The sequence below is a fragment of the Saimiri boliviensis genome, chromosome 7 (assembly GCF_048565385.1).
Source record: "Saimiri boliviensis isolate mSaiBol1 chromosome 7, mSaiBol1.pri, whole genome shotgun sequence".
Classification (NCBI taxonomy): Eukaryota; Metazoa; Chordata; class Mammalia; order Primates; family Cebidae; genus Saimiri; species Saimiri boliviensis.
In genome coordinates, this window is record NC_133455.1 from 126,445,946 (window position 1) to 126,569,346 (window position 123,401).

General features: G+C 52.9%; 9 protein-coding genes across 15 annotated transcripts; 7 read left to right on the plus strand and 2 right to left on the minus strand.

Moving 5' to 3' along the window:
* The first annotated feature begins 1,049 nt into the window (after positions 1-1,049).
* Positions 1,050-7,402, plus strand: LAG3 (lymphocyte activating 3). Its single transcript, XM_003944852.3, has 8 exons — positions 1,050-1,425; positions 1,706-1,853; positions 2,211-2,515; positions 3,097-3,366; positions 3,773-4,048; positions 6,111-6,353; positions 6,627-6,757; positions 7,062-7,402. The coding sequence occupies exons 1-8, from the start codon at positions 1,368-1,370 to the stop codon at positions 7,212-7,214; spliced, it is 1,584 nt and encodes a 527-aa protein (XP_003944901.1). The 5' UTR covers positions 1,050-1,367; the 3' UTR covers positions 7,215-7,402.
* Positions 7,403-18,805: 11,403 nt separating this feature from the next.
* On the plus strand, positions 18,806-55,945 carry CD4 (CD4 molecule). Its single transcript, XM_003944856.4, has 10 exons — positions 18,806-19,018; positions 30,466-30,582; positions 30,702-30,866; positions 49,221-49,379; positions 49,865-50,095; positions 51,124-51,471; positions 52,234-52,434; positions 53,287-53,408; positions 53,698-53,765; positions 54,384-55,945. The coding sequence occupies exons 2-10, from the start codon at positions 30,534-30,536 to the stop codon at positions 54,412-54,414; spliced, it is 1,374 nt and encodes a 457-aa protein (XP_003944905.1). The 5' UTR covers positions 18,806-19,018; positions 30,466-30,533; the 3' UTR covers positions 54,415-55,945.
* Positions 55,946-56,919: 974 nt separating this feature from the next.
* GPR162 (G protein-coupled receptor 162) lies at positions 56,920-62,524 on the plus strand. 2 transcript variants are annotated; one of them, XM_074403440.1, is made up of 6 exons: positions 56,920-57,010; positions 58,579-59,871; positions 60,598-60,787; positions 61,301-61,458; positions 61,761-61,962; positions 62,110-62,524. In XM_074403440.1, the coding sequence occupies exons 2-6, from the start codon at positions 59,005-59,007 to the stop codon at positions 62,310-62,312; spliced, it is 1,620 nt and encodes a 539-aa protein (XP_074259541.1). In that variant the 5' UTR covers positions 56,920-57,010; positions 58,579-59,004; the 3' UTR covers positions 62,313-62,524. The 2 variants fall into 2 exon arrangements, with proteins under 2 accessions (XP_074259541.1, XP_010331172.2); XM_010332870.3 differs by having other exon boundaries at positions 61,761-62,524.
* A 241-nt stretch (positions 62,525-62,765) lies between these two features.
* On the plus strand, positions 62,766-76,069 carry P3H3 (prolyl 3-hydroxylase 3). Of its 3 annotated transcripts, none has more exons than XM_074403439.1 (15): positions 62,766-62,947; positions 64,786-64,938; positions 65,278-65,482; positions 65,569-65,700; positions 66,145-66,281; positions 66,731-66,820; positions 69,018-69,070; positions 69,168-69,235; positions 69,351-69,475; positions 73,235-73,336; positions 73,664-73,814; positions 73,972-74,089; positions 74,173-74,248; positions 75,223-75,363; positions 75,520-76,069. In XM_074403439.1, the coding sequence occupies exons 1-15, from the start codon at positions 62,936-62,938 to the stop codon at positions 75,685-75,687; spliced, it is 1,731 nt and encodes a 576-aa protein (XP_074259540.1). In that variant the 5' UTR covers positions 62,766-62,935; the 3' UTR covers positions 75,688-76,069. The 3 variants fall into 3 exon arrangements, with proteins under 3 accessions (XP_074259540.1, XP_074259539.1, XP_010331171.2); XM_010332869.3 differs by lacking the exon at positions 62,766-62,947 and adding an exon at positions 63,023-63,893; XM_074403438.1 differs by lacking the exons at positions 62,766-62,947; positions 75,520-76,069 and adding an exon at positions 63,022-63,893 and having other exon boundaries at positions 75,158-75,237.
* Positions 76,070-76,157: 88 nt separating this feature from the next.
* GNB3 (G protein subunit beta 3) lies at positions 76,158-84,049 on the plus strand. Of its 3 annotated transcripts, XM_003944862.4 has the most exons (10): positions 76,158-77,246; positions 77,471-77,557; positions 77,802-77,840; positions 79,166-79,272; positions 79,378-79,441; positions 79,565-79,727; positions 79,832-79,898; positions 79,981-80,182; positions 82,323-82,539; positions 83,457-84,049. In XM_003944862.4, the coding sequence occupies exons 2-10, from the start codon at positions 77,501-77,503 to the stop codon at positions 83,561-83,563; spliced, it is 1,023 nt and encodes a 340-aa protein (XP_003944911.1). In that variant the 5' UTR covers positions 76,158-77,246; positions 77,471-77,500; the 3' UTR covers positions 83,564-84,049. The 3 variants fall into 3 exon arrangements, with proteins under 3 accessions (XP_003944911.1, XP_074259542.1, XP_074259543.1); XM_074403441.1 differs by lacking the exon at positions 83,457-84,049 and having other exon boundaries at positions 82,323-83,450; XM_074403442.1 differs by lacking the exons at positions 76,158-77,246; positions 83,457-84,049 and having other exon boundaries at positions 77,253-77,557; positions 82,323-83,450.
* Positions 84,050-85,483: 1,434 nt separating this feature from the next.
* Positions 85,484-88,203, minus strand: CDCA3 (cell division cycle associated 3). Its single transcript, XM_003944865.3, has 6 exons — positions 88,133-88,203; positions 87,744-87,920; positions 87,379-87,508; positions 86,534-86,827; positions 86,304-86,410; positions 85,484-85,851 (listed from the first exon to the last, which is right to left on the minus strand). The coding sequence occupies exons 2-6, from the start codon at positions 87,861-87,863 to the stop codon at positions 85,696-85,698; spliced, it is 807 nt and encodes a 268-aa protein (XP_003944914.1). The 5' UTR covers positions 87,864-87,920; positions 88,133-88,203; the 3' UTR covers positions 85,484-85,695.
* Positions 88,204-88,994: 791 nt separating this feature from the next.
* USP5 (ubiquitin specific peptidase 5) lies at positions 88,995-102,792 on the plus strand. 2 transcript variants are annotated; one of them, XM_003944858.4, is made up of 20 exons: positions 88,995-89,187; positions 92,571-92,696; positions 92,927-92,993; positions 93,189-93,322; positions 93,476-93,621; positions 93,840-94,024; positions 94,746-94,840; positions 95,548-95,741; positions 96,020-96,091; positions 96,374-96,461; positions 96,584-96,709; positions 97,166-97,319; positions 97,658-97,832; positions 98,948-99,036; positions 99,668-99,859; positions 100,316-100,459; positions 100,535-100,680; positions 100,901-101,054; positions 101,333-101,417; positions 102,147-102,792. In XM_003944858.4, exons 1-20 carry the CDS (start codon positions 89,077-89,079, stop codon positions 102,238-102,240), a joined length of 2,577 nt encoding a protein of 858 aa, XP_003944907.1. In that variant the 5' UTR covers positions 88,995-89,076; the 3' UTR covers positions 102,241-102,792. The 2 variants fall into 2 exon arrangements, with proteins under 2 accessions (XP_003944907.1, XP_003944906.1); XM_003944857.4 differs by having other exon boundaries at positions 88,996-89,187; positions 99,668-99,790.
* Positions 102,793-103,574: 782 nt separating this feature from the next.
* TPI1 (triosephosphate isomerase 1) lies at positions 103,575-106,991 on the plus strand. Its single transcript, XM_039461714.2, has 7 exons — positions 103,575-103,836; positions 105,051-105,174; positions 105,256-105,340; positions 105,415-105,547; positions 105,859-105,944; positions 106,215-106,302; positions 106,431-106,991. Exons 1-7 carry the CDS (start codon positions 103,611-103,613, stop codon positions 106,547-106,549), a joined length of 861 nt encoding a protein of 286 aa, XP_039317648.1. The 5' UTR covers positions 103,575-103,610; the 3' UTR covers positions 106,550-106,991.
* A 103-nt stretch (positions 106,992-107,094) lies between these two features.
* SPSB2 (splA/ryanodine receptor domain and SOCS box containing 2) lies at positions 107,095-109,415 on the minus strand. The gene is made up of 3 exons (XM_010332874.2): positions 109,305-109,415; positions 108,304-109,047; positions 107,095-107,478 (listed from the first exon to the last, which is right to left on the minus strand). Exons 2-3 carry the CDS (start codon positions 108,965-108,967, stop codon positions 107,351-107,353), a joined length of 792 nt encoding a protein of 263 aa, XP_010331176.1. The 5' UTR covers positions 108,968-109,047; positions 109,305-109,415; the 3' UTR covers positions 107,095-107,350.
* Between the last annotated feature and the right edge of the window lie 13,986 nt (positions 109,416-123,401).

Consider the following 123,401-nt stretch of genomic DNA (forward strand, 5'->3'; position numbering starts at 1 on the left):
CTCCTTCCAGTGAAGCGGGGAAATCCTGGACTTCGTGTCATTCCCAGGTCGGCTGTTAGTTTCTTCACCTGCCTTCCAACTCTCCCTAGGCTAGCCTAGAAAGCAGGAAGGTCAATCTCAGGCCTTCCCTAGTACCACTGCCTCTGTTTCCCTTGAGTTTGATCTTAGAGATTTCTAAGATTTCTACATTTTTCCATCTCCACATGACCCTTGTCCTCAGTTCGGAATCTCTGGATTGGGAGATGCTTCTGAGTGCATGGGGGTCTGAGCTGGAGTGGGGAGGGATGTTGACTCATCAAAAGCATCATTCCTCCCAGGAGACACCCATAACCCATCCAAGGTCAGGACTACACACCCTCATACATACACGTACACTCACAGCTTTTATTTTCACACTCCCTAAACTTGGCAAATTGTTCGATCTCTGATTCTGTTTTCTCTTCTGTACAACGGGGGAAAATACTAGATTTTTTGAATTACTGCAAGTAAAGTGTCCAATACAGTGCTTAACACATAATGAAGGCTCAATACAATGTAGTTATTCTCCACAACCCACAAAGCTGGCATGCTCGGCCTCAGACCTACCATCTTTTAGGGTGCAGGAAAGCTTCCTGTCCACCGTGTTCCCAGGAGCCATTGTACTGATGGTGGAAAGGCAGATCTAAAGGGTCATGAAGTTCTGGGAGGTTAAGGGAAAGAGGGAGGAGATGAAGCACCAAGGAAAGAGGTTGCCAAGAAGGAAGTGTGAATATTGGGGCTGAGGAGGCAGCTTAGAGATGGGCAAGGAGGCAGTTCCAGGGAGAAACAGTGCTTGGAGGCAGACGGTCCTTGGGAGAGGGAGCAGTCTGGAGGGTAGGGCAGGGGCGATGAGGGGGAGGTGGGGAGACCCAGGACTGAGGAAGTAAACAAGGGGAGTGCCACCACAGAAGTGGAGGGTAATGCTGCTGGGAATCAACCCCCTCAGACTTTCCACTGCGAAGTGAAACCGTGAGCCTTGGGGTGCAGGGGGGCGGGCCAGGAGGAGGGGAAGTGGGGAAGGTGGAGGGAAGGCTGGGGACAGGGGTGAAGGCCGGGGGACCAGCAGAGCGGCATCCCAGCCGCGTCAGCCACCTTGCTCTGTCTGCTCTCTGCCACAGCCCTGCTCTGTTCCCTGGGACCCCCACTTCCCCTCAGGTGGCCTGATCTGCCCAGCTTTCCCTGGCTTCTGGCCTCTGGTCATCCTCTCCAAGGCCCCCTCTGGGTCTTCCTCTAGATCACCTTCCTCCACCTCCCTCTCTGCAGAACTTCTCCTTTGCTCACCCCCTCACCCCTCCTTCCTTTTCGGACCTCCGTTTGGAGGGCTCAGCGCTGCCCAGGCCTTAGGAGAGATGTGGGAGGCTCAGTTCCTGGGCTTGCTGTTTCTGCAGCCACTGTGGGTGGCTCCAGGTAAAGTGGAAAGCGGGGATGGCGGGAGGGTTAACCTCCAGCCCCACAGGAGGGGACCAGCGGGGATCTCTGTGGCCACAAAGGTCCTGCGGTCCTTAGCTCTGTGGTGGATTCTTCTAATCCTTTTCTTGGGCAGTCCTACCAGCCCCAAAGCCTCTCTTGGCAGAGAAGAGAGGGAAACCCAAGCTCTTCCTGCACCCTGCTTCTCCCGGGGGAAACTTCTCTCCCCCTGCCTCTCGGCTCACGCTCCCTCCCCTTGGCCTCTCTTTTGCTCACCTAGTGAAGCCTCCTCAGCCAGGGGCTGAGGTCTCGGAGGTGTGGGCCCAGGAGGGGGCTCCTGCCCAGCTCCCCTGCAGCCCCACAATCCCCCTCCAGGATCTCAGCCTTCTTCGAAGAGGAGGGGTCACTTGGCAGCATCAACCAGACAGGTATGCACCCCAAACAGGCAACAGGACCCCTGAATCCAGCACTCACAACCCAACACCCCTGCCGGTCCTCTTTCCCCTGCCCTGGGGTGTCGCTCCCTTTGAAGCCAGTGACCCAGTCTCCCTGCCCTGGCCCGCACCGATCCTGCCCTTGTCCTGCAATCAGCGCCCCTCACGCCTGCATTCCTTCTCTCCAGTAGGGGATGGTGCCAGTCCCACAGAGGGGTCGGGGGTGAGGGGACGGCTGGTGGTCAAGAGAAGTCTTGGGACGGGTTTCCTCAGCCTCGTCCCCTGGCTGCCTGCATCCTCCGGGGCTTCCAACGCCTGGAGCTTCTCAACTCCATTCTCTTTCCTGCCCAGTGGCCCGCCCGCTCCCGTCCCCGGCCAGCCCCCGGCCCCCGGCCCTCGCCCGGTGGCGCCCTCCTCTCGGAGGCCCGGGCCCCGCCGCTACACGGTGCTGAGCGTGGCTCCCGGAGGCCTGCGCAGCGGGAGGCTGCCCCTGCAGCCCCGGGTCCAGCTGGAGGAGCGCGGCCGGCAGCGCGGGGACTTCTCGCTGTGGCTGCGCCCAGCCCGGCGCGCTGACGCCGGCGAGTACCGCGCCGCGGTGCACCTCCGGGACCGCACCCTCTCCTGCCGCCTCCGTCTGCGCGTGGGCCAGGCCTCGAGTAGGTGGGGCGGGATACCGGAGAGGGGCTGTGAAGGGGGCCCCCATTCCCCGCCGCCCGGGAGGCAGGAAGGGCTGGGGCAGAGGCTGCGCGCCCTGAGCCGTGAACGAGAGCGTTCAGAAGAGTAGAGGAAGGGGGTGGGGGAGGGCTGCTGGAGTGGAAGGCGCCCCCCAAGCACGTGTATGGGGGGCCCTGTGGAGGGATTGTGTCACCCCCTGAGCTCACCTTCTCCCACCCACGCGGGAGTGCCCTGAGGGAGGGGGAGGGGGGCCGTGGGTCTAGAGTGATTCATTTTACACATCTGTAGCTCAGAGGGTGGGCTTCGAGGGGATCCAGGCCGGGAGAACCGGAAGGGTGGCCTATGCCAAGTAAACTCCAGGCAGGGGACAGGGGGACAGGGGAAAGATCCAGTTTACGCACCTCCAGGTGCTGGGAGCTGAGCTGGGGAGAGGGTGATAGGGAAGAGGAGAAGCCAGGTCTAAAGCCAGGTCCCAGTTTCTCCGAGCTTCTAGCTGGGCAGTCCTGCTGTGTGGGGAACTTGTTTCCGGTGTGCCGATTAAGTGTTCTTTATCCTTGCACAGTGACTGCCAGCCCCGCAGGGTCTCTCAGGACCTCCGACTGGGTCATTTTGAATTGTTCCTTCAGCCGCCCTGACCGCCCGGCCTCTGTGCAATGGTTCCGGGGCGGGGGCCAGGGCCGAGTCTCTGTCCAGGAGTCCCCCCATCACCACTTAGCCGAAAGCTTCCTCTTCCTGCCCCAAGTCAGCCCCTTGGACTCTGGGCCCTGGGGCTGCACCCTCAACTACAGAGATGGCTTCAATGTCTCCATCGTGTACAATCTCACTGTTCTGGGTAACTACCCCACTCTGCTTCACACTTGACCACAACCCCTTCCTGCCCCCCTTGTCACCTCCCCTGACTAATGAGTCCCTAAACCAGGTTCTTGGCAGTGGCCCATGTCATTGCTGTGGGCCTCATGTTCAACCCCTTTATACTGCGTGGCAGCCTTGCAGCAGCCGTCACCCCTTCTAGCTTCCCCCTTGGCCTTCCAGCGTCATTGCCAGCCTTCTCACTCCTTCTGGCTAAGCCCACTTGCTGGGTTTCTGAGCATCCTCGGGTCATCACCTTATGCTGCTCCTTAGCACTCTTACGAGCCAGACCATCTCCTGTACTCTTCTGCGCCCCGCTTCCTTGCAGCCCAGCACTCCCTCCCCATTGCAGCCCCCAGCTTTAACCTTGGGTTCTCTTTCCTTGTCAGGTCTGGAGCCCCCAACTCCCTTGACAGTGTATGCTGGAGCAGGTTCCAGGGTGGAGCTGCCCTGCCGCCTGCCACCTGGTGTGGGGACCCAGTCTTTCCTCACTGCCAAGTGGGCTCCTCCTGGAGGAGGCCCTGACCTCCTGGTGGCTGGAGACAATGGCAACTTTACCCTTCAACTAGAGGATGTAAGCCAGGCCCAGGCTGGGACCTACACCTGCCACATCTATCTGCAGGGACAGCAGCTCAGTGCCACTGTCACACTGGCAGTCATCACAGGTCAGCCTCAGGTGGGGAAGGAGGAGCTCCTTCCCAGGGGAGAAAGGAGAGAGAAGGGCTGGCTGGGGAAGACTGGGCAAATCCACTCCATGAAGCCAGGCCACTGGGCACAAGTTGCAGAGCCTGCCCATCTCGGCCCCCACTTTTCTCACCCCCATAAAAGAACCGAAACTGAAAATCTCTTCTTGAGTCACAAGATAAAGTTCCACCATTCTCTACGGGACTCCCCTGCTCTGAATTGGCAGGAGGGTCTGGGAAGTTAGAAGGAAAGGTGCCCAAAAAAAAATTTCGAATGATTCAAAAGAGGTAGAATGTATTTCTTTTTTTCTTTTTTTTTTGAGACGGAGTTTCGCTCTTGTCACCCAGGCTGGAGTGCAATGGCGCAATCTTGGCTCACCACAACCTCCGCTTCCTGGGTTCAGGCAATTCTCCTGCCTCAGCCTCCTGAGTAGCTGGGATTACAGGCACACGCCACCATGCCCAGCTAATTTTTTGTACTTTTAGTAGAGATGGGGTTTCACCATGTTGGCCAGGATGGTCTCGATCTCTTGACCTCGTGATCCACCCACCTCGGCCTCCCAAAGTGCTGGGATTACAGGCTTGAGCCACCGCGCCCGGCCAAGAGGTAGAATATATTTCTAGAATCCTTGTCTACTTTGCGGCCAGGGCTTGGGTTAAAGTTGCAGGAAGTGGCTTGGATTTGGGAGGAGTTAATAAATCCGTCCCTGGGTCAGCAAATATTTACTGAGCGAGGGTTTTCCAAGACAGTACAAAACAAATAAAGAAAAAAGAATACTCAGAAAGTATGTGTTCAGTGGTTGATAACTCTCAGCCGCGACGGGTTAGCCTCGTCTGCAGCACTCACCTTCAGCCACTAAGTAGTAGCACCTCACAGTAGGTGCTCAATAATGTGGAGGAGGTTGAATGAATATGTGAACATGCTAATAGATAACACGTCTCCTGAAGGCCAGTTCTGAGTTTTCACTTGCTTCTGGATACCTCTACCTAGATACTATACCACCTCTCAGCTGCCTCACCCTGAACCCCATCTTTTTCTCCCACCAATCCCCTTGCTGGTTCAGCCTGTCGTTAATCCCCTGGTATCCACCCACTTCGAAAACCTGGCCTACTCCTCCTCACATCCCATCAGTCACCAAAGTCCACCAGTTCTTTCTGTCCAATGTCTTCTTGAAGGTCAACTGTTCGATGTAGACAGCTCAATGAGAGAGATACCGTTACCCCTGAAGACTTTCTCGAAGTCACACAGCTGGGAAATGCCAGACTCAGGGTCTAAACTCAGGTGTCTGCATCACCAAATCATTCCCCAGGACGCTACTCAGATGCCCTTCACCCCATGTCTCCCCCCACCCACCCACCTCTCACTTTACAACTTGAGAACGTAAAGAATGCTCTGTCTCTAGATGAACGGGTCAGTTCCCTGTTCTTTACACATTCAGGAAGGGGGATGGTGTTCATTCAGAGGACACCACAAGGCAGGGGACACTGATGGGAGCCATGTCATGGAAGTTGCAAAATTGTGAAGGAGATGGGGGGTCAACTCATGTGACTGATTCTGAGGGTTCTGAGCATTTGAGTAGAAAGCAATGTAAAAGAATATGGAATAGTATTTCTTCTGTGGTGGTCTGCCAGGACCAGTTTGAGTGTGAAGGCAGTAGGGAGCCTGGAAATGTTTTGAACAAGGGAGGGAGCTGACTGGAGCAGAGCATCGTCTGGTTAAGATAAATGTGGCCGGCAGGGTGTGGTGGCTCACGCCTGTAATCCCAGCACTTTGAGAGGCTGAGGCAGGAGGACCACTTGAGTCCAGGAGTTCTAGACTAGCCTGGGCAACATGGTGAAACCCCATCTCTATACAATTTAATAAAAAATTAAATAGAAAGAAAAAGATGAACATAGTGAAAGAAAAAGATGACCCCTGATGCCACCTGCCAACCTCACCTGGTCAGAACCCAAGTGAACGCAGGGTGATTGAGACTTGGGGTTGAACCTGTGGTATCACATAAGGGGGCCAGAACCCCAAACGATCTCTTCCTTCTCTTTTCAGTAACTCCCAAATCCTCTGGGTCACCTGGCTCCCTGGGGAAGCTGCTTTGTGAGGTGACTCCAGCATCTGGACAAGAACGCTTTGTGTGGAGCCCCCTGGACACGCCGTCCCAGAGGAGTTTCCCAGGACCCTGGCTGGAGGCACAGGACACCCAGCTCCTTTCCCAGCCCTGGCAATGCCAGCTGTACCAGGGGGAGAGGCTTCTTGGAGCAGCAGTATACTTCACAGAGCTGTCTAGCCCAGGTCTGAGGCCCCAAAATGCCAGGACGTCAACGCCACAGCAATGACCTTTATCCCCTTCCAGAAGAGCCCCTGCCACCCCCACCCCAGCGCTCTTCTTTCCTGTCGGAGACCTGACCTCTGGCTCTTGCCCAGGGTTGACCCGTTTCTGCCACTAATTAGCTAAATGACCCTGGGACAAGTCCCTGGATCTCATTGGATCTGTAAAGTCTGAGTGAGTGACAAAATATCCTTTCCAGCCCTGAACCTATGCCGTATCCTGTACTTTCTCCATAGGTGCCCAACGCTCCGGGAGAGCCCCAGGCGCCCTCCATGCAGGCCACCTCCCGCTGCTTCTCATCCTTGGTATCCTCTCTCTGCTCCTTTTGGTGACTGGAGCCGTTGGCTTTCACCATTGGAGAAGACAGGTGAGCCAGGGACTGCCACCCCCTGCCCCAGCAGCTCCCGCTCTTCCATCCTCTGAGTGCTGATGGCACCCCTTCCTGAGGAAGGCAACCAAAGGGGACCCTGAACTTGCCCTCAGGGCCCCCCTTCTTCATAAGCCTCTCACTCCAGGGACGGTTTGCGCCTGGGGAGGCTGGAAGGAGGGGTTGAGAGATGGGGAGGGCAGGGGGGCTGAGAAAAAACAGATGGATTCGGTGTCCTTCCTAATCCTTTTCCCTTCATCCTTCTCCTTCCACTCTCTGTCTCTCTCTCTATGTCTTCTCACAGTGGCGACCTAGAAGATTTTCTGCCTTGGAGCAAGGGATTCACCCTCCGCAGGCTCAGAGCAAGACAGAGGAGCTGGAGCAAGAACCGGAGCCGGAGCCGGAACCGGAGCCGGAGCGGGAGCCCGAGCCCGAGCCCGAGCCAGAGCAGCCCTGACCTGGAGCCGAGGCAGCCAGCAGATCTCAGCAGCTCAGTCCAAATAAACTCCCTGTTAGCAGCACGCCTGAGTCTGGCCCTTTCTTGTCCAAGAGAAGGTTCCCGTCTCTCCCCAGCCTCTGGGGGCTCCCTTCTCCCACCCTAGCCTCCTAACCTACTTTCCCAAGCCAATCTCCCTCACCTTCCCCTTTTCTGTTTCTGGCTGCTTTCTTGGTCTCTCTCTTGCTCTCTCTCTCTCTCTCTCTCTCGCTCGCTCGCTCGCTCGCTCTCCCCCCGCCCCCCCTGCCCCCCGCCCCGCAATCATTTTCCTGAAGCTCCCTCCAAAAAGCCCTTGCCCCTTGCCTCCGCAGCCCTCGCCGCCGTCCTTCCACCCACCTTCCACCCACCGTGCGCTGGCTGCCCTGGTTTCCTTGATATTTTTGTCCTTTGGGCCCACCCCACCCCACACTCAGCTGCTCTTCAGCACTCGTCCTTGGCCCTCCGGCTGCTGCAGATGCGCACATATGCTGGCGCGCACGTGCACACACGCATGCACATACACACACACGCATGCACACACACACACACACACACACACGCACGCACCCGCGCGCGCGCGCGCAGAGGACTGCCTTGTCAAGTCTTCCAGGAGATCCGGTCTGGAAACCTCCCTGGGCAGCCGGCTGGGGCTCCTACCTCGGCCCCGCCCTCCGCGTTCCTCAGCCCTTGGCAGCTTTTCTGGTCCCAGGCATGAGAACACACTGCCACCCAGTGGTCACTGCTTGTCACGCCCAACGGAGGTCACCGGGCCGGCTGCGGCAGGCCTGAGGAATCGAACAGGGCAGTGGACCAGGCGGGGCACCGATTGCTGATTGCTGCGTATGCAGGCACTGCCTTTGTAGTGTGCACGCTCTATGTGCAGCATATGAGTGTGCGCCAGTGACTGTCACATGTCCTATGCACCCTTCAGGAGAGGGACTGAACAACGCATGTCTCAGGAGACACAGCCCTGGCTGGCCCTGGCCAGGGTGTAATCTATGCCTGACAAAGGGGAAGGTGGTGAACAAAGGCCTGTTCTCGAAGCAAAACAGCCAGGCAGGCGGCTGCAGTGGTGGCAGTCGGGGGCCCCGGCGTCTCATTCCAGTTTTGCTGATGTGACTGTGCTCAATATCCCTGAGCCTCAGTTTCCTCACCTGTTAAATGGGACAATGATAATAACCCACCAAAAGGGTTGTTGTGAATGCTGGATAATAAAGGGCTTTGGGAACCCTGGCATGCTCTGAATGTGTGGCGCACTTGTCTGATTACCCATTAGTGAAGGAGAAAGCAGATTTGCTCTGGTCATGCTAAGAATGATGCGAAGACCGCAAGTCTGCCTGTGCCCCTCTCTGTCTCTCTTGGAACATTCACCTGGGCCATATCAATGGTCCCCTCAGCAGAGTACACACGGCCTCAGCACATGGCACCCTCGAGTCTGGCATGAGACAGACCTCGGGCTCCAATCGGTGTGTGGCCCCGGACTTCGGCCACTGACAGCTCTGTCAGGGGACTTTAACCCCGTTCAGGAGAACAAAATATTGAAAGTGAGTGGGTGAGAGAGAGCGAGCCTGCTGGAGCAGGAGGGGCGTCGTGGCATGTGTGGGTAGCATCCCAGTGGGTCTGTGTGCCGGGTGCAAAAAGACACTAAAAGGAAGACCTGAGGACATGTCCCTGCAGAGACACAATAGTCACTCATTGGAGACAGAGGATGGAGAGGGTGACACCTTTGTTTTGTGCAGAGCCTTAGGGAGAGGTGGCACCCTCTGAAGCCTGAACAATGAACTATTTACAGCAATCTGAGGTTCTGAGCCTCAGGATGGTGGTGACTCTTGCCTTATCACTGGCAGAGAAACAGTGGCACAGGAAGGAGGAAGCTCTGGCCCTGCCAGAGATGATCACACTGCAAAAGGAAGTCATGAAGTCCCTTTAGAAGCCTCCAGGCCAAGTGTCATGGCTCATGCCTGTAATCCCAGCACTTTGGGAGGCCAAGGCAGAAGGATTGCTTGAGCCCAGGAGTTCAAGACCAACCCGGGCAGCGTAGTGAAACCTCATCTCTTAAAAAAAAAAAAAAAATTAGTTGGGCATATTGGCAATCCCGCCCCCATGGTCCCGGCTATTTGGGAGACTGAGGTGGGAGGATCACTTAAGTCCAGAAGGTTAAGGTTGCAGTGAGTCATAATTGTGCCACTACATTCCAGCCTGGGTGAGAGAAGGAGATCCTGTCTCAAAAACAAAAAATAGGAAGCCTCCAAAGCATCGTTCCGACTCTTCACTGCTGCTCGGAGACTCCTAAGCTCTGTCCCAGGACCCTGCTCCCCACAGCCTTAGTGGGAGCCCTGATATTTTAATAGGGCAGGGGTTTCCTGGAAAGTTCTGTGGGTGGCATTTTTCCATTCTACTAGCTAACATCCTATGCCCTTTGGGCTTATGAGAGTAGTCATCAGAGATTCATCGAGGCCTATGTGGGGACTTCCCCCTGCTCTTTCATAAAGGGGACAGGGAGGGGACAGAGGCAGAATGAAGGGTCTCCTTTTTTCTTTACACCCTAGAGAAGAGCAAAGGGCAGAGGAAGACGGGGCTTGTGGGCTGCATTCTGTGAGTGCTTCTCTGTGGGGTCGCTCCTAAGGGTAACATTCCTGCTCCCACTCCTCTTCCTGCAGCCCCCCACTCTCAGTCTGGCAGGATAATCTCCAGCCTTTTTCCTGTCCTCAAAGGGCCCCTAAGGAGCTTGATTAATTAGTCTGGCATCTCCACGTTGATCTGGAAATCAGTGTTCCAGGCTGGGGTCCTGAAGGGGAAGGAGCATCAAGAGGCAGGAGCTTAGGGAGCTTCAGTGGGTGGGTGGGTAAGAATCATCTCAGCTCCTTATTTTTTATTTTTATTTATTTATTTATTTATTTTGAGATGGAGTTTCGCTCTTGTTACCCAGGCTGGAGTGCAATGGCGTGATCTAGGCTCACCGAAACCTCCGCCTCCTGGGTTCAGGCAATTCTCCTGCCTCAGCCTCCTGAGTAGCTGGGATTACAGGCACGCGCCACCATGCCCAGCTAGTTTTTTGTATTTTTAGTAGAGACGGGGTTTCACCATGTTGACCCGGATGGTCTCGATCTCTCGACCTCGTGATCCACCTGCCTCAGCCTCCCAAAGTGCTGGGATTACAGGCTTGAGCCACCGCGCCCGGCCTTCAACTCCTTATTAAGAAGGGAGGGAATTGGGTGACTTATCTATTGGTGTATAACAAACAAATCACCCCAAAACTTAGTAATTTAAAATAATAAGCTGGGTGTGGTGGCTCATGTCTGTAATCCCAACACTTTGGGAGACTGAGGCAGAAGGATTGCTTGAGGCCAGGAGTTTGAGACCAGCCTGGGTAACTTAGTGAGATCACATCTGTACAATTTTTTTTTTTTTTTTGAGACTGAGTCTTACTCTGTCGCCCAGGGTAGAGTGCAGTGGCTCGATCTTGGCTCATTGCAAGTGCCACCTCCCAGGTTCAAGAGATTCTCCTGCCTCAACCTCCCGAGTGGTCCCTAGTGACTCCTGTCTCCCTCAGTTCATACCCTTGCATTGCACCCTCCTGCTTGAACCAGGGTGGTCTCTGTGACTAACAGAATAGGGCAGAGATGATGATATGTTGCTTTCAAGATCAAATCTAATCTTGATATAAAGACGTGGTAGCTTTCGTTTCGTCCACGCTGTCCCTCTGGGGCAAGCAGTTCCTGAGTCGTGTTGGGAGGGGCCCCATAAAGACGCCCACGCCTGCCACCACACCCAGCTAACTTTCGAATTTTTCATTTTAATTAATTAATTAATTAACTTCGAGACAGAGTTTTGCTTTTGTCGCCCAGGCTGGAGTGCAGTGGCTCAATCTTGGCTCACCGAAACCTCTGCCTCACAGGTTCAAGCAATTCTCCTTTCTCAGCCTCCCAACTACCGGCGTGTGCCACCATGCCTGGCTAATTTTGTATTTTTAGTATAGTCGGGATTTCGCCATGTTGGCCAGGCTGGTCTTGAACTCCTGACCTCAGATGATCTGTCTGCCTTGGCCTCCGAAAGTGCTGGAACTACAGGTCCAAGCCACTGTGCCTGGCCTACAATTTTTTTTTTTAACGTTTTGAATTTTAAAATGAACTGGGCATGGTGGCGTGCACCTGTGGTCCTAGTTATTCAGGAGACTGAGGGAGGAGAGTCACTGGAGCCCAGAATTTCCAGGCTGTAGTGAGCCATGACTGTGCCATTGTACTCCAGCCTGGGTGAAAGAGTGAGACCCTGTCTCTAAAAAGGATAATAATGATAATAATAAACATTATCTCATACAATGAGGAATCCAGGAGCAATCTTGCTGAGTAGTTCTGACAAAGGGTCGCTCATGAGGTTGCTGCTGAGGCGTGGGCCAGGTCTGCAGCCATCTGAAGGCTGGGCTGCGGCTGGAGGGTCTGCCTCTAAGCTAGCTCACTCCGGTGACTGTCAGCCGGAGGCCTGAGCTCCTCCCTGCGTGGGCACCTTTATGGGGCCTCTCACACCACCACACAGCAACTGGCTTCCCCAGACGGGCAGCGTGGACAAGACAAAAGCTACCACATCTTTATTTCGAGATTAGATTTGATCTTGAAAGCAACATATCATCATTTCTCCCCATTCTATTGGTCACAGAGACCACCCTGGTTCAAGCAGGAGGGTACAATCCAAGGGTGTGAACTGAGGGAGACAGGAGTCCCTGGGGGCCATTTGCAGCCTGGCCATCAGAGTGAGGAACAGTGCCCGAAAGAGAGATAGGCCAAGAGAGGGGAAGGGGCGTCTCTGAGCATCTCCATCCCCAGCCCTCTTCTCTTGTCCACTCTCTAGAAGTTCTAGAAGCCAAGTGAGGTCCAGGGCCTTGGCAAGTCAAGTGTGTGAGGCAGGAAGCCATACTGCACACATCCAGCCCTGGAGTCGGGTTTGCCAGTGACTCCCCTACCCCTGACCTCATCTTCTCGGTTCCAGAGCACAGAGGAGGAGCCTCTGCAGGCCCAGAAATTTCCCTGTCCACCTCCCCTATCACGTAGAGATGTTAGGGTTCAGGCCTGATCCCCTGCTGCTATCTTTTCTTCAAAGGAGGAGAGCAAGGAGCTAAGGGTCCCCCACACAGGCCCACCCCAAGGTGGGGTTCTTCCTTTGAAGGGAATGGGTTTGGGGTAGGGTCGGTTCTATCTGCTCCACTCTGTGGCTGACAGTTTCTCCAAGGCGGCTGCAGGTGTCAGCTGTCTGAGCCCAGGCTGAGCCCTGAAATGTGCCTGCTCAAACTTCCCGTGGGGTGGGGGAGGCCCACCTTCTGAGAGTGGCAGAAAGTGGTCGTGGAGCCAGGGGAAATGTGGATGGGGTAGAGATGGCATGGAAGCTCCTAGACTTTGCTTCCCAGAGAACGGCCCCAAAGACCCCTCCCCATCCTCAAACCCTGCCCCCAGCCCCCTTTGGAGATGGTGTCAGTGCTGCCAAAGATACTTCTGGTAAGGAGGCCACCGCAGAGTTGCACCTGGGGCTTTCAACTTTCCTACAACCCTGGCTGCCCGAGGCCTCTCAGATCATCTAGCCTCCAGCATTCTGTCTGTAGCCTCTGACACCGCCTTCTCTTCCCCATCACTTCTTCCCTTTCTGCAGCTTAAAGACACAGACAATATATGCGGCAAAAATAGCCTCTGGAAACCCCCCTGTTCCATGCTTTCAGATATGTGATGGGAGCGGATAGCTTGACTTCAATTTCTTCTTCTGTAAAGTGAGGATAGCCGGGCGCAGTGGCTCACGCCTGTAATCCCAGCACTTTGGAAGGCCAAGGTGGGCTGATCACGAGGTCAGGAGTTCAAGACCAGCCTGGCCAAGATGGTGAAACCCCACCACTACTAAAAATACAAAAATTACCTGGGCGTGGTGGCACGAACCTGTAGTACCAGCTACTTGGGAGGCTGAGGGAGAAGGATCGCCTGAACCCAGGAGGCAGAGGTTGCAGTGAGGCGAGATCATGCCACTGCACTTCAGCCTGGGTGACAGAGCGAGACTCGATCTCAAAAAAATAAAAGTGAAGACAGTAACAGTAACATCTACCAAAAAGCACTGCAAATGAACATGAAAGTGCTTGGAAAATGGAAACCCACTCTGTAGATGTGAGGATCATGGTGCAGCTGAGCCTCATAAGCTCCAGATGAGGCGGTGGGCCTCATAGCCTCCTCCATTGCTATGGGAGAAGACTTCTCTTACCTGTCATCCTGGCCTTTCCTCTTTTTTTTTTTTTTTGAGACGGAGTTTCGCTCTTGTTACCCAGGCTGGAGTGCAATGGCGCGATCTCAGCTCATCGTGACCTCCGCCTCCTGGGTTCAGGCAATTCTCCTGCCTCAGCCTCCTGAGTAGCTGGGACTACAGGCAAGCACCACCATGCCCAGCTAATTTTTTGTGTTTTTAGTAGAGACGGGGTTTCACTTTGTTGACCAGGATGGTCTCGATCTCTTGACCTCGTGATCCACCTGCCTCAGCCTCCCAAAGTGCTGGGATTACAGGCTTGAGACACCGCACCCAGCCCTCTTTTTTTATTTTTAATTTTTTTTAGGGGGGCGGTCTCGTTATGTTGCCCAGGCTGATGTGCAGTGGCTATTTATGGTCCCAATCTCACTACTGATTAGCATGGGAATTGCGACCTGCTGTGCTTCCATCCTGAGCTGGCTCACCCCTCCTCAGGCAAACTGGTGGATCCCCACTCCCAGGAGGTCACCACGCTGAAGCTGACCTTAGTGTAGACACCTGATCTGCAGAGTACACTACAGCCCAGAACTCCTGGGCCCAAGACATCCTCTCTCTTGAGCCTTCTGAGAAGCTGAGACTACAGGTGCTCAGCACTGCACCCCGCCTGGACCTTCTTAATGCCGAGGAGAGGCAGAGCAATGAGGGAGACCACCCGGAGACTGGGATCCAAGTGGCTGGGTTCGAATCCCAGTCCCACCAGCTATGGTTACTGGCACTGTGACCTTTGACAACTGAAACTCTTCGGCTAGGGGCAGTGTGACTCATGCCTGTAATCCCAGCACTTTGGGAGGCTGAGGTGGGTGGATTGCTTGAGCCCAGGAGTTTGAGATCAGCCTGGGAAACATAGCAAAACCCCATCTCAGGGAAAAATAAAGTTGAGCCGGGTGCAGTGGCACATGCCTGTAGTCCCAGCTACTTGAGGGGCTAAGACAGGAGGATAAATTGAGCCATGGAGGTTGAGGCTGCAGTGAGCTGTGACCGTGCCACCGCACTCCAGCCTGGGTGACAGAATGAGACCCTGTCTAAGAAAACAGAAACAAAACACTCTTCAAGTCTCAGTTTCCTCATCTGTATGGCCTGGACAGTAATACCTATGCCTTATCACTCTTGTGAGGATTAAATTAAACATACAACCACATAAAGCACACGGCAAGGCCAAATGTTTCCTATAAACTCACACACTCTCTCTTCCTCTTTTCTTGTCCTTTTTGGAAACCCCAGAGAGAAAGCCAGGTTCTCAGAGCCGTTGACTTCCAGGCCACAGACTCACAGAGCTGGTAGTTCTCACACTACCCATCTGGTCCAGAACCTGCAAACCGGTGGGCCCAAAGCTGGGGCCAGCCCTTGGAATGCTTTGTTTGCTCTACCCAGTGTCACAACAAGATAAAAAATTTGTTGCCAATGTTAAATTTAGGAAGTATTACATAAATGTCTGGTTTTCCACCTTCTTTTTTTTTTTTTTTTTTTTTTTTGAGACAGAGTCTCACTCTGTCGCCCAGGCTGGAGTGCAATGGTGTGATCTCGGCTCACTGAAACCTCCGCCTCCCATGTTCAAGCGATTCTCCTGCCTCAGCCTCCTGAGTAGCTGGGACTACAGGCGAGCACCACCATGCCTGGCTAATTTTTGTATTTTTTAGTAGAGCTGGGTTTTCTCCATGTTGATCAGGCTGGGGTTTTCCACCTTCTCTAGAAATTTTGGCAGAGCTGGCAACTCTGGGCTCACATGCCAGGATAGCCTCTGTGCTCAATTCAGACAGCTATGCAGGGAGTGGCTGCCCTACTAACGGAGGCAGGTGCTCTCTCATTTCCCTCAGTCTCTACCCCTCCCTATTGCTCACCTCCAGCCTGCCTTTCTCATTTGCATTACGTATATAACTTTTGAATGGATAAACAGAGAAGTTTGGACAAGCGCAGAACGGGGCCCCTGTAAGTATTTAAATTTGTGGCCCCACTCTCCTGCTGAAACACGGGTGCAGTGGCTCACACCTGTAATCCCAGCCCTTTGGGAGGCTGAGGCGGGTGAATCACTTGAGATCAGCAGTTCGAGACCAGCCTGGCCAACATGGTGAAACCTCATCTCTACTGAAAATACAAAAATTAGCCAGATGTGGTAGCGGGTGCCTGTAGTCCCAGCTACTCGGGAGGCTGAGGCAGGAGAATTGCTTGAACCCAGGAGGCGGAGGTTGCAGTGAGCTGAAATTGTGCCATTATACTACAGCCTGGGTGACAGTGTGAGACTCTGTCTCGGAAAAAAAAAAAAATGCTTAAAATGGAAAATTTTATGTTGTGTGTATTTTACCACAATAAATTTAATATCAATAACATTTAAGATATTAGGAAAATATTAAACAAGGATTAAGGGTCTTCCAGGGTCAGGGCCTCTGTGAGGGTGCTGGGAGCATAGTGCTAAGACAGACAGGGTCACTGCTCTGGCCTATGAGCTAGACACTAAACAATGAATAACTTCATCTCAACTGGAAAAGCACTACACACGGAGAAGCACAGGGGACTGGGAGATCTTATCACCAGGAAAGCCGATTTCAGCTGAGGAACCTGAGTAGCCTCTGAGACTCTCAGGAGGAAGTCCTGCGCAGGAGGATGGCAGAACAGCAAAATAAAAACAGCCGCGATCCAGGCCCTGGAGGACGGCGTGCTGCTCCCTCGCCGCTGCACCACCCACCTCCACACTTCCTACGTGTGAAAAATAACTTCAGTCTTGTTGAAGCCTCTATTATTTTGGGTTTTCTTTCACTTGCAGCAGAACCCAGTGCTTACCGATAGTTCTCCCGGTTAAAAGAATGTTCTCTTGTGATAAGATCTCCCAGCACCCTGTGCTTTTTCCTTTGTAGCGCTTGTCCAACTGCAATGAAGTTGTTCATTGTTTGGTGTCTGTGTCATCAGCTGGAGTGGTGACCGTATCTGTCTTATTCAACGTCACATCCCCAGCACCTAGCAGAGTGCCTTGGGCCAGTACATGCTTAACGCTTGTTGACTGCACAGATGAATGAATGGAGAGGTTTGGACTGGAGCAGGGTTCAAAACATCAATGCCTACGAGAGCCTGCCAGGTAGTGTAAATGAGAGAAACCGGCTGGCTGTGAACAACAGGGAAGGTGTTTTCTTTCCAGTCTGAAGGAAGAAGGCCTGAGGAGGGTACGTTCCCCCCACTTTGAGGAGCAACCCAGAGGTTGTACCTAACACATTCACTTACATCCATTAACCAAAATTGAGTCACTTGGACACATCCACCTGTGAGGGAGGCTGGGAAGCATATTTTAAATCTGAGTAGCTAAGAGCTCAGCTAAAAATTGAGGTTTCTATTAGTAAGAAGAAGGAGAAAATAGACTTTGGGGACAGCTAAAGCCATCGCTGAGATCTGAAGAACGAATAAAAATTATCTACATCTGTTTCTCAGAGTTAAATGTGCCCTGCAGACCCCTGGGGGTCCCCGAGACCCTTTCAGGGGATCTTCAAGGTCAAGCTATTTTCATTAAAAAAAAAAAAAAACAACACGCTATTTTTCTTTGTCAGTATGTTGACATTGCAATGTTGCAAAAAGCAATCTGGATAAAACTGCTGCCTTAGCATAAATGAAGGCAGTGGCACCAAACCATATGATAGTCATTACATTCTTCACAGCCAGGTATTTACAGTAAAAAAAGAAGAAAAAAAATTAATGCCAGTTTTACTTAATAATGCCCCGAATGAGGCCAGTCACGGTGGCTCATGCTTATAATCCCAGCACTTTCAGAGGCAGAGGTGGGCAGATCAAGCAGTCAAGAGATCGAGACCATCCTGGCTAACACAGTGAAACCCCATCTCTACTAAAAATAAAAAAAAAAATTAGTCGGGCGTGGTGCCACATACCTGCAGTCCCAGCTACTTGGGAGGCTGAGGCACAAGACTCACTTGAACCCGGGAGGCAGAGGTTGCAATAAGTAGAAATCACACCACTGCACTCCAGCCTAGGCAACAGAACAAGGCTCCGTCTCAGGGGGAAAAAAATGGGCAGGCTGAGTGGCTCTCGTTCAAGACCAGACTGGCCAACTTGGTGAAACCCCATCTGTACCAAAAAAAAAAAAAAAAAAAAAAAATTAGCTGGACATGGTGGCGCGAATCTGTAATCCCAGCTACTCTGGAGGCTGAGGCAGGAGAATCGCTTGAACCTGGGAGGCGGAGGTTGCAGTGAGCCGAGACTGAGCCATTGCACTCCAGCCTGGGCAACGAGAGTGAAAATCCACCTAAAAACAAACAAATACAAAAATTAGCTGGGTATGATGGCACGCCTGTAGTTCTCAGCTACTTGGGAGGCTAAAGCAGAGGAATCCCTTGAACCCGGGAGGCAGAGGTTGCAGTGAGCTGAGATCTCGTCACTGAACTCCATCCTGGTGACAGGGCTAGACTCCGTCTCAAAAAAAAAAAAAAAAAAAAAAAAAAAATGCCCTTAATGATGAAGTAGTAAATACTAATGTTATTAAATCTCAACCCTTGAGTACAGTATGCCACGAAATGAGAAGCAGCACACAGTACTATATGCTGCAAGTTTGGAGGGTGGTAGTTTGCAGGTGGTATGTTTAGTTGGGGATGTGTTGAGTTTGCTATGTCCGGTGAGCATCCATCCCAATGGAGATGTCCAATGTGCTGACGGATACCCACATCTGGAACACACGAGACATATGGGCTAGAGCAGGCGTCCCCAAACTTTTTACACAGGGGGCCAGTTCCCTGTCCCTCAGACCGTTGGAGGGCCGCCACATACTGTGTTCCTCTCACTGACCACCAATGAAAGAGGTGCCCCTTCCTGAAGTGCGGCAGGGGGCCGGATAAATGGCCTCAGGGGGCCGCATGCGCCCCGCAGGCCGTAGTTTGGGGACGCCTGGTCTAGAGGAAAGCATCTGAGGCCTGGCCAGAGACGCCTGGAGGAACAGAGTGTGGTTCACAGTCACTCCTGGTGTCTCAGGTATCCTCTGCTCAGCCCACACCCTCTCTTCCACACTGGGCTACCTATGAAGCCTCCACCGATACCGCTGGAGGCACGCACTGAACACAGGCCCTCAGGGCCCCGGAGCGAGGAGCTATTTGTGGACTTGCCACAGCTGTTCCCATGTGCCCCCAGCTGCCTCCCACTTCTTTCCCCACAGCCTGGTCAGATATGGTAGTGTCACTGGTGGAATCTTTCTTGCAATCCCTTTCCTGCCACTTAACAGTGGCAGCGGCACTGTGGCTCCAGCCTGGTTCTGCTGAACTTTTTCCCTTGACTTTGGCATTTTCACTTTGAGATGTTTTCTGAGAGCGGGGGGTGGGGTCCCCAGCTCCAGGTGGTGACGTTGAGGGCCGGCCCAGGCCTAGGGTGTGGAGGAGCCTCCCCATTGGGCTTCCTGTCTCTCTTCATTTAAGCACAACTCTGCAGAAGAAACAAAGCACCCTTCCCGTTGGGCTCCTGGCTGCAGAGCTCCAAGTCCTCACACAGAGACACCTTTTTGAGAAGCAGAGGACCAGAAAGACGCAAGGCCAGAGGTAAGATGGTCAGACCCGGCTTCTTTCCCCGGAGCTGGGAGGGAGGGGAACGTGGGGTAGATGTATAGGAATGTGCTCTGCCCAGTTGTCTGCCCACGTTCTCTTGCAGTTCTCTTGGAACGGGTCATAAGCAGCGATCTTCCACTAGAACTGCGAGCTTCAGAGGTCAGGGGCTGTGCCAGAGTCCGGCTCAGGTCCCACAGCAGTGGGTGCTCCTCAGAGGAGTATTGACCTGAATGGCAAGATCAGAGGGAGAGCGAGGGCTGGAGACTATCCCAGGCTGGGAAAGGTGTGGGAGGTAACTCGTTGCAGGCAGCGGAGGAGAGAAGAATGGAAGAGGGGAAAAGAGGAGAAAAGGAGTGAAGGAGGGGAGGGAAACATTAGAAAGAATAAATACAAGATGGGCGGAAACCCATAAAAAAGAAATGATGCGGGAAAACGATAAACACAAGAAAACGAGAAAAAGAAGCGGCAGCGAGTCTAGAGAAAATTCTTGCAAAATCAATTTTCCTAATGGAGCAATCTCCAACAGTTCACATGAAATATCATAGGTACAGCATTTCGTAAGTCACATGATCCATGTAATAGTCTCTTTTAACTACCTTTTGTGCTTACGTGTGTATTTTTAAATTTTTGTCTACTCTTTTGCTCTTTTAAGATTTTGGAACAATGTCTAAAGACACTTCTACTCTAGATAGCTTTAAAATGATTCACGAACTAGGAAAGCTGAAATTCTCAGAAGGTGTTCAAACTGAGCTCTTGCGTATGCAATGCCGTAAATGTGACAGATGCGTATCTTTAGAGGAATATATCATTTGAGAAATGGATTCAAAGAGAATTGGCGGTGGGGGTCTCCCGAGGCCAGGAGAGTTAAGAAGGGCGTGGAGCCCCTCCTGGGCCTGGCCGGGTGTGAGGGAGAGTGAGGACTCCCTATCCCTCTTGACGGGCAGCCCTGAACAATCTCAGCCTCTCCCCCTCAGAACTTTCCAGCCCCTGAGACCTCATGGCCTTGAAGCCATGATGTCCCCAGTGACCTCTGCTTTCCCCTCATAAGCTTTTTCTGGGAGAGAGGGTTCCGGGGGCACGGTCTGATCCCTTAACATGGAAAGGCCCCGTTCTCAATCATTCAAAGCTTTCACTCTGAGTGGGATAGTGCTTCCTGAGTGCCCTGCTTTTATGGGGCACATTTTTAGTGGGCTAAGAGTAGGGCCTGATGGCGGAGGTCACTGCTACTTCAGATTTTGACAGATAATTCCTTGTGCTGTATCAGTTGCTGTAGGCTGATACAAAATGGCTGCCGCCCTCAAAGTCAGATGAAAGAACCCCTGAGGACAGCATTAGAGACGCTTGAGAGATGATCTCCCTCTTTCAATGTGGGAGCACTTATATGGAAGAGATCTGTCTCTAGATAAAAACTCCTCCCCTGACGGGTGCTAGGCAGAGGCCTGAGGCCCTGGCCCTGGCCATAATGGCGGGTTGGTGCTGAGGGGAATTGGCTAGATCAATTTATTTATTTTTTATTATTATTTTTGAGATGGAGTCTCACTCTGTCGCCCGGGCTGGAGGGCAATGGCGTGATCTTGACTCACTGCAGCCTCTGCCTCCCTAGTTCAAGTGATTCTCCTGCCTCAGCCTCTCAAGTAGCTGGGATGACAGATGTCTGTCACTGCGCCCGGCTAATTTTTGTATTTTTAGTAGTGACGGGGTTACACTATGTTAGCCAGGCTGGTCTCAAACTCCCGACCTCAAGTGATCTGCCCTTCTTGGCCTCCCAAAGTGCTGGGATTACAGACGTGAGCCACCACCGGGCCAGTCTTGCACATTTTAGACACTCGGTAAATATTTGTTGAATCAAATAACTTTGATGGGCTGGACGAGTTGGCCCACACCTGTAATCCCAGCCCTTTAGGAGGCCGAGGCAGGAGGATGGCTTGAGCTTAGGAGTTTGAGACCAGCCTGGGCAACAGAGTGAAACCCCTATCTCTACAAAAAATACAAAAGTTAGCTGGGCATGGGAGTGCGTGCCTGTGGTTCCAGCTACTTGAGAGGCTGAGGTGGGAAGATGGCTTGAGCCTGGGAGACGGAGGCTGCAATGAGCCCTGATTGTGCCACTGCACCGCGCGCTAGCGTGGGCGAGAGTGAGGCCCTGTCTCAAAATAACTGTGATGAAGGTGGGGAATCAGAGATAGACGGGCAGGGGTCTGGGTTTGCAAAGCTCTGAGGTTGAGCTCCGTTCCGTACCTTGGCGGGGATGAGGGGATGAGGGCAGGAGGGTGGGCACAGTTCCCTCGATGTGGGTGTCTGAGGCGAAGGAGAGGATGGCGGAGGTTGCAGCCACCAACCACAAGAGTTCCTTAGAGGGGTCACAGTCTCCAGGAAGCTTCTAGGAAGCCAGTCAGCAGTACAGAGGGTGAACGTGGTGGGGCGCATCCCGTGGCTGCGCTTAAGTGGGCTGCTTGGGGGTTATGGGGAGAAGATAAAAGTGCCTGCAGGACCACAGACCTTCGCTGTGGCGGAGCTGGGCTCTCTTCCTCTCCCAAATCTCGCTCCTCGTCCCATCCCTGGGGGGCAGGGGTGAGGGCGGCGGGAACCTCAAGGCTCTGCGAGAGCGCGTGCAGCATGTTGCCATTTTGGTCTCGTCTCTTTCTCGGTCTCCTTTGCCTCACTTTGGGTCTACGCTCTGTGCGTCTGTCTCGCTTCTCAGCATGTCTTCTTTTCCTCTTTTTGGTACTCCCCTGTGCTTTGCATGTGGTTGTGGATTGTGTGTGTGTAGCTGTTGCTTTAACAGGCTGCTCCAGGTCTCTCCCTCCCACATCCATTCCTCCCCTCCTCCCTTGAGGCCTCTGTGCATTCTGGGGAAATCTGTCCATTTCCCTTTGTCCACAGTGTCCCTCCCACCCCGCAGCCAGCTCCCTCACATCCACCCTGGGCTGCAGGCGTGCTCCGCAGGCTCCCCGCAGATCAAAGCTTGTCCAGGGCCTGCGTTGCTGCCAAAGGCCAGAAGGCCTGTGTACAGGCCGGAAGAAGCCAGAGCTTAGTGGCAGCTGGAGAGGGGAAGATGAAAAAGGAGAAGAGGCGAGGGGCATTCCAGGGGAGCCCGGGACAGCCAGCACGGCCTCCTGGTACATGAAGCAAAGAGGAAGACAGACTCAGGCACAGGGAGCTGCAGGCTGGGGGCATAAGCTGGGGGCTGGGAAGCACAGATACAGAAATGCACAGATGTGAGCTGAGAAGCAAGGGGGAGAGAGAGAGAGAGAGAGAGAGAGAGAGAGAGAGAGAGAGAGAGAGAGAGACAAGCCAGCGCTTTGAGGGACCAGAGAGCCCTCCCTGCCTCTTGGAGTGCTGGTACATTGGTACACAGGATGCTACTGTACCAGGGTAAGGCACCTCTGGGGACGCTGAGGTGTGGGAATCAAAGGCCTGCTCTTTGGGGTGGCAGCGGAAGCCCAAAGCAGCCAAGCAAGCATGCTGGAAACCCACAGCCTCCTCCACTTAGCGGAGCCTTGCCGTGAGGAGGCAGCACAGGGAGGTGGCTCTCTGCACAGACCTCAGGACCATGGAGCAGGGGGAGTCAAAACAGCCACCATATGGGGAAGGGCCAAGAATGCCTCTAGCCTTCCCCAGGCATTTTACCAGGGTAAGCTGAATTTGGACCCTAGAGAAGGGAAATCCCATATGGAGACTTCCCCTCCTTCACACCCTGCTCACCAAGTCTGGGGTAGGGAACAGTGGGAACTACTCTTCAGTATGAGGCTACCCCCATTCCACGCTTCTCACTGCCCTTTGCCCTAAATGCTTCCTGTGCTGCATGCTAGCCTCAACACCACCTTGACTGGTGGCTAGTCTCCCTTCCTCTTTTCTCAGAAACCTCCTTGCTGACCTCTTTTCTTCCTACTTCCCTAGTGTTTTGTTTGTTTGTTTCTTTCTTTCTTTCTTTTTGAGGCGGAGTCTTGCTCTGTCACCCAGGCTGGAGTGCAGTGGCGCGATCTCGGCTCACTGCAACTGAGATAGGGGCAAAGACAGAAGCCTGCAATTGGCATGCTTTTGTCTTGATGTTGATCTTCTGCTCGCTCCGGTGCTACACAACCTCCGCCTCCCGGGTTCAAGCAATTCTTCTGACTCTGCCTCCTGAATAGCAGCTGGGACTACAAGCACCCGCCACCACACCCGGCTAATTTTTGTATTTTTAGTAGAGACAAGGTTTCACCATGTTGGTCAGGCTGGTCGCAAACTCCTAACCTCAGATGATCTGCCCATCTCAGCCTCCCAAAGGGCTGGGATTACAAGTGTGAGCCGCTATGTCTGGCCCCTACTGTCCTAGTTTTTTGTTTTTTGTTTTTGTTTTTAGACAGAATAGACAGAGTCTTGCTGTGTTGCCAGGCTGGAGTGCGGTGGTGTGATCTCGGCTCACTGCAACCTCTGCCTCCTGGGTTCAAGCAATTCTCCTACCTCAGCCTCCCGAGTAGCTGGGACTATAGGCACCTGCCACCACACCTAGCTAATTTTTGTATTTTTAGTAGAGATGGGATTTCACCATGTTGGCCAGAGTGGTCTCAATCTCTTGACTTTGTGATCTGCCTGCCTCGGCCTCCCAGAGTGCTGGGATTATAGGAGTGAGCCACTGCGCCCGGCCTTTTTGTTTTTGTTTTGTTTTGTTTTAGACAGAGTCTTGGTCTGTCACCCAGGCTGGAGTGCAGTGGCGCAATCTCGGCTCACTGCAGCTTCCGCCTCCTGGGTTCTAAGTGAGTCTCCTGCCTCAGGCTTTAGAGTAGCTGGGATTCCCGGTGCACACCACCACACCCCACTAATTTTGTATTTTTGTTTGTTTTTGTTTCCTTGAGATGGAGTTTCATTCTTTTTTTTTTTTTTTTTTTTTTTTTTTTGTGAGACAGAGTTTCGCTCTTGTTACCCAGGCTGGAGTGCAATGGCGCGATCTCGGCTCACCGCAACCTCCGCCTCCTGGGTTCAGGCAATTCTCCTGCCTCAGCCTCCTGAGTAGCTGGGATTATAGGCACGCGCCACCATGCCCAGCTATTTTTTTTTGTATTTTTAGTAGAGACGGGGTTTCACCATGTTGACCAGGTTGGTCTCGATCTCTCGACCTTGTGATCCACCCGCCTCGGCCTCCCAAAGTGCTGGGATTACAGGCTTGAGCCACCGCGCCCGGCTGGAGTTTCATTCTTAATTGCACAGGCTGGAGTGCAGTGGCACGATCTCGGCTCACAGCAACCTCCACCTCCTGGGTTCAAGTGATTCTCATGCCTCAGCCTCCCAAGTAGCTAGGATTACAGATGCCCGCCACTACGTGGCAAAATAAAAAAAATAATAATTTTTGTATTTGTAGTAGAGATGGGGTTTCACCATGTTGGCCTGGCTGGTCTTGAACTCCTGACCTCAAGTGATCCACCCACCTCAGCTTTGCAAAGTGCTGGGATTATATATATGTCTGTATTATCTCTGTATCTATCTCTCTATCTATCTGTCTATTTATCCTTCCTTTTTTTTTTTTTTTTTTTTTTTTTGAGACGGAGCTTTGCTCTTGTTACCCAGGCTGGAGTGCAATGGCGCGATCTCGGCTCACCGCAACCTCCGCCTCCCGGGTTCAGGCAATTCTCCTGCCTCAGCCTCCTGAGTAGCTGGGATTACAGGCACACACCACCATGCCCAGCTAATTTTTTGTATTTTTAGTAGAGACGGGGTTTCACCATGTTGACCAGGATGGTCTCGATCTCTCGACCTCGTGATCCACCCGCCTCGGCCTCCCAATGTGCTGAGATTACAAGCTTGAGCCACCGCGCCCGGCCGGGTCTCTATCTCTTGACCTTGTGATCCACCTGCCTCGGCCTCCCAAAGTGCTGGGATTACAGGCTTGAGCCACCGCGTCCGGCCCTTTTTTTTTTTTTTTTTTTTTTTTGAGATGGAGCCTTGATCTGTCGCCTAGGCTGGAGTGCAGTGGTGCCATCTCAGTTCATGGCAGCCTCCACCTCCCGGGTTCAAACAATTCTCCTACCTCAGCCTCCCAAGTAACTGGGATTACAGGCGTGTGCCAGAACACCCAGCTATTTTTTGTATTTTAGTAGAGATGGGGTTTCACCATGTTGGCCAGGCTGGTCTTGAACTCCTGACCTCATGTGATCCACCTGCCTCGGCCTCCCAAAGTGCTGGGATTACAGGTGTGAGCCACTGTGCCTGACTTAATCTATCCTTCTGTCTATCTTATTTTACCTGTCTATCTTATTTATCATCATCTATGTATCTATCTAATCTGTCTGTATATCTAATCTATCAATCTATCATCTAACCTATCTAATCTGTCTGTGTATCTATCTGTCTGTCTATCTATTTATCTATCTGTCTGTCTGTCTGTCTGTCTAATCTATCCATCCATACATCTATCTACCTACCTATCTATCTCAAGCACCTACCACATGTCAGGCCCTGGCTACCTCCTCTTCCAGGCAGATGGAGTACTTGAGGGAGTTAATGACGATGGAGTCACTTTTCTATCTTCTCCTAAACCGCAGCAGGAGGAGCAGGCCCCACCCCTTCTGAGTGCTCCAGTCCTCCCCAGGGATTGTGTCTGAGTGCCCAGCAGGAAACACAGCCCACCGCCCATGGGTCAGGAGACTGTAAAAAGGGGATTATTCACAGAGATGAAGGGAATCAACCAACTTGTTGTTGTTGTTTTTTTTGTTTTTTTTTTTTTTTGAGACGGAGTTTCACTTTTGTTACCCAGGCTGGAGTGCAATGGCGCGATCTCGGCTCACCGCAACCTCCGCCTCCCGGGTTCAGGCAATTCTCCTGCCTCAGCCTCCTCAGTAGCTGGGATTACAGGCACGCGCCACCATGCCCAGCTAATGTTTTGTATTTTTAGTAGAGACGGGGTTTCACCATGTTGACCAGGATGGTCTCGATCTCTTGACCTCGTGATCCACCCGCCTCGGCCTCCCAAAGTGCTGGGATTACAGGCTTGAGCCACCGCGCCCGGCCTCAACCAACTTGTTGAAGCACAAACAGTATAAACAGCAGGAGGAGTCCTGAAGAAGTGAAAATGGTGTTTCTGGAACCCAGAGAGTGTTTGTGCTCTGGATAAGGGGCCACCCCACAGGAGTGGGGTGCTGGTGGGGATGAACACGGGCTATTGACAGCAAACATGCCCGGGGCAGGGAGGGAGCAGGGACAATATCCCAGCCTCTTCCCCCCACCCTTCCGTCTCATTTCTGAGAGACACTTCCCACTGGCCAGCCCCAGCTGGTGCTGGAGGGCAACAGAGCCTATGAGCTGTCTGTGGCCGTCAGCCCTTGGTGGAGAGAGCTGCAGACAGGGTGGATGGGGAGTGGCTGGTGGGGCCCTGTGAGGACAAACAGCATGGATTGGGACAATGTGGCTTCATCCAGGCCAGGGCTGGGTGTGTGCACACACTCCAGTGACCCATTTTAGAGACAGAATTAATATGGTGAGTACAGAAGGAAGAAATCAATGACTTTTCCTCCTCCATACAGTTCAATTTGGTGGAAGTTAACCAAAACCATTCCAAGCCCTCTCTCTAGGCTTCAGCAGCTGCCAGGCTTGGGGTGGCTGCACAGCTGGCTAGACTGTCATCTCTGCCCTCACGGGGCTCAAGCTGGTGGGAGAGAGCTGGGAAATCAAATCACTACACACGAGGTAGCAGGTGGACCGCACCCGGGAGCCTGTCAACAGGGTGCTGTGGGACTTCAGAGTAGGCAGATCACCACCAAGCTCCAATGGTAAAGGTGCCACTAGCGGAAAGAAGGACCAAACTTGGGAGAGAGAGTGAGTCTGGAGGCCAGATCTTGTCTCACCAGCAGGGACCAGGTCCATGCTGCCCCCTTCCCCAGGCAGTCACCTCTCTGAGCCCACTTTATAGCCTGGGGCTGGATTCAAACACACTTGAGCCCTGCGCCTGCCCTCGTTTGAGGTGCTGCCTCGGTGGCCTTCCTATAATCACTGCTCCAATCCCATGGCATCTCGTTCCCAGTACCACGTCGAGCTTCCCAAAGCTCTACATAGACCACGTCACATCTCTGCTCAAAAATCAGCAGCGGGTCCCATCACCTCCAAGACAGAGCTCCAGTTCTTCAGCCTGCCTGTCAATATTTGCAATCATGACCTGCAAAAATTATCTGGGTGTTGTGATGGGAGGATTACTTGAGCCCAGGAGTTCCAGGCTGCAATGAGCTGTGATTGCACCACTGCACTTCGGCCTGGGTGACAGAGTGGATCCTGTCTCAAACAAACAAAACACAACTAAAAACAAAAATAAAAAGATTTAAGGCCGGGCGCGGTGGCTCAAGCCTGTAATCCCAGCACTTTGGGAGGCCGAGGCGGGTGGATCATGAGGTCGAGAGATCGAGACCATCCTGGTCAACAGAGTGAAACCCCGTCTCTACTAAAAATACAAAAAACTAGCTGGGCGTGGTGGCGCGTGCCTGTAATCCCAGCTACTTAGGAGGCTGAGGCAGGAGAATTGCCTGAACCCAGGAGGCGGAGGTTGCGGTGAGCCGAGATCGCGCCATTGCACTCCAGCCTGGGTAACAAGAGCGAAACTCCGTCTCAAAAAAAAAAAAAAAAAAAAAAAAGATTTGGCCAGGCGCGGTGGCTCAAACCTGTAATCCCAGCACTTTGGGAGGCCGAGGGGGGTGGATCACGAAGTCAAGAGATCGAGACCATCCTGGTCAACATGGTGAAACCCCATCTCTACTAAAAATACAAAAAAAATTAGCTGGGCATGGTGGCGCGTGCCTGTAATCCCAGCTACTCAGGAGGCTGAGGCAGGAGACTTGCGTGAACCCAGGAAGCGGAGGTTGCGGTGAGCTGAGGTCGTGCCAGCCTGGCTAACGAGTGAAACTCCGTCTCAAACAGTACCCCAAATGCTTTTCCCATACCTTCTTCCACCGTCTCCTCCCTGAGCCTTCTCTTTCCTCCAAAGCCTCCTTGTGCATCCCTACCACCTTTGCACATCTCAGAATGTGGACGCCTCTACGCTTTCCTTTCCATCTAACTTATGATTTTCAAACTTGAGCATGATCAGTCACCTGGAGATTTATGAAAATCCAGCTGACTAGACCCACCCCCAGTTTCTGATTCTGCAGGTCTGGGGTGGTGCTGAGGATTTGCATTTCTTTTCTTTCTTTCTTTCTTTTTTTTTTTAAGATGGAATTTCGCTCTTGTTACCCATGCTGGAGTGCAATGGCGCGATCTCGGCTCACCGCAACCTCCGCCTCCTGGGTTCAAGCAATTCTCCTGCCTCAGCCTCCTGAGTAGCTGGGATTACAAGCACGCGCCACCACGCCCAGCTAATTTTTGTAGTTTTAGTAGAGACGGGGTTTCACCATGTTGACCAGGATGGTCTCGATCTCTTGACCTCGTGATCCACCCGCCTCGGGCTCCCAAAGTGCTAGGATTATAGGTGTGAGTCACTGCGCCCAGCCAGAGGATTTGCATTTCTAACAAGTTCCCTGGTCATATTGCTGCTGTTGCTGATCCAGGACTTTGGAATCCCTCCTCTAACATACAGCTGTGCATTCCCCATGGTCCATTCAGAGCCTCTCTGCCCTGCCCCCTCCACCCTCAGCCAGCAGGAACCTCTCCTTCATCCAAACCCTGGACCAGCACCTTCTGCTTTGTCCACTCAGAGACCTTGTAGGACTGGTCTGATCTTGGATAGGGAAATGGCCCTCTGCTCTTTCTTCCAGATCACTCACACTGTATCAGGTTCCAACTCTTGGGAATCTCACCTCAGAACTGTCCCACACATTCCCATAGCCACTTAGCTCAGACCCTTTGCTCACTGGTATGGTTACAGTCCTGCCTTTGATGCCTCATCTCCTCCAGTTCTTTCCCCTAGCAGCTGCAGGGGTCCATGTGGCAAATATAATCACTTTCTTCTCTATAAAAAATCATCTACTGTGGCCGGGCGCGGTGGCTCATACCTGTAATCCTAGCACTTGGGGAGGCCGAGGTGGGCGGATCACCTGAGATTGGGGTTTCGAGACCAGCCTGACCAACATGGAGAAACCCTGTCTCTACTAAAAATACAAAATGAACCAGGTGTGGTGGCATATGCTTGTAATCCCAGCTACTTGGGTGGGTGAGGCAGGAGAATCACTTGAACCCGGGACGGGAAGGTTGCGGTGTGCTGAGATCACGCCACTGCACTCCAGCCTGGGCAACAAGAGCAAAACCCCATCTTGAAAAAAAAAAAGAGAGAGAGAGAGAGAGAGACAGAAAGAAAGAAGGGAAAGAGAGAGAAAGAAACTCCTCTACTGGCTGGCTGTCATGTGCCCGGGATCCAGTCCCAGCTTCTCAGCATGGCCATCAAGCATTTCCATGGCCTGGCCTGGCTCCATGGCCTCCCCATGAATTTGCCACCTTCACCATGCATCCTTTTCTGATTTCCTGCTCACTCATCCCAGCAAAGAACCCCCTCCCGGCCTCGGCATAGCATTTCGTGGGCAGAGCGTTTCGTGGCTGATGTTGTGAAGTCCTAAATTGTTGGTGCCACAAAGAACTGGACACAACACACACACACACACATAGCAAAGCAGCAGAAAGTTTATTAAGCACAGTACGATCTGCTATGGATCGGGGATGCCCTGCAATGGTATCAGCATCAACCAATATTTCATGGCCTTTTCTATGTGTTTTTTCTCTTCTTCCCCGAGCGGCCTAATTTTTAGGCAGCATGTGCCTCTTGATTGACAGGAAGGTTGCTTAGTTTCCTGGCCTCTGTGTGCTTGTGTGTCACTGCCATCCCATAATTTCAAGCATATGCATGATATACACTCTGTATGCACGAACTTTAAATAGCTACTTGCTATACGGGGTTATTTTAAGGATATATTTTCTCTGTAGTACGTGCCCATCTTTCTTCCAGGCTGGAGTGCAGTGGTGCGATCTTGGCTCACTGCAACCTCCACCTCCCTGGTTCAAGTGATTCTCCTGCCTCAGCCTCCTGAGTAGCTGAGACTACAGTTGTGTGCCACCATGCCCGGCTAATTTTTGTATTTTTAGTAGATACGGGGTTTCACCATGTTGACCAGGCTGATCTTGAACTTCTGACCTCAAGTGATCTGCCCACCTCAGCCTCCCAAAGTGCTGGAATTACAGGCGTGAGCCACCTCACCCAGCCTAGTACATGCCCATCTCTTAGGAGCTGCCCCTTACTGGTTTGGTTTGGATCTAGCCAGCCATGGGGCTCCTTATTCACTTATTTTTCTTACTTCTGTTTTTGCTCACCTGCCTCTTTATCTTGCTTCTGCTCCTACTCATTCCATCCTTCATCCAAGCTCCAATTCCCTCTGCTATTCTCCTGCCTCGAGTTCACTAGGTGGGCTGCAAGGGTCCTGAGGGAGAGGTTGCATATCGCCCATGTATACTTCAGGTCCGATAAATGCTTGCTGACTAATGATTGGTATTTCCCTCAGGCCCTGCGATTTCTGTGGGCTTAACGTCCCTACTGGCTCAGGCCCCTGCCTCCCTCAGCAAGGCTACGATGAATGGGGGAATCCCTTTCCGGCACTTGCTCCTGGTGCTGCAACTGGGTAAGTTCTCAGACCTGGGGTCTCAGTGCAGATGGCATGGGAGGAAAGGCAAAGGTGGAGGCTGGGGTGGAGGGGGACAGTGGCAGCATTGAGAACTGACCGCTTTCTTTTCCACCTAGCGCTACTCCCAGCAGTCACTCACGGAAAGACAGTGGTGCTGGGCAAAAAAGGGGAGGTGGTGGAGCTGCCCTGTGAAACTTCCCTGAAGAAGAACGTACCGTTCCACTGGAAAACCTCCGACCAGATAAAGATTCTGGGAGTTCAGAACTACTTCGTGACTAGAGGTAGGGTTGCCTTTCTTCCATCGAGGGAGGAAAACACACTATGCATTGAAAGCCTTTGGTGTCTCAGATCTGCTCTTAGTAAACTCTGGGATCCCAGAGGGCTTGGGTTGACGGAAACTCAGTGGCATTCTTATCCAGAGTTTCTCTACGTCAACTGCTGGTGGCGCAGGGAAAGGCTTTTGGTGGTGTGTTAATTTGAATATTTTAATATTCATGAATTTATTTTAGTGAGTTTTAGGAAAATCACTGTCACTTAAAACCCATGATTTCTTGAGTATTGTTGCTACAGACCCGTGTAGATAATATTTTGCACGGTGGCTCATGCCTGTAATCCTAGTACTTTGGGAAGCCAAGGCAGGAGGATTGCTTGAGTGCAGGAGTTCAAGACCAGCCTGAGCAACGTAGTGAGACTTTGTCTCTATAAAAAAAAAATTTTTTTTTTTTTTGAGACAAGTTCTGGTTCCACCACCCAGGTTGCAGTGCAGTGGTGTGATCTCGGCTCGCTGCAGTCTCCGCCTCTCAGGCTCAAGTCATCCTCCCACCTCAGCCTCCCAAGTAGCTGGGACTACAGGCACACACCACCATGCCTGGCTAATTATTGTACTTTTTGTAGAGACAGGGTTTCACCATGTTGGTCAGCTGGCTCAAGTGATCCAGTTGCCTTGGCCTCCCAGAGTGCTGGGATTACAGGTGTGTGTCATGGTGCCAAGCTGAAAAATAGTTGTTTTTGTTTTTTTTTTTGAGACGGAGTTTCACTCTTGTTACCCAGGCTGGAGTGCAATGGCGCGATCTCGGCTCACCGCAACCTCCGCCTCCTGGGTTCAGGCAATTCTCCTGCCTCAGCCTCCTGAGTAGCTGGGATTACAGGCACGCGCCACCATGCCCAGCTAATTTTTTTTTTGTATTTTTAGTAGAGACGGGGTTTCACCATGTTGACCAGGTTGGTCTCGATCTCTAGACCTTGTGATCCACCCGCCTCGGCCTCCCAAAGTGCTGGGATTACAGGCTTGAGCCACTGCGCTGGCAGTTTTTTTTTTTTTTTTTTTAAAAGACTGAGGTGTGGTTGCTGACACCCGTAATCCCAGCACTTTGGGAGGCTGAAGTGGGTAGATCACTTCAGGTCAGGAGTTCAAGACCAGCCTGGCCAACATGGTGAAACCTAGTCTCTATCAAAAATACAAAAATTAGCCAAGCATGGTGGCAGGTGCCTGTAATCCCAACTACTCAGGAGGCTGAGGCAGGAAAATTGCTTGGACCCAGGAGGCAAAGGCTTTGGTGAGCTAGGATTGTACCACTGCACTCCAGCCTGGGCAACAGAGCAAGACTCTATCTGAAAAAAAGAAAAAAAAAAAATAGCAGCAGAATTTTGTTTTCCTACTTTTTTTTTTTTTTTTTTTTTTTTTTTGAGACGGAGTTTCGCTCTTGTTACCCAGGCTGGGGTGCAATGGCGCGATCTCGGCTCACCGCAACCTCTGCCTCCTGGGTTCAGGCAATTCTCCTGCCTCAGCCTCCTGAGTAGCTGGGATTACAGGCACGCACCACCATGCCTAGCTAATTTTTAGTATTTTTAGTAGAGACGGGGTTTCACCATGTTGACCAGGTTGGTCTTGATCTCTCGACCTCGTGATCCACCCGCCTCGGCCTCCCAAAGTGCTGGGATTACAGGCTTGAGCCACCGCGCCCGGCTTTTTTTTTTTTTTAAGACAGACTCTTGCTGTGTTGTGCAGGCTGGGGTGCAGTGGAATGATCTCAGCTCACTGCAAGCTCTGCTTCCCGGGTTCAAGTGATTCTTCTGCCTCAGCCTCCTGAGTAGCTGGGATTATAGGCATGAATCACCATGCCTGGCTAATTTGTGTATTTTTAGTACAGATAGGGTTTCATCATATTGGCCAGGCTGGTCTTGAACTCCTGACCTCAAATGATTCGCCTGCCTCAGCCTCCCAAAGTGCTGGAATTTCAGGCATGAGCTACTGCACTTGATTTTTCCCTCTGATTTTGAAAGTATTGGCTGGGCCTGGAGGTTCACGCCTATAATCCCAGCACTGTGGGAGGTTGAGGCGGGTGGATCACTTGAGGCCAGGAGTTTGAGACCAGCCTGGCTGATATGGCAAAACTCTGTCTCTATTTTTTGTAGAAATGAGATGTCACCATGTTGCTCAGGCTGGTCTCAAATTCCTAGGCTTAAGTGATCTTCCTGCCTTGGCCTCCCAAAGTTCTGGGATTATAGTTGTGAGCCACTGGGTGTGGCCTATTTTCATTCACTCTTGTTCAGTGTGAAGAATATTATGTATATAATTATGTAAATTGTATCATACCGTATATATTTTTTATCCTACTCCCTCCTTAAGTTATATCATAATGAGACTGTCAATTTTTATTAAACTAATTTTTATTTTTATTTTTTTGAGACGGAGTCTCGCACTGTTGCCCATGCTGGAGTGCAGTGGTGTGATCTCGGCTCACTGCAACATCTGCCTCCTGGGTTCAAGCGATTCTCCTGGCTCAGCCTCCTGAGTAGCTGGGATTACAGGTGCCCGCCACCACGCCCAGCTAATTTTGTATATTTTTAGTAGAGACAGGGTTTCACCATGTTGGCCAGGCTGGTCTCAAACTCCTGACCTCAAGTGATCCACCCACCTCGGCCTCCCAAAGTGCTGGGATTATAGGCGTGAGCCAAGTTATCTGGCAATGTTTAATAAATACAAAATTCTAAAACCCTTGGACCTTAGCTATTCTGGAAGGTCTACTTGACAGAAATAAAATTGTGAATACGTTTTTTCTTGTTTTTTTTTTTTTTTTTGAGACAAAATCTCATGTGACGTCCAGGCTGGAGTGCAGTGATGTGATCTCTGCTCACTGCAACCTCCACCTCCTGGGTTTAAGTGATTCTCCTGCCTCATCCTCCTGCGCAGCTGGGATTACAGGTGTGTGCCATCATGCCAGGCTAATTTTTTTTTTTTTTTTTTTTTTTGAGACGGAGTTTCGCTCTTGTTACCCAGGCTGGAGTGCAATGGCACGATCTCGGCTCACCACAACCTCTGCCTCCTGGTTTCAGGCAATTCTCCTGCCTCAGCCTCCTGAGTAGCTGGGATTACAGGCACACGCCACCATGCCCAGTTAATTTTTTGTATTTTTAGTAGAGACGGGGTTTCACCATGTTGACCAGGATGTTCTCGATCTCTTGACCTCGTGATCCACCCGCCTCGGCCTCCCAAAGTGCTGGGATTACAGGCTTGAGCCACCACACCCGGCCTAATTTTTGTATTTTTAATAGAGATGGGGTTTCACCATGTTGACCAGGCTGATCTCGAACTTCTGCCCCTAGATGATCTGGCCGCCTCAGTCTCCCAAAGTGCTGGGATTACAGATGTGAGCCACTGTGTCTGACCAGTGAACATTTAATAATATTTGTGCAAAGGTGTTATAATTGCTTGGCCTGGCATGGTGGCTCACATCTGTAATCCCAACACTTTGGGAGGCTGAGGCTGGTGGATCAACTGAGGTCAGGAATTTAAAACCAGCCTGACCAACATGGTGAAACCCCGTCTTTACTAAAAATATGAAAAATTAGCTGGGCGTTGTGGCACATGCCTATAATCTCAGCTACTTGGGAGACTGAGGCAGGAGAATCACTTGAACCTGGGAGGCAGAGGTTGAGGTGAGCCAAGATTGCGCCATTGGACTCCAGCCTGGGCAATAACAGCGAAACTCCGTCTCAAAAAAAAAAATTGCTTGTAATAGCAAAGGACAGAATTCAACCTGAATGTCTATCAGTGAGGGAAGAGTTTAACTGTGGTACACTGTGGGAAATTCAGGAAAATGGAGTAGATGAATGTATTAGTCTGTTAGGAATGCCATTACAAAATACCATAGACTGGGTAGTTTAAACAATAGACATTTGTTTCTCACAATTCTGATTTCAGGGTGTTAGCATGGTCAGATTCTAGGGAGGAATCTCTTCCTAGCTTGCAGGCAGTTACCTTCTTGCTGTGCCCTCACATGGCAGAGAGAAAAAGAAAAAAACTTTCTTTTTTTTTTTTTTGAGGTGGAGTTTCGCTCTGTTGCCCAGGCTGGAGCGCAGTGATCTTGGCTCACTGCAACCTCTGCCTTCCAGGTTCAAGCAATTCTCCTGTCTCAGCCTCCTGAGTAGCTGGGACTATAGGCACACACCACCACACCCGGCTAATTCTTTCGTATTTTAGTAGAAATGAGGTTTCGCTGTGTTGGCTTGGGTACTCTAGAACTCCTGACCTCAAGTGATCCTCCTGCCTTGGTCTCTCAAAATGCTGGGACCACAGGGGTGAGCCACCTCACCTGGCTTCTTTTTTTTTTTTTCTGAGACAGAGCCTCACTCTTATTGCCCAGGCTGGAGTACAATGGCACAATCTCAGCTCACTGCCACCTTCACGTCCCGGGTTCAAGCAACTCTCCTGCCTCAGCCTCCCAAGTAGCTGGGATTTTACAGGTGCCTGCTACCACGCCTGGCTAATTTTTGTATTTTTAGTAGAGACTGGGTTTCACTGTGTTGGGCAGGCCAGTCTTGACCTCCTGACCTCAGGTGATCCATCCACTTTGACCTCTTAAATTGCTGGGATTACAGGCATGAGCCACCATGCCCAGTGAGAAAAAAGCTTTCTGATGTCTTTTCCTATAAGGACACTATCCCATCATGATGGCCCTACTGTCATAACCTCATCTAAATGGAATGACCTCCCAAGGGCCACATATCAAGATACCATCACTCTGGGGGTGAGGGCTTCAACATATGAATTTGTGGGGGAACCCAATTCGGTCCGTAGTATTCTGGACTGTCCCCTCAAATCTATGTCCTTATTACATGAAAAATGCATTAATTCCATCTCAATCGCCCCCACAGTCTAAACTCATTCCAACATCAACTCCGAAGTCTAATGTCCAAAGTTTCATCTAAATAGCATCTAAGTTAGGGCTTAGTGGTATACACCTGTAGTCCCAGCTACTCAGAAAGCTGAGGTGGGAGGATCATTTGAGCCTAGAAGTTCAAGATCAGCTTGGTCAGCATTGTGAAACTCATTTCTAAAAAATAAAAAATAAAAAAAAAATAAATCGCCGGGCGCGGTGGCTCAAGCCTGTAATCCCAGCACTTTGGGAGGCCAAGGCGGGTGGATCACGAGGTCAAGAGATCGAGACCATCCTGGTCAACATGGTGAAACCCCGTCTCTACTAAAAATACAAAAAATTAGCTGGGCATGGTGGTGCGTGCCTGTAATCCCAGCTACTCAGGAGGCTGAGGCAGGAGAATTGCCTGAACCCAGGAGGCGGAGGTTGCGGTGAGCCGAGATCGCGCCATTGCACTCCAGCCTGGGTAACAAGAGCGAAACTCCGTCTCAAAAAAAAAAAATAAATAAATAAATAAAATAAAATAATAAATCAATCAATAAATGGAATTTTAAAATGTCATATAAATCAGATATGGGTGAGACTTGAGATACGGTTTATCCTGAGGCAAGATTTCTTTCCAGCTGTGAACCTGTGAAATCAGGCAAGTTATATGCACATAAAATACAATGGTCGACAGGCATAGGATAGATGTTCCCATTGCAAAAGGCTCACTGGGATGGCAGTGTTATCTCCATGGTTCTCCATACCATTTTCACAATTTTTCTGTAAATCTGAAACTGTTCTTAAGAAGTTTGTTACAAAAAGTTATCCAAATACCCCCCAGGAAGGCAGGAAAAAAGAAACAAGAAACCAGAAAACAAAAATAAAATGACAGACTCAAGCCCTAACATACCAATAATTACATTAAATGTAAATGGTCTAAATACATTTATTAAAATACAAACATTGACAGAGTGAATTAAAAAGCATAACTTAACAATATACAGCTTACAAAGAATGCACTTCAAAAAACAATGATATAGGGCCAGCCATGGCGGCTCATGCCTGTAAGTAATCCTAACACTTTGGGAGGCCGAGGCAGGTGGATCACTTGAGGTCAGGAGTTTGACACCAGCCTGGCCAACATAGTGAAACCCTGTCTCTACTAAAAATAAAAAATTAGCCAGGTATAGTGGTGCATGCCTGTAGTCCCAGCTACTCGGGAGGCTGAGGTGGAAGAATCGATTGAACCTGGGAGGTGGAGACTGCAGTGAGCTGTGATTGTACCACTACACACTAGACTGGGTGACAGAGTGAAACCCTATCTCAAGAAAAACAAACAGGTTGGGCAAGGCAGCTCACACCTGCAATCCCAGCACTCTGGGAGGCTGAGGCAGGCAGATCTCTTGAAGTCAGGAGTTAAAGACCAACCTGGCCAACATGGTGAAACCCTATCTCTGCAAAAAATACAAAAATTAGCTGGGTGTGATGGTGTGAGTCTGTAATCCCAACTACTCAGGAGGCTGAGGCACAAGAATCGCTTGAACCCAGGAAGTGGAGATTGCAGTGAGCCAAAATCATGCCACTGCACTCTAGCCTGGGCAACACAGCAAGACTGTGTCTCAAAAAAAAAAAAAAAAAAAAAAGAAAGAAAGAAAAAAGAAAAACAAACCAATAAATAAAAAATAGGCTGGGTGCCCGTAATCCCAGCACTTTGGGAGGCTGAGGCAGACAGATCACCTGAGGTCATGAGTTCGAGACCAGCTGACCAACATGGTGAAATCCCATCTCTACTAAAAATACAAAAATTAGCCAGGTATGGTGGTAGGTGCCTGTAATCCCAGTTACTTGGAAGGCTGAGGCAGGAGAATCGCTTAAACCTGGAAGATGGAGGTTGCAGTGAGCTGAGATCATGTCATTGCACTCCAGCCTGGGTGACAGAGCAAGACTGTATGTCAAATAATAATAATAATAATTAATAAAACAAATAATAAAAATAAAATAAAAAGTAAAGACCAGGTGCAGTGGCTTATGCCCGTAACCCCAGCACTTTGGGAAGCTGAGGTGGGCAAATCACAAGATCAGGAGATCAAGACCATCTTGACTAACACAGTGAAACCCTGACTCTACTAAAAATACAAAAAATTAGCCAGGCATGGTGGCATGCACCTATAGTCCAAGCTACTTGGGAGGCTGAGGCCGAACAATGGCTTGAGCCTGGGAGGTAGAGGTTTCAGTGAGCTGAGACTGAGTCACTGCACTCCAGCCTGGGCAACAGAGCATGACTACATCTCAAAATAAATAAATAAATAAAATGAAAAGCACCAACCAACCAACCAAACAAAAAACCCAGCTCACTACAACTAACATTATATTTAATGGTAAAAAACTGAATTATTTTCCCCTAAGGGCAGGAATAAGACAAAGATGTCTGCTCTTACTACTCTAATTCAACATAGTACTACAATCCCTTGCCCGTGCAATAAGGCAAGAAAATGAAATAAAAGGAAAACTGGTCAGAAAGGAAGAAATAAAACTGTTCCTATTTGTGGATGACATGATTACACAGAAAATCTCAAAGAATCTATAAAAAATCTCTGAGAATTAATAAATGAATTTATCAAGGTTGCAGAATATGAGATGATACAAAAATCTATTGTATTTCTATATATTAGCAAGGAACATGTGTACACAGAAATTAAAACTACAATACCATTTATAATTGCTCAAAAAGGCCAGGCATGGTGGCTCACACCTGTAATTCCTGCACTTTGGGAGGCCAAGGTGGGAGGATTACATGAAACCAGGAGTTCGAGACTAGCCTGGGCAACATAGTGAGACCCTGTCTTTACAAATAATAAAAAATGAGCTGAGAGTGATGGTACATGCCTGTAGTCCCAGCTACTGGGGAGGCTGAGGTGGGTGAATTGCTTAGCCTGAAAGGTCCAGACTGCAGTGAGCCATGATCACACCACTGCTCTCCAGCCCAGGTAAAAGAGCAAGATCCTATCTCAAAAAAAAAAAAAAAAAAAAAAACAACCAAAAAAAAGCAAGAAAGAAATACTTAGGTGTAAATCTAAAAAACATGCATAGGGCTGGGCGTGGTGGCTCATGCCTGTAATCCCAGCACTTTGGGAAGCAGAGGCAGGTGGATCACTTGAAGTCAGGAGTTTGAGATCATCCTGGTCAACATGGTGAAACTCCGTCATTACTAAAAATACAAAAATTAGGCCAGCATTGTGGCACATGCTTGTAATCCCAGCTACTTTGGAGGCTGAGGCAAGAGAATCGCTTGAACCCAGGAGGCAGAGGTTGCAGTGAGCCGAGATTGCACCATTGCACTCCAGCCTGGGCAACAGAATAAGACTCTGTCTTGCAGGGCGCGGTGGCTCAAGCCTGTAATCCCAGCACTTTGGGAGGCCGAGGCGGGTGGATCACGAGGTCAAGAGATCAAGACCATCCTGGTCAGCACGGTGAAACCCCGTCTCTACTAAAAATACAAAAAATTAGCTGGGCATGGTGGCGCGTGCCTGTAATTCCAGCTACTCAGGAGGCTGAGGCAGGAGAATTGCCTGAACCCAGGAGGCGGAGGTTGCAGTGAGCCGAGATCGCGCCATTGCACTCCAGCCTGGGTAACAAGAGAGAAACTCCGTCTCAAAAAAAAAAAAAAAAAAAAAAAAAAAAAAAAAAGACTCTGTCTCAAAAAAAAAAAAAAAAAAAAAGCATTGAATTTGTATACACAATGCTGATTAAAGAAGTCAAAGAAGATCTAAATATATGGAGAGACATATTGTACTCATGGACTGATGGATTGGAAGACTCAACATAATAAAGATATCAATTTTCCCCAAATAATTGATATACGGGTTTAATCTGATTCCTATAAAAATACCAGCAAGATTTTTTTGTAGATATAAACAAGTTGACCAGATATAGTGGCTTACGCCTGTAATTCTAGCACTTTGGGAGGCTGAGGTGGGAGGATCACTTAAGCTCAGGTGTTCAAGACTGCAGTGAACTATGATTGTGTCACTGCATTCCAGTTGGCACTCCAGCCTAAGTGACAAAGGGAGACCCTGTCTCAAAAACAAAATCAAAAGAACACAACTTTTGTTCTGCAAAAACTCTATTAAGAAGAAGAAAGGGCCGGCGTGGTGGCTCACACCTGTAATTCCAGCACTTTGGGAGGCTGAGGTGGGCAGATCACCTGAGGTCAGGAGTTCAAGACCAGCCTGGCCAATATGGTGAAACCCTATATCTACTAAAAATACAAAAATTAGCCGGGTGTGGTGGTGAACACCTGTAATCCCAGCTACTCGAGAGGCTGAGACAGGAAAATTATCTGAACCTGGGACAGGCAGAGGTTGCAATGAGCTGAGATCTTGCCATTGCACTCCAGCCTGGGGAACAAGAGTGAAACTCTGTCTCAAAAAAAAAAAAAAAAAAAAAGAAAGAAAGAAAGAAAGAAAAGAAGAAGAAAAGAGGCTGGGCATGGTGGCTCACCCCTGCAATGCCAGCACTTTGGGAGGCTGACGAAGGCTGATCACTTCAGTGCAGAAGTTTGAGAACAGCCTGGGCAACGTGATGAAACCCTGTCTCTCTCTCTACACACACACACACACACACACACACACACACACACCCCACACACACAAATAGCTGGGTGTGGTGGAGTGCACCTGTAGTCCCAGCGATACAGGAGGCTGAGGCTGAGGTGGGAGGATTGATGAATCAGGGAGGCAGAGGTTGCAGGGAGCCAAGATGTTGCCTGGCAAAACAGCTAGACTCTGTCTTTAAAAAGAAGAAGAAGAAAAGACAGTTTACCAAATATAAGAAAATATATCCATAATCCACATACTCAACAAAGGACTAGTATATAGAATATATAAACAACTCTTGAAACTCAAAACAAAAAACGAAAAACAAACAAACAAAAAAAACAATTCGATTAGAAAATAGGCAAAAAAGGACACACAGTCGGCAAATCGGCACATGAAAAGTTGTTCAACATCATTAACCATTAGGGAAATGTAAATAAAACCACAATAAACTGTCACTGCACCCATCAGAATGGCTAAGATCAAATATTGGAACACCACCAAATGCTGATGAGGATGTGGAGACATTGGGTCACTCTTCCAGTATTGGTGGGAGCCTAAAATGGCATAGCCACTCTGGAAAATAGTCTGATAGTTTCTTATAAAACGGAACATGCAACAACCCAGCAATTGCACTCCTAGGCATTTATCCCTAGAGCAATGAAGACTTATGTTCACACAAAAAGCTGTACACAGATGTTTCTAGCAGCTTTATTCATGACAGCCAACAACTAGAAACAATCTAGATGTCCTTCGACTGATACCACGACATCCTTTTCAGCAGTAAAAAGCATGAATTACAGTTCACACCACAACCTGGATGAATCTCCAGGGAATTATGCTGAGTGAAAAAAAGCCAATCTCAAAAGGTACTATACTGTATTAATCCATTTACATAACATTCTTAAAATAACTAATTATAGAAATGGAGAACAGATGAGTGATTGCCAGGGGTTAAGGGGCTCAGGGATGGGGAGGGGGAAGGGCATGGCTATAAAAAGCAACAACCTTATGGTGCTGGAAATGTTGTGTCCTGATCGTGTCAATGTCATCATCCCAGTTGCAATATAGGACTATAGTTTTGCAAGATGTTACCATTAGGGTAAACCGGATAGAGGGTACGTAGAATTGTTCTGCATTATTTCTCACAACTGCAAGTAAATCTACAATTATCTCAAAATAATAAGTTTCATGTCATACCTCCCGTGGTGGCTCACGCCTGTAATCCCAGCACTTTGGGAGGCCGAAGCGGGTGGATCATGAGGTCAGGAGATGGAGACTGTCCTGGGTAATACAGTGAAACCAGGTCCCAGCTACTTGGGAAGCTGAGGCAGGAGAATTGCTTGAACATGGGAGGCGGAGGTTGCAGTGAGCCGAGATCACACCATTACACTTCAGCCTGGGTGACAGAGTGAGACTCCATCTCCAAAAGAAAAAAAAAAGGAAAAATATATTAGTATTTTCTATTTCATTATAAGTTATTTGTAAATATTGGTTTTGGTGCTAACCTAGAATTCCATCAAATTAATTGTCCTCTAATATATAGCCATTATCATTTTTGTCTAACATTGTATTTTATTAACAACGCTGTGAGTATTGTTTTTGTACCTAAATTTGATTTGCATTTTAAAATTAATTGTTTTAAGGATAAAGTTCCAGAAATAAAATTAAGGATATGAATTTTTTGAGTACACCTTGTCAGCACTAAGTAGTACTATTTAAAACGTTTTTGGGGGGGCAATTTTATAATTGAAAAATATATCATCTTAATTTGCATTTCTTTCACTGCCTGTGAGATTAAAACAATGTGCTACTTTCTAAAAATTCTTAAGTCTTTTGTGTTGATGCGTTTGTTCTGTTTCTATGGATCTGATCTTCCTTCAGAACAGCTACCCTTCCCAACTTCCAGATTTCTTTTTTATTTTATTTTACTTTATTTTATTTTTTGCACTCAGAAAATGATTTGGTTCCAATGCACCAACTTCCCGATTTCTAACAATGATAGTATCACCCTCCTTCCTCCTGCAATTTCTGAAACACAGAGTCATGTTTTTTTCTCTACTTCAATCCCTGTTTTCCCATTTTGGGCTGGGCATGCTGGCTCGCACCTGTAATCCTAGCACTTTGGGAGGCTGAGGCAGGTGGATCACTTCACTTCAGGAGTTCAAGACCAGGCTGGGCAACATGGTGATACCCCAGTTCTACAAAAAACACAAAAGTTAGCTGGGCGTGGCGGCACACGCTTGTAGTCCCGGCTACTTGGGGGGCTAAGGTGGGGGGGTTGCTTGAGCCCAGGAGGCGGATGTTGCACCACTGCACTCCAGCCTGGGTGACAGAGTGAGACCCTGTCCCCCCCAAAAAAAAGTGTTTTAGTTTCATCCTCTTCTTTGTTCTCATGGGAATGCCACCATCAACCAGCCAAGGCCCACATACCTCCCGCCTGGATTACAGTGAGCTTCCGGGTAATTTGGTCTGCTACTAGGCTTTCTACTTGGATTTCCCTTCCTCCTGCTCAGCATTACCTTCCAAAGCCATAAAAGCAAAGGCATATGCCATGCCCTAGCCACGCCCTAGCCCATTAGACTAAGCCTAGAAGCCTCTGCAGGACGTTCACCCTCTCAGCGCCGCTGCGCACAGTTTCCCAGTGGAAACGTCTGCACCCAGGAGGGTTCCCCACAGCTTGCCTGTGCTGTCTCTCTAGAGCTTTCCCCCCTTCCTGGAATGTCCTTGCTGCCCCCCACTCCTCTAGTCCATTACCTGTAACTTTTTTTTTTTTTGAGACCGAGTTTCGCTCTTGTTACCCAGGCTGGAGTGCAATGGCGCGATCTCGGCTCACCGCAACCTCCGCCTTCTGGGTTTAGGCAATTCTCCTGCCTCAGCCTCCTGAGTAGCTGGGATTACAGGCACGCGCCACCATGCCCAGCTAGTTTTTTGTATTTTTAGTAGAGACGGGGTTTCACCATGTTGACCAGGATGGTCTCGATCTCTCGACCTCGTGATCCACCCGTCTCGGCCTCCCAAAGTGCTGAGATTACAGGCTTGAGCCACCGCGCCCGGCCTCCTTTTTTTTTTTTTCTTTGACAGAGTCTCTCTCCCTCCCACCTTGCTCCACTCAGGCTAGAGTTCAGTGGTGCAACCTTCCTCTCCTGGGTTCAAGGGATTCTCCTGCCTCAGCCCCCCAAATAGCTGGGATTATAGGCAAGTGCCACCATTCCCAGCTGTTTTTTGTATTTTTAGTAGAGACAGGGTTTCACCACATTGGCCAGGCTGATCTTGAACTCCTGACTTCAGCTGATCTGCCCATCTCAGTCTCTCAAAAGTGCTGAGATTACTGGCGTCAGCCACTGTGCCGGGCCACAGGCCTATACCTCTTTTAAGTCTTCATTCAGTGCTGGTTGTCCCATGAATTTGTCCCAGACTCACCCATATGCTTAGACCTTTCATATTATCTTGGCATAGCTTTTTGAAAGTTATGGGACGGCATGGACAAGTGGGTCTCGGTTTTCTTCTTAAGAGAAAAAGGGAAGCGAGGAGGCAGAGTCATTTTGTAAGGAGGGTGATACATTTCATTTTGAAGCAGTTGCATTTGGGGTGATGGCAGGATCCTAACATAAACTTATCTCTTGGACCATTGGAAGTGTATGCCTAGAATTGAGGAGAGGCGTCAGGGGCTGGCAGTAACAACTTAGCCACCATCTGCGGAGCTGATTGGGCATGCGGTAGAATTTAGAATATCTGTAGAAATGGGGAAGAGGGCCGAAGACAGAGTCTGGGACAACATCTGAATGGAGATGTCAGAGCAAGAGTTCAAGATGAATAAAAACCAATCATACTTAGAAATGGAAGAGAGGAGCAAAAGAGGAGGAAACAGGGCAGAAGCAGAGAAGGCCACGCTTTGAAGAAGTTTGGTAAAGGAATTGTGAAAGGAATGTAGTTGAATTTCAGGATAAGCTGGTGAATTAAAACAGTGTAGAAAGGCCGGGCGCGGTGGCTCAAGCCTGTAATCCCAGCACTTTGGGAGGCCGAGGCGGGCGGATCACGAGGTTGAGAGATCGAGACCATCCTGGTCAACATGGTGAAACCCCGTCTCTACTAAAAATACAAAAAATCAGCTGGGCATGGTGGCGCGTGCCTGTCATCCCAGCTACTCAGGAGGCTGAGGCAGGAGAATTGCCTGAACCCAGGAGGCGGAGGTTGCGGTGAGCCGAGATCGCGCCACTGCACTCCAGCCTGGGTAACAAGAGAGAAACTCCGTCTCAAACAAACAAACAAACAAACAAAGAAACAGAGTGTAGATCCAGGGGAGATAGCAAGGAGGGCAGGGACCATGGAAGGTTGAACAAATAAAAGGGGAGGTTGGGTACAAGTTGTCTTGAGTAGGGACATTTTTAAAAAGTGTGGGCTGGGCATGGTGGCTTACACCTGTAATCCCAGCACTTTGGGAGGCCAAGGCAGGCAGATCACGAGGTCAAGAGATCGATACCATCCTGGCCAACATAGTGAAACCCCATCTCTATTAAAAATACAAAAATTAGCTGGGTGTGATGGTGCACGCCTGTAGTCCCAGCTACTCAGGAGGCTGAGGCAGGAGAATTGCTTGAACCTGGAAGGTGGAGGTTGCAGTGAGCTGAGATTGTGCCACTACACTCCAGCTTGGGCGACAGAGCGAGACTCTGTCTTAAAAAAAAAAAAAAAAAGTGTGAAGCTGGGGGTGGGGTGGGTGGATTGGGCGCCCACCATGCTCCGGGGAAGCTTGGGGCAGCTGTGTGCCCTGGCTGCGAGGTTGTCTGGAAGGGGATCCTGGACAGGGGAGCTGAGCAGTGGAGAAGAGGACTGTGTAGGGGGTGGGGAAGAGGAGAGAAAGGAGAGCAAGTGGCTGAGGTGGTATCCAGGCTCCCACACCAAGGCAGAAGGAGGGAGAGGGCCTGGGCATCTCAGGAGGGCAGGGGCAGTGCCAAGCTGGGTGAGAGGCTTTAATCTGACCCATCTTTTCCTCACTCCTCCAAATATACTTTTTTTTTTTTTTTTTTTTTTTTTTTATGAAGACAGGGTTTCACCATGTTGGTCAGGCTGGTCTTGAACTCCCGACCTCAGGTGATCCGCCCGCCTTGGCCTCCAAAGTGCTTGGATTACAGGCATGAGCCACCACGCCCGGCCTCCAAATATACATTCTAAGTAAAAATAAAATGAAACAGAAGTGTTGGCTATGTAAATTTAGCTTCTAAAGCCCTCTTCAACAGGGATTCTGGAGCTGCCACTGCACCCAGAAAATGGGTAGCTAAAGAGAAGTTTCCCTTGGTGATGGCTGTTAGATTTCACAAGAGGAGGCCAAAGGAGACACATACCTATGCCAGAAGAACCTTCCAGAGATAGCATTGCATAGTGAAACAGCCCAAATTATTTTTACTTTTTAAACTTTTTTCTTTTTTTGAGACAGAGTCTCACTCTGTCTCCCAGGCTGGAGTGCAGTGGCATGACCTCAGCTCACTGCAAACTTTGCTTTCCGGGTTCAAGCAATTCTCCCCGCTCAGCCTCCTGAGTAGCTGAGATGATAGGCATGCGCTAATGTTTTTGTTTGTGTGTTTGTTTTTTGTAGAGACTGGGTTTCACCACGTTGGCCAGGCTGGTCTAGAACTCCTGACCTCAAGTGATTCACCACCTCGGCTTCCCAAAGTGCTGGGATTTCAGGCATGAGCCACTGCGCCCAGCCAAAAATTTCTTTTTTTTTTTAAGATGAGGTCTCACTCTGTTGCCCAGGCTGGAGTTCAGTGTCACGATCAGCTCACTGTAACTTTGAACTCCTGGGCTCAAGCGATCAGCCTGCCTCGGCCTCCCAAGTAGCTGGGATTACAGGCATGTGCCACCACAGCCAGCTAATTAAAAAAATAAATCTGGCCGGGCGCGGTGGCTCAAGCCTGTAATCCCAGCACTTTGGGAGGCCGAGGCGGGTGGATCACGAGGTTGAGAGATCGAGACCATCCTGGTCAACATGGTGAAACCCCGTCTCTACTAAAAATACAAAAAATTAGCTGGGCATGGTGGCGCGTGCCTGTAATCCCAGCTACTCAGGAGGCTGAGGCAGGAGAATTGCCTGAGCCCAGGAGGCGGAGGTTGCGGTGAGCCGAGATCGCGCCATTGCACTCCAGCCTGGGTAACAAGAGCGAAACTCCGTTTCAAAACAAAAAATAAAAAATAAAAAATAAATATCTATCGATATAGATATAGATATAGATACAGATACAGATACAGATATAGACATGAGGGCCTCAATTTGCTGTCCAGGTTGGTCCCAACTCCTGACAGGCTGCATTTTAATCCTAGCTCCACCATTTAGGGGAGTCAAAATTCAAAAGGCAGAAAAGTGGCTTACACCTGCACTGCCAGCAATTTGGGAGGCTGAGGTGGGCAGATTGCTTGAGCTCAGGAGTTAGAGACCAGCCTGGGCAACGTGGCAAAACTTGTCTCTACTAAAAATGCAAAAATTAGCCAGATGTGGTAGTGCACACCTGTAATCCCACCTACTCCAAAGGCTAAGGCAGCAGAATCCCTTGAACCCAGGAGGCGGAGGTTACAGTAAACCGAGATTGAGCCACTCGACTCCATTAAAAAAAAAAAAAAAAAAAGGAAGCAATGGTCATATAGTGAATAGCTTTCTTCCTACACCTATTACATGAGTATTCACTTCGTCTTCCCAGAGGCAACCAAGGTTATCTCTGTGTGTGTGTGTGTGTGTGTGTGTGTGTTTTGAAACAGAGTCTCACTCTGTCACCCAGGCTGTAGTGCAGTGGTACAGTCTCAGCTAACTGCAAAGTCCGCCTCCCAGGCTCAAGCGATTCTTGTGCCTCAGCCTCCCAGTTCTTTTTTTTTTTAAACAAGATCTCATTCTGTTGCCCAGTGTGGAGTACAGTGGCATGATCATAGCTCACTGCAGCCTTGACCTCCTGGGTCAGGTGATCCTCCTACCTCAGCCTCTGGTGTAGCTGGGGCTACTGGCATGCACTTCCACAGCCAGTTACTGGCATGCACCTTCACAGTAGCTGGGGCTACTGGCATGCACCTCCAACCTCCACTGCAGCCATTTTTTTTTTTTTGAGACAGAATCTCACTCTGTCACCCAGACTGGAGTGCAGTTGTGCCATCTCATTTGTTTCACGGCAACCTTTGTCAGGTGATCCTCCAACCTCAGCCTCCCAAGATGGCTGATTAAAATATATATATATTTTTTTCAGAGATGGGGTTTTGACATGTTGTACAGGCTGGTCTCAAACTCCTGGGCTCAAACGATCCTTCCACCTCGATCTTTCAGAAAGTTGGGATGAGATATTTCCACCACGCCTGGCCTCATTTTCTTTTTTTCTTTTTTTCTTTTTTTTTTTTTTGAGATGGAGTCTTGCTCTGTCACCCAGGCTGGAGTGCAGTGGCATGATCTTGGCTCTCTGCAACCTCTGCCTCTGGGTTCAAGTGATTTGCCTGCCTCAGACTCCCGAGTAGCTGGGATTACAGGCACCCGCCACCATGCGTGGCTACTTTTTGTCTTTTTTTTTTTTTTTTTTTTTTTTTGAGATGGAGTTTCGCTCTTGTTACCCAGGATGGAGTGCAATGGCGCGATCTCGGCTCACCGCAACCTCCGTCTCCTGGGTTCAGGCAATTCTCCTGCCTCAGCCTCCCGAGTAGCTGGGATTACAGGCACGTGCCACCATGCCCAGCTCATTTTTAGTATTTTTAGTAGAGACGGGGTTTCACCATGTTGACCAGGATGGTCTCGATCTCTTGACCTTGTGATCCACCCGCCTCGGCCTCCCAAAGTGCTGGGATTACAGGCTTGAGCCACCGCGCCCGGGTTTTTTTTTTTTTAGTAGAGATGGGGGTTTCACCATCATGGCCAGGCTGGTCTTGAACACCTGACCTTGAGATCCGCTCACCTCGGCCTCCCTATGTATTAGGATTACAGGCGTGAGCCACTGCACCTGGCCTTAATGACCTCATTTTCTTATGTTTAATTCTAGAAATATTCTTTTCATACACAAGGCATATATTTTCCTGTTTTAAAAACAAATAGTAGACTGTTTAATATCTTGCTTTATTCAGTTAATGATGTTTCTTAAATATGGTTCCAAATCAGTATAAAAAGCACTTCCTCATTCTCTTATGGCTACACAGCAATCCACTGAATGGGTGAGCTATGATCAATTTAACCTATTCTTTTTTTGTTTAGACGGAGTCTCGCTCTGTGGCCCAGGCTGCAATGCAGTGCGAGGTCTCAGCTCACTGCAGTCTCTCCCTCCCGGGTTCAAGCCACCACTCCCAGCTAATTTTTGTATTTTTAGTAGAGATGGGGCTTCACCATGTTGGCCAGGCTAGTCTTGAACTCCTGACCTCAGGTGATCCACCTGCCTCAGCCTCCCAAAGTCCTGGGATTACAGGTGTGAGCCACTGCGCCCAGTTTATTTAATCTATTCTTTATTGGTGGACATTTGGTTTTGTATACGCATTTGTAATTCTGATACGTATTACAAATTACCCTCCAAAGAAATTGTGCTGGTTTACTCTCCTACGATGTGTGAGAGTTGGGCAATTACCTAATCTCTCTGAGTGTCAGTTTCTCCATCTGCAAAATAAGCAAAACAGTGTTGACAGTATCTATTTCTTGAAATTTATTGTGGAGATTGCGGAGATGATGCCTGTAAAATGTTTGGCTTGTAGGAGTTAGTGCTCTCCAAATAAGGATATGATTTTATTTGTAATTGTGAGCTACTGTCCCAGCCAGCTAAACGGATATGATGGGACCTCCTTGCCAAACTGGAGTTCTCAATTAGAACGAGGAGCAGATGTTGCAGGAAATTAGCATCTGAGATCAGAAGAGCCTCAGCCTTCCCCGTATGTCTCCTACTTCCAGGTCAATCCAAGCTGACCGATCGCATTGACTCAAAGAAAAGCTCTTGGGACCGAGGATCCTTTCCCCTGCTCATCAAGGATGCTCGGATAGAAGACTCAGAGACTTACATCTGTGAAGTGGAGAGCAAGAAGGAGGAGGTGGAATTGCAGGTGTTTGGATGTGAGTGGGGCAGGTGGGGATGAGGATACCTCCCGCCTGGCTCCCTTCCCCGCTGCTTCTGCCCCTGCACCAATCCAGCCTGAGCTGGTGATACTGCAGCAGGCCCCAGAGGGCCAGGCCGCTAAACTGGCCTCCAAATCTCTTCGAACCCTCCTTGATCAGGTGGGGGATGGTCGTGGGGCGGAGGAGGGAAGAGGCCTTGGGAAAAAAGAAAAAAGAAAAGAGAAGAGAAGAGAAAAGAAAAGGGAAGGAAACAAGGGAAGGAAGGAGAGAGACTGGGGAAGAGAGGATGAGAGGAGAGAAGGAAAGAAGACAGAGAGGAGGGGAGAGGGAAACCCTATCTTGGCTGGGGGTGGGCAGCTGGGTGCTGGGAGGCAGATGATGTCCGGACGGGGATAATGGAGACGTGATCTTGGTCTCCTGTCCTCTGCCCTTCCCCTTGGGGATGATATGTGTGTGACACAGCTGGCCTGTTCCCTCCACAGTGACTGCCAACCCTGACACCCACCTGCTTCAGGGGCAGAGCCTGACCCTGACCTTGGAGAGCCCCCCTGGTAGTAGTCCCTCAGTGGAATGCACAAGTCCCAGGGGTAAAAGGATACGGGGGAGGAAGACCCTTTCCGTGTCTCAGCTGGGGATCCCGGATAGTGGCACCTGGAAATGCACCGTCTTCCAGCACCTGGAGCTGGTGTTCGAAATAAACATCGTGGTACTAGGTAAGGGAAGCCCCTCTCCCCGCAGTCTCCTCCCTGCCCCGGGGGCTGACACAGGCCCTCCTTCTGCTTCTGGGTCTGGTGCTGGGAGGTCAGAGTGGCAAAGGCTAGGTCCCCTAGAGCTGAGGTCTGTCTTGAGGGACTCACTGGGGCCCTTGTCCCCAGGGGGTGGATTGACAGCCACCCCTCAGTGTGGTGGACATGGAGAAAGGAAGGGCTGGGGAAGATAAGGATGCGAGAGGCCCCAGACGCTCCTGGAGGCCCCAAAGGTAGAGTGTCAGCGCGCTCATTTTCTTTGTCGCCTCAGCTCCCCACCCCTACCAAGTTGGCAAATCCATTTACTCAGGGACACTAACACCAGCCAGCCAGCCCTGATGAGGTTCTATGTTGCACCTCTGAACCCCTGAGCCAGGCACTGTGAGGAGATCAAGGTCCCACCCCAGATCCTGTCCCCCTGGGTGCTTACGTGACATAAGGTAGTGTAGTGTGCCAATTTAGTGCATGGACCCTGACTGAAATCCTGGTCTGCCACCACCATGTGACCTTGGGTGAGTTACTGAACCTCTCTGTGCCTTGGTTTTGGCCTCTGTGAAATGAGGCTAATGTTAAGTGGCATAGCGGTCACCTTGTTGTATTACGGTGAGTACTGATGGCGGTGCCTGGCACACAGTGAGCCCGAGTTAAGTGTTCGCTCTTACGTGGTGAAGGGTGGTGAATTAAGCCCCGAAGGAGTGGAGGCCAAATGGCCTCTGTGTCCAGGAATCCTGAAGACAGCGAGGATCCCCTGTGGCTGGGCTGTTCTGTGATGGCTTCAGGGAGGAGGGAGGTGGTCTGCTGTAGGAAAACGCTGGGTGGAAGAGCGGAGAGAAGGCTGGAGAGGCAGGAGGGAACCGAAGTATCTGAAATGATGAGGTGGGTGTCTGGGCCACCTGGTCCTTTTCCATCGCTCTGCCGCCCCCGCATGCCGACTCCACGTGTGCACCCTTATCTTCCTGTCTCCTCACCCAGGGTCTCTCCCTTCCCACCTCCAGCTTTCCAGCAGGCCTCCAGCACAGTGTATAAGAAGGAGGGGGAACAGGTGGAGTTCTCCTTCCCACTCGCCTTCGCGGCTGAAACGCTGACGGGCAGTGGCGAGCTGTGCTGGCAGGCTGAGAGGGCTTCCTCCTCCAAGTCCTGGATCACCTTCAACCTGACGAAGCAGGAGGTGTATGTAAAATTGGTTACCCAGGACCCCAAGCTCAGGATGGGCAAGAAGCTTCCGCTTCACCTCACCCTGGCCCAGGCCTTGCCTCAGTATGCTGGCTCTGGAAACTTCACCCTGGCTCTTAAAGGGAAAACGGGAAAGTTGCATCAGGAAGTGAACCTCGTAGTGATGAGAGGTGAGGGGCCAGGCCAGGGAGGGGAGGGTAAAGGAAGGAGGTGGAGGGGCCTGGCCCAGGGCTCCTTCCAAGGCAGGCCAGGCCCCCAGGAGGGGATGCCTAGGCCCTGGTCACCTGGATGAAGTGAGGGAGGGCCCTCTGGGTTTGGGGCTGGTTTTGAACTGCCACCTCCATGAGCCAGCTTGGGGCTGGCTTCACTGAAGATCCCCAAAGCACTTGGGCGAAGAACCAGGGTTTCAGTTCTGCCTGTGACCAACCCTTTGTCACCCTGGCTAAGCCCCCTCCCACTTCCGGCCTGCTTCCTGACCTGTCTAATAAGGATAATGAAATCTGTTCTCTGTACGATAGTAATGATGACAATGTCAAGCTCCAAATTGAGTTTCTGGCTTCCTTATCTCCTTACCATCGTAAGAACTTCAGACATAATAACAGCTAAGAATTGTTGCTTAGCACGTGCCAGGCCCCATCCAAACACTTTACATGTATGCAAGCCTTTAACTACTGGCGGGTGCAGATTGTTAAGTCACTTGTCCGGAGACACACAGCTGCTAAGCAGTGGAGCTGGGATTCAAATCCAATACCACTGGACCCCAAACGCTGTTTTTCCTCATACGACTGCATGAAAACCTGCTCTAAAAGGCGAAAAGAAGGCCGCTCATGTAGAGTATCATTTTACTTGTTCTACTGAATCTTCTTAGAGCTTGAAGGTGCTGGGGACCCAGAGACCCAGGCTTGCAATCTCAGCCTCTCCTTCCTCTGCAGTGACTCAGCTCCAGAACAATTTGACCTGTGAGGTGTGGGGACCCACCTCCCCTAAGCTGATGCTGAGCTTGAAACTGGAGAACCAGGAGGCAAAGGTCTCAAAGCGGGAGAAGGCGGTGTGGGTGCTGAACCCTGAGCCGGGTGCGTGGCAGTGTCTGCTGAGTGACTCAGGACAGGTCCTGCTGGAATCCAAGTTCGAGGGTAAGGACCCAGGTTCCGTGGCCTCTGCCTCCTGCCCTGCGGGACCTTCCTGTGGTTGGCAGAGACCATCCCAGTGTTCCAGCCTCCCAATGCCTGAGTTGGGGGGTTATGGGTGTGGTGTCCTGGAGGCATAGAAGTGATGAGGTGTGGTGGGGTGTGGTCCTGGGCTCTAGGCTGCCAACTGCAATTTTGCAAGTTCCCACTCCCTCAGGTCTCCAGCCGAGGAATGGGGCCCACCCGACCAAGAGCCCCCTCCCTGGCTCCTGGCTTTTCTCCAAATCCAGACACACACACATACACACACACTCACACACTCAAGTATGCATTCTCATCCACATGCACTGTCACACACACTGTCACACACAGTCATACACACACATCACACAGTCACACTTACATGCACTTACACAGACACATGCATACACATATCCACACCCACACTCACATCCATGTACTCACATGCACTCACGCACACATGCACTCACACTCACACACACATACACTCACACACATTTACGAACATACTCCTACCCACACCCACACTCTCATGCACACTCACACACTCTCAGACACACATATACACACACACATGCACTCACACATTCACACTCACTTACACATACACACACACACACCCCAGGGTTTGGGCCACTGTTTCATCTCCAGAGTGACCCATGGTCTCTAAAACATAAAACCACTTCCCCAGCCCTGGCAGCCTTTGAGAGCCCCCAGGCACCCCAACCCTCTCTCCCAACCCCGGGATCAAACCCAAAATAGGTGCGGAGGAGTTGGGGGGCAGTCCCCTGCTTCCCAGAGGAGGCTGGTGCACTGAGCACATTTCTCCCTCTGCAGCTCTGCCCACACGGTCTCCCCCGGTACAGCCAATGGTCCTGATTGTGCTGGGGGGTGTCGCGGGCCTCCTGGCTTTTACTGGGCTAGGCATCTTCCTCTGTGTCAGGTGCCGGCATCGAAGGGTGAGTGACCTCACACCGGGTCCCCACAGGGCCCTCAACCCTCAATCCCCTGAGTCCCGTACCAGGAGATCCTTGCCTGGCTTCCTCTGCCCACCCCTAAGTTCCCTTGCTGCTGTCCCAGATCCCTCTCAAGGGAGAGACAGGAAGGAGCAGAGAGTTAATTCCAGGACAGATAGCCTGAGCCAGGCAACTGCTTCTCCTCTCCCAGCTTCCCCCACACCCCCACCAAGGGGCACCTCCCTTCTGGAGGCCAGGGACCCTCATGACTCCCTTCCTTGTCCCTGGACAGCGTCAAGCAGAGCGGATGTCTCAGATCAAGAGACTCCTCAGTGAGAAGAAGACCTGCCAGTGCCCCCAGTAAGGGTCTGGGAGGAGGGGTTGGGGGAAGGATTGGGGAAGGGGAGGGAGGGAGAGGGGAGGGGGAGGGGAGAGAGGGAGAGGGGAGGGGGAGGGGAGGGAGGGGGAGGGGAGGTGGAGGGGAGGGAGGGGGAGGGGAGGGGGAGGGGAGGGAGGGAGGGGGAGGGGAGGGAGGGGAGGGGGAGGGGAGAGAGGGAGGGGGAGGGGGGGAGGGGGAGGGGGAGGGGAGGGAGGGAGGAGAGGGGAGGGGGGAGGGGAGGGAGGGAGAGGGGAGCGAGGGAGAGGGGAGGGGGAGGAAAGAGAGCAAACGGGGCAGGAAGGGAGGATGGAGAGGAGGAAGGAGTTGAGGAGGGAGAGGTGGGGATGTGGAGGTGAGGAGATGGGGGCTGAACGGGTGTGGTGGAGAGGATGGAGGGGTGGGAAAAGATGGGCAGGAGCTAGGAAGGAGGCAGGAGTGGGAGGGCAGCTGAAGGAGCAGCAGGCCAGGGCCTTTCTGGACTCATTCTGCAGCTGTGGTCCAGAGGCTAGCAGTGCGTTGGAAAAGAAAAGCCATGGAAGTGTTAGAACACAAAGGGGTTGCACTGGGGACAGACCTCCTCCCCTTCTTTGTTCCTGCAGCCGGTTTCAGAAGACATGTAGCCCCATTTGAGGCATGAGGCCCGAGAGATCCCACTCGCAGCCTCCCCAGGGGTCTGCCCCACGTTTCCCATTGGGCTCATGGCCTGCGGACCAGATGAATGTAGCAGATCCCAGGCCTCTGGCCTCCTGTTCTCCTCCTCCACAATTTCTCAGTTTCTTCTCGTCTATTCCCAACCCCTGGGTTAGGCCCCAGTTTTATCGGTTGAGTGTTGCTCTCAATTTTCCAGAGGCTTAATCACACCATTCTTCCCCCATTTCCTTTCCCTTCAAGCCCTAGCTCTTCTCTCATTATTTCTCTCTGACCCTCTCCCCACTGCTCATTTGGATCCCAGGGGAGTGTCCAGGGCCAGTCCTGCCTGGCATGGAGGGTTGAGGCTGGGTGTCTGGAAGCATGGAACCCGGGACTGTTGTTTTACAGGACAGGACCCTGGGACCACAGAGGGCAGGAACTTGCACAGAATCACACAGCCAAGCCAGTCAAGGTCAGATGCAGATCCAAAGGTTTCTGACAGCCAGCACCTCCCACCCCATGCCGCCCGCCTCTCACCCTATGTGGGCAGGGCCACAGACTCACATCCTGACCTTGCACAAACGGCCCCTCTGGACATATCCCCCTGTAAACAGCCACAAGAGATGTTTCACATCCTCTGTCTCTTTGAGACTTATAAAAACCCTACAGGGCTGGCAGTAACAGAACGAAAGCGATCATCTCCAGTTTATAGACCAGAACCAGAACTTGGAGAGGCTAGGTGATTGATTACCCAAGATCATACAAATGCTGGAGTTGGGACTAACCCAGGCCCCTTGTCCCAAGTTCCACTGCTGCCTCTCGAATGCAGGGACAAATGCTACATGGCTCTCAGCAGTGGCTAGTGGTGGGTACTCAGTGAGTACTTTTGGGTTCACAGGAGCACAGCACCCATGGGAAGGCCCATCTCAGAGAGTTTATGAGCATGGGTGAAGGCTTCCCTGTCTAAAATCTCTCCTTCATCACCTTCTGGTGGCAGAGTCCTGTTACCAGAGGACAAAGCCTTTGGCTCTCCTGATCAGAGTGGAGGCTGGGAGCACAGGCCCTGTGGGAGAGAATGCCCAGTGACCAGCCACTCACCCTTTGCAGAACCTTCTGGAAGTGAGCTTTGCTGGGAGATGGGGTGGCTAGCCTGAGAGAGAACCCTCTGAGGGACCACAAAGATGATTGTGCCAGCCTCTGTGCCTGCCCCACGCCCCTCTTTACCCTCCTCCAAGACCATTCAGGACACAGGGAAATCAGGGTTACAAATCTTCTTCCTCTTGTTGGTCCATTTTGCTCAGGATCCCCTCTCTTCCTACCCTCTCTTCCTTCCCTCAGTCTCAACTCCTTTTCCCTCTTTCCTTCTCCTCCTATCTTTAAAGCCTGCCTCTTCCAGGAAGACCACCCTATTGCTGCTGGGGCTCCCAATTTGCTTACTCCGCATTTGTACCCACTCTCCACCCCTGCTCCCCTGAGCTGAAAGAAAAATACAATAAACTTAATATAAAGAAGATGCTCTTCGTGTGTGTGTGTGTGTGTGTGTGAGAGAGAGAGAGAGAGAGAGAGAGAGAGAGAGAGAAAGAGAAAGAGGGCCCTTCTCTGGAGACCAGGAATCTTTTGGTCTTTGGGGTGGGACCCAGAGTAGAGTTGCCTGCAGAGTGTGTCCCAGGAAGGAGATGAAGTTTCCCTGGAGAGGGAAACATTCTGTGAAGGCTGGCTGCCCACCTCCACACCCCAAAAGGCTCTACGTGGGCCTGTGCGTGTGTGTGTGAGGCTGAGACTCTGTAATTACACGTGTGTGATATGCCGTGGGGGAGAGACTCAGGGTGGTGTGAGCGCTCCTGGTGTCTATGTGTGTGGCAGAGAAAGGACTATGAGAAGCTGTAACGGGTGTGCAAATTGTATCCCCAACATGTGTGTTTGTGTTCCAGGAGGAAGCAGTGTGTGTGTGTGTGCGCGCGCGCGTGTGCCCACATCCTTTTAGCTCGTGCACACCCACCCCCAACTCCACAAGCAGCCTCAGCGTGCACTGGGAGCCCCTCGCTCCCAAACCCAAGGCCCAGCCCTCACACGGATGCACACGGCGACACACGCTTCCCCCTCCCCGAGCAGCCAGCTCCTCAGTCCCCAACACCACCAGCTGCCTCTAGGAGCTTGTGCTCGTGTTGAAAAACGGGAAAGGGTGGGGGCAGGACATGAACCATTTCACCAATGAAGCCGGTTCCCAGCCCTCCTCCTCACCCTCTCCCTCTCGGCGCCTTCCTCGCCCCTCCTCCCCTAGTCACCGCCGTCCAGTTCCCCACCCTACACGCGTCCCCCGCCAAAGCCGCCCTGCGGTCCCGCCAGCCTGCGCTCACTGGCAGGATGACCCCAGGAGAGAGGGTCCCGGAGAGTGAGAGGGGCAGAGACTGAGTGAGCCGCGGGCTGAGCCCGGGAGGCCGAGACTGAGGGGGGAGGAGGGAGGCCCGGGGGGAGGGAGGGAGGGAGAAAGGGAAGGAGGGAGGAGGGCGGGCGAGCTGGAGCCGGCAGGCAGCGGGAGCCCGAGAGAGCCGCGTCGGGAGTGCGGTCTTCAAGGCAGTGCTGGGCGCAGCCCGAGGTAAGACGACCCCTGACCTGTTCCCCACCTCCCCGTCGCCTCCCCTTTCCACCCCCCAGCTGCCTTCTCGCCCCTTGGCCAGCCCCTCCTCCCCAGCCACCTGCTGTTTCTGCCCTGGAGAACCTGGAGGGGGACAGGAGGGAGCAGCCGCCTGACCTTACCCCTTTACCCCAAAGGGCGAGAGACCCCGTTGGCCAGGGAACCTCCCAGATCCCCCTCCTACCTTCCTCTGCTCTCTCCCTGTCCTTCACCTCCCTCTCTGTCCTTCACATCCTTCCTGCCTCCGTCCCTCTCTGACTCCCTATCTCTTTCTTCCTGAACCCACCAGCTGTGCCTGGGTGGACGTGGGTGGGAAGGGGTCCGAGGCTGTAGGAGAGGACGCCGGGGGCTGCTCTTGGCCAAGTCCCTCCACCGCCCTCTGGCTGGCCATTGCCATGGCAACTAGGGTGTGATGGGCTCCGGAGGGAAGCCAAGGGTGGGGATGGACCAGGACCTCTTGGAGAAGGCAAGGGTCTGAGCTGTTTCCATGGGAAACAGACCCTTTCACTGCTGTGACCCATTTTCACCCCACTTACCCTAAAGCCATTACGCCCTTCCTTACAGCCCCTCTCTGTTCAGGTTCCCCCCCCCCCCCCGCCCCCGTTCCCTCCTACCCCCTTCCCAGGGCTCACTAAAGCTCAGCATCACCCACTAAAACTGGGACCATCCTTCCTCCCATCAGAGGGAAACTGAGGCTCTGGGCCAGGGAGGAAAGAATCAAGGTCTCCCCACTGGAGTCGGCACCTTACTGAACATTTGGCTTTTCTTCTCAGCCTCCTAGCCCTGCTCCCTCCCTCCCTCCTTCAATCCCTCCTCCCTCCAAAGCCTCCTCTCTAGGGGGTTTGAGCTTTTCCTGCTATTTTCAGATACTACCACTTTGCCCCCTCTTTCTCTTCTGCTCAAACTCTCCTCCTTCTCCCTAGTTCCCCCTCTTTCCATTTCTGGATGCTTCTGATGTCAGCGGTTTCCCCGCCTTCAGGTTCCCTAGCACCCCCTTCGGTCCCAGACTCCTTATTCCCATTTTCCCAGATCTGGGTAGCTGGAGGGTGATCAGCCAGGCTTGGGGAAGTAGGGGCTAAGCACCAAGACCCCCGCATCCAGCAGACCAGCAGGTAGGGGAGGCTGTGATGTCACATCCCAGTTCACGGTGAACCTTAAGAGGAAACCAGTCATGTGTCTCCCATCAGTAGCTCTGAAGAGACGTTTAGGGACAGGAAGATAGAGGTGTAGTAGTGCTGAGCAGGGGATGTTTGAAGAAGGAACCTGGGAGTTCCAGGGTGGAGGAGAAATGGCTAAAGGAGACAGGGATGTGGGAATGCCTTCTTCCCTCGAGATATGGAAGAGTGGGGCTCTCATCTGTGTTGGGTGTTTGGCTATCTGATTTAAGGCAAAGGAATGTTCTGAATGACCCTCGGGGCCCTAGTAATCAGTCCTGCCTATAGTTTCAAGAAAGTGGGCACAGGAGGCTGGAGAACAGCCTAGGCCCTACCTTTGCCCTCTTCCTCCCACATCTCATCTTTCCCTTGCAGCCTGTCCAGGGGGCTGAGCCCCACCCCCAAATCCCTGGGGCATCCAGAAGATTCCTGACTGGTCAAGAACCAGAGGAAAAAGAGACCTGGAAGTCCCGGCATGGGGACCAGAATCCCCCAGCCAGCCTCATAGTTGGGAAAGTAGCCAGCTTGCCCATCAATTGCAGGGATGCTTAAGGAAGGCCCCGCCCAGTATGAAAGCTGAGGACTGCCTCTGCTGACCCTCAGTCTCCTCCCCTGCCCTCCACATCTGCCCTCAGCTGGGTCGATCATGCAATGCTGAGCACTAGGGTGGGCCTAGGGGTGGCCTGCCTGCCAACAGGGCAAGGATTGTGGGCACCATGGGCGTGTTTGTGAGTGGGGCTCCTGGGTGAGACCTAGCCCCCACCCCCACGGAGCTCAAGGGGGTGGGGGGCTGAGGATAGGATGGCTCGGGGCGGGGTGGGGGCAGAGGAGGCCTCCCTGCGCTCCAACGCGTTGTCCTGGCTGGCCTGCGGGCTCCTGGCGCTGCTGGCCAACGCCTGGATCATCCTCAGCATCTCGGCCAAGCAGCAGAAGCACAAGCCGCTGGAGCTGCTGCTCTGCTTTCTAGCGGGCACACACATACTCATGGCAGCTGTACCCCTCACCACCTTCGCGGTGGTGCAGCTACGGCGTCAGGCTTCCTCCGACTATGACTGGAACGAGAGCATCTGCAAGGTCTTCGTGTCCACCTACTACACCCTGGCCCTGGCCACCTGCTTCACAGTCGCCTCACTTTCCTACCACCGCATGTGGATGGTACGCTGGCCGGTCAACTACCGCCTCAGCAATGCCAAGAAGCAGGCGCTGCACGCCGTCATGGGCATCTGGATGGTCAGCTTCATCCTCTCCACGCTGCCCTCCATCGGCTGGCACAACAACGGCGAGCGCTACTATGCCCGCGGCTGCCAGTTCATCGTCTCCAAGATCGGCCTTGGCTTTGGCGTCTGCTTCAGCCTCTTGCTACTTGGGGGCATTGTCATGGGGCTGGTCTGCGTGGCCATCACCTTCTACCAGACACTGTGGGCCCGGCCCAGGAGGGCTCGGCAGGCCCGGAGAGTGGGGGGTGGTGGGGGGGCCAAAGCGGGTGGGCCAGGGGGCTTGGGTACCCGGCCAGCTTTTGAGGTGCCAGCCATTGTGGTGGAGGATGCCCGAGGGAAGCGGCGGTCCTCGCTGGATGGCTCAGAGTCTGCCAAGACGTCCCTGCAGGTCACCAACTTGGTCAGCGCCATCGTCTTTCTCTATGACTCACTCACAGGGGTGCCCATCTTGGTGAGATCGGGGTCCTCCCCACCTGTTCTCCCCAATATCCAGGCCCCAGCATCATCACCTGACCTCCAACTTCATCAGCCATACAGCAGCTCTGTCATCTCGCCTCCAGTTCCATCATCCATCTTCCTCTCCTCTGTCCATCCGGCACTCCATCTGCGGCCCCCATCTTTATCATCTGTCTTCTAGTTCCCACTACCCTGTCTCCCCCAGCTCCAGCACCTGCTTCAGCTCCCACTCCTCAGCTCCAGCATCATCCTCCAGTTTCGATACCTGTCCTCCAGCTCCGTCATCCATCCTGCAGCCCCAAGGTTCAGCCGCAGACCTCTGATCCAGCTGCTGGGCTCCACGTTCCATTTGCTCCATCCCCTGGATGCCACATGATCACTGAGCACTCTTGGGGGGGAACCCCACAGGGCTCACCCCACCACCCCGTCCCATCAAGTCCCTGTTCCTGGGTTCCTCTCTGTCTCCATGCTTCCTGCTCCACCTCTGTTCCTCTCCCTCCTGACCACAGGGCTCTGTCTCCAGCACTCTCCCCGACCTTCCTCTGAGTCAGTCAGTCCCTCTCCTCTGTTCACTCCATCTCCACCTCCAGCTTCCCCTCTGCTGGATCACAGGGATCAGGCATCACTTCCGGCGTCTTTCTCACCAGCAGCACTAAGATATGGGGGTCAGGTAGGCTCCTCGGCTCTGGCCCTGACCCAGCCCGTTCCCACCCCTCCCCAGGTGGTGAGCTTCTTCTCCCTCAAGTCGGATTCGGCGCCCCCCTGGATGGTGCTGGCTGTGCTGTGGTGCTCCATGGCGCAGACGCTGCTGCTGCCCTCCTTCATCTGGTCCTGCGAGCGCTACCGCGCAGACGTGCGCACAGTGTGGGAGCAGTGCGTGGCCATCATGTCTGAGGAGGATGGCGATGACGGTCAGAGGAGGGACTGGGCTTTGGCTTTCCTGGACATCTGTCTGTTCCCTTTTCTGCGGCTCCTTCTCTGCCGGAGGATGGGCTGCCCTGGAGTGCCCCCTACTGGACAGCACCTGCGCCACCCTGGGCTCCCCTTTCCCTAAGCGGGGACCCAGCTGTCACTGCTTCCTGCAGCACTCAGGGCTCCTCCCTTCACTGGGCCTAGGCTCCCCTCCAGAAGCCCACACTGCCCAGCTCTGGCACTAAGGGGAGGCTGAGCTTCTTGAGAGAGGCCCCCAGCTCTAGGGACAGCTCTTGGGGGAGGGCAGGTAATTGTTTCAATAACTTCATCTGTATGTATGAAGCACTCCACTCAGGATTTAGCACCGAACGCAGCAAATGCTAGCCACTCTCACTGTCCTCTTGAGACATACAGGCTAATGGGAACTAAAGGGGTCTCTGGGAGCTTATAAAGGCAGTGGGGAGGGGTTAGCATTCCCTGCCTGTAACCCCTCTGCCCATTTTCTCTCCTAGATGCGGGCTGTGACGACTTTGCAGAGGGCAGAGTTTGCAAAGTTCGCTTTGATGCTAACGGAGCCACTGGACCTGGGAGCCGGGACCCCGCCGAGGTGAAGCTGCTGCCTGGAAGGCACATGCTCTTCCCCCCTCTTGAGAGAGTCCACTACTTACAGGTATGGAACTGGGGGATACATCTCCTACCCTTGGGACCCTTACCACTTTTCTCCAGTGTCTGTTACGCACCCTAATCCCCTCTTCCCTAGCCCTGGCTTTCAGGGCACTGTAAAAGCTGGGAGAAAGAAAGCTATAGCAAGAGACGCAGCCCTTCAGACCTCGTGGGGCTAGGTTTGACCACCAGAGCAAACGTTTTGAAGAAGATGAAGAAGGTGGCACCGTCTTTCCGAGTCCCCATTTGGTTCCTGCCTCTGCCTCTGTCCCTGCAGCACCTCCAGGTCTTACCCGCTCCTCTTCTCAGGTCCCCCTATCCCGGCGTCTGTCCCACGATGAGACAAACATCTTCTCTACCCCTCGGGCACCAGGCTCCTTCCTGCACAAGTGGCCATCCTCTGATGACATCCGGGTCCTGCCAGCACCGAGCCGGGCCCTCGGGGGCCCTTCGGACTACCTGGGACAAAGACACAGGCTGGAAGATGAGGAGGACGAGGAGGAGGCTGAAGGTGGGGGGCTGGCCAGCCTTCGCCAATTCTTGGAAAGTGGGGTTCTGGGGTCAGGTGGGGGACCGGCACGGGGTCCTGGTTTCTTCCGGGAGGAGATCACCACCTTCATCGATGAGACACCTCTGCCTTCTCCGACTGCCTCACCAGGGCACTCTCCTCGTCGGCCCCGGCCACTGGGCCTCTCACCCCGCCGACTCTCCCTTGGGTCCCCCGAGAGCAGAGCCGTTGGACTTCCTTTGGGACTAAGTGCAGGGAGACGCGGCTCCCTGACCGGGAGTGAAGAAAGCCCAAGGGCTTGGGGAGGATCCTGGGGCCCAGGCAACCCCATCTTTCCCCAGCTGACCCTGTGAGCCCAAGCGGGCCTGCTGAACTCAGGAGGAAGCCTGAGTAACACCTCATTCTGGCCCTGAGAGTAGGGCAGCTGCCTCCAGACTCTGGGGAGACGAGTGCTAGATCTGGGGCTCGGAAGGCCCTGCTCTCTCCCATCCAAGTGACCAGATGTCCTACTACCTTCCATCACCCCTAGCAAAATGTATTAAAGTCTGAAGTGTTGCCATGGAAACCTCAGTGTCCAGTGTACTGCGGTGGAAAGGGGCTTGGAGGGTGGAGCGGCTCACAGAGGACCGACAGGGCAGGGGCGGCAGAGGCACAGCAGGACACACGGAGAAATGATCACATGCTCCGCCTGGCAGCCTCGCGCCGGGACAGGCTGGGAGGAGCAGATCCTGCTGGGGGCGGGGCTTGAGGACACACTGGACTTTGTTGGTTTAGGGTGTGAAGGATCTCTGTTCAGATTTGCTGAGGTGGTTTTAGAGCGTGGCTCCAGCACAGTGCCCAGATCTCCTTCTAAGCCCAAATCCACCCAGGGGCTCACTTTACGGGCAGGAAATGGCTTGGGGCTGACGTGGTGTCCCAGGCCTGGACACCTCCTCCCTGCTGCATTTTAAAGCTCTTTCTCCAAGGGAGTGCAGAGATGGATGAGTGTGTGAGTGTGTGTGTGGGGGGAGTGGGGGTGGAGGGCGGGGAGAAGGGGAGGCGGCTTCCACACTCCTTTTCCTGGACCCAGAAGCGGGTGTGCGGAGGGAACACAGCCCCAGTAGTTACCTCCAGGCCTCAGGGGCTGGAGTCAGCGCTGGTGCTCCATGGATGCCCAGGCCTGCTCCAGTTCCCGCCTTTTGCCCTACTCCTCCGCCCAGTTTCTCCCTGTCATTCCACACTAGACCACCTTTCTCCACTCGGCACTCCTCTCTCCGTCTCTCACAGGGGCCTCTCCCACCGTCGGGGCTCAGCCCCCCCACCCCCACCCCCTCGGCCTCCCTCCTTCCTTCTCCCTTCCTCTCCCTCCGCCTCTCCTTCCTTTCATTCCCTCCCCTTCTCCCCTTTCCTCTCCCTCCCTCTCGTCTCCCGCATTTCCCCTCGGCGGCTCCGACACCATGCTCCGGCTCCTCCGGCCGCTGCTGCTACTGCTGCTGCTGCCTCCCCCGGGGTCCCCCGAGCCTCCCGGCCTGGCCCAGCTGTCTCCGGGGGCGCCCCCGCAGGCCCCGGACTTGCTCTATGCGGACGGGCTGCGCGCCTATGCGGCCGGGGCTTGGGCGCCCGCAGTGGCGCTACTGCGGGAGGCGCTGCGGAGCCAGGCGGCGCTGGGCCGGGCGCGGCTGGATTGCGGGGCGAGCTGCGCGGCCGAGCCGGGCGCCGCGCTCCCCGCGGTGCTTCTCGGCGCCCCGGAGCCCGACTCCGGGCCGGAACCCACGCAGGGTTCCTGGGAGCAGCAGCTCCTCCGTGCCGCGCTCCGCCGCGCAGACTGCCTGACCCAGTGCGCGGCGCGGAGGCTGGGCCCCGGGGGCGCGGCGCGGCTTCGCGTGGTGAGAGCGCTCCGGGACGCTTTCCGCCGGCGGGAGCCCTACAACTACCTGCAGAGGGCCTACTACCAGGTGGGGGGCGCGCCGGGCGCTCCGAGGGTCCCAGCGCTCACCACCGCTCTGCGCCACTTCGCGCTGCCCGGGAGTGGGCGGAATGCTGCTGCCCGGGCCCGGGGCGAGGCTGGGGGGCGTACCGCGGGCCTCTGCCTTACAGCAGGCTAAGCGGCCGCGAGGACCCGTCGAGATCGCAGAGGAGCAGCCGAGGGGAGGGCGAGCAGAGTGGGAATGGGGCGGGACGGGGGGGTCGTGACGCCGGACGGGAGCAGAGCGAAGATGGAGGGACCGTGCCGCCTCTCCCGGGGTGAAACCGGCCGTCGGACGGGAAGCGGGTGGCTGGGTGGGTGTCGGGAGTGGTGGTGAGTATGAACCTTTGCTTGGGGCTGTAGGGAGCCGCGGAAAGGAAGGAGCAGACGGAGGCAAGGTGGGGGGCCCCCGAGGCCGGACCTCTGCGGGCGGGCAGGGGACGCCGCAGCTCCCGGTACCGCAGCAGCTGCCTACGTGGCTGGGGCAGCGGGGCGCCGGTGGCACTCACCTCAGCCCAGGGTCCTAGAGACCTGCGGGTTTGCCTAGTTGCGCAGGTCTCCCCCACTTCCCCAGCCCACTTAAGCCATCACTTCCACCTGGTCTCCCAAACTGAGGTCCTGAAGTCCCGAGGCCCCTGTCCCACCCAACTCCGACGTCTTCAGACCCCCTTTCCTTCGGCGCCAGCCTTCTGAGAGTCCCAACGTTCTGGCTTCTAGGGGGTCTGCAGTTTGGAAGGTGGGCGGTTCTGATTGGCCAGTCTTCCATGAGGCCCTTGGGCACCCAGAGTGTGTATCTGGGATAGGATGGGGAGGCTGGCCAGAGGGCAGAGGTCTGACCCCCGTCCCAGGGCTCTGATGCCCTCCTCCCTCTGCCTCCTCAGTTGAGGAAGCTGGATCTGGCAGCGGCAGCAGCACATACCTTCTTCGTAGCAAACCCCATGCACCTGCAGATGCGGGAGGACATGGCTAAGTACAGACGAATGTCGGGGGTTCAGCCCCAGAGCTTCCGGGACCTGGAGACGCCCCCGCACTGGGTGAGATCCCCAGCACTACGCCAGCCTTGCCCCCCGCCTTTTCCTGGCTGGATCCTCAGGCCTCACTAAACTGCGGCCCTGTGTGGCTTGAGCATCCAGAGATGGGGTAATGATCCTCAGCGACTCTAGGCGGGGAGTCCTTCTCTGGGACTTTGCTTCCTTCCTGGATGATCACTGGAGTTCCAACATTATGATTCTGAGGCCCACCCTTATTCTTCCCCACGGGGAAGGGGGACATGGAATCCTTGCCCCAAATGAGGCCAACACTCCTCTCTACCTCCCAGTCTTATTTGGCAGCTCCCTGGATCTCAAGTGACTGACTGTTCCCTTCCCCCACAGGCAGTCTATGACACCAGCCTGGAGCTACTGGAGCGCCAGGAAGCGGGCCTCGCACTGCCCAGGCTGGAGGAGGCCCTGCAGGGGAGCCTGGCCCAGATGGAGAGCTGCCGTGCTGACTGCGAGGGGCCCGAGGAGCAGCAGGGGGCTGAAGAAGAGGATGAGGAGGGGGTTGGGAGCCAGGGGGGCCTCTATGAAGCCATTGCAGGTAAGGGGCTGGGAGCGTGTCGGAGGTGGGTTGGTGCCAAGAGAGGGGCATGCACCAGCTGAATGGCTCATGGGTCTCCCTTGCAGGACACTGGGTTCGTGTCCTGCAGTGCCGGCAGCGCTGTGTGGAGGAGACGGCCACACGCCCTGGTCGAAGCTTCCCCGTCCCAGACTTCCTTCCCAGCCAGCTCAGGCGGCTGCACGAGGCCCATGCTCAGGGTCAGTTGGGGAAAGGTGGAAACAGAGAGCAAAGATGTGCCTCTGTTGCTGTCCTGAGCTCCATCTCTCTATCCCTCCCATCTGTCTCTGCATTTGGAGTTTCACTGTCAGGGCTCCATGGGAATCCTCACTCCGCAAGGACTCTAATTTGCTCTCCTTTGGCGCCTGTGACAAGCTCAGGAGATGGGCTTCCTTCTGCCTTGCTGCTTCTCACCTTCCTTTATTTTCCCCCCTCTTTCTGTTCTTTGAACTCTCCAGCTAAGGTATGTTTGCACCAGCGTTTGAAAGAAGCAGCGGCTGAACTTATCTGCCAGTGGGAGGAGGGCTTGTGGAGTTGGCTGGTTGGCCTCCGGAGACCACCTTCTCCAGCACTGCCTCTGCCCAAGGATCTATGTGCTCTAAGTCTTCATCCCCCTACCCCTGACCTTGTCCCTCCCCCTCCAGTGGGCAATCTGTCCCAGGCTATAGAAAATGTCCTGAGCGTCCTGCTCTTCTACCCCGAGGACGAGGCTGCCAAGGGGGCTCTGAACCAGTACCAGGCCCAATTGGGAGAGCCGAGACCTGGCCTTGGACCCAGAGAGGTAAGCCCCCTCCACACTTAACCAGGAGGTAGCCCCAAATCAAATAAATAGACCTGAGAAGTCAACTGGGCCCCTGCCCCCCGCTGGCCTCTTACCCAAGCACTCTAGTCACCCAAAAGACCCCAAGTCCAGCATCTGACTTTCGTCCCCACTCCCTGCTCCCCACGGCAGCCTGGAGTTCTGATACCAGCCCCCAACCCCATCTCACTTGCCCTTACCTCATTCTTGCCTGCCCCCAGCCCCAGAGCTCATGCGCACACTCACAGCCACTCCCTACAGCCTTTCCAGTTTGAGCCCAGACACTCTGAAGCTGCTGAGGGGGAACGTTGAACAAAGGAACCAGGGGGCATGGTGCCAGTTTCAAAGAGCGTGGAGCATGCAGGCAGTGCCCGAGAGCCCGGGCTTTCCTGCTCTCTAGCCCCTCTTCACTGCTCTCATCCTCCCCTCAGGACATCCAGCGCTTCATCCTCCGATCCCTGGGGGAGAAGAGGCAGCTCTACTATGCGATGGAGCACCTGGGGACCAGCTTCAAGGATCCTGTGAGTCACTCCACTCTGTCCCATCCCAGCCTTCTGTGCTCCCAGGAGGGATGGCCTTCGGTTTGCAGCAGTGGTTCCCATTTTCCCGCCAAGCCATGGGGCTTGGAGAAGAGTGTGCCATCCCACTTTTACAGGGACGGAGGCAGTGTGCCTGTAGCTAAGGGCGGCTTTGGGGCCACGCAGGCCTAAAGTGTCAGTCCTCCTCCGCCCCAAACGTCTCTGAACCTCAACTTGCCTCTGCCTCAATTTCCTTACCTGTAAGTTAGAGTAATTGCATCTATTTTACAGGGCTGTTGAAACCACATCATTTGATAACAAAACACAGAAAGCTCTGTTACTGCTGCTTTGGGGCTGAGGGCAGGGCCTGTCCTATGACTTGAGGGTGTTCAATAGCTTCCCTGGTCTCTATCCAGTAGAGATCAATAGCACACTGACAGCCCCTGAGTCATGACAATCAATAACGTTTCCTGACTTTGCCTAATGATCCCTGGGGGGCAGAAGCGTCCTGGTTGAGAACCCCTGGTTAAATGTGAGAACTCTGAAGCCAGTTTATTTTTATTTTTATTTTTGGAGACAGAGTCTTGCTCTGCCACGGAGGCTGGAGGATAACGGCACGATCTCTGCTCACTGCAACCTCCGCTTCCCGGGTTCAAGCGATTCTCTCTGCCTCAGCCTCTAGAGTAGCTAGGATTACAGGTGCCTGCCACCACGCCTGGCTAATTTTTGTATTTTTAATAGAAACAGGTTTCACCATGTTGGCCAGGCTGGTCTCGAACTCCTGACCTGAGGTGATCCACCTGCCTTGGCCTCCTAAAGTGCTGGGATTACAGGTGTGAGCCACCATGCCTGGCCTGAAGCTAGTTTAAAACCTAACTCTGGCTAGGCATGGTGGCTCACGCCTGTAATCCCAGCACTTTGGAAGGCCGAGGCGGGTGGATTATGAGGTCAGGAGTTCAAGTCCAGCCTGGCCAAGATGATGAAACCCTGTCTCTACTAAAAATACAAAAATTAGCCAGGCGTGGTGGCAGGCACCTGTAATCCCAGCTACTCGGGAGGCTGAGGCAGGGAATTGCTCGAACCCAGGAAGTGGAGGTTTCAGTGAGTTGAGATCGTGCCACTGCACTCCAGCCTGGGCAACAGAGTGAGACTCCGTCTCAAAAACAAAACAAACAAACAAAAAAACACCTAACTCTGCTTTGGGAGGCTGAGGCAGGCAGATCATGAGGTCAGGAGTATGAGACCATCCTGGTCAACATAGTGAAACCCCGTCTCTACTAAAAATACAAAAAATTAACCAGGCGTGGTGGCGCGTGCCTGTAGTCCCAGCTACTCAGGAGGCTGAGGCAGGAGAATCACTTGAATCCAGGAGGCAGAGGTTGCAGTGAGCCAAGATTGTGCCATTGCACTCCAGCCTGGGCAACAGACCGAGACTCTGTCTCAAAACAAAAAAAAAACAGAACAAAAAACCCCTAATTCTGCCGGGCACGGTGGCTCAAGCCTGTAATCCCAGCACTTTGGGAGGCTGAGGCGGGTGGATCACGAGGTCGAGAGATCGAGACCATCCTGGTCAACATGGTGAAACCCCGTCTCTACTAAAAATACAAAAAATTAGCTGGGCATGGTGGTGCGTGCCTGTAATCCCAGCTACTCAGGAGGCTGAGGCAGGAGAATTGCCTGAACCCAGGAGGCGGAGGTTGCGGTGAGCCGAGATCGCGCCATTGCACTCCAGCCTGGGTAACAAGAGTGAAACTCTGTCTCAAAAAAAACAAAAAACAAAACAAAACAAAAAAACAAACAAACAAACAAAAAAAAAACCCTAATTCTATCACTTGTAGCTGTGTGATCTTGAGCATGTTACTTTACTTCTCTGTGTCTCAGGGCTCTCAGTTACAAAATGAGCACTGTAATATTGTCTGTTTCGTGAGACTGTTGTGAACTTTAAAGGGTAAATTCCATTTCCATGAATAAAGCTCTTAGAATAGCATCTAGCAAACAGTAAGTGCTATCTGAGCTGTAGTTGTACTTGTTACAGAGTTTGGTCCACTGCCCAGGGCTCTTTGCATTGAGTCCAGGGCTTTTCCTACCTCTGTCTTCCCCTCTGGAAACAGGAGGACCTTAATGAGGTATTTCAGCTCTAATATCAGGGATTCCAGGGGCTGAGCTTGGTGGGTGATGATGCTTTTCTGGACTATCACAGGACCCCTGGACCCCTGCAGCTCTGATCCCTGAGGCACTTAGAGAAAAGCTCAGGTAAGAGATGCCCTGTGGTGGGAGGGGCTTGGCCCGAGCTGGGAGGTCAGGTCTGGACTGTCCTGTCCACCCACTGAGCACATCTCTCACCCATGAGAGAGGATCAAGAGAAGAGGCCTTGGGACCATGAGCCCCCGAAGCCAAAGCCCTTGACCTACTGGAAGGGTGAGTTCCTGGGAGGGAGGAGGCAGGAGCCTCGAGGGTCTGGGTGCTGCCAGCTACTGGTCTGCCTGCCCTTAGGGGATCCTCAGCCACCTCTGCTCTGTCTTTTCCCGGGCAGATGTCCTTCTCCTAGAGGGTGTGACCTTGACCCAGGATTCTAGGCAGCTGAATGGGTCGGAGCGGGCGGTGTTGGACGGGCTGCTCACCCCAGCTGAGTGTGGGGTGCTGCTGCAGCTGGCTAAGGTAGGAGGACCTGCAAGTTCAGCAACTGGTTCAGGAGCCTTGGGTACAGCCACCTGTTCTCTTGGTCTTGGCCTGTCCGCCTCATTCTGCCTGTCCTGATTATCCATCCGGGACTGCGCTTCCCACTGCCTCTCAGCTGTGGATCAGTTCCTTCTTATCTCAGTTTAGCTGACATGGGGTGGATGTTCTTTACAAATGAATTTTGCTAGAAATTGATAGGAAGATCAACAACAAAAAAACCCCAAAGCATCAAAATGGATGAGTCAGCAGGTTAGGATTGCTTGATTAGCCAAGAGTTTAGTTATTGGCTTGGCTGATGGCTCAGCAGACACGCAGGCTTTTCTTCCCCTCCTTCTAGTTTGGGTTGAATGACTCATACTCACCAGGTGGAGGCGACCATTTTTTTCTTTCTGTCTGAGACGGAGTTTCTCTCTTGTTGCCCCGGCTGCAGTGCAATGGCATGATCTCGGCTCACTGCAACCTCCACCTCCCGAGTTCAAGCGATTCTCCTGCTTCCGCCTCCCAATTAGCTGGGATCACAGGCATGCACCTGTCTAATTTTGTATTTTTAGTAGAGACGGGGTTTCTCCATGTTGGGCAGGCTGGTCTCGAACTCCCGACTTCAGGCGATCCACTTGCATCAGCCTCCCAAAGTGCTGGGATTACTGGCGTGAGCCACCGTGCCCAGCCGAGGCTACCATTTTATGAAGCTTCAACCCTTATATTAGGTTAGTGCTCATTCAATAACATACTCATTGAGTGGCTGCTGTATACTAGAAACTGCTAGGTTCTAGGGAGAGGAAGATGAACATAGACTCTGCCCATTGGGAGCTCAAGTGTAGAGGTGGAAACAGACAAGGAGATACATAATATAAGGAGATGGTAAATTTGGTAAAAGAAGTGTGTACTCATCCAAATAGAAGTGCTGCAATGCACACGCAAAGAAGGCTTACGGAAGAGTCGGTGTTTGAGCTCAGTCTTAAGGACAAGTTAACCAGGTGATGGGGGTGGAATCAGTCTAAGAGGGAGAAGAGCAAGGTGCATTCTGGGAACTGCAGTCAGGCACAGGGGTGAGAGCAGTGCCAGCTCCAATAGTTATTACCTGTGTGATCTTGGGCAATTTATTTTAACATCTCTGAGCCTACGTTGCTCATCTATAAGATGGGGATAATAATAGTGTTTGTGTCATAGGGTGGTTGTGAGGATTAAATGAGCTAGCACATGATAAAGCTCTTAGAACACAGAATCATCACTGGCCAGGTGCGGTGTCTTATGCCTGTAATCCCAGCACTTTGAGAAGCCAAGGCGGATGGATCACTTGAGGTCAGGAGTTCAAGACCAGCCTGGCCAACATGGTGAAACCCTATCTCTACTAAAAATAGAAATAAATTCATTGGGCATGGTGGTGGGCACCTATAGTCCCAGCTACTCAGCAGGCTGAGGCAGGAGAATTGCTTGAACCCAGGAGGCGGAGGTTGTGGTGAGCCGAGATCCCGCCACTGCACTCCAGCCTGGGCGACAAGAGCGAAACTCAGTCTCAAAAGATAAAATTTTTTTTTTTTTTTTTTTTTTTTTTTTTTTTTTTTTTGAGACGGAGTTTCGCTCTTGTTACCCAGGCTGGAGTGCAATGGCGCGATCTCGGCTCACCGCAACCTCCGCCTCCTGGGCTCAGGCAATTCTCCTGCCTCAGCCTCCTAATTAGCTGGGATTACAGGCATGCGCCACCACGCCCAGCTAGTTTTTTTTTGTATTTTTAGTAGAGACGGGGTTTCACATGTTGACCAGGATGGTCTCGATCTCTCGACCTTGTGATCCACCCGCCTCGGCCTCCCAAAGTGCTGGGATTACAGGCTTGAGCCACCGCGCCCGGCAAGATAAAATTTTTAAAAATAATTTCAGAAAAAAGAAGAATGCAGAATCATCAGGCTGTATGTTACCAAGAGGCAGTACGGGGGAGAGAGGGAGAGAGCCGAGACATGAATGCCCAGGGACAGTGAGGGTCTTCTGTGCCCTCCCAAGGAGTCTGGACTTTATCTGTGTATGGTAGACAGCTATTGAAGGATTTTAGGAGGGGTTGGCTTTCGCTTTCCTGTAGAACCCCCAAGTGCAGGGTCTGGAGTCACCTCCTGTAAAACCGGTAGATCCATTGGCTGGGCATGGGGGCGCGTGCCTGTAATCCCAGCTACTCAGGAGGCTGAGGCAGGAGAATTGCCTGAACCCAGGAGGCGGAGGTTGCGGTGAGCCGAGATCGTGCCGTTGCACTCCAGCCTGGGTAACGAGCGAAACTCTGTCTCAAAAAAAAAAAAAAAAAAAAAAAAAAAAAAAAAAAAAACCGGTAGATCCCCCTAGTGGCAGTGTGTAGAATGCAGTGGGAGAGAAGACGGAAAGCCGGGTGATTGAAGAGCGCTGCTGTTGTAATCCACTTCTGTAATCCCAGCACTTTGGGAAGCTGAGGTGGGTGGATGGCTTGAACTCAGGAGTTCAAGACCAGCCTGAGCAACTTGGTAAAACCCGTCTCTACAGAAAGTACAAAAAATTAGCTAGGCCTACACGCTTGTAATTCCACCTGCTTGGGAGGCTGAGGTGGGAAGATCTCTGGAGCCCGGGAGGTGGAGATTGCAGTGAGCTATGATTGTACCACTGGACTCCAGCCTGGGCAACAGAGCAAGATCCTGTCTCAAAAGCAAACAAACAGGCGAGCGCGATGGCTCACACCTGTAATCCAGCACTTTGGGAGGCCGAGGCAGGCAGATCACCTGTGATCGGGAGTTTAAGACCAGCTTGACCAACGTGGAGAAACCCCATCTCTACTAAAATTACAAAATTAGCCAGGCATGGTGGCACATGCCTGTAATCCCAGCTACTCGGGGGGCTGAGGCATGAGAATCGCTTGAACCTGGGAGGAGGTGGAGGTTGCGGTGAGCGGAGATCGGGATTGCACCATTGCACTCCAGCCTGGGCAACAAGAGTCAAACTCCACCTCAAAACAAGCAAACAAAAAAACAAAAACACGTTAGATGGCTTGGGTGACTAGGTGGCCTCTCAGAAGTGAGATTTATATGCAGAGGTAACTAGGGAGTGGTGCTTAAACAGATTCAAAAAGTCGACAAAAAATGGGTGTTAGAAAAGGGAATGATTCCAAAAGGGTGACATCCAAATATTAGGAGACCCCCAGGTAGTAAGAGCAGTCACATAGGTGACTGGGCAGTTGTGACTCAGTATCAAGGAGTGGTGGAGCCACCAAGTCCGCAGTTTCTCCAAGAGAATGTTGGGTGGGAAGAGGTCAGAGAGGGATGGCCCGCTGATGCTGTCTCCCTGCTGCCAGCCAGCTTCCTGCCGGGACCTGGCCTAACTGTGGAACTTCCTGTTAGGGTCCTGTTTCCAGAGAGACTCCTCTATTCTTGGCTCATCAGGGATTAATGATCAAGCCCTTCCTGCCTAGTTCCCAGCTCTGCCCCACTTTCCCAGCTGTCCCTACCCTCTCAGAGGCCCCCTTACTGCTGTAGGGAGCTCTCCTGAGTTCTGCCCACAGTCCCCTTGGTAATCGGGATTCCATCCTGTACCAGAGAGGGACAGTCGGGCAGCCGTGGTGATGGGCACGCTCTGAGAAAGGGCAGCAGCTCAGGAAGAGGAGCCACAACAGAACTGTGGGAGTGTCTGGCTGCTTCTGGAGAGTGGGAGGGCGGGAGGGAGGGTCTTGCAGGCTGCGACTGTGAGGGGTTGGGGGAGTGACTCCACCGTAAACTCCTCCCGATTTAGGATGCAGCTGGGGCTGGAGCCAGGTCTGGCTATCGTGGTCGCCGCTCCCCTCACACCCCCCATGAACGCTTCGAGGGGCTCACAGTGCTCAAGGCTGCACAGGTGAGAGGAGGCACCCGGGGCCCATCTGATGCCCAGACCTGGAGGAGAGGCTGTGCAGGAAGCCGGGCCCCAGGGACCCAGTGAGGTTTCTTGGGACTGAGACTACCTGAGTCCTAGCCCAGAGGGGAGAAAAGGGATGTTCTGAGAGCTGGGGCCCAGCTTCTTGGCCTGGAGAGATAGAAGGAGCAGTTTGGGCTGATGGACAGAGCTGGATGCTGAGACTCCAGACCCACCGGTGGAGAGCAGCGGAGATTGGGTAGGGGTGAGGGCCGAGACCACCCTCCCATTGCCTTCCTCCGTGTCTGCCCTGCCTTTCGCTGCCTGCAGCTGGCCCGATCTGGGACGGTAGGCAGTCAGGGTGCTAAGCTGCTTCTGGAGGTGAGCGAGCGGGTGCGGACGTTGACCCAGGCCTACTTCTCCCCGGAACGGCCCCTGCATCTGTCCTTCACCCACCTGGTGTGCCGCAGTGCTATAGAAGGTATGACAGGGACCCCCACTGCTCCTCTCCAATTTCAGGCCCTGCCCCCAGGACACTGCCCCCAAGAGCCCTAGGGTGGGTGTGCCTGGCCTGAGCCCACAGGGTGGCAGATGGGCACAGGGGCACGGAGGTACCCCCAGACCCCTTTGTGTCCTAGGAGAGCAAGAGCAGCGCATGGACCTGAGTCACCCAGTGCACGCAGACAACTGTGTCCTGGACCCCGACACCGGAGAGTGCTGGCGGGAGCCCCCAGCCTACACCTATCGGGACTACAGGTGGGTGTCTCCTTGAGGGGTCAGGCAGGTGGGCAGACCCCTGGGTTGGGGTCTCACTGCCTCTTGCCTTCTTCCTTCTGCAGTGGACTCCTCTACCTCAACGATGACTTCCAGGGTGGGGACCTGTTCTTCACGGAGCCTAACGCCCTCACTGTCACGGTGCGTGAAGTGGGGGGTGTGACGGGTGTGACAGGGGACCCAGGTGTGGGGTCAGGATTCAAAACAGAAGGCTCCAGAGGCAAATGCAGGGAAATGGCCTGGGCTTTTAACCTTTTTACTTCCCTGCCTCCCCAGCCCTCTGGGTGCTTCCTCCGAAGCTAGGTCTAAGTGGCCCCACCAACCCTGCCTTCAGTGCTCACTCACCTCCTGGAGAAGGGTGAATGACATACAGCCTGCGGGTGCCTCCAGGACTCCATGGCCCCGTTCTAGGGATTTGGGGAACTTGACATAGTCCTTCCTCCTTGCAGCGAGATGAGCACAGTGGCTGGCAGCATAGATACCAGGGCCACCTCGACTGGGGCTTGGAGTCAACCTTTCTGAAGTTTACTTTCTTAAATTGGGGTGATAATAATAGTACCTATTTTAAAGGGTCATTGTAGGAAGTCATTTAGGTCATGTACCTAAAAGAACGAAGCAGCGCCTGGTACTAATAAGCAAATAATGAGTGCTAGGTGGGAAATTTCTAGATACCACGGGCTAGGATTGGGTAGGAGGAGAGGGGCAGTGACTTTTCATCTGGGTGTGGGGCGTGAAAATGCCTCCAAGATCCGTATCCCCTTCTACATAGAGTCTGGTACTGGATGCACACCCCTAGATTGCTTCACACCCTGGCTTTAAAGGGCTGGGTGGGGGAAACCAGGGTACCAGGGGTCAGGAACCAGCAGGAGACCCTCTGTGGAGACCCCGTTTTCCTTTGGTTCCCAACTCCCCTCGCCTCAGTCTGGCATTTTTGCTCTCCAAGTTGAAGCCGGTTTCTCATTTGCCCCGAGTTAGTCTCTGAATTAAGGAGCGGAAAGTGATAGCAACAGAGTTGACCCGCTCTGTGCCCCTGTCCCCGTCCTGCTCTAGGGAGTGAGGGCCAAGTTCTCTGAGAGAGCCAGTCCCTGGAGCTGAACCTGCCCTCATCCCCCCAGGCTCGGGTGCGTCCTCGCTGTGGGCGCCTTGTAGCCTTCAGCTCTGGTGGGGAGAATCCCCACGGGGTGTGGGCCGTGACTCGGGGACGGCGCTGTGCCCTGGCACTGTGGCACACGTGGGCACCTGAGCACAGGGAGCAGGTAAGGAGTGGGGTAGGAAGGGAGGTGGTTCTCCTGGTGCGTGAGGGGTGGGCAGGCAGCCACTGAGAAGGCTCACGGTTGGTGAGGGGCAGGGGCTAAGCTGGCCCGGGGAACGCGGGTCCAGGGAACTGGCCACGCTCTCCTCCCCAATCCCAGGAGTGGCTAGAAGCCAAAGAGCTACTGCAAGAGTCAGAGGAGGAGGAGGAAGAAAAGGAAGAGGAAGAAATGCCCAGCAAAGACCCTTCCCCAGAACCCCCTAGCCGCAGGCACCAGGGGGTCCGAGACAAGGCTGGAAAGCCACCTCGGGTTCGGGAGGAGCTGTGAGAGGCCGAGCCAGCCCCTTGAGGATGTGGCCACTTGACTTGGGGAAGGCCATCTTGATGCTGGGACCCACAGGAAGCCCCCGTGTGACATCAGGAGCAGAACAGCAAGTGTTCTGTCCCTGCTCCCCCAGCATCCTGGGGACCCACAAGGGCCTGGACTTGGAGGACAATGCACAGGCTAACCTGGAGCTCACCAGGCCTGGGGAGTCCGGACTGGCCCCAGCTGCGGGACCTGCAGCCCCGGACAGATGGGGAATGCTGTGCCTCCCTGAACGGAAATGGCAGGAGAGAAGGCTGATGCTTTCAGTGAAGAGGCTGGTGGGTTGGGGTTGTAACCCTGCTCCTCTCCCAGACTGTACAATAAAGGTCGTGAAGATCTCTCAGTGAGGGGCCAGTCAAGCGTTTCACAGATTCTGTAATGGCTGGAGGTGGGGGTGGCTCTGGCTGGCCTGGGAGGAGACAGGTATCTTTGGGCCTCCCACAGGTGGGGCCCCTGGGGCCTGTGATTTGTCAGGGAAATCTCAGCCACCTGCTCCCCTCATGCAAATGACCCAAGCCCCTGACAGCTGCTCCTTAGGCCTCCAAGTCTAAGCCCTGTCTTCCCTCTCTGAGCTTTGCTGAGACTTAGGGCAGCCTGACCTCTCTGACTCCTGTTTTCAAAGCCTCATGAGGCCAAGGAGGGGGCCAGACCCCAGCCTGGGAGCAGGGCACTGGGCTTCCTTCCACTTGAAATCCTTTGTCCAGCCACAGCAGGGGCAGACCTGTCCATCCTTCTCTGTGGGTCCCCTGTACCTTTCTCCCCCCACAGGATCAGACCCAGAGGCAGCTGGTTGGGGTTTGTCGAGGAGAAGGATTATCCAGATCAGTCCTTTCTAATCTCAGCTCCTGCCTGCAACCTCCCATACCAAACCCTCTTCCCCAGCACCCTGAGCTAAGGAGCACAATTGGAGGTGTTGACGATGGGGCCATCTATCACCCTATATCCCGCCTCCTAGCCGGGTTGCTAAGTGGGCCCTGACTGCCAAGATCATCACCGTGGATGGGGGCCGGGGCCGGTGGTGGGGGGCACTGAAGCTGTAGGTGCTTCTGCTCCTTTGTACCCCTCCAAAACCCCAACCCTTAATCCTCACAGCTTTACTCTAATCCCATGAGGCCTGATGCTCTTATCTCTGCCTGCAGAGACCGACCAGGGAGGCACCCCTTCAACCCCTCCTTTCTCAGGGCTTGTGGTGGGGGCCGCTCCTCTCTGTGGCCCTGCACTCCTGGCCCCCCTCCTCCAAGCCGGGCCCAAGTCTCTGGAAGCCACACACCTCCCTCCCTGTCCTCTCCCCCTCCAACCCTGCCAGCTGATTTCATTTGCCTGACGTTGTGGTTGGCCCTACCCCTCCCTGTCAGGCCCCCCCAACCCCACCCCCTGCCAGTCGGGGCCAGGCCAGGCCAGCTCCTCTGGCAGCAGAGCCTGGGCAGGTGACGAGCGGGCGCGGGCGTCGCAGCTGAGGGAGTAAGGAGGCGCCCAGGAACCGGAGTTGCAAACCGGGCCGAGGTCCAGCCAGAGCCCAAGTAAGAGGGAGCTGGCCTGGGCTCTGCTCTCCTGGGCCGGGGCCCAGGGAGGACACAGGCAGGCTGGGGCTGGATGCAAAGGACTCCAAACTTGGAGGGCCTGGCTGGGGAGGTGGTGTCGGCACCCAGTCACTTCCCTGCGTCTTGGAGTCTGGTGTGGGCATGAAGGGCAGAAGCACAGCCTGGTGGGGGGTTCCTCAACACCGACCCCATGTTCCTGGCAGGAGCCCGAGCTACCCCTTGACCGGTCAGCCATGGGGGAGATGGAGCAACTGCGTCAGGAAGCGGAGCAGCTCAAGAAGCAGATTGCAGTAACTCCAGAGCCCTCCCCCTGGGGCCCCAGAAAACAGAGCTGGGGACAGGAGGGAGTGTGGCCCATGGGGAGGGGGCTGGATTTGCTCTTGAGTGAGCAGAAGTGACCAGAGACTTTCTAAACTTGGATTGCATATTCGAGACCCCCAAACCCCAGAGCCCCAAGCCCAACCTGCCTCAGGGGCCCTTGCACCCGCCACCCCCACCTTGCCTTTGCTCCCCTGATGTCTGCTTTCCCTGCAGGATGCCAGGAAAGCCTGTGCTGACGTTACCCTGGCAGAGGTGAGACCCCCTGTCCCCCTGAGGGCAGGGCATGGGGGGAGGGGAAGGGAACTCCCTGACCAGCAATAGCCCGTTGCTCGGAGCTTTAGTACAGCATGTCCTTGGAGTGAGGAAAGCTGCTAGTTTATTTATTTAACCAACATTTAGTGGGACCTGCTCTGAGCCAGGCACCATATTGGATGCGAAAGACGCAGACACAGTTCCTATTCTCGTCCGTAGAACATGAGTCACTACACCCGCCTCCCAGGGCCTTGAAGATGAAGAGGCGATAGTACCTTGTAAATCATCAAGGCCTTGCAGACTCTACTTGCTAGTTTTCTATACTGTATTTTGTCAATTCTAAGATGCACATTTATTCACATTTTGACATCTCTGAAATCAAGATGCATTCAACAATGGATGATCGTTTCAATTAGAATTGGCAGCATCTTTTCTTTCTTAGTGATGCATCTTAGATTGGATTATGTATGTTAATAGTGAACACTTTTTATGAGCCAGAGACTGGGCTAAGCTGCATAAATACCTAATTTCATTTAACTTTCATGATGTCTCTGTAAAGTAGGTGCTATGATAAGCCTCATTTTACATCTTGAGGAAACAGACTGAGGGAGGAGAAGTAACTTGCCTGAGATAACAAAGCAGGCTGGGCACAGTGGTTCATGCCTGTAATTCCAGCACTGGGAGATTGATGTGGAAGGATTGTTTGAGCTCAGGAGTTCGAGATCAGCCTGGGTAACATAGTGACATCTTGTCTTAATTTAAAAAATTGTTTTTAATTTTAAAAAAAGATAGCAAAGCAAGTAATGGCAAATCAGACTGTCCACTCTGGACCCCCAGCCTAAGTCTAGAATCTGGTTAGAGCTCCAGAGGCAGAGGATCACACATTTCAGGAGGTGCAGTTCAGGGTCATGGTGATGCCCCAGGTACCCAGTGGCCATGCTGCAGTGTGGGGGTGACAGCAGACTCCTCTCGGCTCGGGAGAGACCACTGTGCACATCTCTTCCCAACTCTGTTTCCAGTAACCTCACATTGGCAGCTTGACTTTGGCCAAAGTGCAAATGTTTATATCGTAGACATCACCTTCCCACCTTCCTTACCGACACTGGAGAGATGCTTGTTAAATACTTAGCAACACACCCCTGGCCATGCCGGCGTCTCTTTCCCACGTCAGTCTAAGACACTCAGGCCAGACACTTATTTCTCTAAGGCTGGGGTCCTGACCTAGAGCCTGGCACAGAGCAGGAACTTGTAGAGATCAGTGGCTGTGGCAGACCTCTGGGCATGCAGCCTGCTCACCCTGATATTCAGTGCCCCTCTGTCTGCAGCTGGTGTCTGGCCTAGAGGTGGTGGGACGAGTCCAGATGCGGACACGGCGGACGTTAAGGGGGCACCTGGCCAAGATCTATGCCATGCACTGGGCCACTGACTCCAAGTGAGTCTTGGGAAGGTTGAGGGGAACCGAGAGCGGGAGGGTGAGAGTGGGAGGGAGGATGGCAGGAAGGAGAGGCTTGCATGATATGAGATGCCCTGTCCCCAGGCTGCTGGTAAGTGCCTCGCAGGATGGGAAGCTGATCGTGTGGGACAGCTACACCACGAACAAGGTACCAGCCCTGCCTCCCAAGCTCCACCACCACCTCCTTCCTAGGGGCCCTATGCCTGCCATCCTCTGCCCAGCTGGGAGCTCAGCTCGGGTCCCATCTCTGCTCAAACCATCCTCCCTGCAGGTGCACGCCATCCCTCTGCGCTCCTCCTGGGTCATGACCTGTGCCTACGCCCCATCAGGGAACTTTGTGGCATGTGGGGGGCTGGACAACATGTGTTCCATCTACAGCCTCAAATCCCGTGAGGGCAATGTCAAGGTCAGCCGGGAGCTTTCTGCTCACACAGGTGAGGGAGAGACTCTCTCCTCCCCTTGAGGGGTTCAGAGAACCCTGGGTTTTCCCTGGCCTGTGGCTCTGCAGCCAGGGCACTGTCCTTCTAACCACCTCCAGGTTATCTCTCCTGCTGCCGCTTCTTGGATGACAACAATATTGTGACCAGCTCGGGGGACACCACGTGGTGAGACTGAACATTGCCAGTGCTAGGGCTTGGGAATGGTCCTGGCCTGGCCTTGCCTAACAGCCTCCCTCCTTCTTGGCAGTGCCTTGTGGGACATTGAGACTGGGCAGCAGAAGACTGTATTTGTGGGACACACGGGTGACTGCATGAGCCTGGCTGTGTCTCCCGACTTCAATCTCTTCATTTCGGGGGCTTGTGATGCCAGCGCCAAGCTCTGGGATGTTCGAGAGGGGACTTGCCGTCAGACTTTCACTGGCCACGAGTCGGACATCAACGCCATCTGTGTGAGTGCCCCTCCACCCCCGCCTCACTCCAGCTCCCTCCCCACACTCCCCACAACACATACAACACACATCCTCTGCCTCTCCCGTAGCTTCCCTAGCCCTTTCTTTCTTTCTTTCTTTTCTTGAGACGGAGTCTCGCTCTGGAGTTCAGCTCACTGCAACCTCCACCTCCCGCATTCAAGTGATTCTCCTGCGTCAGCCACCTGAGTATCTGGGATTACAGGCACTTGCCACCAAGCCCGGCTAATATTTTTATTTTTAGTAGAGGCAGGATTTCACCACCTTGGCTGGGGTGGTCTTGATCTCTTGATCTCATGATCCGCCTACCTTGGACTTCCAAAGTGCTGGGATTACAGGCGTGCGCCCCTGGCGCCCGGCCAGCCCTTTCTTTCTTTCCTTGTTTGGAGAGAGTCTCTCTCACTCTGTTGCCCAGTCTGGAGTGCAGTGGTACGATTGTGGCTCACTGCAGCCTCAACCTCCAGGGCCCAAGCAGTCCTCCCACCTCAGCCTCCTGAGTAGCTGGTGCATGCCATCACACTTGGCTAATGTTTTGATTTTTTGTAGAAATGGGTTTCCGCTATGTTGCCCAAGCTGAGCTCAAACTTCTGAGCTCAAGTGGTCCTCCTGCCTCCACCTCCCAAAATATTGGGATTACATGCATGAGCTACTTGCACCCAGCCCACTCTATCATGTTGCTTTATCATTTTCTCTCTAGATAAATAGCCATAGACACACACACACACACACACACACACACACACACACACACACACACAGATGTAGATACACATTTTCTTTCTGGGTCCTTTGAAAGTAGGTTGCAGATGTCATGCTTCTTTACCCCTTAAGTACTTCCTAAAATAAAGCCTTTCTTTAACATCATCATAGTATGATTCTTTTTTTTTTTTTTGAGACGGAGTTTCGCTGTCATTACCCAGTCTGGAGTGCAATGGTGCGATCTCGGCTCACCGCAACCTCCGCCTCCTGGGTTCAGGCAATTCTCCTGCCTCAGCCTCCTGAGTAGCTGGGATTACAGGCACGCGCCACCATGCCCAGCTAATTTTTTGTATTTTTGGTAGAGACGGGGTTTCACCATGTTGACTAGGACGGTCTCGATCTCTTGACCTCGTGATTCACCTGCCTCCACAGTATGATTCTTTTTTTTTTTTTTTTTTTTTTTTTGAGACGGAGTTTCGCTCTTGTTACCCAGGCTGGAGTGCAATGGCGCGATCTCGGCTCACCGCAACCTCCGCCTCCTGGGTTCAGGCAATTCTCCTGCCTCAGCCTCCTGAGTAGCTGGGATTACAGGCACGCACCACCATGCCCAGCTAACTTTTTGTATTTTTAGTAGAGACGGGGTTTCACCATGTTGACCAGGATGGTCTCGATCTCTCGACCTCGTGATCCGCCCGCCTCAGCCTCCCAAAGTGCTGGGATTATAGGCTTGAGCCACCGCGCCCGGCCACAGTATGATTCTTAGAATCAGGAAACTTAACATTGACACTGTAGCCTACAGTCTATATTCAGATTTCTCCAATTGTCTCAAAAATGTCCAAAATAGCTATGGTTTTTTTCCTATCCAGGATCCAGTCTAGAAACACGCATTGCATCCTTGCCATATCTTTTTAGTCGCCACCTTTAAACTGGAACTGTTTTCCCACCTTTCATTGTTTTTTATGTCATTGACATTTTTGAAGAGTCCAAGCCAGTTTTTTGTAGATTCTCCCTCCGGTTGAGCTTATCTGACATTTCCTCGCAGTGAGATTCAGGCCTTGCATCTGTACTTGACCCTGTTCTTGCACACCCTGAACAGCCCGCTTGTGTAGTCCAGGAGTCTGGGACAACCTCCGTCCGCTCTCCTAGCCAGGTCACCACAGGCAAGCCTTGGCACTCTCGCCTGCGACATGGAAATGATGCCTGCCTGCAGCACTGTAGCGCAGAGCAGGGGAAGGGCATAGGGAAGTCACTGGCACATGGTATGCGCTGGCAGGGCTGCTTCTCACCCCAAACCAAGGAAAGGCAGGCAGAGGGGCTGAGAGCAGCGGCTTGACCTGGAGCTGTCAGGTAAGAGCCAGAGAGCAGGAGAGGCTGTGGGCTGCCCAGGCCTAATCCCTGACCCACTTGCCACCTGTGCCTTCAGTTCTTCCCCAATGGAGAGGCCATCTGCACGGGCTCAGATGATGCTTCCTGCCGCTTGTTTGACCTTCGGGCAGACCAGGAGCTGATCTGCTATTCCCACGAGAGCATCATCTGCGGCATCACATCCGTGGCCTTCTCCCTCAGCGGCCGCCTGCTATTCGCTGGCTATGATGACTTCAACTGCAATGTCTGGGACTCCATGAAGTCCGAGCGTGTGGGTAAGGGCCAGCCCTGGCTGCTGCTTCCTCAGCTGGAAGGACTCTCCCCAGCCCTCTCTCCCCATTCTGTACCCTTCATCGGCTCCCATTTCGGACTCTCTTACTGCTGTCCCTTGTGACTGGGTGACTCAACCCATGGAATCCAGTACCCCTTGGTTCCCAACCTAGGACTGTCTTCCCTCAATGTTGCTCTAAGCAGCCTCTCTCCACTGTCCAATGCCATGGCTGCTCCCTGCCTTAGGAGATGTGTGGACTCTGACTGTCCAGTCAGTTCTGGGTTCCTGGCATTTCAGGGGCACCCACTGAGAGGCAAGACAGTCTCAGGGAAATATGTAATCAAGGCAGAATCAAGGAGATCTGGAGTGGCCTGAGGGCCCTCACTCCAGCCTAGGGCTCGTCTAGGACTGTCCCGAAGCTGGTCAGATAGGATGATTTCTTCTCTACCGAGAGGTCAGGTGCTGATGAAGATAATACTGGCCGGAGGCAGAATCCAAATCCTAATTAGGTTGCTCACTTTCTGAGTGACTTTGCACAAGTCACTTCTCCATGGGCTTCAGTTTCTTCATCTGGAAACAAATAGGATGAATGGATTGCCTTGTTTTCCAAGGTGTCCTTGGTTTTTTTTCATAGCACACAGATCCTTCCTGGCTTTCCCTGTCTGATCCCAGCCCTCCCCCAACTGAAGCTCTTGACAGAGAACCCCCTGCCCTAGGGCTAATCCTCTTTCAGTCTCTCATCTTTCTTCTTCGAGGGTTGAGCCCAGCCTACCCAGTCTAGCATCCCTGCAGGCATGTGCTCAAGCACGCACGTGCACACACACCCCCACACACCTGCACACCTGCACACACACACGCATGCACACACTGCTTTCCAAATCAGCTTGGAGAGACATGGTGACTCCTTTCCCTCTTCCTCAGGCATCCTCTCTGGCCACGACAACAGGGTCAGCTGCCTGGGAGTCACAGCTGATGGGATGGCTGTGGCCACAGGTTCCTGGGACAGCTTCCTCAAAGTCTGGAACTGAGGAGGCTGGAGAAAGGGAAGTGAAAGGCAATGAAGACACTCAGCAGCCCCTCCCCGACCCCATCACATTCAGGTGTTCTCTTCTATATGCCAGGTGCCATTCCCACTAAGCTTTCTCCTTCGAGGGCAGTGGGGAGCATGTGGACTGTGCCTTTGGGAGGCAGCATCAGGGACACAGGGGCAAAGAACTGCCCCGTCTCCTCCCATGGCCTTTGCTCCCCAGTCCTCACAGCCTCTCCCTTAATGAGCAAGGACAACTGGCCCCTCCCTAGCCCTTCCAAGGCACAGCAGACTTCAGTCTTTGGACCCAGGCCCCAGGACTCCCCCCAGAGCCACTACGTTTGTCCAGACCTGGGTGGGACAGGGCTTTGGCCCTGTGACTATGGCTCTGGCACCATTAGGGTCCTGGCCCTCTTCTTATGCTTTCACCTTTTTCTACCTTTTTATCTCTCCTAAAACACCTGCAATAAAATGTAGCATCCTGGTACATCTGTGATGTTTGCCTTCCACTCCCTTCTGTTCCAAAAAGACCAAGGTCCCATGTAAGGGCAGTCATGTGTTACAGGTGCTGTGATAAAGGCTGGGTACTGGACAGATTGTGGGCTCATGGGAGGAGGTCTGAGATGGATCAGGAGAAGGTATTCAGCAGGCGGCTGGGGGACCTTGTGTGCAGCAGTTTGCTATGGCCTGCCTGTGGGGCCTAGGTGTGTGTTTGTATGGGAGGGTTAGACTGAGAAGGAATCAGATTATAAAAGGTCTTGAATGCCACGCCAGAGAGTCCAGACTTTTTCCTAAGGGCAATGGGAAGCCACTGAGGAGTTCTGAGCAGACTGGTAACACAATTATGCTTCTCCGAAAGATTGCTCCAGATCTTTCCGAAATAAGCAGTGTACGTTGATGAAAGGGAGGGAGGAAAGACTGGCATTAGGAAAGCAAGGTGGGAGGCAGGTTGCAAGAGCTGTGAGAGTGGTAGGTCAGAGGGGTTAGGGGGAGGGATTAGGAAGAGATTAAAGACATGGAATCGGCCAGAACAGTAGCCCATGCCCATAATCCCAGAGCCTTGGCTGAGGCAGGAGGATCTTTTGAGGCCTGGAGTTCAAGGCCAGCCTGGGCAACATAGTGAGACCCTGTATCTACATAAATTTTAAAAATTAGCTGGGAAGGCTGGGCATGGTTGCTCATGCCTGTAATCCCAGCACTTTAGGAGGCTGAGGCAGATGGATCACTTGAGCCTAGGAGTTTGAAACCAGCCTGGGCAATACGGCAAGACCCCATCTCTATAAAAAAAAAAAAAAACACAAAAATTAGCCAGGCATGGTGGTTCCTGCCTGTAAGCCTAGCTACTCGGAAGGCTGAGACAGGAGGATCGCTTGAGCTCAGAAGGTTGAGGCTGCAGTGAGCTGTGATCGTGCCACTGCACTCCAGCCTGGGTAACAGAACAAGACCCTGCCTCTAAAAAACAAACGAAGAAACAAAACATGGAATCACCAGGGTTTACTGACCAAGTGCTAGGATATAGGATATTGGGAGGGAAGGATTTGAGATAATGGCCAAGGTCTGGGTGTGGCAGCTAGGTAGATAAAATGCTGTCATTCATAAGGAAAGGGAAGAGGGAATGAGGAACAGCTTTTGGGGGAAGATCATAAATTCAGCTTTAGACAAACCGATGTTGAAGAACTTGTGGTCAGGTTAGACAGAGAGACCTGGAAGTTACCAGAATGTAGGGAAGTGACAGCTAAAGCTCTAGAGGCAAACACCTAGGGCGAGCAGGAGGAAAGGGCCAAGGACAGGGCCATGGGGACACCGCGGTTTAAGGGAAGTGTGCAGAGGAGGCTCAGAGCACCAGTGGACTCCGGCCAGGGAACGCAAGCTCTCTAGGCTGCCATTCTATACACAGAAGACTCAGTGCAAGGTTTAGATATACCTTTTGAAAGTATCATTTAAAATTACTTCCTTTAATATATAAGAAACACACAAGACACAAAGAAAGCCCAACAAAGCTCTTAGTCCTAGTTTGGTAGTTGAGGAGGAGTCTAAGAAAACAAGCCTTTCCTCAGTATCCCTGGGAGAGAAGGGGTGGGAGGACAGCTATCACCAGGCCCTGGGTGACTGCATGCTGGGGCCATGCAGGGTCTAGCTCTCCGCTAAGGGAAAGTGCTGATTTTCCTTGTCATGGTCCTGGCCTTGCTCCCATGCTCGTCCTCCAGTTTTCAGAAGGCGTCCAGTTCCAAGAATGGCTCCTTCCTTTAGTTCACTAACATTTTCACTTAGGGGTGAAGGCCGTTTACCCTGCAAAAGGCAGTATATAAGTTGGCGGGGGTGTTGCTGTTCAGGAGCGGGAAGATCTGGTAAAAGGGTCTCCCAGCCGGGCGCAGTGGCTGACGCCTGTAATCCCAGCACTTTGGGAGGCTGAGGCCGGCAGATCACCTGAGATCAGGAGTTCGAGGCCAGCCTGACCAACATGGTGAAACCCCGTCTCTACTAAAAATACAAATATTAGCCGGGCGTGGTGGCACGTGCCTGTAATCCCAAGTCTGGGCAATCCTAGCTATTCAGGAGGCTGAGGCAGGAAAATCACTTGAACCTGGGCCGCGGAGGTTGCAGTGAGCTGAGATCACGCCACTGCACTCCAGCCTGGGCCGTAAGAGCAAAACTCCATCTCAAAAAAAAAAAAAAAAAAGGGGCCTCCCACCCACTACATTGGACATTCTACTAACAGCTTTCACCTTCTCTTCCTTTACCTGTCGTGGTGTCAGGGTGCCAGGGGAGTTGTCATCCTGCAGGATGGTGAGCGGGGATCTCCCCAGTGCCTTGCTGCTGTTTGATTTCCATCTATTGCGCATAGAACCTGGGGTGCGTAAGGAATTAAAGCAAGGACCCAAAACTAGGGCTTACAGTTTATTCTTCCCACACTCACCCACGGACATTATCCTGGCTTATCTTCCCTACATCTTGCCTTTAGATTCTGTACCTGAAGATCTGGGAGTCTCAGGGTCCCTTGAGGGCTTGTCCGAGCTCTGGTTGGCCACAGGGGTTTCTGTGGGCTGTCTTGCTTCCTCCTTGGAAAACACCTGTTTGGAGGAGAACTCAGTCTGGTTCCAAGGTGGCATCTGTTCCTCAACAGATAACTGGGTACCCAGAGGCAGGTCCAATTCAGAAGATAAAGATGCCTCCGGGGACAGAACAGGCTCTGGGGGAGGATTCGATTTAGAGTCTTCAGTTTCATATACTTCACTCAGCTCTTTCACCAGTGGGCTTGGAGGGTCTAGAGGAAGGAAGTGAAGTGAACAGTGACCTTCTGATGCACATCGTTCAGCAAAGAACAAAAGATACAGGAACCTTAGGACTCATGCCTAGGTGGGTGAGCAAGTGGGAAGAGAGAAATCAGGAAAGCAATGTGAAAGGGAGCAATTTTTTTTTTCTTTTTTTGAGATGGGACTTGCTCTGTCCCCCAGGCTGGACTGCAGTGGTGTAATCATAGCTCACTGCAGCCTTGACTTCCTGGGCTCAAGCAATCCTCCCACCTCAGCTTCCTGGGTAGCTGGGATAACAGGCTCATACCACTGTGCTTTTTGTTTTTTTGTAGAGATGGGGTTTTGCCATGTTGCCCAGGCTGGTCTTGAACTCCTGGGCTCAAGTGATCTGACTACCTGGGCCTTCCAAAGTGCTGGGATTACAGGCATGAGCCACCATGCCCAGCCTGGGAACAAAAAAATGAGATGAGTGTGATGGGTCTGAGGATGGAGACCCTTCATGGACCCTACCCAAGAATAATAGATTACAGCTTCATCAGCATTCCCTGGGCCCAACACTTACCTCCAGTGCTGGTCTTCATAGGTGTCCGTGCAATACCAAGAGTAGGAGAACGGGGATCTGAGTCCTGGGCAGGTTTAAGATCCTCCAGTTGCTCCCCTGCTGCTAGGCCTGGCTGTGGAGAGCTCTCCACCTATTAGGACCATAGGCTAGAACAAGTCTGGGCCCTGACTCTTCTCTCCTCTCCTCCCCATATTCCAGAAAGGAATTGTCAAGGCCCTCAGATAGCCAGCCTACCCAAACAGATTGAGAATGCAGAAAATAAGGCCAGGATAAGGGTGGGGGCATGAGGGCTCTCTCAAAATCAGATTAGGAAGAGGCCCATGAATTCCGACATTTTCTGCCCTTTCCACTCTGGCCCAGAGTACCTGGATGGGAGTGCGCAGGATGCCAGCACTAGGTGAACGGGGGTCCGTCACTCGAGCCAGATGCTTGTTGTGCGGCGGAGGTCGCGCTGGGGTGACTGGGACGCTCTTGGCTGAGCCCATCTCAACCAGGAGTTGCAGGGTGGGGGCAAGGCCCGGCCCGGGACGAGGAGGGAATGCCTGTATGAAGTGACTCAGGTCTCAGCGCTTATCCCGACCACGTCAGATCTTCGACCCTAAACCACCCTATCTTCCCAGTTTCCAGTAGAGGAAGCCCCTGGCGGGAGACCAGAGGCCTCTGCGGGGTTAATGACTGCTGCAGCTGACCAAATGGCTCACTCTGGGCCTGCCGAGCCCTCTCACTTATTTATGGAATTATTCAAGTCACTTACCGGGCCCTAATTCCACCTCTGGGTGCACAACAGCTCGTGGCTCAACTCCCGAGGTTACAAGTTTCAAACTTCCCGCCACGCCCCCTGCCCTGATCCTATTGGCTCAGCCGACGTAGATCTCATAGGCCCTCCACGTAAGGCCCGCCCCGAGCCAGGAAGCTATTGGTCTGGGAGAACGTCTATCATGGTGACTGCAGGGGTCAATTGACTGATGCTGAACTTGCCTAGGGGTGACGCCTCCTTGATAAGGGGACTTCTGTTCAGCGGCGGCCTGCGAACCGTCCGTGGTGAGACTGAGGAGTGCCAGTCTTCGCTTTCGAGACCTCTAGTCTCCAAAATGAATTATTTTATTAAACAAAATAGAATCATGATTACACGATTATGCACACATCCAGCTGGAGTTGTGATGGTTTTCCTGAGGCGAGAGAGAGTAGCCTTATTGGTTGACAGATTTATCAATCACTCGACACAACCCCCTCAAGCTCCGCCTCGTCAGATACCCCCTTTTCAAATACCAAGACAACTGCCCCTCGACTTTCCGACTAGACAGGTCTCCAGAAAACTTTCTGGAATTGAGAGCTTTAAAACAACCGTCAGTTCCTGCTCTTCAATAGAAGGCACGCGAAGGGACTGTAGGGGGTCCCGCAGCCGGAGCAGTGGCAACTCAGGAGCCCACCTAGATGCTCTACGTGCGCTCCCGCCCTGGAGGAGTGGGATTGGTTGTTTCAACCATCAATTCAACCTAAGGAGCGCTTCTCATTGGTGTCAGTCAAGCGCGGGGCAGGGGCGGAGCACCGGCAGGCAGGCTCGGTCTAACTGCCATTCTCGCGCGTGGTCCCCGCCGCGCATGCCCCTAACGAGTGGCGTTCATTGGACGGGAGGGGCAGGGGAGGGGACTGGGAACGGTGCGAGCCGCGGTGTGTGGAGAAGCTGCTGCCGGTGTCATGGCGGAGCTGAGTGAGGAGGCGCTGCTGTCAGTATTACCGACGATCCGGGTTCCTAAGGCTGGAGACCGGGTCCACAAAGACGAGTGCGCCTTCTCCTTCGACACGCCGGTAAGCCCATTCCCCACTCCCGCAGCGAGCACGACTTCCTTCCATCGCACTGGTCATTCCGCCGGGGCCTGCAAGGCTTGGGCTACCGCCTCCCTGCGATGCACCATGGGACTTGTAGTTTCTCACGCGCCACTCTGCCGTTGCCCTTCATTAACTGCGGCTGTCGTGTGACTACCGCCCCCGGAAGCCGCCGCGCTCGTCTCTCACGCTCCCCGCCTCGTGGAGCACTGTGGGCATTGTAGTCGCTCACTTCCCTCGTTGCCGTTCTAAGCTAGGGGCGCAGCCTGACCGTCGGACTACATCCCCCAAGTGGACCCTTGGGAAAACCTGGCAGTCGGCCTTGTCTGCCGCGCACGGCTCTCCGGGTTTTGTAGTCTCGTGTAGGAGTGATGGGGACGACTCCCCACTGTTCTCAGCCGGGGTTGGAGTTGGGGCCTGGGGAACCGCAGTTCCTAGGCGGTTACCCGTCTGGGAGTGGGCTTTCAAGAAGTCCGGTTCAGAGAAAGGCAGAGCTTTAGAAAGCCTCCACCCCGTGGTTAATGGACAGGGGGCGGGGAGGGGAGGAAAGAAGAGAGGAAAGCTCTAGTCGTTTTTCCTTCGAAGTGAGCAATGGCCGCAGCCCCCACCCTTCCCCCGCCCCGCCAGCCCATCCCATACAGCCGAGGGAACCCCTTTTAAAGTATTCCTGGAGAGGTAGTTTCTTTCTCGGAGAATGCTAAGGCCTCTTTTCCGTCCCACTCCCACTCTTGGCTAGTGACACAAAGCCACCTCCCACACCACGCTCCACGTTTTGCAGGCTCCACCTGGTACCTCTCTGCCTTCCTGTGTCACCCTCCATCGAGGAGGTCCTCCGGGGCCTGAACTGAGAAGGCAGCAGCTTGGGTGGGATCCGCCCCCCTCACCACCCCTCCCTTCAAGCTGCTGGGCCCTGCCCAGGGTATTCTGCCAGACCAGCTCGTGGCCTGAAAACTGCAAGTCAGAGTGGAAAGCCTTCGTGACTGCATCACCAGTGCCGAGCAGAAAAGCATGATGTGAGGCCCAGTCCAGGATCATGACTGTGATTTGTGGTTTGCTTGTTGGCTAGGCTTTAATCTGGGCCTCAGACAATGTGCCGCTTCTCTGAAGTCTGGCTTTGGCAGAGGTAAAAGAAGGGTTCCCAATTCTTGGTGAAATCAGCATCTTTAATTTCCAACAGAGAAGTTTAATCACTTCAGAGCTCCCACTTTCTTCCTAGGAGGAAAAGGTTTTCCTTAAAGTATATGGTAGAAGTCAGTGGGTCCCTCTTTACACTTAACATTCATTCGCGTCTCTCTCTTTAGTAACTGCTTTAAATAATCCAAACAGGGTTTTTGTAATCTTGTGACACTTTTCCCTCTTTCACCCCAAGTCAAGAGATTTCAGTGTGCCCTGGTTATTTGCTAACCAACCTCCAGCATATTTGATTATCTTCAAATTGGGTTCATGATAGAAAGAGCTTGATTGACCTACCTGGTGAGAAATGCTCTATTTGTTCATGGACTTGCAGTACACACTGTTCTCGGAAGTGGTACGGAGCAATCTATGGGGCCAAGAACTACCTTAGACAGTGCTCTGTTTTTAATATCACAGCAGATAAATGGTCAAGGCCACTGAGGCTTTTATTCCTGGAAGAGGTTGCCTATTGTTGCTCAAAGCCTTGGATCTGAGAGAAGACTCTTATGGTCTCCAATTTCCTCCTCCACCTTCTCCATCACTCTTTATAACGGCACTGGAAAACTTGGTCAGCTTTGGGGGAAGCCCATCCTCCTTAATCAGCTGTGTTTCTGGGTGGACACCCGTCTGTCCCTGTTTTCACAGGTTATGTGTGTTCTAGCTATCTCAGCAAGTGTTTCGAGATTGTTCTCAGAAGGGCATAGCTTTGAGATTGGTGATTGTTGGGACTTCAGTAGGGATCTTGGTGGTCAGAGAGGAGGCAGAGGAGAGAGGGTGGTGGCTGTAGAATGCTGGACTTCATGACCCTGCCAGACTGGCTGCAAATTTAGCAGTGAGTCCCTAACAAGTCATTGTTCCCCTGGAGCCACGCTTCAGCAGGAGAGGAGGGAGAAGACTCACAGTGTGGACTCTGGTAGAGTGTGGTAAAGGAAAGGTCTTTTTGGCTTGATGTTTAGGCTCACTGCTGTAATCCAGCACTTTGGGAGGCCAAGGTGGAAGGATTGCTTGAGGCCACAAGTTAAAGACCAGCCTCAGCAACACAGCGAGACCCCGTCTCTTAAAAAAAACAAAAAACAAAAACAAAAACAAAAACCCTAGGCCTGGTGGCATGTGCCTGTAGTCCCAGCTCCTCAGGAGACTGAGGCAGGAAGATCATTTGCGCCTGGGAGGTTGAGGCTGCAGTGAGCTATGATCATGCCACTGCACTTCAGGTTGGATGACCGAGTGAGACCCTGTCTCTAAAATACATTTTTTTTTTTTTTTTAAGGAAAGGTATTTTTGCTCGCTGGCATACTCGGATCAGATATACTGTTCAAGTGCTTGAATCTCTGCTCTTCCAGTCTGAAAGGTCTTCTGAATCTTGGAGATCAGATAGGGTTTGTCTTAGGTGTTCCTGATTTGGGTTCAGTGTCTGATACAAGGCTTTCCTCTTCCAGGTAGGGACCCTTTTGCCCTTGGAATGTAACCTCCAGCACTGGAAGTCTATGGTATTTGATCCCCATTTACTTTCTGGATCTGTTAGCCTCAGGAAAGAGGTGAAGGGAGTCCTCTGTGATTGACTAAAAGGGCTCCAAAGCCCAAGAAGGAGCAGGAGGAAAGCGAAATGGTGACTGGTCCTGCTGCTGAACGGTGAAGACGAGCTGGTGTTCCTTAGCCCCCGATGTCCTTGTTGGTTGTTATCAAAATCATGGCAGGAGGCCGGGCGCGGTGGCTCAAGCCTGTAATCCCAGCACTTTGGGAGGCCGAGGCGGGTGGATCACGAGGTCGAGAGATCGAGACCATCCTGGTCAACATGGTGAAACCCCGTCTCTACTAAAAATACAGAAAATTAGCTGGGCATGGTGGCGCGTGCCTGTAATCCCAGCTACTCAGGAGGCTGAGGCAGGAGAATTGCCTGAACCCGGGAGGCAGAGGTTGCGGTGAGCCGAGATCGTGCCATTGCACTCCAGCCTGGGTAACAAGAGAGAAACTCCGTCTCAAAAAAAAAAAAAAAAAAAAAAATCATGGCAGGAAATGGGGAGAATCATAGCTATGTCCCAGGTCTTAAAAGGCTGAATAACTTGCCACGGGCCACACAGTGTTAGAGAACAGAGGAATTCTTCTGGAACCCAGCGTTTGATTCCAGGTTTTGGTTTCCTCGCCTGGCCAGGCTTCACAACCTCATGTTTCCACCCTTACCTCTTGTCCTGCAGGAGTCTGAGGGGGGCCTCTACATCTGCATGAACACATTTCTGGGCTTCGGGAAACAGTATGTGGAGAGACATTTCAATAAGACCGGCCAGCGCGTCTACTTGCACCTCCGGCGGACCCGGCGCCCGGTAGGGACGGGGCTGGGGCAAGGGCTGGGCACATTCTATTCCATTCCGACCTCCTGTTGGACTCAGTTTCTTTTTTTCACCTACTTATGTTTGTGTCATTAAAGCTTGGCACAGATGTTTTTTCGCTTTATTTTGTTCTGAGATGAACCACTACCTCCTCCCCTCCCTCCCCACCATTTTTTCCTTCGCTTGTGCTCATTGCCAATCCAGCCCTTCCTGCTTCATTGCAGAAAGAGGAGGACCCTACCACAGGCACTGGAGACCCGCCCCGGAAGAAGCCCACGCGACTGGCCATTGGTGAGCACCACTGCGGTTCTGTTCTTCTCCATGAGCTGGTCTTTCTGGCTCTCAGCAGCACCAGGAAAGCCCCAAAGAGTGGGCCTGATTGGTGGCCCTGGAACTCTGGATGGGGCAGACGAGGTGCTGGATCGGAGGAGGGACATTGACCTATCGTTGCTGCTCTACTCTCCCTCTTCTTCCCTGTACCTCCAGGTGTTGAAGGCGGGTTTGACCTTAACGAGGAGAAGTTTGAATTAGATGAGGATGTGAAGATCGTCATTTTGCCAGATTACCTGGAGATTGCCCGGGATGGACTGGGGGGCCTGCCTGACATTGTCAGAGATCGGGTATGACTCCCTCGCATTCTACACAAGATTCTAGAGCAAGATGGGACAGGGTAGTGATGTCTCAGGCAAGCACTGACAAAGCCGAAGGCCGCGGGGAAGAGGGGCATGTGGGGCAGGGGGTTGGGTACTGCCTCTGACCCTCTGCTTCCCCAGGTGAGCAGTGCCGTGGAGGCCCTACTGTCGGCCGACTCCGCCTCCCGCAAGCAGGAGGTGCAGGCCTGGGACGGGGAAGTACGGCAGGTGTCTAAGCATGCCTTCAACCTCAAGCAGTTGGACAACCCTGCTCGAATCCCTCCCTGGTAAAGCCTGGCCCCTCTGCCTCTGGGCACCACCCCCAGAGCAAGGGCAAGGAGACTACTTTTCTGGGGGATCTGGTGGGAGAGCAGGATAGGAAGGGAGACTTGGAAATGAACAAGACAGGGGCATGGCCAGAGGAAAGGAGAGAGAGACCTCTCTCTCTGCCGCTCCCACATATTCCTGACCCACATTTCCGCTGATTCTCTTCCCCCTGGGTTAGTGGCTGGAAGTGCTCCAAGTGTGACATGAGAGAGAACCTGTGGCTCAACCTGACAGACGGCTCCATCCTCTGTGGACGACGCTACTTTGACGGCAGTGGGGGCAACAACCATGCTGTGGAGCACTACCGGGAGACCGGCTACCCGCTGGCTGTCAAGCTGGGCACCATCACCCCCGATGGAGCCGGTACTCCCTCCCCTCCTCCAGCCACTCTCACTCTCAAATGGGTTTCATTTGTTAGTGATTTCCTGTGACGTGTAGAATACGAGAATGCATTATCTTGATAAGAAAGGAAAATAGCCAGATTCAGTGGCTCACCTTTGTAATCCTAGCACTTAGGGAGGCCGAGGCAGGAGGATCGCTTGAGCCCAGGAGTTCGAGACCAGCCTGGGCAACATAGTGAGACCTCATCTCTACGAAAAAAGAAAAAATTAGCTGGATGTGGTAGCTCCTGCCTGTAGTCTCAGGTACTCAGCTGGCTGAGGCAAGAGGATCACTTGAGCAGGCGCGAGGTCGAGGCTGCAGTGAGCTATGCTTGCACCACTGGACTCCAGCCTGGGCTACAGATACCTTGTCTCAAAAAAGGAAAATACCAGAGATGAGACTAAATTTGTGATTGCTTCCTGCTCAAATCCTCATCCCGTTCCTACCAAACCTATCTTACTTTAAACTACATGGGTGGAATCAGAATCACAATTAATTCCAACCCTCACCCTGTTTCATTTGTGTTCCCTAACAGTTGGTCCCAGAAGGGCTATGACCTCACTCACGTTCAGGGGAACCAAGAGGGTGGACCTTACTGGCTGTCCTGTCCCCTGGGGCAAGTCCCGTCTGGGCAAGGGATGGAATGGTGACCAGGCCAGTCCTGAGCCACTTCCCCTGATTCTCTTCCTGCCTCCTGCTCTAGACGTGTACTCGTACGATGAAGATGACATGGTCCTGGACCCCAGCCTGGCCGAGCACCTGTCCCACTTTGGCATCGACATGCTGAAGATGCAGAAGGTGAGACCCCCTTCAGCTTCAGATTCTTTGGCTTCCTACCCCTGTGAGGCCCTTCCTCCTTGCCTGAGGCTGAGGGAGGGTTTTAGAGAAATCTAGTTAACCCCTTCCCCAAGACATGTGGGCTTCTTTTAAATAACTTTCTAAAATCATTTATTCAGTGAATACTGCTGAATACCTACTATGTGATAGACGCAGTAGCAGTGTGAATAAGGCAGATGCGATTTTTGCTTATAGGAGCTCTACTCTAGAAGAAAAGGCAGACATTAGTCACGTTTCCACATGAATAAGTGAATAGTTGCAAACTGTGGTGGGTGCTATGAAAGGAAGGTGGAGGGTACTATAGTAGTTAACAGCAGGGGGACCTGGCCTAGTTTAGGGATGGGGACATTTCCTTGAGGGGGTGATGCTTGAGTGACAGTGTGAAGTAGGGGTGGGGTAACTTAAGGATGGGAAAGACATTTCAGGTAGAGGGAATTTTTATTCCTCATTCAAGCAGAGGCCCTGATGACTAACGGGCCTCTGGGACAATTATGTGTGGCCCTCTGGAACTTGAACTGGATGATACTCAACATACCTCCCATGTTTGAGCCTGTAATTTCGCAAATTCTAGGCCACAGTTGGGTATCAGCCTAGACTCAGTGAGAGATCAAGGTAAAAACTACAGGATTGAGTTTCTCACTCAGTCTGAAGTGCTCCTTCTCACACAGACAGACAAGACGATGACTGAGTTGGAGATAGACATGAACCAGCGGATTGGTGAATGGGAGCTGATCCAGGAGTCGGGTGTGCCACTCAAGCCCCTGTTTGGGCCTGGCTACACAGGCATCCGGAACCTGGGTAACAGCTGCTACCTCAACTCTGTGGTCCAGGTGCTCTTCAGCATCCCTGACTTCCAGAGGAAGTGAGTAGTGTCCTCCCCTTCCCCAGGCCCCGTCCTGGTCAGCAGCCTCTGGGCACACTCCTCCTTCAGCTGCCCTCAGCACTTCAGCATTTGTTCCCAGTTTTAGAGTAGCTCCTGTCGGCTGGGTGTGTTGGCTCACATCTGTAATCCCAGTACTTTGGGAGGCCAAGATGGAAGGATGTCTTGAGTCCAGGAGGTTGAGATCAGCCTGGGCTGATCAGCCCTTTCCTCCGAGCTCAGGCCAGAGCCCTTCCAATTGTTCTTCCCTTGATTTTTAGGTATGTGGATAAGCTGGAGAAGATCTTCCAGAATGCCCCGACGGACCCTACCCAGGACTTCAGCACCCAGGTGTACGTAACCAGGTCCTATGTAGCAAGGCTGTTGAGAGTCATGGCCGGGGACTTTCCTCCTCCATGGCCGCCCGTGGGGTGCAGCACATTACCCCTTGGCCTATCATGAGCTTTCGGGTGACTGCTCTCTGGGCGTGTTGCCTGTCTTGAGCTGGGTTCCTGTGGAATCTAAGGTTTTTCACGTTGTCGAGAGTTGGTGAGGGAGAGCCATGAGCAGGGGTTGAGTTGGGGACGCATGGGGACGTTAGTTGAAGTGAAATGTTTTCTCGGATATTAACGCAGGGCCAAGCTGGGCCATGGCCTTCTCTCCGGGGAGTATTCCAAGCCAGTACCGGAGTCGGGCGACGGGGAGCGGGTGCCAGAACAGAAGGTAGGACTCTGTCCCTTTCAGGCTCTGGGATTGTGGGGAAGCTGAGGTCTGGGAGATGTCTAAAGAAGGCTTCTGGATGGCCACTGAGCCCTAGCCGAGTCCCCTGCGCTGACTGTACCTAGGAAGTTCAAGATGGCATTGCCCCTCGGATGTTCAAGGCCCTCATTGGCAAGGGCCACCCTGAATTCTCCACCAACCGGCAGCAGGATGCCCAGGAGTTCTTCCTTCACCTTATCAACATGGTGGAGGTAAGGGCTGGGAAGATGGCACACCCCCATCTTCCTGCCATTTACTTCCTCTCCTTCCTACCCATTCCTCCCTCTGTCAGCCCCAACCCAGTCCCACCCCTGAACCCCTCCAGTCTATGTCCCTGTGAGTAGTGCTTGCACCTGAGGAGGATGGTGAAGGCGATCATCTTTACCCTTGATGGGCTCGAAGCCCAATTCACATTACGCCCAAAGACAGTGATACGAGAATCCTTACTGCTTATAAAGAAAAATACAAGCATGTTCCAACACAGTCCCTCAGTGCAGGGATGGGACCAGAAATGGGTGGGGGTCGGTTCATTAGGGAAGGTTTCCGCTCTGCATCCCCGTGCTCCTGAGTGGTAGTCTGCCTTCCCTCCCCGACTCTCCCATGAACCTTTTAGCCTTTATTCTGTTCCCTGGCTTCCCAGACCGCACTATCCTGCCTCTTTCCCATAGAGGAATTGCCGGAGCTCTGAAAATCCAAATGAAGTGTTCCGCTTCTTGGTGGAGGAAAAGATCAAGTGCCTGGCCACCGAGAAGGTGAAGTACACCCAGCGGGTCGACTACATCATGCAGCTGCCTGTGCCCATGGATGCCGCCCTTAACAAAGGTGGGTTGCTCCATCAGTAAGGCCTTGGCACGGTGGGAGGCTAAGGTCTAGGAAGAATGCTTGGGCACCTGATGGCGAGCAGAGCCCATGGAATGCCCTGCTCCACCAGCCAGGGTTCCAGTCTGGGCCACCAGGGGTAGGTAGGATTAACCTCGTCCAGTGGACTCTCAGCTTATTAGCAGAGCTGTGTGGAAACAGGCAAGATGTCTTGGACATGTGTCAGGGGGACTTTGGAAAGGCAGAGAAACTGAAACACAGACACAGAGCCGGGAGGGTGAGGCCAAGCAGGCAAAGAGGCAGCACCCTCTGAAGGGTCCACCGACCCATTCTGTCACTAGAGGAGCTTCTGGAATACGAGGAGAAGAAGCGGCAAGCCGAAGAGGAGAAGATGCCACTGCCAGAACTGGTTCGGGCGCAGGTGCCATTCAGCTCCTGCCTGGAGGCCTATGGGGCCCCTGAGCAGGTGGATGACTTCTGGAGCACGGCCCTGCAGGCCAAGTCAGTAGCTGTCAAGTAAGTCCTCTGGTCGGGGCCTGAGGCTGTGGGTCAATGCAGAGCCATCCCAGAGGATATCTCTGCCTGTTCCCTGTTCTTTCATTGCTTTGTGGTTAGAATCTCAGGGTTCAGTCAGTTGGGCTGGTAACCTGGCCCTGGTGGAATCAAGGAGCCCTGGAGGGTAGACACGGGTGGTGACTGCCCCACCTTGTCCTGCCTCACCACTCCCTCTTCTCCCGAGGCATGGATCTCTTTGTAATGTAGCCTCTCTTCACTCCCCTCAGTCGTGGCTGAGCACAGGCACTTAGGATCAGCTGTGGGCAGCATCTGGATTTCCAGCAAATGGGCCCACTTTGTGGCTAGCCATTGGCACCAGGCATGGGTGTGAGACCTGAAAGACGGCTTTGGTCTCGGGGAGTCAGCCCCCCAGCCCGTTGGCGCTCCTGCCAGTGAAACAGCCCTTCTTGCGTGTGTGCGTGTGCGTCTTGTTTTTTTGAGACAGAGTCTCACTCTGTCACCCAGGCTGGACGGCAGTGGAGCGATCTCAGCTCACTGCAACCTCCGCCTGCCCTGTTCAAGTGATTCTTCTGCCTCAGCCTCCTGAGTAGCTGGGACTACATGCACGAGCCATCATGCCTGGCTGATTTTTGTATTTTTAGTAGAGACAGGGTCTCATCATATTGGCCAGGCTGGTCTCAAACTCCTGACCTTGTGATCCACCCGCCTTGGCCTCCCAAAATGCTGGGATTACAGGCATGAGCCACTGTGCCTGGTGTTTTCTTTTTTCCTTTCTTTAAATAGAGACGGGGCCTCACTCTGTTGCCCAGGCTGGTCTGGAACTCCTGAGCTCAAGCAGTCATCCTGTCCTGGCCTCCCAGAGTGCTGGAATTGCAGCTGTCAGCCACCATGCCCGGCCTTTTTTCTTCTGTTGTTTACAGCCTGCCTTCTGGCCTCTGCTGCTCCTCGTTGGCCAAGGAAAGGCATCAGATGCCTGCCCAGGGGAGGAGAAGAATATGGAGGATCTTCTGGGTTACTGGGATTCTTACCCATAAGGGGCGGAACCCCAGGTGGGAGTTTCAGGAGAGAAGAACCCTGGGGATTCTCTGGGTACCAGCACAGTCTCTCTTCCCTAGGACCACACGATTTGCCTCATTCCCTGACTACCTGGTCATCCAGATCAAGAAGTTCACCTTCGGCTTAGACTGGGTACCCAAGAAACTGGGTATGGCTGCTGGAATGAGGGAGGTTAAGCAGAAAATGCTAGAGAAAGAAGGGGCCTTAACACATGTAAACTAGTGTTGCTCAAAACTTTTCCTCTGAAAGGGGGGAAAAAAATCACCTTGTATGTTTCAAAATGTTTCTAGTATGAAAGCACTAACTCAAAATTTTAAAAGCCTTCTTTGATTGTTATAGGTATGATTTACAACCAAAAGTGATTTTCCTAGGTTTTTTTTAATAATTGGTAAGCTGTTTTCATTTTGATAATCTTGAAATGATTAATTGTCGTGAGTCTTACAGGTCCCTGACTGTCATGTGAGAACTCATGATGTACCTTCATTTTCTAGATAAGGAAGCTGAGACTCGCAGGAGTATAAAATCATTCTGCCTCACAAGTTCTAAGCCCCCTCCCCTGTCCATAGCTCATCTGTGGTAGATCTAGGACCAGCATCCTGCTCTCCCAGCTCCCAGGCTTAGTATTATTGGTCTTATACTGGGACCCCTAAGATTGGTGCCGTGCTTTTAACAGCTCCTCTTTACAGAGCAGTTCTGACATAGGGGGCAGGGGATTGAGGTTCCTGAATCGCTTTCCAGGTAGGCCTCCGGGAGCGGCTGAGGTGACCCTTTTCCCACAGATGTGTCCATTGAGATGCCAGAGGAGCTCGACATCTCCCAGTTGAGGGGCACAGGGCTGCAGCCCGGGGAGGAGGAGCTGCCAGACATTGCCCCACCCCTGGTCACTCCGGATGAGCCCAAAGGTAGCCTTGGTTTCTATGGCAACGAAGACGAAGACTCCTTCTGCTCCCCTCACTTCTCCTCTCCGACATGTTAGTGACTCTTCTTCCTGCCCGTCTCTGTCCCGTGCTGATGGGGGCCTCTCTGCCTTGCATCCCCTGCCCTGTCCTCTGTGTGTCTCCTGTCCTCCCTTTCCAAATTCCTCTCCCCTTTTCTGATTGACGTGGGGCCTGACCGGAGCACTCCCGGCCTCCTTCTGGGCGTGGATGGCAGCAGTACCAGCTGGTGGCCTCTCTGCCCTTATTACCTCCCTGGTTCGAGTAGGGTGGGGGTATCATCTTCCAGAAACAGGGCCCATTCTGTGAGGATGGGCAGGGACCCACATTACAATTGTGTGGTCATTTTAGTCTTGGGATAAGGTGCCAATCCATGGGAGAAAAATGCATGGAATGGGTGACTGGAAGAGGGCTGGAGCCTGCCTGTGGGAGGGAGGAGGAGCAATCAGTGGTCCAATCACTCGGTCCCTGTATCCGCAATTCCCATCACAGCGCCCATGCTGGATGAATCAGTCATCATCCAGCTGGTGGAGATGGGCTTCCCTATGGACGCCTGCCGCAAAGCTGTCTACTACACGGGGAACAGCGGGGCCGAGGCCGCCATGAACTGGGTCATGTCGCACATGGATGATCCAGGTAGGCCGGGGTGGGGAGCAGGTGGGGCAGGGCCTCCATCCTCCCCCAAACACATCAACCCCTTCCCATCCACAGATTTTGCAAACCCCCTCATCCTGCCTGGCTCTAGCGGGCCGGGCTCCACAAGTGCAGCGGCCGACCCCCCTCCCGAGGACTGTGTGACCACCATCGTCTCCATGGGCTTCTCCCGGGACCAGGCCCTGAAAGCGCTGCGGGCCACGGTATGGGCTGCTTCAGCTAAGGACATGGGGCCAGTGGGGAAGAAGCGGGTGGGAGTGAGGGGCCGTCCCTCTTGAGCAAGACAAAAGACAACAGGTGTGGTCTGGCCAAGGCTGGGTACCACTCTTTTTGGCTGTGATGAAGGAGCTGAGGCCTGCTTTCGCTGCTGGTTTTCTTGCCCCAGAACTTGTTAGAAAAAGTAACGCTTCCCTCCTCTCTAAGAACAATAGTTTAGAACGGGCTGTGGACTGGATCTTCAGTCACATCGATGACCTGGACGCTGAAGCTGCCATGGACATCTCAGAGGGCCGCTCAGCTGCCGACTCCATCTCCGAGTCTGTGCCAGTGGGACCTAAAGTCCGGGACGGTCCTGGAAGTGAGTGTCCCCGGGAAGCAGGATGGGCCTGGTGGAATCTGGTCTGTCTCCAACTCCACATCCCTCACGCAGGCAGCTCTCCCCTCAGGGGTCAGCGGCTTCTCTCCACCAACGTGACATCTGAGGGTGGGGTTCTCTGACGTGGAAACAGACTCTGGCCTGGTACCTGCCTCACATTCCCTGAAACTCCTGTCGAGTCTGAGCTGTTGGCTGTCTCTGGGCCATCACTAAAGCTTTCCTCTCCTGTTTCCTTCCTTGCCCTCTCTCTCCTTCCCTAGAGTATCAGCTCTTTGCCTTCATTAGTCACATGGGCACCTCCACCATGTGTGGTCACTACGTCTGCCACATCAAGAAGGAAGGCAGGTGAGTGCTGGCCATGTGCGTTTTGAGTGGAGAATCGTGGTGAGAATGAGCAGGGGCATCTGGAAGTCCTTGGGATAGCTGTGGGAGAAGGTGAAGGGACTGCCTGATGGGGACATAAAGATGCCGGAGAGTGACAGGAGGTCTTGCAGCTGTGATTGGCCCAAGGGTTAGATCTGGCCACTGGCTTTTTTTAAGAGGTGGGATCTCAGTATGTTCCCTACGCTGGTCTTGAACTCCTGAGCTCAAGTGATCCTCCCTCCTCAGCCTCCCAAAGTGCTAGGATTACAGCTGTGAGCCACTGCGCCCGGCCAGGCCCCCTGCCTTTGTAAATAAAGGTTCACTGGAACATGGCCACGCTTGTTTATGTGTTGTCTGGGCCTGTTTTCACGCTGCGGCAGGAAAACTGACTCACTGTGTCAGAGACCAGAGGGCCTGGAGAACCTCAAATACTATCTGGCCCTTTCCAGAAAAAGTTTACCAACCCCCTGCCTCCCCGGGATGGGTGGGGGGTGGTTGTAAAGGTATTGGAGAATCCGAAGACATCAAATGGGGGTCATGACCCTTGTGAGATTGTGAAGCTCCCTTGGAGCAGGTGGTGTCTGGGCTGTGGATTTGGGGTACTGGCAGAGAATGCGGAGAGCATTTCCAGGGGCTGTGTCTGAGGGACTATGTGATGCCACCCGGAATGCCCAGTTTGTTCGTTCTTTCCTGTTCTCTCCATTTCCCCAGATGGGTCATCTACAATGACCAGAAAGTGTGTGCCTCTGAGAAGCCGCCCAAGGACCTGGGCTACATCTACTTCTACCAGAGAGTGGCCAGCTAAGAGCCTGCCTCACCCCTTACCACTGAGGGCAGGGGAAGACCACCTGGCCTGAGGGGGAGGGGCTGAGGGACGGCCTTCAGCCCCCTGCTCTGTACCCTTTTCCTTTTGTCCCTGGCAGCAGGGAAGAAGCTGGAGGCCGTGGGAGAATGGCCGGGCAGAGCGGAGGGGCAGCGACAGACTCTGGGGATGGAGCAGGAAGGGGCCGGGAGGGGCCGGCCGCCTGTCCGTAAGGAGACTTTGCTGCTTGCCCTGCCCCTGGAATCTGCAGTGCTCTGCTTCTGTGTCGCCCTGCCCAGCACCCTGGTGTGGAGGGAGGGGTCTCGTTTGTGCGCGTGGGTGTAGCTTTGTGCATCCTCTCCCAGGGGAGGGAGCACCTGTGCCTCCCCCCACCTTCGTTTGCCCCTGTGTGGTTGGTCCAGGAGGGATGTGAGGGAAATGGGGACCCCCCCCCTTGCCCTCCTGCCTCAGTCTTTCCCCCCACCCTGTCTCTTCCTTGTCCTTCTCTGGAAAATGCCAAAATACACGATGTGAATAAAAGTACAACGGCTAAAACTGTGTCCTGTTTGATACCTTGGGAGAGGCTGACCTTCTCGAGGTTAGCAAGAGGGCCGGTTAGCAGAGGGCATTTCAGAAAACTCTCCTAGCTCTGTCCCCCTCTCCCCCATAGGCAAGTCTTCACTTTTCAGTGGTTCTAGAGCTCTTGGGAAATCGGGGTTGGGTGGAGAAGTGGAGTCGAGTGACGAAATGGCTGGCACAAAGCCGAAGAAAGACGGGGTGAAAAGCCCTTCCCTCTCTGGTCACACAGGAGCCCGAGTATTTCCCAGATGTCCCTAGGGGCTAGCCGGCTTCAGTCTGGGTCTTGGTCCCTGCAGTTCCTGCCAGGCCTTGGCCAGCTGGGGCGAGGGTTGGGATACTCCTGGCGGCCTATGTCTCTGTGGACTGCCCCTCCCTCTCTCAACCCTGCATTTGCCCCGCAAGTCTTGACTCGGGTAGACTCCCTGGGTACAAGGTGCTTGCTCAGCAGTCGGGCCTGAGCTGCTCCGACGGGGGAAGGGGGTTCTTTATTCCACAGATGGAGAGGGACCCTCTCTGCCCCAGTGAGCTATTTGGGCTACGGGCCAAGTTGCCACGAGCTAGCTCCGCTGAACCACATCTGGCCCCGTGGGGGGGCTCAGTCGCCAAGCGAGAGCTCACAGGTGTCGCCATGCCCCCAAAAGCCCTGCCATCGTGGCAGAGGCGACCGAGCCCCCGACGCCCCTAGAACGTTGCTAATAAGAAGGGAGAACGTCAGAACAGTGCCACGCCGGGCGGCGGCCGGGTGGCGGCAGGAGGGCGGGCGGGGGGCAGGGCTCCGGGCGACGGGGCGGGCCATGGCGGAGGACGGCGAGGAGGCGGAGTTCCACTTCGCGGCGCTCTATATAAGCGGGCAGTGGCCGCGGCTGCGCGCTGCCACTGACCTTCAGTGCCTCGGATCCAGCGCCATGGCTCCCTCCAGGAAGTTCTTCGTGGGGGGGAACTGGAAGATGAACGGGAGGAAGCAGAATCTGGGGGAGCTCATCAGCACTCTGAACGCGGCCAAGGTGCCGGCAGACACCGGTAAGCCCCGGCTGGGGAGAGGCTGGGCCGGGCCGGGCCGGGGCCAGGGCGGGAGTGGCAGCGCGCTCTCCCGAGGCCCCGAGTCCGGTGTCCGCGCGGACCTGATGCAGGGCTGGGGGACGAGGGCCGCTGGGGTTCTGGCAGGGGCCCCGCAGCCGCAGCCCTGTCGGTGCGTCCAGGGGACAGGGCGGAGCACGTGATGCCCCCTTGGACTGTGGGGGAGGAAAGGACGTTTTGGGTCTCCGGGAGGAAGGTGGCCCCGGGGCGCACATTGAGGCTGTGCCCGCCAGGCGCCGGGATTAGGAGCGGAGCCCGAGGCTTTGCGGGCGACCGGGGGAGGCTGACCGCAGCCCCCGGGGTTGGGGAGGAGGCTGGGCCGCGTGCGCTTCCCGCTACCTGCCCCACGGCCTCCGGCGCCGTGCGCCGCCGCACGTCGCCCCAGACTCCTCCCTCGCCTTGCCTGCGGCAGAGTCCCAGTATCTCGCTGTTCCGGGCCCGTGAGCCCCCAGCTCCGACCCCTTCCCTGCAGCAGCCTCAGCGACTCCTGCCTTCCACGGAAGGGACCGAGCTGGTGCCAAACAGGCTGAGCGATCTGGGAGTGAGGAGCCATCCTACCGCTTTCCCCAACCTGGAAACGAGAACGCTCAAGGCCTCTGAGTCAGTTAGCTCTGTCCCACCCACGGGCAAAGGATGCTCTCCTCCATCTTCACTCCTACCCCCTCAACCGAAATCAGAACCTCGGGCCTGATCCAAAGAGGCATCCCCTTCTTGTTCATTCCCCAAAGGCCCCAGAGGCCCCCATACAGTCCCCAAGAGTTGGCCCCTTCTCCTTTTACTACAAATCCTTGCCTTGTAAAGGGGAGGTGAGGATGGGCTATTTTAGAAGGGGGCAGGGTTGGCCCCTAGAGAATGCTGAGTCTGGGAGGTGCCTATACCCAGAATAGCTCGAGGAAATTGGAGCCACAGCTGTTAAAAGAGCAGAGGGCAGGGTAAGGGCCGTGGCCTCTCAGGGGTACCTGGAAGGCTCTGCCAGTTGAATGCAGGCCCAGCCTGGGCTGGGAAGTGGACAAAGGTTATCTTGCTGGGGTGAAAATCGGGGGAGAGTAGAACCAAGAAGAGGGTGTCGGCTGGGGGCCCCAGGACTCTGGTTAGGAGTTGTGGCGAATGAAGGCTTTCTTTAGTCTCATCCCACTGTGGGACCCTCTTGTCCTCAGAGGTGGTTTGCGCTCCTCCCACGGCCTATATCGACTTCGCCCGGCAGAAGCTAGATCCCAAGATTGCTGTGGCTGCGCAGAACTGCTACAAAGTGTCTAACGGGGCCTTTACTGGGGAGATCAGGTGAGATGGAGGTGGAGAGGGTATGAAGGGAAAGCCACAGGTGGGCTCCCTGCTGAGCCTTGACTTCCTCTCTTCCTTTAGCCCTGGCATGATCAAAGACTGCGGAGCCACTTGGGTGGTCCTGGGGCACTCAGAGAGAAGGCATGTCTTCGGGGAGTCAGATGAGGTTAGTAGCCAAGAGAGGAGATAAGGGATGTATTTGTTCAAGAAGGATGTCTCACCAAGTCTGTTTTTCAACAGCTGATTGGGCAGAAAGTAGCCCATGCTCTGGCAGAGGGACTTGGAGTAATCGCCTGCATTGGGGAGAAGCTAGATGAAAGAGAAGCTGGCATCACTGAGAAGGTTGTTTTCGAGCAGACAAAGGTCATCGCAGGTATCTCTGGAGAAAGGGGCCTTTGAACCTAGCCAGGGCCACAGAGACTCAGAGGGTAGGGTCAGGCCCTGGAGCATGTCTTGGTCCCCATGCTGATCCAGAAAAGGAAAAGGCAGTGGGAGGGGGAGTTGAGTGAGCATCTTTGCTTGGTGCCTATCACTTCTCCAGCCCCCAAGGTAGATGCCACCTGGAAATCCCCCAATGACCACCAGGGGGCAGCCGTGGGCCACCGTTCTTCAGACTCTGGGGAATCTGTCTGGACAGCTCCTTCCTGTCCACCCTTCCCTCCATCTGTGATCTCTGCCCTGCAGATAATGTGAAGGACTGGAGCAAGGTCGTCCTGGCCTATGAGCCTGTGTGGGCCATTGGCACGGGCAAGACTGCAACACCCCAACAGGTAAATGAGCCCAGGAGCCCTGCTCTCATCCCAGTCTGCCACAGGTTTGGACAGACACAGACCATCTAGGCCAACCCCTGATTTTAAAGACTGGGAGACCCTGAGCCCAGAGACAGTGCCCAGTCCAGGGGCATCCATTCCATGGCCTGGCTTGGATCTGAGCCTTGGTACTCAGACTCAGTCAGAAACCACACTAAGTGTCCACTGGTGCCACTGATTTTTCCTCTTAGAATGAGAGGCAGAAAAGGTAAGGCTAGCGTCTTGTTCTAGGCCCAGGAAGTACATGAGAAGCTCCGAGGATGGCTTAAGTCCAATGTCTCTGATGCAGTGGCTCAGAGCACCCGTATCATTTATGGAGGTGAGTGGCTTTGCTTCCCGGCTGAGGTGGAGTGGGCTGAGGGCTAGACTGAGCCCTGGGACATGGGGGTGGGGATGGGGCGTACTGATCCCATCCTTGACCAAGCCCTTGTTCTGCTCCCTTCCCAGGCTCTGTGACCGGGGCAACCTGCAAGGAGCTGGCCAGCCAGCCTGATGTGGATGGCTTCCTCGTGGGTGGTGCTTCCCTCAAGCCTGAATTCGTGGACATCATCAACGCCAAGCAATGAGGCCCATCCATCTCCCCTATCTTTCCTGCCAAGCCAGGGACTAAGCAGCCCAGAAGCCCAGTAACTGCCCCTCCCTGCACATGCTTCTGATGGTGTCATCTGCCCCCTCTTGTGGCCTCATCCAAACTGTACCTTCCTTTAACGTTTATATCTTCACCCTGTAATGGCTGGGACCAGGCCAATCCCTTCTCCACTTACTATAATGGTTGGAACTAAACATCACCGAGGTGGCTTCTCCTTGGCTGAGAAGTGGAAGGGGTGAAATTTACTAGTGGGTCCCTTCGGCCCTAGTGCGGGCGGGAGAGAAACCATCCTCACCATGAGGCCAAGATCCTCCCCTCAGAAACCAGGAGTGCTGCCCTCTCCCACGGTGCCCGCACCTATGTGTGTGTGTGTGTATGTGAACCACCCACGTGTGAGGGAATAAACACCTGGCACTAGGTCTTGTGGTCTGTCCGCCTTCACTGGACTTGTCCATAAAATCTTCCTTTTGGAGGCAGCTATAGAAATTATCCCTTGTGCAAAAAAACAAAACCATAAACAGGTTGTTGTAACAACACCTCTTAGTATTTTTACTTCAAAAACAGTTTTGCGTAGCCGACTGCCATAGCCTTGAACGCTGTCTCTCTCTCTTCCTCCCTCTGAGTGGCTCTGGGGCTGTTGATTTCCCCAGAGCTTGGGTCGGGGTAGGGGCCCAGCCTCACTGGCTTTATAGCTGGTCTAGGCCAGCAGTGCCTCCCCACCTCCTCCAAGGGCAGGGGTGGTGGCAAGGCCCCAGCACAGTCTGTGGTATCACAGGGCTCACTGGTAGAGCAGGTAGCGCTTCATGGCAGGGGGCAAGGGCAAGGCAGACACCTGGCCAAGCCGGGTATCCCCCAGGGTGTGGCGCACACACAGGCGGCTCAGATGCAGAAGGGAGTGTGGCTCCGCTGGGAGAGAGAAGGAGGTGGAAGGTGAGTATGGGTGCAGCCACCAGCCAGACGTCCTCAGACTGCAGGGTCCTGCCCAGATGCCTTTCTGCTTTCCTGCTTTGAGTGTGCCCACCTTAGCTGAAAGGGAGATCTGAGATGCCCCGAAGTGCCGCCTCCCAATGAAGATTTCACACATCCCCAGTCAGAGCTGGGGATGAAGTGCTGGCTAAGGCCCTCTAAGCAACAGGCCAAGGTAGCTCTGACGGTGGTGGAGCTGACCCAGGCTTTGACTCCAGGGGCTTGGGAGCTGGGGCTGAGGTGCGGAAGGATGGCTCTCCACTCTACAGCTCACACACCTGCAGAGAGCAGCTCCAAGCCCTGGCCCCAGTCAGTTCCTGGGGAGGCTCCTCCCCTGCTGCCCCACCCTAAGGCCCTGCCTCCTCCCTTGTGCCCAGGGCCCCAGTGGCTCCATCCTGAGGTCTGGCTGAGGAAGGAAGTAGGTATGTGGCACAGAGGTCAGAGCCCAGGGAACCCCGTACACACCCTGGGTGCCCAGCTCTGCCCTTGCTCACGGGTTGGGATCTCCTGAACCCCCTCAGCCCTGGTGTGCCTCCCTCCATCCTTACCACTTACTGGCCAAGAGAAACTTGAGAAAGTTGCTTTCTCAGGCCTGTTTCACCTCTAAATACAGCTGTGAAGACCCCTAGCCTATCCCAGCACTGAACAGAGAAAAGAGGCAGGTTGGATGAAGGTCCATCCCCTCTGCTCTTGTCAAAGAGTTTCCATCCCAAACCGCTGCCACCAGGGACAGAAAGTTCTCCCCGCACCTGCCCAATGCCTCACCTCTCCTTTCGCCCAGGTAGCGGATGCGGACCTGGCACTGGCCCCAGACAGCGCTTACTGCCGGATAGAGGGTCCTGCCCTTCAGTCCACGGAAGGCTGGCCCCAGGTAGGTGCCCCCAATAGCGTAGCCCAGGGTTCCCTCCTCCATGTCCAGAACCACCAGCAGCCTCTCTGGCACCTCCAGCTGCTCACCCTGAGTTCCTGCTGGATACTGGGGGGCCCCGGGCCCCTTGCTCTGATGGTACAGCTTCCCCCGGCCGATGTCCCAGCCCCACGACTCGCTGTTGCTGCCCAGCAGCGCCGCGTAGTGGTCAGCCTGCAGCGGGGCGAGGGCCGTGGCCACGCCGACCACGGCATGCGTGCCCCTCTGCCCGGGGGGCCAGCCGATCTCCCAGGCGTGCAGGCCGCTCGAGTAGCCCCTCTTACCCCGGGCCCCATCGGTGCTCTGGGCCACGGGCCGCCGCTCAAAGTACAACCCCCTTTCCTTGACCTCGATGTTCTCTGAACAGTCTTTGGGGTTCCAACCGTGGCGCCGTTGGGTCCCCAGGTCAGGAGGGGGTGCAGACAGCAGCTCTTCCAAGCCCTCGGGACAGGAGAGGTCAGGGTACAGGGCCTGTGGGGTGGGGGTGCTGCTGCTGCCCCCCGCCAGGGCCGTCTGGCCCATGGACGTGAGGAGTTGGAGAACTCCCCGAAAGAGGCTTGCTGGGGCGTCTCCTGAAAGTTGAGCTCCAGTGTGGAATTGACCTGGAAGGGAGTTGGGGTAGAAGGGGCGTGAAGAGCAGAACCCCGGCGGGGGCTCGTCACCCAGGCACCCCATCCTTTCACCCAGGTTTGCCAGCTGGCCCGTCCTCCCTCCTCGCTGCCCCAAAGCTCCTGGGCCCACCATCTGCCCTCGCCCCATCTGTCCCAGATCGCCCGAGACGCTCGCGAGTTTCCCCACTTAGGGCGTCAGCAGGGACCATGCCCCTCCCCCGCCCTGAGCCCTCGCCGCTGCCCCGAACCTCGGTTGGCTTCCCAGCCCTGGAAGTTGCCGGGCCTCTGGAGGAGCCGGGCGGAAAGAAGCCGAGGCGCGCGGGCGTAGACCGCCAGCCGCTTCCGCCCCCGGCCCCTCCCCAGGGCCGCGCCCGCCCTGTGGCCCCGCCCCTCCGGGGCCGCCGGGATGTTAACCCTCTCCTCGCCGTCCCGGGCCGCGCGGCCCCGAGGCCACGCCCCTGCAGAGCCCCGCAGTCACCCCTTTCCTCGGCCGCAGCCGCGGAGAGCGCGCCCCGCCCCCGTGGAGCCCACCCCGGCGGTTAACCTTAGATCTCCGCCCCCACTGCGACCCTGCCCGAGGCCCCTCCCCAACGGCGAAGTCCGGGGGCGGTTAACCCTTCTCTCGCTGCGACGGAGTGCGCACCTGGGCAGGCCCAGCTCATAATGAACGCTTTGATGGCATCACCGCCTCTGGAATCCCTGGGGATGGTGTTCTCCACCGTCAAGACCTTTGGGCCGCCTGTGCAGCCAACTCCTGCGCCCCTGAGGATAAGGAACATGGGGTCGAGGAGGGGCTCCCTTGTGCTGACTCCCATTTCCATTTCCCTGTGATGCTGGGTCACTGTTTCTGGGTTGGTCCCTTTCTGCTGGGGTTGTGAGTCAGCCTGTGCCACCCCTGTGGCTCTGAACTCTGTCAGGCTCTGGGCTGTACGTGTCATAGTTCTCCCTGCTGGTCCAGTCTTCACACTGGATGCCAATCCATTACTGGGCCATTGATCTCATTTGGTAGAGTGTCCTGGCTAAGTCTTCAGGTTTGGGTGAAGCTATGCCACTATTTAGCTGTGTGATCTTGGGGAACTTGCCACATTACTGTTTTGTTTTGAGACAGGGTATTGCTCTGTCACCCAGGCTGGAGTTCAGTGGTGCCATCAGCCCACTGCAGCCTTGACCTCCTGGGCTAGATCCTCCTACCTCAGCCTCCTAAGTAGCTGGGACTACAGGCATTTGCTACCACACCCAGGTAATTTAAAAAAATTTTTTTTAGAGACAGGGTCTCCCTATGTTGCCCAGCCTGGTCTCAAACTTTTGGGCTCAAGCGATTCTCCTGCCTTGGCCTCCCAAAGTGCTGGGATTTCAGGCATGAGCCACTGTGCCCTGCCCCAGAGTTGTGTAGTTTTCTGTAAAGTAGAATGGGAGCAATGATGGTACTTACCTCACAGGGTTGTTGTGCAGTTGAAATAATCCAGGTAAAGCGTGTGACACAGAGCCGGGTACATAGCATGCACTCACCAAGCATCGCTGTCAGTGTGCTTACCGAGTGCCGACACTGTAAGGAGGCAATGGCCAAGGATGCAGCTGTGGAAGCAGACTGCCCGGGCATGAGTACCTGAAGGCCAGTGTGTGTACGACCTTGGGCAAATCACTCAACCTCCCCGTGCCTGTTTCTTTCTAAGACAGAGATCACATTAGTGTCTGTTGCATGGGGTTGGTAATGAGGATCAAATGAGGTTATCCTTGTAACACATTTGGAACAGTTTCTGGTTCGCATTTAATGATTTGTGCTAAGCACTGGAGATGAAGCAGTGAATCCTTAAGGACTTTTATAAAACAATGTATCATGTAGTAATAGTAAATGATATTTTGGAGATAAAAAGAATAAAAGGAATAGGACTCCTATCCAGAGTTCAAGCAGCTAGGAAAGGAACATGTCCTTGAGGAGGCGACACCTGAGCTGAATCTTAGAGGATGACTAGGAATTGGACTGAGACGGGCCACTTCTCTGCAGTGTGGAGGTTGGGTTAGGATTGCTGCATGTAGAAGACATTCTAGACAGAGAAGTCTGCAGGAAAAAAAACCAAGAAGCAGCAGGTTTGGGGAAGTACAATAGCTTCACGGTTGCTACAGCCAGGAAGGAAGCATGAGAGGGACCAGAGAAGTAGACACGAAGTCACGGAGGCCTTCTAGGCTGAGTTAAGGAATGTAAATATTTTCCCATAAGACAGGCCAGTGATGGGGCGCCATTGTAGGATAGAAGCAGGAGAGGAACCTGGTCAGATATGCATTTGATTTATTTTCGTATTTTGAGCCAGGGTCTCACTTTATCACCCAGGCTGTAGTGGAGTAGTGTGATCATGATTCATGGCAGCCACAACCTCCTGAGCTCCAGCTATCCTCCCACTTCAGCCTCCTGAGTAGCTGGGACTACAGGTGCATGCCACCATGTCGAACTAATTTATTTTTATTTAAAAATTTTTTAGCCGGGCGCGGTGGCTCAAGCCTGTAATCCCAGCACTTTGGGAGGCCAAGGCGGGTGGATCACGAGGTCAAGAGATCGAGACCATCCTGGTCAACATGGTGAAACCCCGTCTCTACTAAAAATACAAAAAAATTAGCTGGGCGTGGTGGCGCGTGCCTGTAATCCCAGCTACTCAGGAGGCTGAGGCAGGAGAATTGCCTGAACCCAGGAGGCGGAGGTTGCGGTGAGCCGAGATTGCGCCATTGCACTCCAGCCTGGGTAACAAGAGCAAAACTCCGTCTCAAAAAAAAAAAAAAAAAAAAAAAAAATTTAAATTATTATCTTTTAATTTAAAAAATAGAGACAGAGTCTCAGTCTCATTCTGTTGCCCAGGCTGGTCTCATACTCCTGGGTCAAGTGATCCTCCTGCCTCAATGTCCCAAAGTGCTGGGATTATAGGCGTGAACCACTGTGCCTGGCCAGATCTGCATTTTGGGATAACTACCCTGACAGCAATGTAGAGGAGGCTTCAAGGGAAATAGGACTGGAAGCAAAGACACCATTTATAGCAGCCCAGGTGACAAGTGTCAAGAGCCTGAAATAGGACAGTAGAAATAAGAATGAAAAGAATTCAAGAAACACTGATGAAATGGCAAGATCTGGTGACTGATTAGATGTGGAGTTAAGGCCGGGCGCGGTGGCTCACGCCTGTAATCCCAGGACTTTGGGAGGCTGAGGCAGGCGGATCACCTGAGATCGGGAGTTCAAAACCAGTCTGGCCAACATGGTGAAATCCCATCTCTACTAAAAATACAAAAATTAGCCAGGTGTAATGGTGGGCACCTGTAATCCTAGCTACTTGGGAGGGTGAAGCGGGAGAATTGCTGGAACGTGGGAGGTGGAGATTGCAGTGAGCCGAGATGGTGCTACTGCACTCCAGCCAGGGCGACAGACCCAGAGCGACACTCTGTCTCAAAAAAAAAGGTTAGTTTCTAGCTTGGAAAAATTGATTGGATGATGGTGCCACCAATCAAGATGGAGATGACAGAGGAGTAACTGGGGGCAGGGGCAGGAGGGTGGGAGAGGGAGATGGTGAGTTCAGTTTAGGATGTGTTTCTGAGGTGTCTGAGCCACAAGCAAATAGAGCCATTCAGAACACACTAGAAAATGGCAGGTCTGGGGGCCGAAAGAGACGCCTGGGCTGGAGACAAGGATTTGGGAGGGGTGTCAGCTGTTGGTCAGGAGTTGAACTATGAGAATGAGTGAGTGAAATATGGGTGAGGGGACAGAGAGAGAGAGTTCAGAGCAAGAGGAGGATCAAAGAGAGCACAACAATGTGGAAAATACAGTTTTCATTGCTTACAAGATTGTTTTGGTCAAAGGTTACTTGCAACCTTAGTGGGAGAGAGCACAAGTGGGGACTGGGAGGTGGGACTTCAGGCTGAAGGGGCTGGACTGTCACTGCGCTACAAGCTTCATGTTTTGAAGGAATAGAAAATGAAAAGTAAATTACAATTATGTCACACAGATAAAGGTACCTGAGAAAATCCCTTAGTAGGCTGGGTGCAGTGGCTCATTCCTGTAATCCTACCACTTTCAGAGGCTGAAGCAGGAGCTTGAGCCCAGGAGTTTGAGACCAGCCTGGGCAACATAGTGAGACCCCATCTCTACCAAAAAAATAAACAAATAATAATAATAAAATAGGCCTAGCACAGTGGCTCGCTCCTGTAATCCCAGCACTTTGGGAGGCTGAGGCGGGCAGATTGCTTAAGGTTGGGAGTTTGAGACCACCCTCAGCATGGTGAAACCCCGTCTCTACTAAAAAAACACAAAAATTACCCAGGTGTGGTGGCAGGTCCCTGTAATCCCAGTTACTCAGGAAGCTGAGGCAGGAGAACTGCTTGAACCCAGGAGGCGGAGAGTGCAGTGAGCCGAGACTTGCTTCACAGGTTTTTTTGAATCTTGATTGCACATACAGATTTTTTTAGTTTCTTTTCTTTTCTTTTTTTTTGTTTTGCCACTTTGGAGATAAGACTTGTATGCTAGGGAAGGGAATTGTTTTTTCGGTTGATTGTCTCACAACCTGCTTGATGGCCTTTCAGATGCATCATGTTACACAGAAAGGAAGTATCTGAAAACACTACAATCTCCGCTGGGTACCATGTCTCATACCTGTAATCCCACCACTTTGGGAAGCCGAGTTGCATGAATCACGAGATCAGGAGTTCAAGACCAGCCTGGCCAAGATGGTGAAACCCTGTCTCTACTAAAAATACAAAAAAATTAGCCAGGTGTGGTGGCAGGCACCTGTAATCCCACCTACAGCTACTCGGGAGGCTGAGGCAGAGAATTGTTTGAACCTGGGAGGCAGAGGTTGCAGTGAGCCAAGATAGTGCCATTACACTCCAGCCTGAGCGAAGAGCAAGACTCCGTCTCAAAAACAACAACAACAAAACACTACAATCTAGTTTAAGACACAAAACAGTAGAACCGCTATCAGCTTCACAAGATACACACTGAAGGGCCCCGAACTGGGGCCCAGAGAACAGTCTTCCATCTCCCACTCACAGGAATGGGGCCTGGCCGCACTCTGCCCTATTTAATCTGAGCATTGTTAAATGAGTCTGCAATGAAACGCCGCATTTCCTTCAATCCTCACAACAAAGATAACGCAATTTTTAGATGCTTCAACTGAGGCTTAGAGAAGTTAAACGCCTCGTCCAAGACCACAGAACTGGAAAACGGCGAGGTCAGGATCCAACTCCGAAAAGCCTCCCCTGGCGGGGCGGGGGAGGAAATGGCAAATGACCAGCCGAATTTATTTTTTCTTCCTGAGACGGCGTCTTGCTCGGTCCCCGGGCTGGAGTGCAATGGCGCAATCTCGGCTCACCGCAACCTCCGCCTCCTGGGTTCAAGCGATTCTCCTGCCTCCGCCTCCTGAGTAGCTGGGATGACAGGCGCGCCACCACACCGGGCTAATTTTTGTATTTTTAGTAGAGGCGGGGTTTCACCATGTTGTCCAGGATGGTCGTGGTCTCTGGACCTCGTAATCCGCCGGCCTCGGCTCTCAAAGTGCTGGGATTACAGGCGTGAGACCGCGCCCGCCAGGAAATTTTTAAAACCGGGATTCTCTGTCGCCGCCCCGCCCACGCCCCGTCCCGCGCAGCCGCACGGGTGCTAGTTACGTAACCGCCGCAGAGCTTGCGCCAAGCAGCAGGGGGCGGGGGAGGCGCTGACTCACGCGGCCCGGCGGTCACGTGAGCGGGCGCGCAGCACGCAGGCGGTCGGAGTGCCTCGTGCCTCGCGTGCGCCCCACGGCGGCCGCAAGCGTCTCGGGACCTTCTCCCAGCAGTTCAAGCCTTAGTCGTGATCGAAACTGGAGCCCGCCGCCCAGGGCTCTCCCCTGAACTGTAGCTCCGGTCCCCGCCGGTATCTTCCCTGGCCCCAGCGCTGAGGTTCACGCCTGGAACATTCTGGCCCAGAACAAAAAAAAACCAAGGCGGACACGAGGGCCTGAGGCTGAAAGTCTCTGCTCTGCAGCCAGGGCCACTAGACCCGCTGCTGAGGGCGACTCTAGCCCGGCTTCCAGAAGGGAGTGGAAGGGACTGAGTGCTTGTGGGAAATTTCCTCATTGAGGCTTACCCACTGAAGTTCTCTGTGTTCTGAAGGGTTCCATTCCGTCAGCCTCAAAATGTTTCCCTCCCCATCCCTCTTTGTATTGGGGTGGTGATGTCTAGGGACCCTCCACTGGGAGGGAATCATTCTGTTCTCCCCCGTGGGCACCGAGGAAGGAGAACTGTCCAGACCCCAGGCACCTGAAGAATATGTTACAGTGTTACTACTCAGCTATTTCCTTTATATAGAATCATATGCTAGTATATAGAATTAGTACCTCAAGTATAACTTACTGCTTATATATATCTAGCTGATACAGTCATACTAAATACTTATATCTGACATACTTAGTTCTATATAATCTTTCTGTATAATCATATAGGTATTGTAGTCGGAGCTGTACTGACACATTTAGTGTTGATGTATATAATCCTTCCATATAACCATATAGTTTTTTTAAAAAAATTATTTCCATATAGTAGTTCGTAGTAGGAGGAATGCATAGAGCAGTCACAGAACAGAAGCAGTACACGGGAAAACAGCTAGATCAGGGTAAGAACTAAAGACCCAGGCGGTGGCGTCCCTGCCTGAAAGGGCATACGCTATATGGCAGGCTTGGAGCAAGAGCCTCTCCTGCTGATAAGGGAGTTGTAGTACCTTGCAACCAGTTCCTGTGGAAAGTAGGCCTCAGGTCTGAGATCCTGGAAATAACCCAGGGAGAAGAATCTCTCTGGTGTGACCAGTCAAGGTGGCCGTACACCCTGTCGGTCGTTTCTCACTTCTGTGCTAGCTCAAATCATCTTAAAAACACAAGTCTGTCAGCTCCCACTGCATTGGCTTACAATATCTTTCTATTAGAAATCCTTTGAAGTGGCTGGGCGCGGTGGCTCAAGCCTGTAATCCCAGCACTTTGGGAGGCCGAGGCGGGTGGATCACGAGGTCAAGAGATCGAGACCATCCTGGTCAACATGGTGAAACCCCGTCTCTACCAAAAATACAAAAAATTAGCTGGGCATGGTAGCGCGTGCCTGTAATCCCAGCTACTCAGGAGGCTGAGGCAGGAGAATTGCCTGAACCCAGGAGGCAGAGGTTGCGGTGAGCCGAGATCGCGCCATTGCACTCCAGCCTGGGTAACAAGAGCGAAACTCCCTCTCATAAAAAAAAAAAAAAAAAAGAAATCCTTTGAAGTCTCCAGTCCCCAGATAAGAAGTGCTGCACACGACACCTGTTGCACACAGCCCACCTCCTTGGCTCGGTGACCTAATGGGGGGGACCCCTTTTCTATACACAACCCTCTACTACCGCGCACAGCACGACCCCCTACTGCTCACGGCCCACCTCTCTGCCCAGATGACATAATGGGATGGCCCCCTCACTTGTGACTCGTGATTATGTATGCCCTATCACTAAATCTATAGATTACCTCACTCGCGACCCTTCCCCCTAATAAGTACAGATGCTTCTGGGTGTTCGGGTTCTTGCTGATCTCTGCTAATAGGTGGCATGCCCCCCACCCAAGTCCAGATGCTCTTCACCAGTTCTATAGTGTCCTGTCTCTTTCCTTCTTGGACCCTGCACCTCAGTACAGCATAAGGGACACCCCACAACCCGGTGGGGGCCCAACAGCCCTGCAGGGAGGTCAGAAGTGGGAGACACCCAGGTTGTGTTAGAAACTGTATGGGAGCCAGGGCAATGGCTCATGCCTGTGGTCCCAGCTACTCAGGAGGCTGAGGCGGGAGGATTGCTTGAGTCCTGGATGTCGAGGCTGCAGTGAGCTATGATCTAGCCTGTGAATACTCTAGGAGGACGGATGATGTAGACCGTTTCAAAAGGGGAGAAAGAAACTGTAGCATAAAGGAGCATACCTGTTACAAAGGTAAATGCTCTTTTGTCTATCCTTGCTATTTTTTTTTGAGACGGAGTTTCGCTTGTTACCCAGGCTGGAGTGCAATGGCGCGATCTTGGCTCACCACAACCTCCGCTTCCTGGGTTCAGGCAATTCTCCTGCCTCAGCCTCTTGAGTAGCTGGGATTACGGGCACGCACCACCACGCCCAGCTAATTTTTTGTATTTTTAGTAGAGACGGGGTTTCACCATGTTGACCAGGATGGTCTCAATCTCTTGACCTCGTGATCCACCCGCCTCGGCCTCCCAAAGTGCTGGGATTATAGGCTTGAGCCACCGCGCCCGGCCTATCCTTGCTATTTTTTAGGAGACTCAATTTTTCCTAGACTTCCTTTCTTTTTTTTTGAGACAGAGTCTTATTTGGATGCCCAGGCTAGAGTGCAGTGACATGATCTCAGCTCACTGCAACCTCTACCTCCCGGATTTAAGCGATTCTCCTGCCTCAGCCTCCGGAGTAGCTGGGATTACAGGTGTGCGCCACCATGGCTGGCTAATTTTGTATTTTTAGTAGAGACGGGGTTTCACCATGTTGGCTACGATGGTCTTGATCTCTTGACCTCGTGATTCGCCCTCCTCGGCCTCCCAAAGTGCTGGGATTACAGGGCGAGCCACCGCACTGGCCCTGGTTTTCCTTTTGACATCCTTCGGAGCCTCTATTTCCTGCTAGTAAGTCCTAACAGGGTATCTTCCAGGCTCATCACTCGTTCACTACTTAGCAGTGACGCTCAAAGTGGAAGGAGGAGGTAAAGGATTTTATCTATAAGGGCAAAGCCAAATTGAAGGGAGGGTGATCTTGATTACTTTTTTAAAAAAGCACATTTAGGCCAGGCATAGTGGCTCACTCCTGTAATACAAGCTCTCCTGGAGGTCGAGGTGGAAGGTTTGCTTGTGCCTGGGAGGTCCAGGATGCAGTGAGCTGTGATCTTGCTATTGCAGTTGCGCCTGGGTGGCAGAGTGAGATCCTGTCTGAAAAATAAAAAAACAGTATTTATTGAACATTTACTGTGTGGTAGACACTGTGCCGGGCAATAGGGTGCAGAGTGAAACTGAAGAACTCAAGATCTACTGGAGGCCAGGTGCAGGTGGCTCACGCCTGCAATCCTAGCATTTTGGGAGGCCAAGGCGGTTGGATCACTTGAGTACAGGAGACTGAGACCAGCCTGGGCAACAAAGGGAAACCCAACCTCTACAAAAAAATAGCCAGGCGTGTTGGTGCATGCCTATAATCCTAGCTACTTGAGAGTCTGAGGCAGGAGGATCGCTGGAGCCCAGGTCAAGGCTGCAGTGAACCATGATTGTGCCGCTGTACTGCTCCAGCCTGAGCAGCAGAGCTAGACCCTGTTGCAAAAAAACAACAACAACAAACAAACGAACAAAAAGAAAACGTTCTATTTGGTAGCTCTACAAGGATGATCAAAGGATTTTGATTTGAGCATCTGAAAGTGATATAGGTAATACTAAAGAAAAGCAGGACGGGACTGGGTGCAGTGGCTCACGCCTGTAATCCCAGCACTTTGGGAAGCCAAGGCAGGTGGTCAGGAGTTCAAGACTAGCCTGGCCAACATACTAAAATCCCGTCTCTAATAAAAATACAAAAATTAGCTGGGTGTGGTGGCAGGCACCTGTAGTCCACCTACTTGGAAGGCTGAGGCAAGAGAATCGCTTCAACCTGGGAGGCAGAGGTTGCAGTGAGCCAAGATCACACCACGTACTCTAGCCTGGGCGACAGAGCAAGACTCTGTCTAAAAAAAAAAAAAAGAAAGCAGGCCTGGCATGGTGGCTCACGCTTATAATCCCAGCACTTTGGGAGGCCAAGGTGGGCAGATCACCTGAGGTCAGGAGTTTGAGACCATCCTGGCCAAGATAATGACATCCCATCTCTACTAAAAATACAAAAATTAGCCAGGTGTGGTGGCATATACCTGTAGTCCCAGCTCCTCAGGAGGCTGAGGCAGGAGGATCTCTTGAATTCGGGAGGTGGAGGTTGCAATGAGCTGAGATTGTGCCACTGCACTCCAGCCTGAGTGACCAGAGTGACAGTCCATCTCAAAAAATAAATAATAATCGCCCGGGCGCGGTGGCTCAAGCCTGTAATCCCAGCACTTTGGGAGGCCAAGGTGGGCAGATCACCTGAGGTCAGGAGTTTGAGACCATCCTGGCCAAGATAATGACATCCCATCTCTACTAAAAATACAAAAATTAGCCAGGTGTGGTGGCATATACCTGTAGTCCCAGCTCCTCAGGAGGCTGAGGCAGGAGGATCTCTTGAATTCGGGAGGTGGAGGTTGCAATGAGCTGAGATTGTGCCACTGCACTCCAGCCTGAGTGACCAGAGTGACAGTCCATCACAAAAAATAAATAATAAATAAATAAACAAAAGCAGAGTTAGAGGAAAAGATAGAGAATTTGGTTTTGGACACGTTGAGTTTGAGATGTCTGTGCCTCATGTAAATGGAGAAATGAAATGGGAGGTTAGATGTATGAGCCTGGGGCTGAGAAAAGAGTTCTCGGGTGGATTTAGAAATTTGGGACTCATGGCCAGGAACTCATGGCCATGGCTCTGTCGCCCAGGCTAAAGTACGTGGTGCGATCTTGGCTCACTGCAACCTCTGCCTCCCAGGTTGAAGCGATTCTCTTGCCTCAGCCTTCCAAGTAGGTGGACTACAGGTGCCTGCCACCACACCCGGCTAATTTTTGTATTTTTATTAGAGACGGGATTTTAGTATGTTGGCCAGGCTAGTCTTGAACTCCTGACCACCTGCCTTGGCTTCCCAAAGTGCTGGGATTACAGGCTCAGGCCTGTAATCCCAGCACTTTGGGAGGCCAAGGTGGGCAGATCATGAGGTCAGGAGATTGAGACCGTCCTGCACAACATTTACTGTGTGGTAGACACTGTGCCAGGCAATAGGGTGCAGAGTGAAACTGAAGAACTCAAGATCTATTGGAGGCCAGGTGCAGGTGGCTCACGCCTGCAATCCTAGCATTTTGGGAGGCCAAGGCGGTTGGATAGCTTTAGTACAGGAGATTGAGACCAGCCTGGGCAACATAGAGAGAACCCACCTCTACAAAAAAAATAGCCAGGCGTGTTGGTGTATGCCTGTAGTCCTAGCTACTTGGGAGGCTGAGGCAGGAGAATCACTTGAGCCTAGGTCAAGGATGCAGTGAAACCTCATCTGTACTAAAAGTACAAACATTAACCAGACATGATGGCATGTCTGTAGTCCCACCTACTTGGGAGGCTGAGGGAGGAGAATTGCTTGAACCCAGGAGGCAGAGGTTGCAATGAGCCAGTATTGTGCCACTACACTCTAGCCTGGGGACAGAGCAAGACTCTGTCTCAAAAAAAAAAAAAAAAAAAAAAAAAAAATCAGAACTTATTAAAATGTGCAGTCGTGTTACTGTGCTGGGGCTGGCTTGTACAGGCTTCTGAGAGCTAATTGTTAATTTTTCATGAATTCTGTGAACCAGTTAAACACAAGCCATTATTAAAACTAAAATTGTATAAGCTTATAATTTAATTATATTAAAAACAGAGGTAAATCGTACTTAAAACTCATCACTTGCTAATTATTTTACTAAATTTTTTGCTAAGACTACCATAAGAAAATACCACAGATGGCCAGGAATGGTGGCTCACATCTGTAATCCCAGCACTTTGGGATGCCAAGGCAGGCAGATCACCTGAGGCTGGGAGTTCAAGACCAGCCTGACCAACATGGAGAAACCCTGTCTCTACTAAAAGCACAAAAAATTATCTGGGCGTGGTACAGCATGCCTGTAATCCCAGCTACTCTGGAGGCTGAGGCAGGAGAATCACTTGAAACGGGAGGGAGAGGTTTCGGTGAGCCGAGATCATATATTGCACTCCAGCCCCAGCAACAAGAGCGAAACTCCATCTCAAAAAAAAAAAAGAGAGAGAGAGAGAGAGAGAGAGAGAGAGAGAGAGAGAGAGAAAATACCAGACTTGGTGGCTTAAACAACAACAGAAATTTCTTTCCTTCTTTTTTTTTTTTTTTTTTTTTTTGAGACAGAGTTTTTATGTTGTCACTCAGGGTGGTGTGCCGTCTCGGCTCACTGCAACCTCCACCTCCTGGGTTGGAGCAAATCTCCTGCCTCAGCCTCCCTAGTAGCTGGGAATACAGGTGCATGCACTACCATGCCTGTCTAATTTTGTATTTTCAGTAGAGATGGGGTTTCACCATGTTGGCCAGGCTGGTCTTGAACTCCCGACCTCAGGTGATCCTCCCACCCCAGCCTCCCAAAGTGCTGGGATGACAGGCATGAGCCACCGCACCTGGCCCAGAAACTAATTTTCTCACAGTTGTGGAGGGAAGATGTCCAAGATCAAGGCGTCAGTACATTAGCAGGTCTGGTTTCTTCTGAGGCCTCTTTCCTGAGTTTGCAGCTATATTCTCATTGAGTCCTCATATAGCCTTTTTTGTTTTTTGAGATGGAGTCTCATGTTGTTGCCCAGGCCGGACAGTGGCCCTAGGCTGGACAGCGGCCCCAGGCTGGACAGCGGCCCCAGGCTGGACCGTGGAGTGCAGTGGCATAAACTTGGCTCACTGAAACCTCTGCCTCCCGGGTTCAAGCAATTCTCCTGCCTCAGCCTCCCAATCATAGCCTTTTTCTCTGTATACTGACAACCCTGGTGTCTCTCTGTGTGTCCATATTTTCTCTTAGGAAGACACCAATCTGACTGGATTAGGGCTGTCCTTATTTTAACTTAATTATCTCTTTAATTGTGTCTCCCCAAATTCTCATGTTGAAGCCCTAGCCCCCAGTACTTCAGAATGTGACCACATATGAATTTGGGGAGACACAATTCAGCCATAACAATTGTCCAATTACCTATGCTTTGAGATTACTTACCTCTATGTATCTGTATAGTAGGAACACTATTGTAGGCCTCTTCCCAACTCCATGTTCAGGGAGTTGTAGCCCAAAATCAGCCATGGTGGGAGTATTTACACTAGAGAAATCAGCAAATGCTTAAGATCAAGGGATTTGTATTCTCCCTGGAGAACCTCTTGTTAAACACTTACCAGCACATCACAGCTACAGATATTACTTAAAATCTTTTTTTTTTATTTTCCAGACAGATTCTTGCTCTGTCCCAAGCTGGAATGCAGTGATGCAATCTCAGCTTACTGCAACCTGTGCCTCCCGGGTTCAAGCGATTCTTCTGCCTCAGCCTCCCGAGCAGCTGAGATTACAGGCATGTGCCACCACACCCAGCTAATTTTTGTATTTTTAGTAGAGGCAGGGTTTTTCCATGTGGTCTAGTCTGGTCTCAAACTCCTGACCTCTGGTGATCCGCCTGCCTCGGCCTGCCAGAGTGCTGGGATTACAGGTGTGAGCCACCACACCTGGCCTGAGATCTGATGGTTTTGTACGTGTTTGACAGTTCCTCTTTCACACTCTCGCCTGCCGCCATGTAAGGTGTACCTGCTTCCCTTTCTGCCATGTCTGCAAAGTTCCTGAGGCCTCCGCAGCCATGCAGAACTGTGAGTGAATTAAACTTCTTTTCTTTATAAATTACCCAGTCTCCGGCAGTTCTTTATAGGAGTGTGAAAACAGACTAATACAGTATTCCACTACCACTAACTATCTGGATATATTCATCTTTTCCATGTCCTATGTCCATTCAGTTGCTGAGTCTTGTTGAATTTTCCTCTCTATCCCTACCTCCTTACTCCATACTCCTTACCCTTACCATTTTCAGCTTCCTAAACTTTCAAGATTCTTCTACCTTCAATGAATCATATGCCAGATATATACCATATATACACATATATGCATTTGCTATCTATTTGAAGAATGTAAAGTAACATTTTAGAATTTATTGGGTTTTTCTACTTCTCTCTATCCAATAGTTTATTCTATTATTACAAATAATAAGGTGGGCTGGGTGCAGTGGGTCATGCCTGTAGTCCCAGCACTTTAGGAGGCTGAAGCAGGCAGATAGTTTGAGCCCAGGAACTCAAGACCAGCCTCGGCAACATGGTAAAACCTCGTCTCTACAAAACACACACACACACACACACACACACACACACACACACTCACTACTCAGGCATGGTGGCATGTGCTTCTAGTCCCAGCTACTTGGTAGGCTGAGGAAGGAGGATTGGTAGGGCTTGGGATGTTGAGGCTGCAGTGAGCTGTGATCACACCACTGCACTCCAGCTTCAGTGACAAAGCAAGACCCCATTTCTAAAAAAAAAAGACAAAGAAAAAGGGCCGGGTGCGGTTGCTCACACCTGTAATTCCAACACCTTGGGAGGCCGAGGCGAGTGGATCATGAGGTCAGGAGTTTGAGACCAGCCTGGCCAACATGGTGAAACTCCATCTCTACTGAAAATACAAA

What these genes read in the sequence shown, in the direction of transcription:
- LAG3 (XM_003944852.3), top strand. Translation starts at nt 1,368, where the DNA reads ATGTGGGAGGCTCAGTTCCTGGGCTTGCTGTTTCTGCAGCCACTGTGG. An exon ending in GCCACTGTGGGTGGCTCCAG is followed by an intron (nt 1,426 to 1,705) that starts GTAAAGTGGAAA and finishes TTGCTCACCTAG; the next exon opens with TGAAGCCTCCTCAGCCAGGG. An exon ending in GTACAATCTCACTGTTCTGG is followed by an intron (nt 3,367 to 3,772) that starts GTAACTACCCCA and finishes TTTCCTTGTCAG; the next exon opens with GTCTGGAGCCCCCAACTCCC.
- CD4 (XM_003944856.4), top strand. Translation starts at nt 30,534, where the DNA reads ATGAATGGGGGAATCCCTTTCCGGCACTTGCTCCTGGTGCTGCAACTG. An exon ending in GAACCTCGTAGTGATGAGAG is followed by an intron (nt 51,472 to 52,233) that starts GTGAGGGGCCAG and finishes CTTCCTCTGCAG; the next exon opens with TGACTCAGCTCCAGAACAAT. An exon ending in TCAGGTGCCGGCATCGAAGG is followed by an intron (nt 53,409 to 53,697) that starts GTGAGTGACCTC and finishes GTCCCTGGACAG; the next exon opens with CGTCAAGCAGAGCGGATGTC.
- GPR162 (XM_010332870.3), top strand. Translation starts at nt 59,005, where the DNA reads ATGGCTCGGGGCGGGGTGGGGGCAGAGGAGGCCTCCCTGCGCTCCAAC. An exon ending in TCACAGGGGTGCCCATCTTG is followed by an intron (nt 59,872 to 60,597) that starts GTGAGATCGGGG and finishes ACCCCTCCCCAG; the next exon opens with GTGGTGAGCTTCTTCTCCCT. An exon ending in TGAGGAGGATGGCGATGACG is followed by an intron (nt 60,788 to 61,300) that starts GTCAGAGGAGGG and finishes TTTCTCTCCTAG; the next exon opens with ATGCGGGCTGTGACGACTTT.
- P3H3 (XM_010332869.3), top strand. Translation starts at nt 63,396, where the DNA reads ATGCTCCGGCTCCTCCGGCCGCTGCTGCTACTGCTGCTGCTGCCTCCC. An exon ending in TGCAGAGGGCCTACTACCAG is followed by an intron (nt 63,894 to 64,785) that starts GTGGGGGGCGCG and finishes CTGCCTCCTCAG; the next exon opens with TTGAGGAAGCTGGATCTGGC. An exon ending in GGACCAGCTTCAAGGATCCT is followed by an intron (nt 66,821 to 69,017) that starts GTGAGTCACTCC and finishes GGACTATCACAG; the next exon opens with GACCCCTGGACCCCTGCAGC.
- GNB3 (XM_074403441.1), top strand. Translation starts at nt 77,501, where the DNA reads ATGGGGGAGATGGAGCAACTGCGTCAGGAAGCGGAGCAGCTCAAGAAG. An exon ending in CTGACGTTACCCTGGCAGAG is followed by an intron (nt 77,841 to 79,165) that starts GTGAGACCCCCT and finishes CTCTGTCTGCAG; the next exon opens with CTGGTGTCTGGCCTAGAGGT. An exon ending in AGCTCGGGGGACACCACGTG is followed by an intron (nt 79,899 to 79,980) that starts GTGAGACTGAAC and finishes CCTTCTTGGCAG; the next exon opens with TGCCTTGTGGGACATTGAGA.
- CDCA3 (XM_003944865.3), bottom strand. Translation starts at nt 87,863, where the DNA reads ATGGGCTCAGCCAAGAGCGTCCCAGTCACCCCAGCGCGACCTCCGCCG. An exon ending in TCCTGCGCACTCCCATCCAG is followed by an intron (nt 87,509 to 87,743) that starts GTACTCTGGGCC and finishes TGGTCCTAATAG; the next exon opens with GTGGAGAGCTCTCCACAGCC. An exon ending in TGAGACTCCCAGATCTTCAG is followed by an intron (nt 86,411 to 86,533) that starts GTACAGAATCTA and finishes TACGCACCCCAG; the next exon opens with GTTCTATGCGCAATAGATGG.
- USP5 (XM_003944858.4), top strand. Translation starts at nt 89,077, where the DNA reads ATGGCGGAGCTGAGTGAGGAGGCGCTGCTGTCAGTATTACCGACGATC. An exon ending in TCCGGCGGACCCGGCGCCCG is followed by an intron (nt 92,697 to 92,926) that starts GTAGGGACGGGG and finishes GCTTCATTGCAG; the next exon opens with AAAGAGGAGGACCCTACCAC. An exon ending in TCACTTCTCCTCTCCGACAT is followed by an intron (nt 99,860 to 100,315) that starts GTTAGTGACTCT and finishes TTCCCATCACAG; the next exon opens with CGCCCATGCTGGATGAATCA.
- TPI1 (XM_039461714.2), top strand. Translation starts at nt 103,611, where the DNA reads ATGGCGGAGGACGGCGAGGAGGCGGAGTTCCACTTCGCGGCGCTCTAT. An exon ending in TCTTCGGGGAGTCAGATGAG is followed by an intron (nt 105,341 to 105,414) that starts GTTAGTAGCCAA and finishes GTTTTTCAACAG; the next exon opens with CTGATTGGGCAGAAAGTAGC. An exon ending in GCAGACAAAGGTCATCGCAG is followed by an intron (nt 105,548 to 105,858) that starts GTATCTCTGGAG and finishes TCTGCCCTGCAG; the next exon opens with ATAATGTGAAGGACTGGAGC.
- SPSB2 (XM_010332874.2), bottom strand. Translation starts at nt 108,967, where the DNA reads ATGGGCCAGACGGCCCTGGCGGGGGGCAGCAGCAGCACCCCCACCCCA. An exon ending in CTACCTGGGCGAAAGGAGAG is followed by an intron (nt 107,479 to 108,303) that starts GTGAGGCATTGG and finishes TCTCTCTCCCAG; the next exon opens with CGGAGCCACACTCCCTTCTG.